Below are 140,309 nucleotides of genomic sequence, written 5' to 3' on the forward strand. Positions count from 1 at the left end.
AGGTTTCAATATTTGGAGTGATCTTCCTGGAGAGGTGCTCACGTTAAAATTCTTAAGTCATCACTCCTTGCAACTCCAGGAGGTGCACACAGGAAAAAGATCAACTTAAAGTTCCCACAAACACAGCTAAGGTTCAACACGCGGAGATCGTGGCGGGCGATCCCAAGCCCCTTTTCCCTATCGTCTCAGCGAGGCGAGTCACGGCTTTCGGATTCAAAGGGACCCAAACGGGTCCCCCTGACCTAATCTCCACCGGGAAAGCTCTGTAACCGCCCAAAAGTTCCGCTGCTCCCATCTCCTCACTTATCTGCCTCCAGTCAGTGAGTGAGGTCGGCCCCCTGCCCGGCTGGCACCGCACATCACTCCGTTGGGGCAGAGCAGTTGGAGGCGCGGCCGTTTGGGGAGGCATTTGGAAAAGCGGAGCCGGCGCGGGGGCAGGGGGTGCGGGGGGCGGCAACCCCTCAGGTGGAGTCACAGCGGGCAGCGCAGGGGCAGGGGGCGGCCGCTGCTCAGCCCCCTCAGCCCCTCCCCGTGAGCGATCCTCCCCCCTGGCAAAAGTCGCGCTAGGAAGGATACAGCGACAGGCCCGCATTCCCGAGAGGCGGGCCGCGTGAGACTTCCGCATTCCGTCGTCCTGGCGTATGTGATGAGCAAACTTCTTTGTTCTTATTTGGTGGTTCCCAGGGAGGGGCAAAGGGCTCCGGCGCCATCTTGGTGTCTTCAGGAACAGAACAACCGCCCCTGCCCGACCCCCTGTACACCCCACTGTACACCCCCCTGTACTCTCGTCTGAGTCTCTGAATCCTAACGAAACGTGCGCAGCCAAAGCGATCTGTTTTTCATCTCGGGCTGCTTTAAGGGCTCCCAAAACCAACCCCCAAGTTTTAAGCTCAGCTGCCTTCTGCATAGTCATGGTACACTAAGACAAGGCTGTTGTTAAAAGATCCCATTTGTTGGGTTCATAGATCTCCACTAAGGAAGTCAGTAACCCTTCTTTCTGGAGCAGCGTTAAAACCGCTGCAGTCTCCTTCTTAGAAGATGCATACTTACCGCAGTACTTCTTACAAAGTTGAAGCAATACCTTAATCATGGGTTCCATCGCGGCACCTGGGACGTTCCGCTCCCCCGCCGCCTTCCCCGGTCCCTCGTACCCACGAGAACCGGAGGCTCCAAATCGGATCCTAAGCCCCAGAGGGTGGCCAGCCCCCACCAGGCTCCTCCACTGCTTCACCACGGTGGGCTCCTGTGTCCGTGTCGCAGCCCGTCAGCAAGCAGCCAGCACCGTCACGCGTGCCTGCACCTCACACGGGGCACTGTCTGTCGTCGCTCTGACAAGCCTGGGAACTATACGGTGCTGGTGCTGCCTGACGTAAAGAAACTGCACCAGTGTGGTGTGGCAAAAGTTCCGCTTTTATTGTCCCGTACATCTCCTTATATCCTTTCCATGGCTACACCTCTTAGGGTCTGTCCCTACCTTATCTACCAACCCCGGGTCGCCACATTTTCTTCTTTTGCTTCCTTCTATAGCTACTATTGTTTATGCTTAGTCAAGCTTAGCTGTTAGTTACTGTATAAGCGTAGTCATTAGTTACTGTGGCTGCTGTGGTTATGCCTTATTGCTTTTTCAGCTACTACACTTGTTGTTGGTCATTGGCAGTGTCGTGGGGAGGGGCGGGGATGGGGACTCTGCAGCTTAGGGTGGGAGGCTCAGGACTCTCGTGGTGTAGTGCTGCAGGGCCGGCTGGTGGCACATCTCCCCTTTTGTCCCCACAGGCCCTGTGCGGCTGCACCGTGAACATTCCCACCATTGACGGGAGGGTGATCCCGCTGCCCTGCAACGACATCATCAAGCCGGGCACAGTGAAGAGACTGCGCGGGGAGGGGCTGCCTTTCCCCAAAGCCCCCAGCCAGCGAGGAGATTTGATCGTGGAGTTCAAAATCCGCTTCCCGGACAGAATAGCTCCCCAGACGAGACAGATCCTCAAGCAGCACCTCCCGTGCTCCTAGAGCCCCGGGGACTCTCCTCCAAGCAGCAATACTCCAAATGCACCTGCCACGGCATCTGGTTCACACAGAGCAGAGGTGCCAGAGCACTTTCAAATGCAAAAAACCCACTTTTTTTTCCCACAACCCCCATTTGTCCCACCCACCCCCGCCCCTCTTGGCCCATTTTTGTACTCCAGTGGCGGGAGAGTCTCCTGCCCTCACCTCTCTCCCAGCTGCCGCCTTTTTTTGTTCTTCTTTTCAGAGGTCTGGCTTTGCTGCCTTGCACAAGTGCATGGCACGGGCTGCGACTTGGGGATGTGCATCACTTTGTGGTTTTTGTGTCACCTGCTTTTCAAGCCAACTTTCTGACCGGAGGGTGGGATTGTAGGGAGCTCAGCGCAGTGTAAATAGAACTTCATGGGAATCTCGCAACCCTCCGTGTTAGGTTTCTCTTCCCTTCTTTGATACTTGCTGCTGTTTGAGGTCCCGGCCGTACCGAGGTGCCAAGGAAACCGTCCCGAGTGCATACGGTGAAGGGACCGCTCCTTCTGGACCGTTTCTAACCTGGGACCACAGCACCCAATCCTACTGCGGTCCCCTCTCCTGTGCCAAGACCACCACCGAGTGTCAGGTGTGCCGATTGACAGAGCTCAGAGCAGCGGGGACGGTCCCTTCCAGCCTCCTGCCCAGGCTGGGAGCTTTCTTGTTCAGATGTGTTGAGTTTGCATTGCTGCTTTATTTTTTAATACATATATTTAGCTCGTTAGGTAACTCCGTAAGGGTTTTCTCTGCCCAGCTTTGGGTTTCCTGGAGCGGCTGACCCCGGCGCCGGGGAACAGCTCAGCCATACGAACAACCTGCCTGTAAGAGTGGGGCAACGCGTGTTAGCACAAGCCTGGCTGCAGAAGCAGAGCTGTGGTTTACGATCTCCCAGCTGGGAGATAGTGACGGGGTCGAGAAACGGCACGTGCGTAAATATTTTCCTACGGGCGAGGCATTTCTGGCGGAGCTGAGAGAGGAGCGTGAGGCAACCCCAGCTTGGTGGTTTGGTTTTCAAATGCTGTATTTTTTTAAAGATTTAAAAAGAAAAAAACAAAACTTGGGATTTCCATCAGGACAGTTTTTATATTTCTTAACCTCCCTTCGGCCGAACCTGCTTCCGGACACTTTTTTTCTCCGCCCCCAAGGAGGGGCCGGGTGGGCGGCGGCGGTGGAGGAGCCGCGGGGTCCCCCGCGGCTCCTCCACCGCCGCCGCCCACCCGGAGCATGGCATCACGCATGGCGAGGGGACAGCCCGTGGGGGCATGGGGATAGAGCACTTGCATTGTTGAAGCGCTGCTTTAAACGTTAATCATCCAGTTTGGACTTGAAGGTTGGGGGGAGGGGCGACGCCTTTTTTTTTTTTCCCCCTCCACGTATTCTCTCTGCGGAGTTTTCGACGGACGGAAAAAGTGGTGGACGCTTTTGACGGGAGCGAGAAGACAGGTCAGCACACAAGATGCAAGCTGCTTTGTTTTTCTCAAGTTTTCAATGAGACCTGAATGTTTTATAGTGTTTTGGGTTGTTTTGTTTTGTTTTTTTTTAATGTAACTTTTTTTCTTTTTTTTTTTGTAATGTCAGTATCGAAGAAAAATAAAAAATATTTTGAAAAATAAAACTCTTCGCTACGTGGTTGTGGTTTCCGTGCTTGGAGACCGCCGCAGCTTGTTCTTGGGGTCAGCAGCAGCCGTGCAGCGTCGCAACACGGTGGGAATATAGGGACAGGGGCCGCTGCGAGCACGGCCACCGCCCGCCCTCTGCTGGCAGCAGCGACCCGGACAGCGAAAGCCAGTGCCTCGGCCTTCGGGGCCTCCATGCCACGCAGCTCGGGCCGGGTGGAGCCGAGCTGTAGGGCTGGGGATCCAAGGAGCCTGCACACACACCAGCAGCCCTTGCCTCTTTCCCCAGGCTGCAGAGTGCAGTGCCCGGATCTGCCAGCAGCGCTGGCCAGTCTCAGGGGTGCATAGCAGCATTCCCGAAGCAACTTGCGCAGTTGCCTTTTCCCCACCCTGGCTGGCAGGCAGCAGACACTTCACCGAGCAGCAGCGCATCCCCACGAGCTGGCAGCGCTGTGCTGATGGCATTGAACCCGGGTGGTGCAAGGACAGACAGGCAAGGCGCTGGAATGGATCTCTGAACTAGGACAGAGCACCCTTGCAGGCGCTGCCCAGCCTCCCAGGGGCCCCCACAGCCTCCTCGTTCAGCCAGCAGCAGGTGGTTGTGCCATTTAAGCAGCGTGCTCAATTCTGGTGCATTTCTCCCAAGCCTCCTTTTCTCCTGGCTTGCACACTGGGGTTCCCCTCACCCCTCTTTTCCCTCCCTTCTGCTTCTTGGCAGCCTTTGGGGCCAAAAACCCTCGAGTCTGGAGGTCTCCCCAGCTACACCGGGGGCACCTTTACTGCTCATCTCAGCACACGACCTCTAGTCACTCATCTCCACAAAAATTTGGCCCCTCCAAGACCCTAAAAGCTGATAGCACACAGCTGCTCCGTGCATCTCACAGGTGAAATGCAACACGCTCTCCAGTTCGGAGCCCACCTACCTCACAGTGGCCAAAACTGCACGTTCAGGGTGGGTAGGGAGGACAAAACTCAGCCATAGGCAATTGCTGCAGATCAGCCTACGAACAGTGTGCATCTCCCTGCCCTGTGCTGATTTCAGATTTGCAAAGGCTGTGCACACGAGGACGGAGCAGGAACCCAGCTGCCTTTGTTTCCACAAAGGGGTAAATCTCTCCGCAGAGCCTTATGAAAACTGCTACTGTAGGAAGCTCCCATTCCCACACTGCACTGGGGTTATGCTGCATCACAAGCTCCAGGGACAGCCCAGGAGCCCTTACTTCCAACATAGGGCACAGGACAGAGACTGCCCAACCCATTTCTTCTGTTAGCGTAGGGCAAAAGACAAGGACAAAGGGCAACTACACACACTCTGGGAAAATCTAACAAGTCTGGCTGCACTAGACAGGAGAGGCAGCTGAGAAGCACTCAAGATAGCAAGTGAGACATGGGGTCTGCAGAGGCAGTACTGCAGACATCGTGGCAGGACCACACAAAGGAAATGCCAAAGCCTGGTTAGAGTTTTGTGGGATTTTATTCTTTTTTTTTTAATATTTTTTGTAGTTTTTTTTTTAATACAGGCTAGCGTTGTACCCTTCGCTAAAACTGCTGATTCTGCCACATAAACTAGAACAGAAATTTCTCAGAAATTAAGTCATATCCCCTCTTTTGTTAATTCACTATCTGCTTCCCACCTGAACATCGGTCTGGATTTGTGTTTGCAGAAAACATCCCCTGTACAAAGTCTGACGTGCACCTACACTGTTCTGACTGAGGAATGAAGAAGCCAAGAATCCATTGAATGTTGGATTTTCCCTGTACAACGTGGCCTGGTTTGGAGTTTGGTCCACTGAGGACAGCGAGTTAACCATAGAGATCATCGTCGTTGTCTTCACTGTACACGTTGCCCCCGCTGCCACCTCCTGTGCCTTGGCTCGACCCAGCTCCTCCCTGGTTACCTGATGGGAACCTGCACGCAGCAGTGCAGAAGGGGAGAGAAGAGATGCAGTTCAGAAGCCTCCTCGCAGCTCAGCACAGTCCCCTCCCTTCACATCAACACCCTGATGTCAGGAAGGAAACGGGGGAGAAATGTGGGGAGGCCTCATGGCAGGTCATGGAAAGGCTTGCAGCGCTGCCAGGTGTTGCTTGTGTTAAAGGAAAAAGGGTGATGGGCTTCGGCAGCACTAACAGAGCAGCTGCAACTGACCTGCAGTGCAGTCTGTACCCACCACACGCTCAGCTGGCAGCGTGTGCTGGGAAGAATGGGAAAAATGCAGTGGAAGTGGGATAGTTTTCAGAGTTCATCAAAAGCACCCTCAGTACCCTGCTCCTGAGGCCAAGCACATCACACTGCCCTCCCCACCTCCCATACAGTTACCTGAAGCTGCCAAAGCCACGGCTCTGCTGTAGGGTCTGTGCAAACATCTCGTATTTCCTGATGTCATTGTCACTGACAGAGCGGCGAGCAAAGCGCATGGCCTCCTCAAAGTGATCCCTGCGTATCTCAGGAACCGGGTCGTCCTCCTCCACTTCCTGCAGCAGGACAGGGAGCTGAGATGAGCCACGTGCAGCTCACCGGCCCACACCTCCCTCTGGGTCAGGATGCATCAGTACCCACTGAAGCAGAGGCTACAGCAGGATGCTGCAGCACACTGACTCACGGCTGCTGCAGGGGCCTGCTGAGCAATGCCAGTGATGAGGCACCATAGGAGGCCCTCGCCCTCCCACAAGAAGAGAACAAAGTGCTCCAGCTCAGCGCTCTGTGCGAAGAGCCTGCAGCCTACTCGTCCTCATCTGAGGATTATGGAGAGAAAAGCATCATCCCTCACCCACAGGCACAGGTGGGCTGCCTATCTCCTAAGCAGGGAAAGCTCAGGGTGTCCCACTCACCATGGCAGAAGGGTTGGTCTGCCTCTCGCGCTCTCGTCTGATCTCACTTTCAATGGACTCTCGGATGGCCAGTTTGCAGGCACGCTGGCAAATTTCTGTCAGGTCAGCCCCCGAAAAGCCATTGGTCATCTTAGCTAGGAAATCCAGGTCAACATCCTAGCAAAACAAAACAAACAAACAAACAAAAAAAAAAACGAGAAAAACATTTACACCTTGTACTCTCCAATGACAAAGAAGTGCCCTAAGATCCCATGGTAGCAAGGTGCTACCTTGACTTTGTACAATTTGAAGCAGACAAGCTGCTAAGGCTCTTGATCCTGGTAAAAGGATCTACACGCCAGGGCAGGCCATACTTCCCCTCACACCCAGCAAGAACCTACTACATGTCTGGCTACGAATGTCTCTCCCCACTCTTCTGTGAGAAGAGGCAGGCTGACCTGAGGGCTTCAGATATAATTTGCTCAGATTTTAGCATGAGAAATCAATGGAACGGTTTCAGACTGGAAATGGAGACAGGGCAGGCAGAGATGAACAACCTTCCCTCCCTCAACTGACACAGTGGAACCTCCTTTTAAGCCTTCCTTCCCAACAGCACTTAAAAAGCTAAGCTTGGCCTAAAGAAGCTTGTGCACTCACTTTGCATCTGCTTTTTCTAATTCCATCAGTTTCATTACTACCTGCTCCCCTGGCAAGGGATAACTCTTGTCTATGAAAGAGTTCAGCAATTAACTGCAATGGTTCCTCTTCAGTTCCCATTTCTCACCCCCGTCTTCTACATTTACTTCTTCAGAGTACAAGAATCTTTGACATCTTGCCATAACAGGCACTTCCCATTCCTGCACCGTGGGCAGAACTCTACGATGTGATAAAAGACCTGCTGAGCTTACACACTGATATCTAGCTGCACTGATACTTAGTATAGATCTCAAGCCTATCCCTACACTTCTTCATTTCCATCTTTCAGGGATGGAAGGTTTTCCAGGTCTGCACAGTGTGACGCCATCACCAACCCTCTTCTCTGCCCTCAGCTCACTGGGAATGTGTGCAGCACATAGCAAAATCAAGCCAGATACAGCTACAGCACAGATCCTACCTTAGCAACTGGTGATTTCCTCAGGTTGGCTTTCAGAATAGCAACCCGGGACTTCTCGTCTGGCAGGGGGATGTAAATGAGTTGATCCAGGCGGCCAGGGCGCAAGATGGCTGGGTCGATGATGTCTGGCCTGTTGGTGGCACCGATGATGAAGACGTTCTTCTTGGTGGACATGCCATCCATCTCTGTCAGGATCTGGTTGATGACACGATCTGCAGCACCACCACCGTCTCCAATATTGCCGCCTCGAGCCTTCGCAATGGAGTCCAGCTCGTCAAAGAAGAGCACACAAGGGGCTGCTTGGCGGGCCTGTAAAGCAAACAGAACCATTAAATACCATCAGGCAAGGAGCACACTGGTTTCATGCTAAGCCTACCAAAGCAGATCAGCAGAGTGCCAGAGCACTGTCACCTCGAGGAGAGCTCGAAAGAACTGCTTGAGTGCAGTCTCCTGCCAATAAACCCTCCACAACTCTCCTACTGCAAGATAAATTTCCCCAAAGCAGGTGTCACTGTGAACCAGACATACAGAAGGGTGGTAACTCTGATGACTAGAAGGTAGTTCTGCCCAGACAAGAACTCTCCCTGAAATATACACAAAGCAAACGTCCAAGTTGTCTCTCTGCTGTGGACAAACAGTTGGAGCAGATGGTATCTGAGGTTCTTTTCCAACCCACGGTTTTACTCTCATTCTTCTTTCAACTTTGCTCTTTCAGCAGATTCCCTGACCTGACAAGGATTCCTGTGGTAAATAAGGCATGTACCTTCTGGCACAAAAGGTGACACTATCTACAGGGAACTGAGTAGCAGGACACAAACTCCTATATGTGCCATGTATACTGAAGGACAAGAACCTGTAGGATGTTTTGAAAGTCCTCAGTGGGCATTAGATATTGAGGTTTCAAAACACATTTGTACGTATGTGGAGGATGTTTATGTCACCTTAAAGCATGCCTCACTGCAAAGGCACTGTGATTTTTACCATCCTGTAACAACAGATAGTAACTGTAGCAGGAGAAATCCATTTAAATATCTGTGTTCCCAAAGAGGATTAATTCCCCAGCATCAGGAAAGCAGCCCCTGCTCACACTAAAGTTGGAGATGCACAAAATACACAAATAAAAAACAGGACAGTGAAGACAGCACAGTGGAGACAATACACTGGGGGCTACCTAAGCACTAATACAGTACAGGGAGTAGAAGAAGCACCCACCTTGTCAAAGATCTCGCGCACGTTGGCTTCAGACTCTCCAAACCACATGGTGAGCAATTCCGGCCCCTTGATGGAAATGAAGTTTGCCTGGCACTCATTGGCAATGGCTTTGGCCAGAAGTGTTTTACCACAACCAGGCGGCCCATAGAATAGAACCCCTTTTGACGGAGTCATGCCGAATTTGAGGAACTTGTCCGGATGCTCCACAGGATACTAAATTAGAACAATAACAACAACAGAAACTTAAAATGAGCCCCCAAAGGCCTGTACTTTGCCCCTACCAAGAAACAAATAAACCAAAAAAAAAAACCCTGAGATTTCTAGTGAGATAAATGCAAGATTCTGCCTGCTCATGGCCACTGGAATTGTTTTTTAAATGGGAAATGGTCTGAAAAGCACCACAGGTCAACTGTAAAGTTGCCCTAAACAGTCCATTTACTCAAGGAGTAAACACTACAATTTGGGTAGTTTTCCAACACACTCAAACCCAGCTTTGCTCTGCCCTGCAGAAACAAAAGGGAACAAACAACTCATGATCTAACCTAGTCAGCTCTGCCCTCCAGAGACAGGTGAGATATGAGCATTTATCCTTAGCAACAAGATCAGAGCTAGGTGATGACTGAACACCAGAAAATTAGACTAAAAATAATTTTATTTTTTTTTACACTCAGACAAGGTGTCTCTACAGTGCTAACTGAAAGCAGCCATACTGATGCAGACATGAGGAGTTTCCACAGAACATCTGTGACTTTGTGTGTCTCTTCATAACAGACTTCACTATTATTTCTCACCTGCCCCTATGCTAACAGGGGTAGAAAGCTCTTTGGAGGCTCACTGCATGAGAATCTTCATTCACCTTTTGGCAGAAAAAGCCACTACATGTCAGATTCCCAGCAGTAGTCCTACTGTTACTCTCCACTAAAGCAGAACTACTGCTATTTCTGCACGTAAACTCAGCTACAGAAAGCCTGAGGGAAAACTGCCTTCCAGAACCTTCCTCTCCCTAAGACAAAATACAGCAGTAGTACCATGTAGTCCACTACAAGCAATAACTAAAAATCTCTGTATTTATCCTGTTCACAGCCCAAAACAGTATCAAGAGGTTCTTTTTAAGCTGACTGGGCAAAAACCTGTCGGAAAGCCTCACCTGTACGAGCTCCTGCAGTTCTCTCTTTACATCTTCTAGGCCACCAATATCTTCCCAGGTAACTTGTGGCACCTCTACCACAGTCTCCCGAAGAGCAGAAGGGTTGCTCTGGCTCAGAGCCCACTGTTATTAGAAGAAACAGCAGTATAAAACTGTATCATGTCACGTTAAAACGCTTCAGATAAGCAATTAAACAATGCACCTAGAAGAAAGAGGGGCAGTCTTGCATTACCCTGAAGTCATCCATGGTCACAGCCAGAGAATTCATCACTTCAGCATCAATGGTTTCATCTTCTAAGTCTATGAGATCCATCTTCTTTCTGATAGCCTGAAGTGCAGCTTCTGAGCAAAGAGCAGCCAAGTCAGCACCAACATGTCCATGGGTCTCATTTGCCACCTGGAAGCAAAGCACTGACCATGACTCACAGGGATGTAAGCAAGCACTCACAAGGAAAGGCACACTCTGGTCACTCATTCAGAGGTGCAGTGAAACCCTGAAAGACAGGAATGTCTGCTTTTTCAGGAAAGGTGCTACCACTTATTTAACAGGCAGAGACATGCATAAGAGCTGTTCTGCGTCCTACTTGAGATCGTAAGTTGCAGTTGGAATTCAGATGGCATGCAGAAAGATAACCCACAAGGACTGGACTTCTTCACTCAGGACTGAGATTACAGGAATAAAATGAGCGTACATGCAGTGTCCCAAGTCATCACAACACTCAAACCTCTGAGAGCTGTTTCAAACCTACTTCATTTTTAAAGAGAGTGCCACAACAAACACAGGAGGGCAGGGGCAGAGCACGTGCAGACTCTACTGACACGTGACTGTTTCACTTTGCAATGCCATTCTGTATGAGCAAGAGAGGATTTTTGGTCACTATTAAACTAGTTAGAAGGAAGCTCAGAGATCACACATTCAGTTTAAAGATGTCTTAAATGAGCAACTAATATTTGCTGGTCAGAGCCGTAACAGCTCTTCCACTACAGAACAGAGCACCAGGAACATTCACCTTTCCTAACAGCATGCTACTCACCTGTTCCAGATCCACATCATCAGCCAGTTTCATATTTTTTGTGTGGATCTGCAGGATCTCCAGGCGCCCAGTTGCATCTGGGATACCAATATCTACCTCTCTGTCAAAACGACCTGGGGAATGCAAAATGTACGTTGAGCTATTGATTCTACAGACCAAAGAAGCTGCAGTGGCTGTTTTCCTCTGATTGAGCAACGTGATGGCAAGTCATAATTTCAGAAAATACCAGAGCTTTGAGTTTCTCTACAGCATCTATCAGCACAGTTGCAGAGTCAGATCAGAGAAGGAGTGGCCTTAGCAGTGTAGGGAAAGTGAGACTACTACATTAATAGTTCAAGACTACAGAGTGTTACTGGTTTGTTAACTTTTTCACGGCCTTATCTGCAGAAAAAGATGTTTCTCCTAAATATCCTAGATGCTTCTCCATTTTTGTTACTTCTACCTCTGTGTCCTGAGCATAAGAATTTACAAATTCTGAGAAAGCAATTTAGTTTTTCTGAACTTTTTACAGTACTCATCACAGCAATACCCAAGTGGTTTAAATGCAAAAACCTAACCAATATGCGGAAGGTAGGAAGCCTACATATTGCTGAAATTCTAACTAAAGCACATATGCCTATTGTTATTTTGCAGTAATGCCTCTGCAGACTGAAGGTGTAATTTTCTCCTGCAAACTTGACTGGTTTGCTACTACAGACTTCACTGCTCATACACCAGACATTCTATCACACTGTAGAGTTTTGGAAACCTAGGTCTTGGAAACCACCTGACTCCTCATCAGTAAAAGAAGGCAGAAATTTCTTATGCAGACTGAGGCAAGAACATTCCCTCAATAAGCCTTGTCCTTCAGTGTGTCCCAAGCTAGCCTCACCTAAGAAAGGCTACCACTAGATTTCAAGTACTTCGTTATTTCCATACGTTCTAATCTACTAAAACAGAAAATTATACCAAAGCCCAGAAGCCTAGAAATTAATCTCCAACAAGCAGCTAGAGACAAATCAGCCAATAAACCACACAGAAGATGTTTAATGTTACATTTCTGCTCAATCTTTTCAAGGCCCCTGAAGCACAAGTCTGTAATAAAGTATCTGACAGACAAAACAGAGATGATAATCCAGTACCAAATCGCCTGAGTGCTGGGTCAATGCTGTTTGGTCTGTTGGTAGCTGCCATAACAATCACATGTGCTCTCTGTTTCAGTCCATCCATGAGAGTCAATAGCTGAGACACTATGCGACGTTCCACCTCTCCGTGCGTCTGTGGGGACAGAAAGCAATGATCAGACTTAAAGCACTACATCACAGCACAGGTACTAGTGCTGCATCACAGCAGACACTAAAACCACCAGCTGTCAAGAAACACTGTGAACGATAGGTAAGATTCATCTCATGGCTGACTGTTGTTTTACCCTATAGTCAGAACACAAGAGATTCATGCCAGTTGCTACCAAAAAGGGTGTACAGACACACCTTTAGCTCCTAAAAGCTGCTTTTACCTTCTCTCTCTTTGGAGCAATGGCATCCAGTTCATCAATGAAAATGATGGCAGGTGCATTCTTTTCAGCTTCTTCAAAGGCTTTCCTCAGGTTGCTCTCAGACTCACCAGCCAGCTTGCTCATGATCTCAGGACCTGAAAAATAGCAGCACTGTGGCACCCAGAAGAGAAGCAGCTAGCTCCAAGGCATGCAGCTGAATTTTTTCAGTACAACATTCACATGAGATTATCTATATTTCAAGCCAAAGCAAACACTATCAACCAAATTCACTAAATTTGCAGCTGAACAGGCAAGAACAGCATGCGGAATTACTTTCTATCATTATTCTGGTGTTTTCAGTTTACTCTAACAGAATGCAGTACTAGTCAATGAGCTACCTTAAGCTGCCTCTTCTCTTACCCTATTTCACACTTGGTGAGCTTCTCTGTAATGTGCCACCACACACTGTTAATGCCAGTCCTAGCTTGCAAGAAAAGCAATCAAATTATATGGTGATGAATTATCAGAGTAGGGAAGGAAAAAGCTGTGAGACACTGAAGCTGTCTTTGGTTTGCATTTCACAGGCATTTCATATTTACCTCCATACAAGCCTACAAATAAGCTCCAAAACAAAACAAAGCACATATAAAAAAAAAAAAAAAACCCACAAAAAATAAAACAACCCACAAACAAACAGACACAAAAGCACCCCACAGAATCTCCTCCCCCAAATAATTAATTAATAACAAAAGTATAAACGCATCAGTTCCAGAAAGAACAGTAATCCCCTGACATTTCCTACAATTGCTAAACTCTAATGTTTACCAGTCTAATTTGTTTAGATTTTTTCCATCATGATGATGGGAGTGATCACGAAGACAATGTATGCTTTCTTCAGAAGGATCCCAGAAAAGAAACCTGACCCTCAGGAGTGCAAAGCTGCTAGCCGACTGAAGTGCACTAACTGCAAAGCCACAAATGCAAGCAGGTTTCACTTCAGGTGACTCATCAATTGACACCAGCTCTGTCTACAGCACTACCTGCAGCTGCAGTTTGGGGTGAGCAGAGAATGCACCATTAATTCTAACAAGAAATGTTATTTTTACTATACAACAGAAGCACAAGCCTCTGGAGATCAGCTTATTATCAGTGACTCCTTTCATGTACTTAGGAAGTATATGACAAGGGTGATGTATGGGTAGAGACATTTATTTCTGACATCTTAAGGTACAAAGCAAGTCAATTCACTACCTCTGATCACTCCTAAGTCATCTTGAGATTAAAAAAAACCAGATACTGCTGGTCTTTGCTATGCTGTGCTGCTTTCACCTTCATGAGTCTAGTTTAAATCATAAAGGAGAAGAAAAGCAGCTGTTCTCAAGTACACTCAGTTCTAATAGCCCAGATTGTAAACTGCAAGAGAAAAGCAGTGAGGAAAATTCAGACTACTGTCTTCATGGTGGAAATAAAGTAGCATCTATCTATCTCAACTGCTGTGATAGTGATCAACATGAAGTTCTGTTATTTGTAGCTAAGTTCTGAGGTACATATTATAACTTTCACAAGTTCCTCCCAATTAAAGATAACTGAAACAAAACAGGATTTGTACTTTACTCAAAGGGAAGAAAAATGCAGTGCAGACTAGCTCCTTTTCTGAATAAAACATGCTCAGAAGAAAAACAAGTGTTTATACCCACATACACAGAATAATGTCACTGCTTCACTCCTAGCCTTGCCCCTACACCATAAACGAACACTCAGACAAACTGCAAGTTCCTGCGACACAAAGCTGCCTTTCAATCACTCTGCTACAAAACAATTACTGCAGATGCTTCTGCCCAAATGGCCTCTTAGCCTCCCCAGAGGGACATCTGAAATAGGTATGGAAGGATAGCTGTTAAAGAGACAATGTAGCTATATTTAAAGCCTTATTTAAACCATTCACTACCATTAGCTGGATGAATGATTACACACCAGATCTTGGTCTAAAGCAGACCCAAAACTTACCATTAATCAAGAAGAAGAAAGCCCCAGTTTCATTGGCCACTGCTCGGGCAATCAGTGTTTTGCCAGTGCCAGGTGGACCATACAGCAGGATTCCCCGTGGTGGCTGGGAAAAGAGATTTAGGTGGAAAACTAGTACCAGAACGACTAAGATGCTTCACAGTGAAATTCCAAGCATTTGATAGTCAGTCTGATTTATGATGCAACCTCATGCAACAGCTGCCATCCTACCATCAACACCCTGACTACTTGGCATGACACACAAACAAAAACCTAGCCAGTAACTGACAGTGCTTTATTCAAAACATCACTCTGTTTTACGAGTGCCAGTACTTTAATCTGTTTTATAAAACACTTAAGGAAATACTCCCCTAATACCAGCATTAAAAAGAAGACAAACAAAACACAAGTTATTTCTCTTACTTATTCCACTCCTGTAAGCCCTAAGCCTCCTACATCACGAGCCATCAGCAAAACCAAGACCACTGACCCACCTGATGCACACAGGTCCTTACCTTCACCCCTATGGCCTTGAAGAGAGCAGGGTGTCGGAGAGGAAGTTCCACCATCTCTTTGATCTGAGCCAGCTGCTTCCGGCAGCCACCGATGTCATCATAGCCCACCTCATTCAGTGACTCTTCTTCATCCTACCAGGAAGGAAATGTATCAGCATTTGAGTGAAAACAATAGTTTAACAATCCCTCCCCAGTTTCAGGAATCTGGGCTTTTGCTCAGTGTCACTTCTTTGTTGTTTTCAAAGTCGTTTCCAAGTCTTCCTCATGTCTTCCGTAATTGTTTCTGACTTCCCAAACATCCAATGGCAATTGCCTGCACATACCTAGTCCTCAGTGAAACCCACCCCCTTGGATAACAGCCTGAAGCTACAACACTAAAATGTCCTTGGCTCCTTGGCTCCGTACAGAGCTGACAGGCAGCAACTAAAACATCAGTATGTGTAGTGGGATTGCCCGGTCACAGCCTGAAGCAGTGAATGAGCATCTGAGTGACCCGAGTGGAGGAGCCCAGGTCCACCCATCCTCCTGCTGTCCTGCTCTCCCCCTCTCAGTGGTGCTTCCAGGAGCACAGACACGCTCAGCCTGCATGGGTTGCCCCCCCGGGAGGGGTGAGTTCATTCCCCTTATCTCTAATATCTCTTTCTGCAGCGCCTCTACCTCAGATAAAGGCTCTGTCACCGCCTTTGCTTGCTTTACACTATGTTATCAACATTGTTTTTATCCTAAAGCCAAAACATGGCACTGTATGAGTCACAGTAAGAAAATCAACTCTGTCCCAGTTGAAACAAGGACACTGTAACATTAGGACACACTAAACCTATAAATTAACATCACCTGGAATCTTAGAGGAGCACAGACCATAGCCCCACTAAGCCTTTGCCACTACTTCAATAAGAGAAAGTCCCTGAAAAGTGCTGAATACCCCCAGGGATGTAGATTCCTGATCTCTATACACCCTGCTCTAGGCTTTGTGGAAGCCTTTTTTCTAATACCTGCTGAGAATTTCTCTTGACCCAGCCTGTGCCACTGCCTCTAGTCCTGTCCCTGGACACAGCGCTCAGAAGAGTCAGGTTGTCTTACACCTTTCCACTACGAAGTTGCCAGGAGGCCTGCTGCTTCACCTTTCCTACTCTAGGCTGCGTAAGCCCACTCTCCTAGCCCTATCTCATTTATTTTGACCTCCAGCTCCTCATTATTTTGATAGCCTTCGCTGAACCTGCTCCTGTCTGCCTCTGTGGCATCCAAGCAGGACTCATCCAGTGTCCCACAGCTGTTGAACAGACAGGGGAGCTAACGAGAAAACAGCACTCAGTCTGACTTGCAGCTAGTAAAAAGGCAGTCATGGCCAAATCTGCTCCTATTCCTGAGATTTCCTATTCTATAAATGTAAGGTGGCCAACTCCTGGCAGACCAGCCACTCAGGCTGTCTTAAACTTTGGACGCCCGAGGTTAGGTACCTAAAGGGATTGAAATAAAGTTCAAACAAAACCAACTGTTTTAGAGATCTCAATTATCTAACTCAAAAAGCATTAATTGCAGTTTCTTCACATGACATAAAATTTAGCAAAACATTAAAGCCTTCCTGCTACAGATTAAAGGAACTTTGGAATTAAATCATGCTTTTAATGTCCACAAATTCCATTTAGTGCCCAGCAGCAGACACCTGGAAGCAGATGCAAAACCAGCTGCTACCCAATTATGGTATAGGCATTAGTGCAATCTCAGTATCTGAGGAAGGATAGGGGAAGCAAATTGCTCCAACTACTGTCAGCAGCAGCTTACCCCCTGGAACCAAAGCTTCCAGGGTTACATTAATGCACAAAATGACACTCCCAGAGCTGAAAGCACTGTTACAGAAAGAGATTTCACTGGACAGACTGGGGTCAGTTCAAGAACTGTGTATTAAGATTCTGCTCACCTCTCGTTTGATGGGCTCTCCTTCACAATGGATCACAGTGTCCGGAGCCACTATGCAGTAAGGGCTTGGATCTGTCTCCACCACTTTGAACTCCACTGCACGCATCCCTCCACGCACCAAGAAAATGTCACCTGTGGAAAAACTCACAGTTCAGTATCCTGCTGCAACTGACATCTGCAAAATGTCAATCCCTGTACTATCCAGCAGCCTCAGAGGATGAGAAAATAGGTTACACATGATATGCCACTGGCATTTTTCATACTGCTCTGTATTTCAGACTCAAGAGCTGTATACACTGTGAGTATAAGGACACTGTTTAGATCTGTAGCAATTTCATTTTCCCAAATTTCTTGCAGAAACAAATAGCAAATAATAGAAAAAGAATACTCCAACTAAATACCAAACAGTCAAATGCAAGTAATCAGACGCATTTCCCATTCAGTTTCAGTTTAGCTGTTCTAGAACTTCATATTGTTTACCAGAAAAGAAAAAACCCTTTAGATATAGCTTAGAAAAAAAATAAGCAAACAGGCTAAGAATAGGGTCCAAAAGAAAGATGTTCATGTTTCTCTCTGTCTCCTTTAAAAACTAGGTATCAATTTAAAAAAGAGCTTTCTGCTTGCAGTTTATAGCCCAAGGGACAGCATAGAGTGCAATTACAAGTGAAAAGTCATGGGACAGGAGAAAACAAAGGCAATCTGAAATGGTGTGCCATCCTGAGCAACCAAAAGTTTTCAAGAAACATGCAGAGCAACACAAGACTTGATCCCAAAAACAGATGGCTTCTTTATACAGCTCCCCAACTGCCCCACTTTGACTCCTTTTTCCTTATGCTGGAGAACAGCAACTGCTGACCATTTCACTAGATGATTCACTCAGCCAACATATGTATACTGTTTCTGCCAGCCAAACAGGTGACTTTCTAGAGTGGTTGTCCCAGCCTGCACAAAGACAGGCAAAAACAAGCACAGCCTTGGATGTCCTATTTCTGCTTACCAGCTCAAAAGAAGAAATTCTATCCAGAAGCAACCAGGGAGGAGGCAAAAATCCCCTACTTAATAAAAATCTTACTTTGAACTTTTCTTAATAAGTTGTTATTATTTACAACAACTGCTTATTTCTAGAAGCAGAATAATACATATTACTGAACTACAACTCTTGACTAAATTGGGCCCCAGAACCTGGAACATTTTATTCACCTTCCACTTATACTGTATTAGGACCTACTTGTTTCAGACGTGCCACTAGCACAGCTCTAAAAGTGCAACTGGCTTTCCAAGCACTCTCTCAGATGTCAATTGAATTATTCTGAAGAAGTGAATTCAGTTAGGGTGTCAGCTAGTATAACCAACCAACTGCTTAATAAACAAGCAAACACCACATCCTGTCAAGTAGTAGCAACTTTAACAAGACTTTCTCTTAAGTTCTACCTAAACTTTTTTTTTAAACATATTCCCATTCAATGTAGCAAAATAAATCAACAAACATCAGTAAAATTTCACTCTGTGGATGCAGTCTGATGCCTTGTAGAGATCTGTGCAAGTCCACAGAAATTCTCTATCTGCCTCAGGAATACTGCACACATTCAGGACTTCAGTAACAAGTGGTGTTACCTTTCCTGATGGGTCTGTATGCTTCCAGGAAGTATGGTTTGAGATAGACCTCAAAGAGATTCCCCGTGATCCCTTCTACTGTGTCATCAATTGGCAGTACATGGATACGCTTGCCATATTTCACATCTGGGCAGGGCTGGATGCTGCAATAGAAGAAAACTCTGGTTAGCCACATCATTCTGGACTTACACCCAGGTCTGGAAAAGGTAGTGGTAGCTCTTCTTAGGCCAGAAATGACTAATCAAATCCTTCCCGAGTCTTCCCACCTTCATAAGAACATTTAAATACTGAGAAGCTAAATTCCATGAGCACTAGAGTCAGTCTTCAAATCACACCTTCCTTCATTCCTTCATGCCTTATCTAAGCCTGGCAGGGAGTTTCATACCTTCTTCCTGCTCACCCACCAGGGTGTCCTTCACTAACCCAAAGGCAAATACACGTATTACTAGAGCAGCCAAAAGATCTGCGGGAATTACAAGCTTATTTTTGTTTCAATAAGGAACTAGCTGTAGCTAAACCAACTGTGTGAGAAATGAAGCTGCAGGTAACTTCTGTCTTTCATCTCTCTCTTGTAACCTACTACAAGGAATTGGAGCCCACTGTCAATAACCCTGATACAGAGCAAAGGCTCTCCAAGTACCAGTCATTGGTAATCGGCTTGCAGCCAGGTATCCACATGGCATCCCACTTTTCAGAAACTAACGTTTAGGTGGAAGTCCTAAGGCCCTTTCCCCCATTATAAATAAACAACGCAATTATTTTATAGTGTAGGTATGTAGGCTAACAGCCTGCTGTAGTGATAGTTCAGTACCAAGCTGCAGCTGAGGGTGCCAGGCTTCAATTTTCACAGAACACGTAGGAGACTGCAGATCAGGAAGATCCTCAAGAGGTGGAACTGTCAGTCTTCCCATATTTAAGTCTACATATTAGCACTTTTGTATTCCCAAAGTGCGCACATGGTTTTCCCCAGCTCCCATAAGCCCAAATGTACTTGAAGCAATATTATCTCTCAACTTTCTCCAAGTGTTGCACAACAAAATTCCTGCAACACTTTTAAATAATTCCTAGTTATCAAGTTACTTTTAGAACAAAAACCGAAATAAAGACATCCTGAATATAAACGTATTCTGAGGACATTTAATCTTGATATTTCACTGCTTCATGGTTTTGATATCCATCCCCAGCATGTTTTAATACTCGTAAGTCACAAGGCAGCTGTGTGCCTCAGCTAGACACCATGAGATCGGTTACAATACTGCTCTATGCTTTCCATTGTTATTGGTGTAGACATTAAAAATTTAGAATTTGGAAGTTCATCTGACAAAATGATTTTGGGATCATTAAACTACTCTATTTAATTATAGGACCTAGGTTTGAGAAAACACTAACACACATCAAGAATCTTTACCATCCATTTTCAGTGTTAATGTGAGTATGTACACAGCCAGAAACACATGCAAAATTTAAGCGAGATTCCTGACGCAAGCCATACATTTGGAAACATTTCTGAGGTCTCCCCCGAAAGATATAAAAAAACATCTGGCAAACTCTGTCTCTAAATTCAGAGCCAGTACACAAATTATTTAGGCAACTCAGGGATACATAAGAGTTAGCAAGCCAGCCCCCACCTGATCACATCACCTAGGCGCACTCTCAGGTTGTTGCGAACAACCCTATTCATGCGAATCTTCTCATCTGAGCAGGTATCATCTGACAGAACAATGCAGACTGCTTCTCTCCTCTTCTTTCCTTTTAGAAGAACAGTGTCTCCTCTGAACAGTTGCAATTCATCCATTTTTGCCTGTTAACAATAAGAACATTAGAACAAGCTTTTGATAAAACAAGGATTCAAACATTTGAAGGACAGTCACTTGACCCTGGTGAATTATGTATTGGAAGCAATGCACTAAAGCCACAAAGACACTGGATCCTACAGCACTGACAAGAGCTAATCCTGAAACCAGACTAAGGACTTAACAGAATCTTGAAAGTTCATAATCAAAATCTATTTTTATTATGGAAGAGTGCTACAAAACAAGAATAGTCCCTCACTTGCAACAGCTGCAGCTTCTAATACAAACACCTGGATTCATGCTGAAGTCAAATTTCAAGCTAATATACAGCAGTTTGTTTGTGTATTACCTACATTTATTATTATTATTTTTTAACAGATGACACACCTGGGACAGTGACACAACACTGTTGTCTTCATTGATGGCTTCATCAACAATTAACCGATTGGGCCTGTTCTTCTGCTTCAGAATAGCAGTCGATAAGTCATCTGCTTTAGAACTGGAGAAGAAAACAGAAGTACTGAGTCCAAGTGATAACACTCCTCCTTTTCCAGACACTCCCCCACACCCCCCATGCTTTGGTTCCTATTCTCTACGGGTTTCTTTGTCGCCACAGCTTTTAGAAACTATACTTGTTTATAAGATAAAGGAGAATGTTATTCCCAGGCATCACAGGTACTCAATGACAACATTTCCTGCGAGTAAATATTAACACAGTCTCAAAAGGAAATCACAGGTTGGAAGGGACCTCAAGAGATCGAGTCCAACCCCCCTGCCAAAGCAGCTCCCTAGCCCAGGTCGCACAGGTAGGCGTCCAGACGGGTCTTGAATATCTCCAGAGAAGGAGACTCCATCACCCCCCTGTGCAGCTGTGCCAGTGCTCCGTCACCCTCACCATAAAGAAGTTCTTGCACACATTCGTGCCAAACCTCCTGTGCTGCAGTTTCTGGCCAAAGTTATCTATGAAAAGAAGTGGTCATTGAGATGTTGCTGACAGTGTTTTCCCTAAAAGAATTACTCATCTGCAATCACATGTAACCACTGCCACTGAAACAAAAGTTTAAGTCTATTTGGTGTCAAATCCCACATAAATGGGGGAATTAAGGAACAATGCCACAGCTCCCCTGACAGGAAGAGCTGTAGGAGTTTAGCTTGTCAAGGTCTATTAGTTAAACCTAGCAAGCTGGTGAAATTATCAAGAGCTTGTTAATTTTTTTTTGTTTTTTTTTAAGATGAATCTTTCTGTATTAGCTTCACAGAAGTCACTGAAGCTCTAGCAAACTACACCACAAGAAATATGACAGATAATATTTTGCTTGATTTTGTCAAGGCAAATAAAAACAGTAAGGAAATGAAAGAAAGGCAAATTAAGACACTTCCTCCAAAGAAAAAAAACATAACACCAAAAAAGCACTATTCAGAGCCAACTGATTCTCTGTCTTTAGCAAGCAGCAAAGAATAGGCAGCTTTGTGGACAACCGTGTTGGCTCGATTTAGCTCTTCTATGGACAAAATAACCAGAAGTCAAACCTTGAGTGGAAGCAGTAGAACAAGCAGCTACTCAGTATGAATGCAGCATGCTGTGGAATTAACTTTTCTTAACATGCTCAATGCATCTAGAGTAGTACATCAGAGAAGCCTGTCAAACCTCATCTACAGTGTGGTGTTACCCCAACACACACTCAAGACAGAAGTTTTTTGAAGACAAGCTATGTGGAGCTGCCTGTTTTCCCTGACACTTAGAGAGGGACAAGAAGCACAGTCAGCTTGTTTCCAAAAGGTTTTCAAGCTCTGCATAATTCCCAGTAGCAGAGGAAATATGTTGCAAATGACATGGAGTATTATTTTGAGAGAACAAAACAAGGAGTAGTAAAACATGTCCTTCCAGGACTGCCAGCACTGGGCAAGTTTCTTTTTTCCCCTTATTCATCAAAGAGTGCAGCAGGTAAGAAATTATTACCTCTCAATCACTATGCAAAATGTTACAGACCCACTCTCTAAAACCAGAGAGATGCAAGAAAGGCAGCTGGATACAACCAGGAAGAAGACCACAGATTCCATCTTCAACAGAAAACTGATCTTGGCAAAGTCCTGAGTGGGCTGGGGCTCACACACACACATACACACACCCCAACCCTAACAGACAAACAAGAAAACTGGAACCAATATGCCACCAGGCCAGTAGTAAAAACAGCAAATAGAAGTAACAAAATACTTTGCATCAGCATAAGCTCCTGAGCAAATGAATTATTTCAGTAGATACATTACAAATCTTGAACTAGGGAACACCGGACAGCAACAACACCTCTATATGGCCTGTTCCAAGTTTGAATGCAAATAATACTCCTCCAAACATGAAATGTGGATCCAAATGCCTTTTGATAAGAAATCATTGCCAGACTTCAGCTATATGAATTGTCACTGAATCTGAGTAGCTATCCTTTGGGATGCAGAGATTATTATGCCACCTAAAACACGTCCCAGGACACAAGATAAAAAGGAATATAAATTGGGCAGCAAGTGAAAGGTTTTTGACAAAAGCTGTCAACAAACCAAAAGCTGTAAAAGAAAATGGAAAAAAATTAAGCAGATGTCTTCCAGTACACAGCAGTGGTGAACAAGATACCAAGAGGTACATTTAGTTCTGCTGAATGTGAGGAAAAAGTCCTGGTACTGAAGAACTGAATCTGCAGTTTCCTAAGAACCAAAGGCCAGATCAATGCTGTCATTACATCACGGCACTTAAAACAATCGAACAAACTTGGAAGCATTAGGAAAAAAAAATCTACAGGTATCAGCAGACACACATCTAAATGTATAGGATCAGTTTCAGTTATCTAACCTAACTGTTGTGCAAAAAAATAAATAAAGGTTTTAAGAAATTACATGACAGTTACAAAGGAAAGGGCCAACTCTGACAGATGAGTGTTACCTCGTCTTTTACAATTTAGAATATCACCATCATTATTTGCTTTGGTTCTGCCTCTCCTTGGGGCTCCTCAAGTACGAACTGAAAAAACGGAGCAAAACGTGCCACTCAGAAGGAGAGCCTGAAGTGAAATACTCAGCTGGAAAGCCTAGGATGTGGGTTGTGATCCTCAGCCTTCCTATGTGCACTGGCAAACTCCAGTGAAGTGCCAAGACAGACACCTAGCCTACATAACTTTTAAAGCTCTTCCATGACTTCTCTGTCAGAGAGAAACCTCAACATCTTCAGATCATCTTCATCTGCTCACCCCTACTGCCAACTCCATCACTCATTTTCCCCCTCACTCCTCTTTTAGAGGTAAAGGGGGACTGTTAAAAAAATTTTCACACTTTCAGTATTTTTTCTGTGTGTTAGAGCACCCTTGTTCAGCAGATGGCAATACCCAAAGACTATGAGTAATGGCAGACAACACGAAACAAGAATAATTACTTCTGAAAACAACCACTAAAGAAAAAATCCACTACAATCACTAGAAACCCAGATGAACTAGGGAACTAAGATATTCCTGTAAGCCTGTGGTAAGTACATAGTGAAAAGTTGCTGACTCAAGATGATTTCAGCTTCAGCAATGAAAGTGAAAATAATCACACCTTATAGAGGCTGCTGGCCTTTCTAATTATGTCCTGAAGAACCCTCTTCCAAGATAAACCTGTCAGTAGCTTCTTACCATCCTGAGCCCAAACATCCACATTACAAACAGAACTCAGAACTGCCTTCCCCAGGTAGAACATTTTAGATGACTGTAGCCACTTACTGGAACAGCACAGGCAGACCAAGCAGTGAGTTCAAAGACACAATCAAGGTGAGCCAGACAGGTATGCACATGAAAATTTCTCTGTTAGATCAGGCAATGCTAAAACTCAGCAAGACATCTGCCAACAGCACTGAACTAAAAAGTGCAGCTAAAATGCAACTGTTCCCTTCTTGAGTAACTTCTGATTCAAATGTGGCGAGAAAGCTTTGCAAAAGGAGAAAATGTTTTTTTTACTCATCTAAAAAATAGGCCTATTACACTATCACCTCCATCACAAGCTCTACCATGTATGTGGAATTCTTGGCACATCTTCAAGGAACTGACTGAGCAGGGCCAGGACTAAACTTCAGGAGTTGCAAAAGAAAGTATGAACATAAATAACAAACTCTAAAGTGACTGAAAGTGCCTCTGGCTGGGCCAAGGAGCCATTTCAAGTATTCTTGGATTTAGGAGATCACATCCAGGTGCTGTTTTTACTCATCTCAAGAGCCAACACAGCGGTGCGCTGAGAGGGAAGCTGCAGGACTGTTACGGTCCAACTCATTTTTGAGAAGCTCCTGGAACCGAGAACAGCGCGAGGCAAAGGCATGGGAGATGAAAATAGAGCAGTCAGTCTCAGCTGCCGCCGGGGCCGGCCCGGTGCAACATGTCTGCCCGTCCCCACGCCGTCACTCGCCAGCCCGCAGCCCGTGGTGCCGCTCGGGACTCGCGGGAAAGAGAGCGGGACGCGGCTCTGCCCTCTCGCCGTCCATTCTGACGCTTCCTCCGGATCCTGCGAGACAAAGCGCTGCCCAGCCGCGGCCTAGCCCGGGCGGGACGGAGCGGGGTACGGCGAGAGGGCCCGGCCCGGCCTTGTCCCGCCGTGACTCGACACTTCCCGGGCAGGGACGGCGGGAGGGGGCGGCGAGGGCCCCCTGCGGGCACGCGCCTGGCCGGGAGCGCGCCAAGAGCGGCCCACCCCCCTCCCCCGGCCCCGCCTCCGCCTCCTCGGGGCCTGCATGACACAGCGGGATCGGGAACCGGAGCCCGGCCCTCTCCGCGTTCTGAACGGCCCGGCCGGGCCGGGCAGCGCCGCGCGGCGCCGAGGTGAGGAACGGGGAGGAAGGCCGCGCCGGGCACGGCGCCTCAGCGCCGGGCCTAGGCCGCGGCCTGCCGGCAGAGCCCGCACTTACTCGGATCCCGAGGCCATGGTGCTGAGGGGGAAGGGGCAAGGGGAAGCGCGCGACGGCGGCTCCTCAGAGCGGGCAGCGGCGATGGCGAACGCGGGTCTCGGGACGGGCTCGCGGCGGCTGCGGATCGGAACGCTTCGCGCTGACTGAAGCTCAGAGCCGACTCATCGGAAGGGGGAGCTCCGCCCCACAGCGCCCGGCGCCTCCTCGCCTGCCTAGCAACAGTGTGCGCTGGCCAATCGGAAATTCCGCCCGGCGCGGAGTTCAGCCAATCGGAAAGCGGAATGGGGGGGGGGAAGGGGGTGGGGTGGAAAAAGAAAGAGCGCCAATGGTCAGCCAATCCCAGCGCTCCTCTGCCGTGGCTGCTCCGCCAGGCAACACGGGCCAGGCAGCCAATGGCAAAATTCCGCCAATAGGAAAATCCAGGCGAGAACTCCCGCCTCGACAGCAGTCCGCCTCGCTTCGCGATTGGCTAACATTTGAGCAGAGCGGAAGCGAAGTACGGAGGCTGCAGCCAATGAAAAGGGCGGGGGCTGGTGACTGACAACTCGGCGGCCGTCGCTGGTGCGGTGAGCGCGTCCGGGCTCTGCCGGGCGCTTCGTGCGTGGCCGAGTGCGTGGCGGTGCGTGCGTCGTCACGGCGGTGAGGGGAGGCTGGGCTTCTGCCACTTGGACGTACGGAGGTCTGAGTTGTTTTGATTGTTGTTTTTTTTTTTCTCCCCACTCTAAGGGATTTGGGGGCAGTTCTGGAAGATTAAACTGCGTGGGTTGTGGCCTCTTAAGGAAGCACTGCGTACCAACCTCCTCCATGCACTGTACCACTTTCCAAGGCTTCCTTTATTTGGGCTCCTGTGCTTCCCATTTCCTCCCAGGGGGAGCAGGAGCCCCAGCACACCCCCGCAGTTGCATAAGAGGCCAGAAGAGCAGCCCTGCTGGCAGCCCCTCCCTTGTTTTCCCTCTAGATGGTTATGAATGTTAATTACTCAGTACTCCCTTCCAAGGAGCCAGCTCTCAGTTAGGCACCCTCTCTTTTTAGACCCAAAGGTGTAAGGTGGGACTGAGGAAGCAGACTGCTGAATTTAACCTTTCCCACCAATGGGCAGTTTCAGGCCACAACCCTTGAGCCTTTTCTGTCTCAAAGGCCAGATGCTTTCCGGCACTGACCTGACCTGTTTGCTGACGGCTCTTCATATTGGAGGGTAATAGCTGCTCCTGCTCACTTCTTCATTCTTTAAGGTGGCGGGACTTGAAAAAACAGTTATGGGACCTTCCTGATCCTAAAATGAACTGCATGAATCACAGCACTGAGCTACTTCACCCCTGCTTGCTTTTATAAGGTACCCATGACATCCACGCAGCACTGGCGCCATGAGCCCCAGGGATGCACACACATGGGTCTTAGCTGCCTTTGCTGGCTCGTGCACCACATAGGACATCAGAGCTCAGAGCAACATACTTTAGCTTCAGTCACTTTTTAGGCTCCAAACTGTAGTGACCGAGTAGAAAATTAAACATACAAACCACAGGTATGACAGGTATCTGACAACCTTTTGTTTTATAAGAATGTCTGGCTTTTCCATCAGCTCCGTGCAGCACAGAGCTGGCCTCAGCCGGGTACAGTAGCACAGCTGGTATTTTCAGAAGAACATATGCAACTCCACACCTGATATCCCACACTCTCAGGATATGATCCTCAGACTCACAACTGCTCCAGCAGTGTCAAGGCCGTGATCTTCACTGCAATGGTTCACTCAGAATTGCTTGAGGAAAGAAGTCCCAGAAAAACGTGCATAAACTAAATAGATCTGAGGCTTTCCTTAGAAAAGGAAGTCTACTGTTTCAGTCTTTTGGGAATGCACTTCTTTCCAAAAGTCACTTCGAGTCTTGGAGGAGTCCTTAACAGCCTCATGCCACCCTGATACAGCGAAAACTTCAGCAGGTGGCAATGAGTAGACTGACTGCATTACCTTGAGGAATCCCGCCTTGTTGTCCTGAGGTAATCTTCTATGCACCTAGCAAGAGATTCATTCTGTGGGAAGGTTGCCTGCTTCACACATGAGTCCAGGTACAAAGGGAAGTGCCTGAAAGAGAAGAGAGTGTTGCAGCCTTAAGATCTGTGGCATTCCCTCAGCACAGTCTTTATATACTAGACACTGCACTGCACAAAGCCCCCAGTTCTGACACCAGTCTTTACTCTCCCATTTTGCAGTCTCAGAACTAGGCTTTAGTTCTGGGTCTGCTCCTTTGTAGAGCACCTTAAAGTACACACATGGGGAAAACTCAAGTTTTCAACTAAGATGGGAGATTAAGGTTGGATGTTAGGAGGAAGTTTTTCATTCAGATGGTGGTAACACACTCACCAGAGGTTGCCCAGAAAGATTGTGGATGCCCCATCCCTGGAGGCATTCAGGGCAAGGCTGGATGTGGCTCTGGGCAGCCTGGTCTAGTGGTTGGTGACTGCCCACAGCAGAGGGGTTAAAACTAGATGATCTTTGAAGTCCTTTTCAAACCAGGCCATTCTATGATTCTATATGATTCATTCAAGATGCAGGTGCAGGCTAGGAGAAGCCAAGTTAAATTGTTCACACAATTTAGAACACAGGCTCACTGCTGGAGCTCCTGTGTGTGGCCTCTTAAAACCCTACATGTCCCACTACACACCTTCCCTGCCTTTCCTGCTGCCCATCTCCCCCAGCAGGGCTCTCCAAGTACTTCTGCCAGTAATCAGCAGCCTCTTGTTTTCGGTTCAGTTTCCACAGCACTTTCACCAGGTAGAAGGCAGCAGTTGGGTCATCTACAAGACACAATGAGGGATTCAGACCTCAGCAGGGAAAGAGCAGGCCCCATGTAATGCTGCAGAGTGTTGCACAAGAAACATAGATGCCAGATGCAGGAGCTGAACATGAGGACAGCTGGTGTAACAGGAGAGGAGACTTCCCTGGCTGTGTCACAGGCTGTAATTAACCCTGGCACTGGAAGCCAGGACGGAAGCCAACATAGATGGCATCAGTCCTGCAGCACAGCCAGCCACTCCTGTTTGGACACAAGTTGGAGTTTTTCTTGCAAACACATTTGCAGTCCCACTGCATGGTGCTGGCTAAGAGAGAACCTTGGTCAGGGCTGGGACCACCAGTGTTGGCAGATCCTGCTAAGAATCAGACCCCTACAGCATCTCAGCACTGTTGGAACACTGAGCAGCAGAGGCTTGCAGATGTCACCTCAGAGCACTCAGAGCGCTGTGCTGGCTCTGCATCCTTCTCCTGAATCAGCCTCTGAGCTGCCAGGTGTAGACAGGCACCTTCTTTGGATGAAGCAAGACCCTGGCTATCCAGCTGTTTTGTTCTAGAAAAGTCAAACCTTCTCTGGGAGGAAGCTGACCGTACTGGGTGTGGGAAGGAAGAACTGAAAACTTTCAGGCTGTCTTAGGGCACTAGTCGTGATCAGGGTTCTGATGTATTCATCATGCATAGTTTTGGTCTGTTTCTCTAGCAGTGAGCTCACCAAACTTCAAAGCAGCACCTCGAATATGTAACATGCCAGTAGCCCTTGACATTTGGATAAGCATGACCTAAATCATGACATCTTTCTGCTGAAGTCATTAAAGCAGTACAGGAAAAAAAAACAACAGAAAGTGAAAATTCTCTGTTTCTCATTAAAATGAGCCTCTTACCTGGTGAGATCTGCAAGCCATGTTGGAAATCCAGCAAGGCTTCTTTGTGCTTCTCCTGCTCCAAAAACTGCATACCTCGCCCGATCAGAGAAAGCAACCTAATCTTCTGAAGAACTTTTACTTCTGGCAAGAGACTGTCTGTAACAGAAAGATGCAGGTTAGCAGTAAAGACAGGTGACATCTGCATGGGCTGCTCATCTTCCAGCCCCCCTGCTGCAAAGTGGCAAAGTCAGGACTGCTGCCAGGCTGGGAAAGACCAGGAGGCAGCAGAGGGTGTCACTAAAGAACACCAAGAGCTTGGTATGTCACATGCCTACAATTTAACAGTAACCTCGGCAGCAGCTTGGCATTTGCCTGCTCATCTGCAAAATTCATTCAAATCTTTTCCCTGAAATCCAGTATTGAGAAGCTTTCCAGTTCACAATCCATTTAACTGTCAACTATAATAAGAGAGAAGAAAGCAGAGCCAAGGCCAAACCCTACTCCAGTGAAACTAGCCAGTATTTTCAGTGTGGCACAGAGCTCAGCATACTACAACAAACACCTCCTGCCAAAGGTAGCACCGGGGATGCAGTCTTTTACCTGCCATTGCCACGCATAGATGCAGACAGCCAAACACAGGTCCCACACAATGCCTACCTGCTGGTTCAAGACCACGCCCGCAAGGCTGAAATCTCAAGAGCTCATTGAGGCACCTGCAAAATGATAGAACAGAAGAACTTCAGTGACATGTCTTCACTAGAAAGTCAGCTGCAAGCTGTCACACCAGCCCCCAGCCTGATCTGTGCTCTGCTCATACAGGCATTATAGCCTGCTACAGAGACTGCTGCTCACAGCGTGACATTGTTACCTGCTGAACTGTGTTATGGCCTCCTTGCCCTTGCCCAGCTTGGTCCACGCCCAGCCCTGGTGCAGGTACGCAGCTGCTCTCCACGTGAGGCAGCACAAACTCTCTCTCTTCTGTGATAGGAGCCCACCAGCCAGCCCAGTCCCCAGTGATGTGCACTCTGGCTGCTCCAGCTTCTCCTCAACTTGTACCGTCCGTGGGATCAGGTTAGTTGTCCGGCTGATGACCTCCTCACACACTGTTAAAGAATCCTGATGCCTTCCATCCTGCTCCAAGGCAGATGCTGCTTCCAGGAACACCTCAGGGATCCTAGGCAGAGGTGAGCCACCATCTAGGGGTACCTAGTGAGCAAAGGTGATAGCAGTGCTAAGACACAGCCAAGCAAAAGGACCATGCTTACTGGGAACCCAGAGCTGCTGCCTAGCAAAGCTTAAACCCATCACCAAGCCACTGGAGTCTGCTGCAGGAAGCAAGTGTCAAGCAGCAACAGCTCAGAAGTCAAAAAGGCAAAGCCCCACTCCTAAAACAAAGGGCATCCAAAACCAGGCCAACAGCTGCTCCATACAAGAGGGAGCTGTTTCTTCAAACAGTAGTGGCAAACAGCCTCTTGTGCAAATCCAAAGACAGACAGGCCAGAGGTGCCAAACCCTAGTTCATTTCCTCCATATCTCGGACTGGACTCTGAAGTCTGGAGTCAAGCTGTGAAGTCTGGGCCAAGGCCTCATCTTCCAAGTCACCAAGATACCTGCCTGTTGCTGCAGCCCCTCCTGAAGCAGAGCCAGAAAATCCAGGTAATGTTCCACTGCATCAGCCACCCTGCAGAAGCAGGACAAGTGTTGGAAAGAGCAGGATGAGCCCAAGAAGTGCCAGCAGCCAGGCTGAACCTGAACTGTCAGCTTGCAGGCAGTCCTTGCACTGTACTCACTGTAGTTACAATACCTACAAATTTAGCAGACCTACAACAGCAGTACTCAAGTGGATGACATCCAGGAACACAAATAAATAAAACCACAGATCCCAAACAAGTAGCATGATTGCAAACAGACTAGAGACAGCTATTACCTCCCATCCTGAAGACACCTTTGTGCCAGCAGGTACTTCACTTCAGGGGGGTGGCGACGGCGAAGGAGAGAAGCTAATATTGGTGTGCTGACAAGGAGATCTGTTCGGATTAGAAAGTATGGACTAGAGGAAGTAGATGATGGAGAGTTTTTTTCCAGAGCCTGTGAAACAGGAACAGAATATACAGTCAGCACAACCCTGGTCAAGTCCCAAACAGCTGCAATCACTTTTTATTTCTGGCATCTGCAGATGTACCCAGACAAGCAGAAGTAATGCATCCCATGTGCACAACATTCTCACTACTGCACAGCCACCTTCAGGAAAGAGAAGAGCAAATCAAGATTAGAGAGAAAGGCTGATTGGTACTCTCGACACAACATCAGGAGATATATAAGACCACATACCCTGAGCACACTGTGCCCCTGGTTTTCAGTTCAAGGTGCTCTGAGCTGTCTGGAACAGAAGCTCCCATTGCAGCCACAGACCTGGTTAGACCAGATCTTGAGCCATTATTAATAAGAGATTGCTCTCCACAGCTGTGTTCATATGTGACACATTTCCAATAGCTGAAGAGTCAACTCATTGTTTATGGCTGTGACCTACTCCTCCCAAGCAGATCAAGGTTGCAAGGACTGACTAATGTACACCTCACAGCCACAATCTGCCTTGAAAGGCCCCTTCACTAGACACTTTATTAAGAGACTGATACTCCCTGACAGTAGAAAATAACCTCCCAAGCCACTGCAAATCTGAACTAGGACTCAAAAGCTCTTGCCACATCCAGCAGCTGAGTGCCAAAGCAGGAATTCCTGACCAAGCTGGGCTCCTTCCTGTCAACCGATGAATCCAGGGAAGCAGTTGCTGAAGGCACTGAATCTCCACTTTAGGGAACCCCTCAGAAAGCAGAAGCATGATTGAAGGTCCATGCAAGCTTTGCGAGGCAAAAAAAAATAGCCAACAGAACTAAAGGAAATAGGCATACCTCATAGAGTAGAGATAGGGCCTGCAGTTCCGCATCTGTTTCCCCCAGTTCCTGGTACACCAATGCTGCATGAGACAGGGCAGGATGGCACTGGAAGTCTACCTGGAGGGCCCGCTTCAGGTGCTGAAGTGCTGTCTGAGGCTTGCCCTAGGGAGGTGAGAAGAGGTGTATACTGCAAGGACATCTCACTGACATCTTCACAATTCCACTTTGCTTTTCCAATGATCCCCTCTAAGCAAAGGCAAGTACACTCATAAAGGTTAGCCCAGCAACTCACCAAACCTCCTTTGCACTGTCAAGCTCTCTCACAGAATACATCCCATCCCTACAAGGCAGCACGCTCATATCACTAGTCCACAGCACTTCAGACTCCCTCTCTGGAACCATTTTTATGAGCTTATCTTTCCACATCAATCTTTCACATTCAGACAAAAGCCTTGCCTCTATTTTGCAGCTGCCAAGGAGGCTGAATTAACAAGTATAAGTTATGTTTGAAACTGTGTATTCTGTAGCACACAAGGACCACACAGAGGCAATATGGACATTAGGCCAAGTTTCCCCACCCTGCTTTGGAGTGCTTCCCCTTTCCCCACCTCGGAGAATGGCTTGGCCATTACCATTCGCTGAGCACAGCAGCCGAGGCAGACGTAGATCTGGGCCAGGACCCTCCTGGAGCAGAATCCTCCTGCAGCCTCCTGGAGGAGGCAAAGGGTGTTGGGGAAGTTCCCAGCTTCCAGCTCTTGCAACCCTAGGACAGATCCAATATCTCAGCTCTGCAGCTCCCCTTCCCATTCAGCCTTTCCCTCAAGCAAGCATGTGTAGACACCCTTCTCATTCATCCCTTGCTTATAGATCTGCTCCCACAGCCTCCTACAAAGAAAACAATCCCATGGGTCTAGATGTTCTCTACCCAATGTGCCCTTTCTGTCCCACAGCCAGAGACTTGCCTGAACCACTCAATCACTAGCAACACATGGCAGGATCATGCCAAGCTACCACTTATTGTTTGACAAGGTTGTAAAAGAACAAGACACTCTATGGAAACATCTAATAGAAATAAGAGCAACTTCCAAGTCAGTATACAAATATGCCTGCCTATGACATATTCACATCTGCCACCTCCTTGTTGGAAGCACTGTTAGCATCCTAGAGACTTTTGAGAAGTTGGTGGTCACCATCTCCTGCCCTTCCTGCTTGCACAGAAGAGCTCCACATCAGCTCGGAAGAGGGGGTTGGACACTGTCAGGATAGCCAGCAAGCAAAAAGCACAACTAGGACAGAATGCAGCAGTCAGATGAGATTGATCTACTTGAACTTGTTGAAAGCATTTGACTCTGTCCTGCACAATACTCTTCTCTCTTATTGGATACGTGGACTTGATGAACAGACCACTCGTGGACTGGATGGATGGCAGCACTTAAAATAGTTGCAGTCAACAGCTCAATGTCCAGATGAATACCAGTGACAAGTGGCATTTCTCAGAGGTCTGTACTTGCACCAGTGCTATTTAACATCATCGTCAGTGACCTGATCAGTGGGACTGAGTGCATCTTCAGCAAATTTATGGATAACACTGAGCTGGGTGGTGTAGTCAATGTGCAGGAGGGAAGGGATCTGTACAAGAGGTGAGCCTGTGCAAACTTCATGAAGTTCAACAAGGCCAAGTGCAAGCAGCTGCACCTGGGTCACAGCAAACCCAAGCACAAATGCAGGATGGGTGGAGAATGGACGGAGAGCAGCCCTGACAGAAAGGCTTTTAGAGCACTCTTCGGTGAGAAAATCAATATAAGCTGGTGATGTGCACTTGCAGTCCAGAAAACCAACTGTATTCTGAGCTGCATGTAAAGAAGAGCAACCAGCACCTCTTTTACAGTGAAGACTGACAGAGCTTGGACTGTTCAGCCTGGAGAAGGTTCATTGCAGCCTTCCAGTATCCTAAGTGGGCCTGCAGGAAAGATGGAGAAGGACATTTGTCCTAGATCATTGTGATAGGAAAAATGTTAATGGCTTTAAACTAAAGGAGGGTAGATATAAATTAGACATTAGGAGGAAATTCTTAACTCAGATGATAGTGAGGCACAGGGCCAGGTTTCTCAAAGAAGCCCTGGAGCTTTCAAGGCCAGATGGATAGAGCTGCAGTCTGGTAGAGGATGCCCCTGCATACAGCAGGGAGGTTGGAACTAGACAATCTTCAAGATCTATTCCAACCCAAACCATTCTATAAATTCCGCTCTATGAAGTTATATAATTATCTGCACAATAGCTTTGCACATCTCCCACAGCACTGTAATCCAGAAGGAACAAGGTATTCATAAAAAGTAAGGCACCCAAAGACAAACAAAAGAAAGCCTCCTGCCAGCCTTTCATTTTATACAAGGTCACTGTGGATTCCAGACACCAACCTAAGCCACAAGATAAGCTGAAGAAGAGAGAGACTTAGCTGGGCGAAAAATAAGAAGATACACTGGATACCAAATAGTAAAGTTGAGGCCCAAAGACTGAGTCCAGGCTTGTTTCCAAAGGAAGAGAAAAGAAAAGCCCAATGACTGGTACGTTTAAGAAAAGCAACCAAAAACAAGGCAGTGGGTGCATGGAAGGAGGGCATGCTGTGACAAGTGAGCAGAGGAAAGAGTGGCAGAAGTGACCACTTCCTCCACACAAACCTTGCAAGAAGGCAGCTGCAGTGCACAGGGTCTCCTTCAAGTCCTCAGAGCTCTGTACAAGAGAAACGGAGGCCTCCTCGGCAGGTGCTCTCCATGCCCTGAGAAGGGTGAGAAGCTCATTCTTCTCTCCAGTGTGGGGAGCTTTCCCTGGGTCCTATGAACACACAGAGGAGAGAAGGCAGGGAAGACTGAGGAGTTGTAGGAAAAACAGACCTCGGGGTACTGGAAAAGAGAACACCCACTAAACCCTTCCCAGTGTTCTAAGTGGAGGAGCAAGGTCCTTCCACCTCCTCACTTCAACGGGATTCTACTCACCACTGTGATTCCTGCCTGACCTGGGCAGCACCTCTCCACATCAGCATGAGGTATAGCCAGAGGGACTCCCAGGAAGGCAGGTCTGAGTGCTGTCTGAAGGCATCTGAAAAGGCAGGGACTCCTCCCATAGCATGCCCCTCCTTATCAGCAAGAGGTTCATCTTAGCCTCATTACTTACAGCTTGCTCTGTACAGACTGCAAGTCTACCTGCAGCCCCATCACCTGCCCCATGCTGAAAGGTCCAGGACCTCTGTGATACATTAACAAACTTGAGGCTGTTTTGGGTAAACTGGGATGCTAAGGAGAGGATTCATCACAATGACTGGGAAAAACTATTTCAGATCTGCAAATGCTATGGAAACATATGCAGAGTAGGCTTTATGACAAACACAATATTTATGTCAGCTCTGCATCCTTTAGCAAACTGGCAGGTATTTATTTTGGTCTGTACAAATATAGGTACGGCACAAACTGATGACTTAGAAACTCACAGTGACAGCAAGAAAATGAAATACGAGCCCAGGCTAAATAGGGCTTCTGGCAGCAGCAAGCAATTCAGACACTTCACTTTTAGGCAGAGCACACAAACTGGCTAATGCCCACCCACAGGTGCCTTGGCTGCAAATGATGTGACTTGCCCAAAAAAGCTTCAAGTGCCAGCTGCAGAGTTAAGCAGGCTACAAGAATTGCAGGAGACAAGGGGCAACCTGCTCAAGAAATCTCCAAGGCCAAGAGAAGATGGCTAATTCACACTTCAGAGCTGTAGGGGTGGCACAACAGGCAAACACTACCACACAGCAGTACAGGAGCTGCTCAGCATGCATCCATGCTCAGATACCTCAGCATTGCTTAGGAGCTTGAAGAGGTCAGTGATATTCTGCAGGCAGCTAGCTGCCAGCCACCATGCTGCCTGCAAGGCCCCAAGTCGGTGCACAGCTGCCAGTAGTTCCTCAGCAGTTACTTCTTGCAGTACCTTCTGCCACAGCTCTTCTGTGCTAAGGTCCTGCCCAGACGTTCCACAAGCCTCCAGAACTGAAAAAGATAAGCCAGAAATCAGTGAGTTTTCTTCAAACCCACCATACCATAATAAAAACACCAGCTTGCTAATGTTACTGAAACTTGGCTAGACAATTGGCATCTTATGTAGGGAAAACTCTCAGATCCCTTAAAATTTCCCTTTTTGCTGCAGCCAAGACAGCCACACAGCTGCAGATCATCCACAGCCACATGCAGCTCTACCTCCTCCATTCCTGGCACAGCCAGTCTTCCTTATTCAAAGATCCTTCTCTTCTGACTAGTCACAGTACATCACTAAAGCACAGAGATATTTACCCTTACCCCTAAGGAGTCCCTGGCGTATTTCTTCTGCTTCTCCTTTGATTGCACAGTCAGACGTTCCCATAACAAAGAGCAGGGAGTTGTAGAGGACAGTAAGCTCCAGAGGCATCATGGGGAGCGCAGGTGGCAAGCCTGTAAGCAAATCCAACAGGAAACTGATCTTCCTTTTCATGGCTTGAAAAAGCCCTGCAACCACCCGTGCTTTGTGAAAACTGAAGTTTCCTGCCAAATATTTTGTTGTTGTGATGAGAATCTACAACTTGAGGATTGCACGAACTAGAGTGACAGCAGATGCCACCCACCTCTGCAGGTGCCAGCAATGATTCAGCCACCTGCTCCTCTGGAATTCAGATACTGCAGCATCCCAGGCCAGAGATCTTCCAGCACTTCCAACAGCTCACCAAAAACATGCCTCCTTCCAGTACTGATTTAATATCTTCATCAGATATCCCCTGCACTGTCTCTTCCCAGGTGATACCACAGGGCAATCTAGTTGCTCTGTTCCTTAAATCCTCCTAAGAGGATTGCTCTCTTGTCAGGTTCTCTCTATAGCCCACTTACATCAAGGAATCATAGTTGGAACAGACCCCGAAAGGTCACCTAGCCCAGTTCTCCTGCAATGATCAGGAACACTCAATACAGGCTGGTTTGTTTAGCAATAGGGACCAGTATTTTAGTGTAAGGATCGATATATTAGAGTTTAGCAAAAGGAATCAACGAGTGCTAACTCTAAAAGGTTTTATTTCAACTTTGCTTGGTGTGCAAACAGTCTTGTTTTCTCTTAAGTGTGCTTCACAAGAAGCACTGAAGTTAAAACAGACTAGTTATCTTTGCATTGTACTGGTTGCAAGGATGTTTTCCTAGGATTTCATGCACATGGAAGTTGCTCATTGTGGTCTAACAAGCAATGGAAATTTGCCAAACTGGGGAAAAACAGACAAAGGTCAGCCAAAAGTCTCAGCAATTACAATTAAGCTAATGGTGGAAAAACGGGGTCAAGTAGGTGGACATACAACCACACTAAATACAACTGCGCATGCCCAGAGGGACATTAGTATATATTAATGAGTTCTTGGAAAAGAATGAATATGTATGCCAATGTACTGCATATGTACGTACATATTGTTTAAACGTAGAACCTGAACTTTGAGAGAGCACATTTGTTTGTCAAGCCACCCAGTGTGTACCATAAGGAAGAAAGGAATGCTGCTTTCTAATGTCACACTGCAGTCAGAGATTTCTTCTCAGATTTTGGATGACGCACCTACAGCTCCATCAAGTACTCAGAGCCTCTTCAGCCTGACTTTGAACATCTCCAGGGATGGGGCACCCACCATCTCCGGGGCTGGGCCTTAATCCCTTCCCGTCTTCAAGGCAGCAGGGAACGCATCACACTGCTCCCTTCAGCTTGCCCCAGGGGTAACAGCGTGGGAACGCCCCGGCTCTGGGTCCGCAGCGGGCGGGAGATCAGAGCAGGGCCGCCACTCACCCCGCATCCGCAGCAGCAGTTCCCCGAAGGCGTCTCGCAGCTGCCGCGCCACGGTGGCCGCTCCTCCGTGCGCCGAGCCCCGCGCCGCCTGCAAGGGACACACTCACCCGCCGGCTCCACAACGGGGCCCGACCTTCCGGGCCAGTACCGGAGCCGCGCGAGGCAGCCCTGGGGAGGGAGAGGGGGACGAGGGAAGTACCGCACCCGCCATCGCTCGGCCAGGGCCTCGCACTCGGCCGCCCACACCTGCAGGCAGCCCGGCTCCGGGGCCGCCCCGCACCGGAGCCGCTTCATGGCCGCCGCCGCCCGCGCGCAGCTCTGCTCCCGCCTTCCCGCCCTCCTCTCATTGGCCGCCGCCCGCTTACCCCTCGCCGCCATTGGGCGGGAGATGGCGGTCGCCGCGGCAACGAGCTCGCTGAGCGCGAGCGCAGTGGAAGGGGCGACGGCGGCCGAGAAGGCTCAAATCTCGTCGCGGTGCGACGCGGTGCGCTTTCCTGAACATCACGGGATCGTTAGCGCTGGTAGGGACTTTTAAAGGTCTCCTAGTCCAACTCCCTTGCAGGGAACACGGTCACCTGCAGCTCAGACAGCTCAGAGCCCGGCCGGGCCGAAGCACCTCTGGGTTGCATTGCTTTGCACGTTCCCACCCCTGAACCAGAGCCCTGCGCTCTTGAATTGTGGCAGTGACGGCCTGCTTTAACCCTGCCTCTCTCCCACGGACATCCAACCCAGATTGCTCAGGGAGAGACTTGGGGCCTGGGGAGGCATTGAGCAGTCAGGAGAGAAGGAAAGGGCAGGACATTGCTGCTCCCACTCGCGTGCTTCAGCTCTAGGAGAGAAGCAGCCAGCTGTGGTGACACTCTGAATGGAAGAGTGCAAAGCAGAGCCTCCTCCCCCAGCACGCCAGGTTTCTTCCTCTTGGAGCAGCGCACACCTTCCACAGCACGCCCTTTGTGGTTTTAAATGAGCACGCACAGCCACATTTTTTCCACCACCAGCAGCAAGTCGTGATTCCGAGGTCAACAAGCTTATCCCCAAAACACTCAGAAGAACAGCAGCCAAATGATTAGCTCGAAGGCTGTTAGGGAAGGCCAGTAAAGACTAAATACACGAATGAAATAAAATAAGAGCATCTCCAGCCCTTGGAAAACTTAACTCTAAATTCTTTGGTGTAGTAGCCAGTCTCCCTTGGCAGAGCAGTCAGTATAAGGCCAGTTCTCTGTCCTTGGCATCACTGCAGTGATGATTACATACCTGTAGTTTCATTACTGCAAATAATAAATCCAGGTGATGTAAAGTTTAAGCTACATCCTTATCCCTCTATAAGAGGAGTCAGGGAATGAGGTTACAGTATTTCTAGAGAGTAGACTGAAGCATGAGTAAGTGTAACAATTTGTCAGAAGCTCACAAGGGAGCCTCAGCTTTTGACCCAGGCTCAAATCTACTAAAACACAACATGGCTAGAACAAAGTCCAAATTCATACTCTGCAATGGGGACTGCCACTGTCTAGTCATTCTCTGGCAAGACGTGAGTTTTTACACAGCTGCAGCTCTATCTCTCTGCTCTACCCCAGCCTCCAAGGCCACAAGCCTCTGGTTCCACAGAGCTGCCACAGCCTTGGAGGCAGGGGGATGAGGAAAGGATGCTGCACTTAAAAGCAGGCAGAGGAAGGTTTGGCAGCATGATGACAGCTGCTGAAAGAGGAACTAGCCCCAGAGGTGGGAGAGAACAAAGCCCAGGGGCCTGGGTGGCTGCAGCAGAGATCTCACAGGCCAGTTATCACAGCATTAATGACCTTAAGGACTTCTGCCAACACAAACACATTCAGGCAGCAAGGTCCTGACTGGGTTATAAGGTTAGAACAAGGCATGTGGGGGGCTCCAGACTTGGAGATTAGTAACACATTATCTAATGTCATGTTAAATGAAGATTCACTGTGTAGTTGCTACTTCCATCCCTTTCCTTCTTTCCAAACAAAAGCATTCTCATCCCTCGGCATTACCCCGCAATACCTGAAAACCCTTCAGCCACCAAGGAGTAACAGTATATAGTCAATAACTTATTTAAAGAATGATGAAACTGCTTAAGCCTATCTAACTGTAAGCTGCACTCTTTCTGTGCAGCTCCCAGCTACACGCTACTGCCTCTTTCCTTGCACCAGCACTGCTGTATATGCAACCAAGTTGCAGCGAGCCAGTCAAGGTAGTTTTTTCAGCTACAAACCCATCTGTGGTTTTGTCAGGTGAAATTATGCAAGACAGGACCACAGAGGTGGAGAAATGCAAAGCTGAAGAGCAGAGGCAGTAGGATAGAAGCTGGCCAAGCAATAGAAGTGCAAAATTAGAGCAGTATAAGCCTCCCTGGAATGACCTCCTGACACCTGAGCAAGCACTACCACCCAGGCTGGGCAAAAGACAAAACTAAACCTGCCCTCAAAGGACGTTTTCCACAGCTACTGGGCACTTGGGACATGACAGTAAGAACTCAAACAATCAATGAGGTGGCTAGACATTTTCCCTAGGGCCTTCCAGGGCAGAGATGAGGAAGAAACTGGAGTTATACAGGCAGTCTCTCTCAGACTGAGTGAGGAACTCAAGCACGAGCAGTTAGAGTGCATGAGTCAAAAAACCAAGCAGGGACCAGAACAAAAATTGAAAGAAGAATCCCAGGCAAGCAGTTCTCAGCTCTTTCCAGAGGGAAAAGAGTTGAAAAGTTTCATAGCACCAAATAATGCCACACAGTGGTTCAGGGCAGTAAGGAATCACAGCTCCCATCAACAGTGCCAGGGGAGTTTAACTGGAATGCATCCAGGCAGCAAGATCACCTTCTTTCACCTCTGCTCATATAGATATACATCTGACAGCACACAGTCAAAAGCAGGTTTGAGATAGCTCACTTGAAGCAGAAAACCTCATGTGGAAAAGCAAGATCAAGAGGGTGATAAGCACCCAGTACTGATGCCAACCTCCACAGTGCCTAGGATGCCATCAAGGTGACAGAAACCCCCCAGCACATACACATATATCAGTGGGTTAGGCCACCTTGCAGGAGCTGTCCCCTGCTCACAAATCTCAAGCAGCTGTTCTCAGCTTTCACCAAGGTCAATCCTGTGGATAGCTTCACTAGATGCCCCTTTCCTCCTAACATGACCCAGCACAAGGGTGAGTCAGATGCTCTGTCACTACATCCTGCTAGCAACTAGCTGTTCCCAATCAACTACCAGGCATCCTGCAGCATGTACTCTGGAGGAGACCAAGAGCCTTGGCTGCTACAGTCCTGACTATGTGGACAATGCAGGCCAAGGCTGAGTGGAGAGTTCTCAGTGATGGACACAATTTGCTCTGCTATCATCTTCCCAGAAAACTAAGCCTGCTTCAGGCTGTTCAAGAAAGCTCAGTCTGCTCTACCCTGCCCTTAGTACTGTTTAGGAACATCACGAAAACAGGAGTGAGTAAAAGGCAGGAAAGGCTCAATAAGACAAATGAACTAGCCTGACAGGAGGGCAGCTGTAACCAAGACCCCAGGAACCATCTGCTAGCATAATTGTATGCACTTTGATTCCAGCATGAAAACTGAGCACGCAGAGAGAAGTGGTGGCTGTAGGACCCAGCAAGAGGGCAGAGCTAAAGTAGCCTTTCCTCTCTATCCCTCTTCATCGGGCCCCTTCAAGAGAGTCAGTGTCTCTGCACAGGCAAGATGATGCTCTCCAGGCACATTGCAGACCACTGCAGCCTACTAGCTGCACAGCTGGGGCAGTTGTTGGGAATGCAGTAGCAAGACATCCTGCTGTTGTTTCCCTAGAGAAGCACCTCAGGACTCTTGCTGCTTGGCTTCCTCCTGCTGCTAATAAATGCACAAGATTTCCAACCTCAACCACTGAGAAGCATGCTCCCTGCAGAGCATCACGATGAACAGGGAACAGCTGGCACTGGTCCTTTTGCACACCACTGAGGCATGGAGAGAGGAATAATCCCAAACTGCTGTCGGCAGGCACCCATTGCTGATGGCTGTCGTACCCCTCCTGGTGCTAGGGAATCAGGGAGATGACCACAGCCTTGGCCGATGAGCAAGTCAGGCTCCCCACATCTTCGGTGCTACCTGAGCTGAAGCTGGCTGAACCAGGTGCTAACGGCACAGTCCACACGCATGACCAGGGAGATCCCCAGCAGGAGACAGATGCTGCTCACCATGAAGCCCAGAGACTCAAAGAGGAACCTGAGAGCAGAACAGATGCAACAAGGTATTACGCTACCTGAGTACCAAATAGATTGTCTTCCCTGTCAGTGAGAGACTGGTAGCATCACCAGTCCTAAAACCTGGATTATGTTTGATCCTCAGCAGTGGATGCTGCTTGCAATCTGAAAGCCAAGCATGCCTTTGGTCCCTTGCTGGCTTCAAGGCCATTCACGAAGACACTCAAGTGGAGTTTGGGAACCCTCAGAGGTCAAGGACACCCCACATGCCAACTGTCCCAAAAGTTTGCATCTCATCTGTCGTCTGGTACACTACCTTTGACTCTCTGCCATGAATGTTCTTAGCTTGCAGGTGGGCTCTAGGTGTCCTTGAAAATCAAGGAGAACCTACTATGCTCTAGTCTGAGTCCAGCTTCTGAACATGAAGCAGTCAAGGACAATCCTACAGCCATTACTAGGAAAAAGTCATATAAGATCGATCACACCGTCACTTAGAGCATTACTGGCTACGAACTGCAGCCAAGACATCAGCGATATGAGCCTTCACCCAACATCAGAGTAACTCCTTAAACTTACTTTGGGGCAAAGACCTTCCAGACCATAAGGTGTCTCCTGAGGATCACAGCTGCACACACACAGGCCAGAAGCTGTTGATGAGACCAGGAAAAGAAAGTTACAAGTGACGCTCTGGAGAGTCCTTCTGGGCAAAAGGTTCATATCTGAAAGTGATACAGAACTATGCAGACCTAAGAGGCCGCTACATCAGAAATTAGCATCCCAAAGAGGATTCCCTCCCATCATCAGATCAGGAAAGACAAACAACTTGTGGTGCACACAGCCCCTCCAAGGAAAGGGCTGGCTAAGGACACCACACAGGAGAGCTCCCACTATGGCTAAGCTGACATAATCTTTCAGCGAGAAGGGCATTCATGCACAGCCTCCTGGTCTCACACTGTTTCTGGTCTGACCATAAAGGAAAATGACTTGAAAGGCTAAACCCCAGAATGTTGCTGACTTCTTTCACAGGATTAGGTTTCGGACATTTATCTCCCTACACCACCATGATACCAGCATACACAGAAACCAAAGATGATGCATGACTCAGAAGAAGATGAGAGGGATTACAACCCTGCATTTCCTAACAGATATTCCAGGCAGATGGAAATGAAAAGCAACCTAAATCTGTACTGCTGCTTCCATGCTGGTGTCCTTCTTCTAATTGTGTGGATTAAGAAGAGGATCTTTGCATGTTTCTCCACCAGTAACTCAACATTTCACCGCTGGGACTGCCTCTGACCCATCTGAGCCTCACCTCATGTCAAAGTGCACCATGGTTCTTACTGCACAGCATTATTCTCACACAGCCATCCCACCTCAGACCATACCTGCACCCCAAGAACAAAGAGGTACTTCAGCCCCAGCTGCAGCAGAGCAGTGGAGAACTTCTCTGGGGACTCCCGCAGTCTCATCTCCATCATGTGTTCGTCCACCGTCTGCTGCAGCTCCCTCTGAGGATCCCTCTTGGACTTCTTCTTCTGTGAGCTGGGCATCTCACACACAAAGGGCCAAAGCAGGAGCAGAGGGCAGCCAACTACCTCGAGGACAAAGGCACATGAAGTTACCAGAGGCCCAGGAGATGAGGAGCAGTCTAGGCTCTGCCGTCATGCCCTGGATGTGTCAGGAAGCATATACTCCAGCTCCAGCTTGCTGGTCAGGCACAACTGCATGGAGGTTGCAAACCACAGGCAGCTCTGCAGCCCCAGAAGGGGACAGTGAGGGTGCTGCTGTTCAGTTGGTGCTGGAGCCTTCACCACCTCGTGCTCCGCCTGCAGACCTCCAGACAAGGCAAAGCCATGTCTGCTCAGGTTCAACGGCCCAGGAAGAAATTGATTTACCTGCAAAGAGGATATGGGAGGCAAACGTGTTGGCGCCCACCAGGACAGCAGGCAGGAGGTTTGTGCTGTGGTCAAGGTGAAAGCCCACAAAGGCTGCATTCCAGTGGATGGCCGGGAAGATGGGCTGATGGCCCGTGGAATAGAAGAACTGGGAAGCAGCAAGGAGCCATGAGATGACTGCAAACCAGGGCACTGAAAAAGGCTCTGAGAAAGAAAGAGAGAGAAACAGAGATCAGCATCAAGGAACACAGCTCAAAGAAACCTACAGGGTTTTCTTTCATGTTTCCCTCCCACTCTTCCGAGACAGAAGCTAACCAGGATGTTGGTATGTGGCCAGGTGCTGCCTCTGCTGCCCACCCTGCTCCTGGACTCCGTCAGCAACAGTGGGCTTGGCAGCTACTCCCAGTTCTGGAAAGAAGTGCTGGGGCAGGAACAAGGGTCCCTTGTTCTCTCACACTGCCTCCATACCGCACTCATCTCTCTTCTAATAGAGGATTTAAGCAGCTCTAAAAAAGCTAGGAGGATCCTACAAGGAGGATCTGTGTACTGTAACTCCCCAGGAGCACAGACTGGCCTCTGCCTCTCCCACTGGAAACAGGATAAGGCTGCAGAGGATAACGCTCAGATTGCACCTCCAAAAGATGCTCCACTGAATCCTGACTCACCAGTGTCTCCTGCGAGGCTTCTGGCACGTGTGTAGATGTGCAGCAGCACAAAGGCCTCCAAGAAGAGGAGTAGGAAGGCAAGACTGAGTCGCTCAGTGTGCAGGAGCATCAAGAGGAAGCCCAGGAGGGTGAGTGCTATGACCAGGGCTGCCGAGTACACACTGCCTAGCCCATAGGCTGCGACTGTGGCCCTGCAGCTGCGACGTTCCAGGCGACTCTTCTCCGACTCCTGCATCCTCTTGTAGATCTGAGGGATGACCTGAAGCAAGTCGACTTTGGAGCTGGGAATCCCCTGGTACGGAGTGACAATGGATCCTGCAGACTCTCGCGAGTCCTTTGCAAACACTGTCATGGGATGGCACAGCAAGAGCAGCAACCCCATAGATGCTAACCCATAGACAGCCCATGGAAAGGCAACAACTGCCACCTGTACCAGCTCCTGCAGCTTGCCCAGAGAGTCCTCAGCACTGGAGGCAACAGCCCAGTAGCAGGCGATGCAAAGGACCACCAGTGGGAAACCCCAACGCACAAAGAGCACAAGGGGGTCTGAGCTGTTCAGATTGCCGTAGTGTCGCAGCCAGCTCCGCACTGCATACACCAGCCCAGCCAGCAAGGCCACACATAAGAGGTAGAAGAGGTTCTTGGCCCGTGTGTTTCTTAGGCTGGCAAGGGGTGGAAGGAAAATGGAGGGCCGGCACTGAGGGATTTCTTCACGGCACTGGTGGAAGAAACCAGAGAGCCGCACACACACCAGAAGCACAGCCACAAGGCACAACAGGTGCCAGCTCTCTTTTCGGTAAGAGAAAAAGCCAAGAGGCTGCTGTTTGGGACCTTCTGGCACAGTCAGGCGACCATCCCAGTGGAGCTTCCCGATCAGCAACATCACCAGTGAGGCCAGCAGGAACGGGGCAACTTGGGCCTCAGCTACCACAAAGCTATCAGAGAACATGGCTCCGCAGCGGAAAAGGAGAATGCCCATGGGAAAGGCCAGCCCCAGCCACACTCGCAGCCTCTGCCTCAGACCAATGCCAGCCAAGGGAGGCTGGCTGCCCAATAAACGGGCTCGCTTGGGATGCCAGCCCCACCAGTGCCAGAAAAAGCCCAGCAGAGATGCTGCAGCTGCCCAGGACAACAGCAGTAGGAAATCCAGCTCCTCCTGGGTGAACACAGAGACCAGCCCACGCAGAACAGCTGTCACCAGCCCCCAAAGTAGGGGGTACAGGAGGCAGCTGCGATAGAAAGAGTCTGACACTATGGCCAACTCCGAGGCCACATAGCAGAGCAAGCAGGAAGTAGCAATGAGGGCACAGCCCCCCACCATACGCAGAGGATGAAAGCGAGCCCAGGACTGGGTGCACACAGCCCGTGCCTGTCGCAGATAGAGCTGGAAGCGGCTGATGAGGCTTCTGAGCTTGGACTCCAATTCTGGAGATGCCAGCACTGCACTCTGCACCTGGGCCAAGAGCTGAATGTGCTCCTCTACAGCACTGGAGAAGAGCTCCTGCAGGTCCTGGAGCTGCTCTGCTGGCAGGTTCTGAGCCACTAGAGAGTAGGAGTGCAGGAAGCGGTCTACCTGCAACGGGAGAGAAGACACAGTGTCAGAAAGCAGTGCTGGGAAGGAGATTCACTACCATCTTCCTCACGTTAACCCTTCAGAGTTCGAGCAGTCTCAAACTGCCAGCCCCTGCAAGGACAGCCACATTCCAAGGTGCATCATCTGGGACTGGATACTCAAATGCAGGACATGACTGGCAGAAAACTCGATCCCTCTCACACAACATTTCTGTCCTGACATCTTTCAGCCACCCAGTTCCTCACCTGTTAATACTACACATCATTAAGGGTTCACACACAGAGTCTTCGGTAACAACAAGGCAAATATGCCCCAGAAGTTCAAGTCATCACCAGCTATTACTATTAACCCAGTGCCAACTTTCACCTTGTGTTGTTGGTTTTTTTTTTTTCCCTGACAACAGACATCAAATTAAACAGCTTATAGTAGATCAAATCAAATTGTTCACTCCTTTTGACAGGTACATTAAGCCACTGCACTAAGGAGAGCTCTTTCTGCCTTCTACTTCAAGACCACAGGAACAGAGCCAGCTATGACCCCAAAGTTGCAACAAAAGTCTTATGAGTGTTTTGTAATGACTTGCATTAACAAGTCTTGCACTCTGTAAATTGTTTCTTCTCTGTTCCAATTTATTCTCCATTATTACACGGTGTTTCTTTTATTCAGTACTTCATTTACTACCATTTTCCTTCTGTCACTTATCTAGAATAGTGTTATAGCTGACATCACTTCTCCTCCCAGACTGAAGAAACATCAGAACACCTACATGTACATCTCAGTCTCCATTAAGGAAAGTGTCATCTTCATCCTTGAGGAAACACCCTTCCCATCAGCTTCTCCAAGTAACCAAACTCACCTCTAACCACCTGGGACCTCATCCTCAAGTAAATAACACCTTCCAGATCAGTATTTTCTTCAACACAGCACTCGTTACCAAGTGCTGAACAGGTGCTTCCCATTTGCATTTGGAATATGATTCTGTCTTACACTGGAGCAAACACTGCAAGCAGGTAACTCACAAATTTCTCTATGAAAGATAATGCCATATCACTGTCTCACCTATACCAAGCAGAAGAGGTATGTGCCTAAAAAACTTTTTCCTCTTCCCTTTAGTTTAGCAGTAAGGCTTGCCATAGATGCAGTACAGTCTACCAACCTAGCTTCCAAACAACTGCCGAAGCACCTGGCTGAAAGCAGCTCCCAAAAAGCTGAATGCAGTGAATGCCCAACATGTCCAAGAGCTAGGACCACACAACTGACCCCTGGCACTACCACAGAACTGCCAGCAAGTCTTTCCCTGCCGTACCTGCTTGGCATTGATGTGATAAACCAAGAGCTGCTGCAAGGCTTCAGACACAGTGTCACTGTCCCCGGAGAACAGCTCAGCCATCACTTCCCCAATGCTACTGTAGGGAATGGGCACACCCAGCAGCAGGGCCACAGTGGGTACCAGGTTCACCTGGGGAATGGCCTCAGGCTCCTGGAGAGACAGGGGAGGAATAAGACATTTGGAAAGGACACAGCAACACACAGTAGACTTTCACTTGGGAGAGCAGATGATGGTGAGGCATCTCTACTAAGGGGAGATACTGGGAACAACAAGGATTAAAACACAGGGGAAGCTCAACCCTGCCAAAAGTGTATGACAGAAGATGCCTGCAAGTCCTTGGGTCTGGCTTTCACTGTCTAATAGCTCCTGTGACCATACACAAACACACCTCACAGTTGGAGGAGCCTGAATACCAGCCCCACAAACATCACTGCACTGCCTCCAAAGCTGAAGGTAAATGTCACTCCTGCAGACCCTTTCAGGAGGAATAAGGGAGTGGGAAGCTGCCTGCCCTGTCACGTGTATGCTGCAAACTAACTGGCGAAGACGTAATGCAGAATTGGAACAGTTCTGCAGAATCTGCTATCACTCTTCCTGCAAACATGTTTTTCTCAATCAAACTTGTCTTACAAAAAATACCAAACTGTATTTGACACAACCTGATATTAATTAAATTCAGGTATTTTGCTGAGTTAATTAACTTCGGTTATTTGCAATATTTGTCAGGTTTTCCACTCTTCCTTCAGAAAAGGTGACAGACTCTCTGGCCCTCTCAATCTAAACAATCCTGATTGAGCTGTTACATTCTGTATCCCACAAAGCAGTTTTTGCCCTGGACTCCACCTCAGGAAGTAGCAACTAAGGTTCAGCTCCTTACCTCAGGAGGATCAGTGCCAAACAGGGGTGTTTTACTATACACAAACAGTGCTGCATTCACTTCCCTCTGGCTGTCACCACCATGGTCTCCAGTCTCTGTCATGCCATGGTCGCCAGCCACCAGAAGGAGAGTGTCATTCCCCAGGTGATCCACCAAGGACCTGTCAACACATGTAAGGAAAGTCATCAACCCCTAGGAGCACAGGTGCGAGAGGATATGTCCCTTCTGAGCCTGACCATATGAGAGAGGTGAAGCCCATCAAAGGACCTGAGCAAAACTAGGTGCTGACACAGAGCTGTAGCAACTAAACCAGGGACTGGGACAACAGATGCTCCAAAAATGAACTAAAAAGTTGGAGCATTGAAATAGGGTGGACTGATGTTTTCCGAATCTCCTATGAGCATTCATCAAGGCCTTCACGGATCTCTAAAAAGAAAGCAATTCAGAAGGATGCTCCCAATTTCAGGCTAATCCCACGAGGGTCTTATCTACTGCAACAGAAATCTCCTACTTTTAAGGATGTGGGATTTGTCCCTGAAGAATGCAATAAGTATGACACAATGTATACATGCTCTCAGATGCAGAAAGGCAAGTTACTCCTTACCTGTAGCAGCAAAAATGAAATCCGTTCCAAAAGTCAACAGCCATAGCATTTCAGCTTCAGGCATGGCTGTGTATGCAGAATTTCTGGATTCCATTCTGCCCTCTGACACAAAAACACAACTAACAGACCTGTGCAGTAAATGCAGCGTTCTCTAGTCAAGGTTCTCCAAGCACTTCTCAAACATTAACTAGGTCCCAGTGTGAAAATCTCTATTCTTAAGATGCAGAAAGTGAGGCTACGTCACTTGATATTTGCTTGAGAACCAAGGGTCCACGATCTGAAGACAGCCTTAGCTCTGAAATCAGACTCTGTTCTTAGCCATTCCCCCATGAACATATGTCTGCATAGATGAGACTGTCTAATTGCTGGGGTCACAGCTACTACTGGTCACACCCATTCTCCCTGGAAACAGGGTTTCTGTATCCATAAATCCCGCTAGATTGGCTAAAAGCAAAAACCAGTTGGTAACCTCCCACCACTGTTATAATCACCTGAGCATCTCATTCATCTGGGTGAGCTTCTTGGCCATTTCAGGATGGTCAGGTCCATGTTTGTGCCCACAGTGGTCCACACCAAGGAAGTGAGCGATCAGCAAGTCCCACTCACCCCCATTCACTGCAAAACAAGACAAGTCTTATCACACAGCAGCCAAGGATTCAGAACATGCTCTACTCCTGGATCCCTCTGCCAGAGCTGTCTGGCTGCCTCTGGAAACTCTGCTTCTTCCCCACTTGCCAAATTAAGGGGATGCTCAGGAAAAGGAAAATCCAGTTCTTCAATGAAGATATTTCAGGTTAGACTCATCCATGTGCCTCTCTGTATCCCATGTGGAACGTGGGCCTGGCATACCATTGCTGTCCCCAGCTAGGAGCATATCCCTCCCTTCTGCTCTCTCTCAGCACATGAAAATCAATATATTTGCAGTTATGTGACAAACAACAAGGCAAAACCTCTTCACCTTCACCTCAAAAGATCATTGGAACTTTGACTTAGTCTTTTATACAGTTAAAGCAAAGAACATTTCCCCTAACCTAGGTCTCAGAAAGAAGTCTGAACTAACATAAAATTCATAAATCAATCTCTCCCTTCAACTTTTCCAAGACTGGGAGCAGCAACATGCCATTGCCTACCACTGGGTGGCAGAACTACTGGATTTGTCCTAAATCTCAGCCAGGCAGCCATGTAGGAAAGTAATGCAAGAGGAAAGAGCTGCTCCTCCTGGCTGTGTATTTCTAGGGCAGATGTAGAAGTCAAAATTGCAGCCCGGTCCTATCAATCAGACCTACCTCCCAAATGGAGAAAAAATATTTAGAGAAACAGTCTACGGGTCCTCAAAGCTGGCTTATCTGTGGAAATTCAGCTAGAATACTTTAATCCCTGGGCAGCAGACATGAGTGGGTGCGACTGCCCAGAGCTATCATGTAAAAATGCCTCAGTTCTACCCCAGGCTTGCAGTAGGAGCCCTGTAAGGGTTAGACTGGCCTTCAGGAAAGAGCTACTTACCAGTCGGATAAAGATACTGCAAGATCCCATTGTCCACAGTGTGAAGATCCTTCACATTGAAAGAAGGGAAGAAATATGAGCGGAAAAACTTCTTTGGGAAAAGTCCTTCCCAAGTATCATCACCCATGAAGACCACTCTTCTTCCTGAGGCAGCAAGAAATGAATTAATGAGAGTAGTAAGCTCACCTGAGTGCCATCATTAACCACACTGGTGCCAAGTCTGGGAAGATCCAGGTCAGGTGCTGGATCACTGGCTCCTCTAAAATCCATAATAAAAGCAACTGAAACTTAAAATCAGCACCTGGTTGCATGAGAGTTTGAATAAAGGAAGCGATCTGCCCTCTTCCTATGCCTCTAAGAGCCCTCAGCTCCCAGTACACCAGCACAAACTCATTAGTCATCATTAACCTCTGCCACATCACCTTAGTAGAAAGATGCACAGACTAACCAGGCCAAAAAGTAGACAGTTGTTCGTTTGTATTATTGTAGTACTGAGCAGACAGTGCACTGCCAAGGGCCCCATAATCCAACTGTAAGACACAAGACAATAGATAGCTACTGACAGCAGGTGATCAGAAGCTGAGTCCTGGGCTCAAACTTGAAACACAAATCTGGTGGGTTTTTATATGCAGACAAAGCAAGAGCACGGATGCTTCCCATTGCCCACACTTTGCCTGTCCTTGCCATGCCTGCAACCAGCCACACCTCTGTGTTTTATGAGCCTCTCCAGCCTCACAGCAGGATCCATCCACCCCACAGCTTAATGCTGTGGGCACAAGGTCTACCAGCATTTTTGCACTCTGGTGACTTAGGGCATTTGCATGCCTTGCTCACACACAGAAACACTGCCTCATCCCAGACAAAAGTATGACTGACATTTGTAGCACTCTGAAGGCATTCTGGCCCTTGAAGAAAGTCTTTCTGGGTAACACAAGACAGTGTCATCTCCTCCTAACAAGAAGCTCTTTACTGACTCACTAAGCACCTCCAGGCAGTGCTGAACTACACAGAAAATGTGGCAACACCTGCAGATAGGTTCCCATACCATACTTGGCTTTAGCTCCACCCTCATCAGGTGTCTCACCTGACTGCCAACAGACTTGCAGTGCCCTTGGCTTATCAGAGCCACTCCTGGTGGTGACCTTGTGACAGGCACCACTAGTACAGCCACTTCCACACGCTTCTCACCATCTCTGAATTAGTCCTAAGCCAGACCTCAATTGTTTCTTACTGCCAATGCAACTCAGAGGAACCCCACCTGCATAACAGTTTCAGCCAAGTCTGGGGTAGGGTGAAAGAATTAGCTGACAGGCCAGAAATGTGCTAAACATCACTCTTAACTGGGAGAGAAGAATAAAGGTCCCACATGAGCACTGCTGAGTGCCGTCTACGTGCCCTACTCTGGCTGGACACCACACATACCATTCTGCACCAGCTGTGCCAGCAGGTTGTCCTCCTGGATCGCATAGGTGGCAAAGTTGCTGCCCACATCAATGAAAGTGGGCAGTGAACCGGTGGTGAGGCCCTTGATGCGTTGCATGGTGGCAGTGGGAGGATCAGCTAGGAAGCGGTAGAGGCGGGCATGGTGGGGCTGGGAGGTTGCCAGGTGGTGCAGAAAACTCAGCTTATTCTCATAGGGCAGTGGGTTGACCTTGTCTGGGTTAAACAAGGCAAATTCAAAACGGAGGGCATCGATGATAACAAGCACGACCTTGGGAAAGCGCTGGGGCACCCAACAGGAACCTGGTGGGAGGCTATGCTTGTCCCATGGTGGCGGTATGAGTGGGTCTGAGCAGGAACTGCTGTTAGCAAGCTCAATCCGTGTGAGCAGGAAGCCACTCATGAAGAGCCCAATACCAGAGAAGAAGAGAAAGCAGACCCAGGCCAGGAAAAGCAGAACCGGCCACCGCTGCATCCTATGAGGAAAGACAGATAAGCTCAGTTCCCAGTGCTCTACCTGAGCCAGGTGATGCATCCAAGCCAGCACCCATCCCTGGCCAGCACTCTGTGCACCAACACTTCTCACAGCCCCCTGTCCCCAGCTTTCCTCATAGCCACCAGCCACCACCCTGTGATTCTGTCCCGCACCAGTCAGTACCACAGTAACACCCCTGCTACCACCCCCTGCAGAGTAACCCCTTGTACGCTCCCCTGCTGCTGCAGTCGATCCCCTCCCATTTCCAGCTCCCTTTACAATGTTCAGCCACTCTATCAACACCCCCTGGCACCGCACAGCACCCCAATGCTCAGCCAGCACCTCATGCCCAGATCTCTATCCTACCCCCCCCCCCCCCGCACCTCCCTAGCATCCTGACTGCCCTCCTACCTCAGACACCCCGCAGCCACTTTCATAACGCCCAAGCTGCTGCCTAAGCCCCAACACCTTGCACACACCCCAAACCCACACCACACCATCCTCACATCCCCTAACCCTCCCAATAACCCCAGATCAACCACAGCTCCCTCTGCCGTTGCCCTGCACTCTGGCATCTCCCACACTCCAGTGTTCTTCTCCGTGCCCTTCATTCCACTCCTGAGCCCTCGACCCCCCTCAGAGCTCCCCCACCCCTCTCAGACCTCCGGCCCCACAGCTCTCCCCTCGTGTTTTCCTCACCGTCCCGTCGCTGCCACGCACTCCCTCAGCACTTCGCCACCACCTCCCCCGAGCCGCTCCAGCTGTCCTCAGTGCCCGCATCCCACTTCTCCCCCCGGATCCCTCCCAGCCCCGCCACGCTGCTCCCCTCTCTCCTCACCTGCGGCCGCCGCGGCCCGGCCCGAGCCGCCCCGGAAACGCCGGCGGCCCTAGAGAGGCGTCGCGCGGCGCTGTGGGTGCGACAGCGCCCCCCGGCGGCCGGGTGCGGTTCTGCCGGACTGAGTCCTCCAAGCACCTTGTGTGCGAGCCGAGCACGTCCCTGCTCCTCCAGAGCGAGATCCGTTAATTAGTATAAATAAAGGACATGAAACTATTAGAAAGTGCTCAAAGGAGGGAGGTGAAGGTAGTGAGGGGCGGCTGGAGGCTCTGGGTGTGCTGGGCCTAGAGCTGAGGGGAGGCCTGATGGCGGCTGCAGCTCCTCACAGGGAGCAGAGACAGAGCTGCACAGAGCTGTGCCATGGGAGGGCTGGGGGGTCAGGGAAAGGCACTGCCCCAGAGGGTGGTAGGCTTGGAACAGGCTGCCCGGGGCAGCGGGCACAGCCCCGAGCTCTTTGGACACCACTGTCGGGCATTGGGTTGGGGTGCTGCCTGGAGACATGAGCTGGACTTGGTGATCTTAATGGGCTCCTTAGATTTGGAACTTGAGATATCCTGTGATTCTGCGGTAACGTGCCACTGGGGGCACTTCTACCACTACCCTACAAGCCCCAGACTGCTCCTGCACTCGATGGAGGAGCTTTAGCATTTCTCTTGCACAGACTGCAGCTCCAAACCCTCTCAACTGGTATCTGTCAAACTCCAGAGCAGCTCCCCTCCCTTCCTGCATACTGATACCAACACCAGTTTCTAGCATGCTCCTCTACCCACTGCCCAAGTGATACCAGCATCAGCTTGAGCTACTGTACACAAGCACTGGCACAAGGAATCATGCAATTCCAGTTACAGGCAGCCCGCAGCCCCAGCAAGGGATTCCCAGGCTCTGCTTGCAGATTGTCACAGCCCCAGTGCCTCTCATGACAGAAACCATTTCGTGTTGCATCCCTCCATGTTGGGAAACAGCCCTGAGCACCACAAGAACATGCTGCAGCAATGATACTATTTATTACATGATCAGATTCAGATACAAAATAAGGACCAAGGGAAGAAGAATGTCTAGCTGGGGAAGGAGGCAGAACAGGGCTCCCCGTAGTCTTGCAGGCCCTGGACAAGTATCCCCTTTCTGGTGGGTGCTGTCCCATCAGTATGTCCAGTGTCTGTTCAGCCCCACTAGCTGGAGGTAACCTGCTCTGCCTTAAGCATCATCTCTGTGTCGGGGGGCTGGGGGTCCCCATGGGCTGGAGGTAGCTCGTCCTGAGTCTTTACAGCTTGCGTCTTAGTCAGTGTGGTGTAGATGCCCAATGCCTGCAGGAAATGAGACAGCATTCAGGGAAGAGATGAGACACTGCATGATACAGGAACAAGGATGGTTATTAGTCTCTAAAGAGGGCCCTGTGGGACAGCAGGAAGAGCCCCTGCATCAGGGCCATGCCAGAAGATGGGGTATGCATAGGGCTGGGACAGAGTAGGCCCCACAAGGCAGAAGCGGCCACAGTGGCCTCTGAAAGGACACTGAAGCCCTGACGTTGCCATGCCATGCCACCATTACAAGACAGCTGCATGGAAAACAGCTGCCAGGAGACAGCAGTGCCTTCAGGAACAGGCCCAAATCCTTGCTCTGCGTTCAGTTCCATGCCAGCAGAGAGATGGACAGGGAAGAGGCAAACTTACATATCGAGCAGACAGTGAAAAAGTCAGTACTTCCTTTGTATTTCCCCCAGCTTGTTCTGCTCTCCCTTCTACAGCTGCAAACCAGCACAGGCCAGTTCTACAGCAAGGGACTGCCACAAGAGGATGCTACAGAGGAGCTGCTCCAGCCCACACCTCCTATTTCACACCCATTTCACACACCTATTTCAGACCCACCCACTGGTCCACATTCTTCATCTCCACACCTCTCACTCAGCACAACCATCCATCCACTAGGGCCAATTGGGCTGTCACCTTCATCAGCCCCCAACAAATGGGATCCCATTGCTGACACTGACCTGTGCTACCATGTGGGTGACATCACCAGTGTTGGTAGGCAGCAGGACCGTGTTGGAATCTTTGGCAAGCTTGGAGAAGGCGCTCACGTACTGCTCAGCCACAGAAAGAGAGGCTGCTGCACTGCCGTGCTGAAGAGAGAAAGATCAGGCTCATGAGGAAAGATGCTTACTCATGTACCACCAAGAGCTCAGCCCAGCCTGTCCTGCATGGTGGCTCATCACAGCAGCAAAACTCCTCGCTGCTGCTGGAGATGCCAGAAGGCAACAGAGAGGAAGCCATGTGCCACCCCACCTTCAGTTTCACCTCCCTCAGTGCTAGCACCAAAGCTCTAGCTTCCCCCAGGAGCTATGGCTCACCTGCTGTGCCAGAGCAGCTGCCAGGAGCTGAATGGCCTCAGCCTTGGCCTTGGCCCTGACCAACATGGCATTGGCTTCTCCTGCAAAAAATGCACATCAGAAGTGAGAAAAAGTGCTTGCAAGAACTATAGTAAGAAAATTTCATTCATGCAAAGCACTGTTCTACAACAGCGTTCCTGCTTCTCCAGGCTGTGGAGGGGCAGCACTCAAAGGCCCTAGCAGCAAGGAATGAGCAGCTCAGGAAGCCTGACCCACACCAATGCAGTCCGCTCTCAAGGAGTATCACCCCTCAGTATAGAGCAGGGCAGATCCCCCAGGCCTGAACATTCAAGACACATTCCAGCCCACAGCACTACCAGCAGCTTTGTTGATTTGTTCTGCTTTCTCGGCTTCTGACGCCAAGATCTGGGCCTGCTTCTGCCCCTCAGCCACATTGATAGCAGATTCCCGTGTCCCCTCTGATTCCAGCACTGTTGCTCGCTTCCGTCGCTCTGCCTCCACCTGCAAATGCCAGTGTTGAGGTTCAACCCTGCAGGCAGCTCCACACCACACTGCCATTTGCTCACTGCTCAGCTCCCAATGGGATGGGGGAGAGAATCAGAAAGAAAGAAGTAAAACTTCTTTTTCAAATATAAAAACTACTTGCTAAGACAGTAAAGGAAGAGAGAAGTAACAGTAATTATATATACAAATATATCATTTTACAAAATGAGTGACTGACAAAGCAATAGCTCACCACCTGCTGACTGATGCCCAGGCAGTCCCCCAGCCTGCTCCCCACAGCTTTTTAGTTTTTCCACCTGATGTCACATGGTATCAAACATCCCTTCGACCAGTTTAGGTCACCTATTCCAATACCATCTTCTCCCAGCTCTTTGTGCTTGCCCACAGCCCCCACTGAGAAGGACAGTATGAGAAGCTGAACGTTAAATGCCTGTGGCTCAGTACAGTGTTCTTGAGCAACTAAACCACTGGTATGTTACTGACATTGCTTTTTGCTTCTAGAGACAAATGACAGCATCATACCAGGCAGTGCAGAGGAAACAAACTCCGCCCTACATGAAAGCAGGACAACAGGTCAGCAGCCTAGATGCCATGGATGTTCTGATGGAATCTCACCCATGGGGAAAGGACATACCACTTGGACAAGCACAGATTAGCAAAGGATAAGATGGCTACAAAACACTGAGAGATCCCCAGTGTGGGCTAGTTCTGCTTCTTGGGATTTTAAAGGGAGCTAGGACAGCTTGCATGCACCAGACAGGGGCTTCCACTGCAGGAATAAGGACGGGAATTATTTATTCAGTAGCTGTGTATTTGCAGCCAAGGTGCCAACAGGCTTCCTCCCCTGCTGCAGGGCATGGTGTTGTCAGCTATGGATGGAGAACGACTGTGCTGAGTGGCAGGGGAGGCTTATGTCTGATTTCAGACTGTTCGCCCAGAGAGCCAAACCTGCATCTGCATAGATTCCTTCACACGTGGGGGTACATGGATGTCCTTAATCTCATAACGTAGGCACCGGATACCCCAGCAGTCTGAGGCCTGGTTGATAGCATCCACTATGTTGGCATTGAGGGACTCGCGTTCCTGGAAGGTAAAAAAAAAAAAAAAAAGAGTAGAGAAAAAAAAAGAGAACATGAAGACAAAGATCAGAAGGGATACAGATACCTCCCCTGGAGGACAGTGCTAGCCAGAAAAGCCTAACTCCATGAGTTTCAGACAGGGCCAGATGCTCCCCATATCTCTTGAAATCACCTTCATCCAGTGAGAGCAGTGACTAAAACTCAAATTGCTGTTACAAACATTGGTACAATTGAAAACAAAGATCTCTCCCAGGAATGCAAACAGTTCCTGCTTCTAAACAACAAAAAAAAATGCAGCATGAGGGTTACAGCCTGCTTGAACATGGTTAGCAGGACACTCATCACTGGGCATGAGTAAAATGTTGATGACTCGAGAGAAACAGAGCTACACCATCCAGGCTAGGGCACAGACCGAAAATAACTGAAGCAAGACACATCTCCAAAGATCCACAAACAGGCTGAGTGAAACAGAAGCCAGAAGCCCTCTAAGCAAAAGGTTTTGGTGTTAAATGTAGCAGCCTGGCTGCACAGACCCTGTGGGGTTTCAAGAACCTGCCAGATGCTGACAGCTCCAGTACCCACCTCCCCAACTCACCCGGAAGACTCTATCAAGGGAAAGTTTGCCTAGTTCAGATCTCATGGTGGTCTGGGCCAGTTGAGTCACAGCATATTCAGGATCCTCCACACCATAGCTGGCCTGGGGAGCAGAAATGAAAGATACAAAGTTTGCAGTAGCGCTGAAAGGGACACCAAGAGAGGCAGAATGGGTAAACACAGTGCTAAGATGAAAAATCTCCTGCAGACATCTTTGCCGACTTCTTCTTCCCAGAGAGCAGCCCCAGGAAAGGGACACTTGGCCCACCCACCTGCACAGCACATAAAGCCTCAAAGAGGATGCAGCACACGTCCCAAAAAAAGGTGAGCTGGGGGAGGCCAGCCAGCTATGTGTGAGGGGATGCCATGGCACAATGAGACTGCACAGAGCCTGCCAGGCAAAGCCAGGGCTGCAGGAGGCTGCAAGCTGCCTTGTGCTATTAGGCTCAAGGTGGGCCTCAGCACAGCAGGGATGATACCTTGTAGGGGTCCATGACACGCAGATAGAGTACGCCATCAATCTGCAGGGTGACATTATCTGCCAGGAAAGAACAACACATTCTGTTTACTAAAGCAAACACATGGCACCTCCTCTAAGAGAATTAGCAGAGCTCAGAAGGGTAGTCCCATTCCTGCTATAGATGTTGGTCCTTGGAAGTAGTGAAATTGCTTTTGACTAATTCTTTACAACACCAGGCAAAAGAATGTCAATAATCATACATAGGAAGAGGTTAACTCATCTGACTGGTGACAGGGTCTCTGGCTACTGAACACTCCTTCTCAGATAGCAGCCTTCATCCAGGAGACACTTATCCTGGTTGGTGGGGGGATTCTCCTGGTCACACTGCCATAGGTATGTCAAACCTGGGTCCCCAGGGCAGGGCTGAGTGCAGGAGCCTGTGACATCTCTGCTCATCCCACACTGCTCCTTGCTTCACCCCAGATGCAAGGGAACGGGCAGAGGACAGAAGCCTTTCCTTACCTAGGGTGACAGCTGACTGCTCTGGGACATTGATGACGATTTCTTTGAGGCTCTGCACATAACGTATCCGATCCAGCAAAGGGATGAGGAAATTCAAACCCTGCGATAAAGGTGGGATTAGACAGCAAAGCCCTGCAGCCAGACAGGGCCTTTCCCACCCAGCTCAGCCAGAACAGAGGGATGCATAAATGAACCCCAAACACGATGTGCTGCTGTCGCTCCCAACAAGCTTACTTGACAAACGAGGGAGTGTAACGTACGGACCGCCGTTAACACCCCGCTACAGAGATCAACCTACGGGCAGTTAAAAGGACCACAGTCCAAACGAACGAGCACGGGCACTCGGACCGTGCCCGGAACCCGCGCTCACAACCACTCTAGTGAAACTGCGGGATCCAGAAAGGAAGAAAAGCGGCTCCTTACAGGCTCGAGGATTCGGTGGAACTTGCCCATCCTCTCCACCACCCACGCCTCCTGCTGTGGCACGAACAGCACGCCGATATTGACGGGCAGGCCGGAGTTCAGCCGCTGCGGGGCCGGGGCCAGCCACGCCGGGCGCTTCAGCAGTGGTGCGCGCTGCGGGAAGGGAAAGGCACGGCATGGGGCCGGCACCGCGCGCACCGCTCATCCCCCACCGGGCTGCAGGGCCGCCGGGCTCCACGCCGCGGCCGCACGCGGGCTGCGGACACCGCCCCGCTCTCCTCGGATCCCAACCCTCTTCAGGATGCTCCGACCCAACAACCCCCGGCCCCGGCCCCGGCCCCGGCTCTCCCCGCACCCGCAGCAGCTCGGGCCCGGCCCGCCGCGCCGCCTGCGCCAGCATCGCGCCGCTCCCCGCCCGCCGCCCCGGAACTCTCTCCGCGCCGCACCGCCACTTCCGGCAGCGCCGCCCTTCTCGTCCCGGCGCGGCGCGGCCGCCTCACCACGTGGTTCCGCGACGCCAGAGGTCCGGGCTGGGTTTCCAAACGTTTATTAAACAGAAACCAACACAGAAGTACCACTACAGCGCCCCGGGCGGGGCCCCGATACGGCGTGCCGCGGGGCGAGCCCCCGGCCCCGGGGTGCTGCAGGGGGAGGCCGGTGGGGGTGCTGCAGTGGAGGGAAGGGGCTGCTCCTCACCTGCCCGTGAGCCCCCCCCCCCGGGATAGGTCTGGGGGTTCTACGTGGCCCCGTAAAGGGTCGCAGTTCCCGTGTCACTGCTGTCGGTGGCAGAGGATCTAGATGGATTCACGCCCTATACGTGCACACAATGATGTTTCAGCCACGCACAGTCGGTGCCCAGTAAGTCTCGGCCACACTCCGGGCTAATGCTCCACGCCTGCCCTCACCCCCAGCACCCTGTCTGCCCCCTGCCGGGAACCGTATCTCCAACACCTCCGCACCCCTATGACAATAAATACTAATAAATACAAACTTCTGAACTTTCTGCTCCCAACCCAGGGCCAGGTGCAGTTTGGGAGCAGCCTTCTCCCTTAGCTCCAGCCACACCTCCCAGCTCACAAAAGTCCTGGGCGCAGCCTTGGGATGCTCCCCAGCCCCTGCCCCTCCTCATAAATCCCCTTTGGTGATGCCAGCCCTGCCCCAGGGCACAGCTGTGACATCAGTGCTGCTCAGGAGGATGGGTGCATGGGGTTGGGGACACTTCAAGGCATCTGCGCTTGGTCTCTCCTTTTCTCATTGATCCCCAAAACAGTGGACTGGGCACTCCTCAGTGATGCTGAGCGAGGGAGAAGGTCAGGGCCAGGGTGAGTAACGAGGGTTCCTTGGCATCTCCGTGAAGGATTTCAGTTCATATGGGATCCCCGAGTCGACCTCAATCGACTTGCGTGAGAAAAGCAGCCGGATGTTGTCATGAAGGTAGATCTTCCCAGACTTGGAGCTGTGAAATCTGAGAGAAGGGTGAAGAAACTTCAGGCATGCAAGCAAGGGCTAGGACAGCCTCAGTGGGAGCAGGGAACACAACTCCCTCCCCTGCTGTGGCCCCTGGTCAAGGTGGTCACATTCTGGTTGCTTTTGGAGGGAAAAAGCCCACTGTCTTTGGGCAGGACGGCAGCTTCCACCTCCCTGCAGCCCTTCAGTGCAAACAGAGGTTGGTCCCTGCTCCTCCCCACAGCTATAGGGTCAGGCTGCCATGTCCCTAAGCAGCCAGGTCTGTAGGTCTGGGGAAGGAAACACAGAGGAAAGCGGTTTGGGAGCCCAAGGTGCTCTTGGGCAGGTCCTCATCCCACCCAGTATCCCTACCTCAGATGCATCAGGTAGCAGAGGACCCTGCGGGGTGGGCCGGTGCCTGGTGGCTCGCTGCAGGCCACAGTGGCTTTCTCTTTCCCCACAGGTACCAAGAAGATGCGGTGGCGTAGGAAGGTCATGTGGTTGGCAGGCATGTCCTGGAAGTCGTACGTCACCAAGAACATCTTCACCACAGTCTTGTTGGGGTTAAATAAGGTCTGGGGGTACAGGATGGGTGGGTGGGAGTCAGACAAGGAATAGCCCAGGAATAAATCCAGGGGAAAGGCTGGGAGCATCCGGGGGCAACAAGAGAGAACACAAGGGACCAGAAGAGTCATCCTTACCCCATATCAGTCCCAGGGGGTTTTGCATGAGGCCCAGCTCTTGCCCAGATCATAAAATTCAGTAAACATTGCTTAGTGACCCATCTGACACAGGGAAGTCCTCTCCACTCACCTCCACTCTTGCGCTCCCATCCCATTCTCACTGCACACATACAATCTCCAGCCAAGGCTCCCACCAGCTTTGACCTACCCCAAATCTCCTGTTCCCTCATTTCTCTGCCAACACCTTGGTTCCTCCACCCCACAGTTCCTCCACTGTGCTTTTTTGGTGGCCATGCAAATTCTGTACAAAGCTTTCTGACTGCTGCTTCAGTCTAGCAGAATGGTATCAGATAAACTGTGGATTCCCCACTCTTAAAGTGTTCAAGGCCAGGCTGGATGAGGCCTTGGGCAGCCTGTTCTGGTGGGAGATGTCCCAGCCCACAGCAGTAGTTGGAGCTAGATGTTCCCTTCCCACCCAAGCCTCTGTGACAAGGCAGTATATCCACCTGGAGAAGCAATAGGAGCCCACCCACCACTCACCACTTGGATGGTTCCAGCTTTAGGAACACTGTAACCCTTCTTTCCCAAGGCCTCCAAGTCAATCACTCCCTGGGGCAAAAGAAACAGCATGTGTGAGAGGAAGAAATGTACAGCCCATCTGGGACCTGCCAAGATCCTATTTCCTCTCTGCTTTGCAGGTTAAATGGTGGCATCCTCAGATGTGTAGTCACTTAGAGCCACGCTTTCCAGAGAAGAGGAGCCACAGAGATGCAGTGTCTGGACACAGCCCCCAGTCACCTCCCCCACAAGCCCAGCCCATCTGTGTACCAGGAAAGGCGAGGGCGCGCTGTGTTCGGAGATGTCAAAGTAGGTGACGTCCACGGGCAGGGTGACGTGCTGGGGGCAGTAGGAGCCGCTGGCACCGATCTCTGCGGTGAAGCCCTCGATGCGGCCCGATGGTGCAAACCGCCCTTTCAGGATGGACTCCTGAGAGAGGAGGAAAGCATTAAAGACCTTCAAACACAGCGTAAGGTCAACAATCTGCACTGCAAACAGGTGTCTGCGGACCCTTGTGTGTCTCCAGGCTCTTTGGAGGCCTTGGTTGTGCTTTCAAGCAGACCCCACAGATGGGCTTAAATCACCCTTCTGAAACAGAGAAGGATGTGCTGGCTGAGCTGCCCACTTGGTGAACATTGGCTGACCAACATGGACAACAGACACCACGCCCTTGGGACAGGCCACCCTGCCCCATTCCAACTACTGTAGAAAGCAGCTGGCTCTCATCAGGCTCAGCTTCTCCCAGGCTGGTGCCAGCCCATCCCAGCTCTCATGACCCACCTCCCTTCACAGCAGGCCATCATGACATGGGCACCATTACCTCAAAGTTGCCCAGCAGAGAGTGGCTGACAGTGGTGGTGGCCCAGGATGCTGTAGAGGAATGGGTCCCCCTCTGGAGGCTGCTCCGGAGATGTCGCCTTGAGAGAGAGGAGAATATCAGCGTGGGACACGAGGGCAGAAACCTGGGCCACACCTGGTCCTGAGAGTGCAGATCCCTCCCCAGCAAGAATGGGGGCATGGCCCCCTCTCCTGCCCCTTTCCTCAGTGGAGGTTGAACTCATTTTCCTAACCCTGGAAGCAGCCTCCCTCCACCTCACAGCCAGGGTGCTTGTGGGTCTTGCCACCCCACTGGGATGTAGGGTACTGACACCACTGTCCTCAGGACCCTGCAGTGAGGGCTTGTTGCCATGACACTCACGATTTGAGGCGCAGCCCACTCTTCAGCCCACTCTTCAGCCTCTTTCCAACTGTAGTGCAATCTGCAGAGCTCTGTACAGGACATGAAACCAGGAACTGTATTAGGGCAGCAGCTGGGGACCGTGCACCCCAGGAGATGCTACCACCCCTTGCCTCATCCCACAGTGGTCCCAGCTGATGAGACAAGTCCCTCTGAAGCAAGAGGCAGGGCAGCACAAGATATATGGGGGCTACAGGGCTGCTGGAACTCAGAGCTGGCTACAAGGGCAGGTCTTCACACTCCCAAACTGGCTCTGTTGAGGAAGGTGGCGGTGGTACCCAAACCAACGGTGCAGCGCACAACCTCCAACCCTGCAAACCAGGTCCCAGGGAATGGTAACACGTACGACAAAGCTCCCTGGCCAGTCTGGGAAAAGTCTCACCCGCAAGTGATCTGTGCAAAGTCTGGGCCCAGGGTCGTGCTGCCCACAGTGGGACTCCTACAGCTCTAGGGTAGGGGACTAAAGCCACAGGGCCACACTGCTGCCTCTTAAAGGCACCCTCTTTTCAGAGTGTGAAACATGTAAAGGTGATTTGTGTCAAAGATAAAAAGTCAAAGCTGCTGACACAGTACCTTCGGACTGGCATTAATTCCAATTGGTATACAAAGTTAATTAAAGGAGTAAAATGTCCTTGTGAGACATGGAAGGATAGAACTTTATCTGCATTTCAAACACCAGTCTTGTGTAACAAAAAGCATATTCCTCACACCAAGGGGTGAAACTAACACAGACCTTGGAAGATTAGCCAGGAATGCACCGAAAGATGGGGCCAGTGGCCCTTTTCGGGGTACTTAGCTTGGAGAAGCTAATCCCTGGAAAAGGACCACATGGCACCAAAGGTGCTACTCCCTTACTGATTTATCTGTTGGGCCAGCTGTGTTAAGCTTATCGCTACCCCTCCTAACAAAATACCAGCGAGGGGCTCTTCCCCTTCAAGGTTTGAAGACTTACATCAAAATCAACCCTTAAGTGTAATCCTCTTTATAAATCAGTTTGGAATGTGATGAATATGTATGAACTATACTTTTAAATAAGTATTCTTTCTTTCTTTGCGGTGTGTCGTTGGTGGAGAGAGACTCCCCGGCACACCCAGCGCTGCTTGCTTATTACTTTTCACCTTTTGATTATAATAAAATATTCTAAAACTCAGATTGGACTCTGAGCGTTTATGACAAATTGGTGACCCCGACGTGATGCGACTGGACTCGAGCGGGACATCCTGACTCCCGGGGAGGCGCCCTACCTTTTTGGTAGCCTCGAGAGAAAAGGATCCTTGCCCGACCTTTCGCACCACACGAACTTGGGAAAGCAATAAGCAAGGAAAAGAGCTCCCTTGGAAAAACTGCAGTAAATATCCTGTAATTCTTGTGCACGAAGATCCAGGCGAAAACTTCGGACTGTGAGTATCACTTGGTTGGGAGGGCGAGTTCCGGGGTGGAGAGAATTAAGTTGAGGAAAGCCTCTTGAGAGGGTGGTTAGAAATTCCCAGGGACCTACAGAGAGGCCCAGAGGAAGGGAACAGATCACCTAGAATTAGGAGGGGAAATAGCTTAAAGAAGGAAACCCCGGAATAAGAATATGGGGCAGAGAAAGTCTGAGTCTGCTGACCCCAGGAGGGACCCACAGAGAGGTTCCAAGGATAAGGAAGGGAGCGAACTACCGGAGATACCCCCGGACAGTCCCCTGGGGTTAATGATAAAACACTGGGATGATTGTCCATCCCACGAAGGTAAAACCAAGGAAAAAATGGTTTATTATTGTATGGAGGTATGGGCTGGAAAACAGATAAGACCTGACAGTGTGTATTGGCCAATGTTCGGGTCTTTTGAGGATTGGATATGTCGTGCTCTAAACATTTACGTAACTACTAAAGAGCCCTTCAGCCAGGAAGAAAGTGATTATGCCAGCCTTTGGAAGGGATCCTGGGCACATGTCTCCCTATATGCAGTAAGGGAAAAAGAGGACAAGAAGGATAAAGGGGTCTTTTGGGACCCCCTCGATAATTTACCTCCCCCATACGAGGGGAGGAGGAGGAAAGTATACCCCTTCTTACCAGGGGAAGAAACTTCTCCTTCGGTGCCACCTAATTCCCCCCCCCGCCTCCCACACTAGGAGCCAGACAAGAGAAAAGCAAAATGCAGGCACTGAGAAGGAACAGGGGGAGGGGACAGTGCTTTTACCTCTCCGAGAGGTTCCCCTTGGAGGGAATATCGGAGGGATAGGATTTGTATCCGTTCCCCTGAACACTGGGGACATAAGACAGTTTAAGAAAGAAATGGGAAACTTGCTAGATGACCCCATAGGTGTCTCAGAAAGGCTAGATCAGTTTTTAGGGCCTAACATCTATACATGGGATGAATTGCATTCGATCCTAGGAATGTTATTTACAGCTGAAGAAAGAGGAATGATTAGGACGGCCGGTATGCAAAACTGGGATAGGAGACATCAGCAAGGTCCGTCCGCAGACCGTAAATGGCCTAATCAGAAGCCAGTCCATGATAATCAGAATCCACAGCATAGACAGGACATGGCAGATTTAAGGGAAATAATAATTCAGGGAATTCGGGAAGCTGTCCCAAGGGGGCAAAACATAAATAAGGCTTTTAGTGAACATCAAGGGAAGGATGAAACCCCCACAGACTGGTTGGAGAGATTGAGGAAAAGTTTACAAATGTATTCAGGCGTAGACCCTACTACCCTTGTGGGGCAGGCACTATTAAAAAAATTAGGCACTATTAAAAAATTATTTAGGTTCAATAAGACCAAGTGCCGGGTCCTGCACTTTGGCCACAATAACCCCATGCAATGCTATAGGCTTGGGGCAGAATGGCTTGAAGAATGTAGAGAGGAAAAGGACCTGGGGGTGTTGGTTGATGCTCGGCTCAACATGAGCCGGCAGTGTGCACAGGTGGCTAAGAAGGCCAACAGCATCCTGGCCTGTATTAGAAATAGTGTAGCCAGCAGGAGCAGGGAGGTGATCATCCCCCTGTACTCAGCTCTGGTGCGGCCGCACCTCGAGTACTGTGTTCAGTTTTGGGCCCCTCACTACAAGAAGGACATTGAGGCCCTGGAGCGTGTTCAGAGAAGGGCAACAAAACTGGTGAGGGGTCTGGAGCACAAGTCTTATGAGGAGCGGCTGAGGGAGCTGGGATTGTTTAGTCTGGAGAAGAGGAGGCTCAGAGGAGACCTTATAGCACTCTACCACTTCCTGAAGGGGGGTTGTGGTGAGGAGGGGGTAGGCCTCTTCTCCCTGATAAGTAATGACAGGACGAGAGGGAATGGCCACAAGTTGCGCCAGGGAAGATTTAGATTAGACCTCAGGAAGCATTTCTTTTCTGAAAGAGTGGTCAGGCACTGGAATGGCCTGCCTAGGGAGGTGGTTGAGGCACCATCCCTAGCGCTGTTCAAGAAGCGTTTAGATGAGGTGCTTAAGGACTTAATTTAGTAGTTGGGTAGAGATAGTGATAGGAGGATGGTTGGACTAGATGATCTTATAGGTCCTTTCCAACCTTATGAACTTATGAACTTATGAACTTATGAAAAACCCAATTTGTGGCCAGGTCCTGGACGGACATTAGAAAGAAATTGGAAAAATTGGAGGATTGGCAAGAGCGGGGATTAGATGAATTGCTGAGAGAAGCACAGAAAGTATATGTGAGACGGGATGAGGAAAAACAAAAAGCAAAGGCCCGAATATTTGTCACGGCGGTAAGAGAGGCAAAAAAGGAGGAGGTATCTAGGAAAAGAGAAAACCCTAGGAATACTAATAAGGGCATTAAAAAGCCTCCTCGAAAAGGATCAGAACAAGGAATAGAATGTTATTATTGTGGGAAGAAAGGACACATGAAGCGAAATTGTCTAAAAAAACGACAGGATGAGGAGGCATTTAAAGAAGAATAGGGGTGTCAGGGGCTATACATCCTGGGGACAAGACAAACTAGAGAGCCCTTGATAAAGTTAAAAATAGGTCCCCAGGGAGAGGAAGCTACTTTTTTAATAGATACTGGAGCTGAAAGGTCCACCATACAGAAACTACCCAAAGGGTGTGTAATAAGCAAAGATACAAGCCTTGTAGTTGGGGCAAAGGGTGAACCCTTTCGGGTCCCAATTGTAAAAGATGTAATGATTGAAGCTGAAACCAAAATTTGTGTAGGGAATTTATTAGTTGTTCCTGAGGCAGAATATAACTTACTGGGAAGGGATTTAATAGTGGCATTAGGGATAAACCTCGCTGTAAATAAAGGAGAGGTAATTTCAAGACTGTGTGTTCTCACCCAAAAAGACCAGGAGGGAATAAATCCCCAGGTGAGGCATGCAAAGGGAACTATAGGAAAATTGGAAATTCCACCCATAAGAGTTAGGGTACAAGATCCTGAGTGCCCCATTAGGGTGCGACAATATCCTATTTCAAAGGAAGGTAGACGGGGATTAAAGCCTATTATTGAGGATCTGATCCAACAACAAATCTTAGAACCTTGTATGTCCCCCCATAACACCCCAATATTGCCTGTAAAGAAACAGGATGGGGCATACAGGTTAGTGCAGGATTTAAGAGCGGTGAATGAACGGACCCTCACCCGGTTTCCAGTAGTGGCTAACGCATATACATTATTGAATCAGGTATCCCCGGAATACACATGGTATAGTGTGATTGATTTAAAAGATGCCTTTTGGGCTTGTCCCTTGGCAGAAGATAGCAGGGATTATTTTGCCTTTGAATGGGAGGATCCAGATACCCTTCGGAAACAACAATATAGGTGGAAGGTTCTACCTCAAGGGTTTACGGAATCTCCAAATTTATTTGGGCAAGCATTAGAAAAATTGCTGGAGCAATTTGCCCCACCTGAAGGAACAAAATTAATTCAGTATGTGGGTGATTTATTAATAGCTGGAAAATCAGAGAAGGAAGTTAGGAACTGTACCATGGGATTGTTAAACTTCCTAGGGGAAAAGGGGCTGAAAGTATCCAAATCAAAACTACAATTTACAGAGACTAAAGTTAAATATTTGGGACATTGGATTAGTCAGGGATCAAAGAAGCTAGACCCAGAGCGTATTTCAGGGATCCTGGCCTTACCCTACCCTAGAACTAAGAGGGAGGTAAGACAATTATTAGGGCTACTGGGGTATTGTAGACAGTGGATAGAAAACTATAGCAGTAAGGTAAAGTTTTTATACGAAAAACTAACTGCCACCAAGGTTTGTTGGGATGAGGAGGATGAGAGTAGGCTGGAGAAATTAAAAGGGGATCTAATATCAGCCCCTGTCCTAAGCCTACCAGATATAACTAAGCCCTTTTACTTATTTGTGGAAACCACAGATCATACAGCATATGGGGTATTAGCTCAAGACTGGGCTGGGAGTAAGAAGCCTGTAGGATATTTTTCTAAATTATTGGACCCTGTCAGTAGAGGGTGGCCCACCTGCTTACAAGCAGTGGTGGCGGTAGCTTTGTTGGTGGGGGAGGCAAAAAAGATTACTTTCGGGGGAAAAATAACTGTATATGCTCCCCATGATGTGCGAGGAATCCTACAACAAAAAGCAGAAAAATGGCTAACAGACAGTAGGCTTTTAAAATACGAGGCAATATTAATTAATTTGCCAGGATTGGAACTTAAAACCACTCAGGCACAAAATCCAGCTCAATTTTTGTTCGGGGAAAGTGAGGGAAGCCCCAGTCATAGCTGCATAGAAATGGTAGAATTACAGACAAAGATTAGACCTGACCTGGAGGAGGAGGAGTTACTTGAGGGAGAAAAGTTGTTTATAGATGGATCTTCTAGAATACTGGAAGGGAAGCGAAAATCAGGATATGCTATAATTGATGGGAAAAATTGGAAAACAATTGAGGCAGGCCCTTTAAGCAACAATTGGTCAGCTCAGGCTTGTGAACTCTATGCATTACTAAGGGCCCTTATAATATTAAAAGAGAAATCAGGGACTATATACACTGACTCTAAATATGCCTTTGGGGTAGTACATACCTTTGGGAAAATATGGGAAGAAAGAGGGCTTATAAATACCCAAGGGAAAGGGCTTATACATGAAGAACTAATTAAACAAATCTTGGAGGCCATTAGGCTCCCAGAGACCATTGCCGTGGTTCATATAAAAGGACATCAAAAAGGGCTGCAATTCCAAGTAAGGGGAAATAATCAGGCAGATGAGGAGGCAAAAAGGGCAGCACTTCTAATACTCGCTAGAAAAGAAATAGGAGCCCAAAATGACAAAAAGGAGACTCTAAAAATTTATACTCAAAAAGAGAGAGAGAGCTTCGAGAAATTAGGAGTAAAATTGAATGATAATAAGTGGATCTTACCTGATGGCCGAGAGTTATTACCAAAGAACTTTGCCCGAAGGATTGTGCAGCAAATGAACCAAAAAACCCACTGGGGAACTAGGGCCCTGGCAGATCATTTCCTAAAATTCTATGGGTACATAGGGATATATGAAGTAGCAAAGCAAGAAACAAGAGGTTGCTTAATTTGCCAGAAGGTTAACAAAAGAAATCTATGACAAACACCCTCAGGGGGAAGGCCATTGGCACACAGGACCTTTTGAACGAGTACAAATAGATTTTACTGAATTACCAAAGGCAGGAAAGTATAAGTATTTACTAGTAATAGTAGACCAATTAACTCATTGGGTAGAGGCATTTCCCACAACTAGGGCCACTGCTCAAACAGTGGCCAAACATCTCTTGGAAGATATTATCCCCAGGTATGGTTTAATAGGGGTTATTGACTCAGATCAAGGAACTCATTTTACCTCCCGAATTTTGAAAGGTCTAGCAGAAGCCCTGGGGATAAGGTGGGAATATCACACCCCATGGCATCCACAAAGTTCGGGGCGGGTAGAAAGGATGAATGGTACCTTGAAGGCCCAGTTAACTAAGTTAATGTTAGAAACTAAGATGTCTTGGATAAAATGCTTACCTTTAGCCTTACTTAATATTAGGAGTATGCCCAATTCAGAACATGGGATATCCCCCTATGAGACGCTATATGGAATGCCTTATATTCAGGGAATACCCATCGATCATCCCAGATTGGTAGAGAGTACTGTACAGCAATATATAACAACTCTGACTAAGAACTTGGAAGAACTAAGGGAAAAGGGGCTGTTAGCTCAAAGTACCCCCTTAGAATTTACAATACACAAGATAAAGTCAGGAGATAAAGTGTTAATAAAAACCTGGAAAGAAACTTCGTTAACCCCATGTTGGGAGGGACCATTTCCCGTTCTCTTAACTACAGAAACAGCTGTGCGCATGGCAGAGAAGGGCTGGACTCACGCCTCCCGTGTAAAAGGCCCCATCGACACTAAGGACTGGAAGGTTATATCGTCTCCAGGAGAACTGAAAATACGAATTCAACGATAAAGTTCATGCAAGGGACTAAATCGCCCCCTTTAAGGATAAGTGTGGATGTTACCTTGTTGCATGACTTGTATGTGTTATTATTGTAAGGAGAAGTGGTAATACCACTGCAGGGGGGGGGGTGTCTGCAAAAGGGAAAAATTTGCAATGAGTAATTGAAGGTAGGACGATTATATATATATATATATAGGGAGGGAGGTAACCGCTCAGGGAACTCAGGCTCCTGACAGAGAGGGTGAGAGTTCTTCATTCACAGGACCAAGGAACAGGGAGCAGAAAATATAAAGAATAGAGGACTACCAACAAAACTGGGTGCCCTGTAGTGTTCCACTTGTGAGAATACAAATTGGGAAATTTTGGGAAGGGGTGCGCAGGATATGACTGCTCGTATGGAGCCCCTGAAGATTATCCTTTCTGCCGAGAAGATGGTTTACCCCGCTGCCGGATGCAACCCGGTAGGCGGAGGAGGCAGAGGGATGAGAGAACGGTGGGGTATAGTGATGCTCTTAACCATACTGAGCTATCCTGGCAGTGGAACTGCAAACCCATGCTCAAAGTGCTACCAATACGTTAAATACGGTCGAACCACGGAATGGGCATTATCATTTCATACCCACATAAATGCGGCCTGTTATGATAGGAACGCATTAGAAACTTGTATAATTGCTAGGCATGACCTCTGGGTGGCAGCTAACAAAGGAAAAAGTGGATTTATAAATGGCCGTGCTTGTCCAAAGGGAGAGGAGAACATCTGTTTCACTAAATCAGGGATGTGGGGATATTCTGATGGCAGGGGGGTCCAAGATCAATACAAGGAAGAGCTAGTGAGAAATGTTACCAAGCAACTGCAGGTCAAGCAAAAAATTCAGGAAAACAAAATACAGAAGAACAAAATGCAGGAAAACAAAATACAGAAGAACAAAATGCAGGAAAACAAACAGTCACCCCTCTATGATGAGGTGAGAAAAATCCTAGGGGAATCTGGACCTACCAAGGGGGTTAACCTGTTCATTAACCTTATGCAAGAAATTGCCACTGAATTAAATATATCCTCATGTTGGATATGCGGGGGGTCTCAGATGACAGAACAATGGCCCTGGAGAGGGGAGGGACTAGAACCATGGCAATTACTAAATTGGAATCATACTCACAGGTCAACTGAAATGAGACCAGAGGGATGGATACTTAGTCATGAAGTTATTGGACAAATCTGTATATCAAGGGAAGGAAGGCAATTTGAACGATATTTGGGAGTCACCCCCTGCAAAATGGTATTAACCACAAACTCCACGGAGGGACCGGGACATTGGTGGCCCGGCCCTCCCCAGGGATATTGGACAAATAATTGTACATATCTTACTAAGTACTCCCTATGTTGGAAGAATGAGAGCAATGAAAATCCCTTCAGGGAAATAGAAGCCTTAAAGGAATTTTGGGAAGAGCCGGGAAGGAATGTCTCAGATTGGAGATCTCCTGACGGACTATTTTGGATCTGTGGAAGACGGGCATTTAATAAATTGCCAAAAGACTGGAAAGGCACTTGTACTATTGGGATAATACAACCAGCCTTTTTCCTATTACCTAGACAACGGGGGAAAACTCTGGGAGTGCCACTATACGAAACTCTGGCTAGACAAAAACGAGAATTAAAATAGGAGGGACTCAAACCTGGAAGGATGATGAATGGCCTCCACAGAGAATAATAGAATACTACGACCCAGCTACGTGGGCCCAAGATGGTAGTTGGGGATATAGAACTCCCATCTATATGCTGAGTCGAATTATTAGGTTACAAGCCGTGGTAGAAGTAGTAACAAACCAAACAGCAGAGGCCTTAAAATTAATAGCCCGACAACTCTCACAAACCAGGGCAGCAGTATATCAAAATCGGTTAGCTCTAGATTACTTACTGGCGGAGGAAGGAGAGGTCTGTGGAAGGTTTAACACCTCCGAATGCTGTCTCGAAATAGACGATAACGGACAAGCCATAACAAATATTGCAAAAGAGATAAAAAGAATTGCCCATGTTCCGGTCCAGAGGTGGAATTCAATTCTAAACGATGATTGGTGGAATCAATTATTTGGGGGCGCGTGGTGGAAACGACTGGGTTTCATGATATTGTGTGGGATGATTGGACTAATATTTATACCTTGTATAATTCCATGCCTCATTCGGATAATACCTTCCATGATACAAGGAATGCAGATTTCTGCAATGCCAATAGATCCAGAAGAAGCAAAGTCTGGAAGGACCCACAAATTGATGATAGTAAAGTGGCTCCATTTTTGCAAGCTGCTAGGAAAGCAGTATTGAATTTAGAATACCGGACACGAATCACTGATGGGGATCAAAAAGGAAATGGGGGATTGTGAAACATGTAAAGGTGATTCGTGTCAAAGATAAAAAGTCAAAGCTGCTGACACAGTACCTTCGGACTGGCATTAATTCCAATTGGTATACAAAGTTAATTAAAGGAGTAAAATGTCCTTGTGAGACATGGAAGGATAGAACTTTATCTGCATTTCAAACACCAGTCTTGTGTAACAAAAAGCGTATTCCTCACACCAAGGGGTGAAACTAACACAGACCTTGGAAGATTAGCCTGGAATGCACCGAAAGATGGGGCCAGTGGCCCTTTTCGGGGTACTTAGCTTGGAGAAGCTAATCCCTGGAAAAGGACCACATGGCGCCAAAGGCGCTACTCCCTTACTGATTTATCTGTTGGGCCAGCTGTGTTAAGCTTATTGCTACCCCTCCTAACAAAATACCAGTGAGGGGCTCTTCCCCTTCAAGGTTTGAAGACTTACATCAAAATCAACCCTTAAGTGTAATCCTCTTTATAAATCAGAGTTTGGAATGTGATGAATATGTATGAACTATACTTTTAAATAGGTATTCTTTCTTTCTTTGCGGTGTCCTTGGTGGAGAGAGACTCCCTGGCACACCCAGCGCTGCTTGCTTATTACTTTTCACCTTTTGATTATAATAAAATATTCTAAAACTCAGATTGGACTCTGAGCGTTTATGACAAGAGGCTTACCATTCTAGAAGTTCTGGAAGCGACACAAAGGGCAGCGCGACGCAAAGGGATAATGAGACTGGCTGGCACGACCAGGAAAGCGTGAAAAAGTGTTGTGGTTTTGATGCCGGTATTCCACATCCGAACATCATGCAGCCGTGAGGGAGTTAATGCTGTGGGAGCAGCAGAGGGGCGGAGCTCCGCACCGGATGCAGGCGGCGCTCTGCTTGGGCGCGCGCCTCTGGGCTGCCGTGGAGGTTCAGCACGTGTGCTTCCCCTGCAGTTTTCTCCTTAACGTAAGCTCACGGCTTTTGGTTTGGAAATTTTATCTCTCTCTCAATTGTTCGATTTTATTATATTTAGTAAAGTTACCGTTCCTTCTCAGATCGTGCCGTTGTTGGTTATTTTTGTAGACCCATCTACTCCCGCTGTTCCCCCCCCCCACCCCCTGGAGCGCGCGGCTCTGCTCGGGCGGCCACGTGGCCACTGACGCAGTTTTTTTTTTTCTTTTTCTCTCTCCCTTCTCGGTTTCCCTTGGTTTACTGTCACAGATTACACTGTGACACAAGGGAAGCTACTGGACAGCCTCGCTCTGCAAAGGCAGTGCTGGTGCAGCCAAGCTGGGAACAGTCACCAAAAAGGTCACGTGGGCAGCGATAGAGCTGTTTCCCATGCACAATGCATCACAGCTTTGAGAAGCAACAAGCCAAGGGTGCCTCTGCTTCTGCAGAGACAGGTGACAGCCTACGCACTGCCTGTTCCAGGGCCAGCCACCAGCCACTACCCTGCTCGTGCCTGCATTGTGCCACTGGGACAATATGTAACTCCATGTCACTGCGGGCTACATGCCCACAAAGGACAGCTCTGGGTGTCCATAGGACACTTTCTGCCTCCTCCTGCCTCTGCAGTGACACTCACCTTGGCTGCGGGAAGCAGGTGATTCCAGAAAGGGGCTCCCTTGGCGTCGGTGCTGCGGCAGGCTGTGGGCACTGGGTGGCATGGCAAGGCTCTCTTTTTCCTCACCAGCTGGGATAGACTCTCATCCTCAGAGCAGGAGTCAGCTGTAATCTCACTGGATGGCAGCAACTTCCTTTTGGCTGGGCAGCTACTGCTGCTGCTGTTCCCACAAGGTGTCTTTTCCAGGGAGCTCAGGCTGCTGGGCTCAGGACTGAGTAACATCTGTGGGACTGGAGGCTCCTTGCACCCATTAGCCACCACTGGGCATTCCTCTGTTTTGCCAGCCCCGCAGATGTGAGCAGGGCTGCTGCCCGGCTTCTCTCCCTTCCCACTATAGCCCAGCTGGGGTGTGTGTGCAATATTGTGCAAATCAAGGTCAAGTAGGTTGTGGCCACTCATCCGCTCCCCATTCTCCCAGCGGTCTGCAAGCTGATCCCCTGGTGGGACAGGGCAACTATCTCTTGTGTGCAAAGTACTGCAAGCAATGTGCTGTGGCCAGAAAGAGGAGGTATCTTGTGGCTTGTCCTCTCTATTGGCCTTGGGGCTGGGGCTGCTCACACACCGGTGCTCCACCACCTGCAGCCCACTGTGGGAAAAGTGCTGGGCAGAGCCGCACAGAGAGAGCTCATCCACCAGCAGACCATCCTCAAAGGTATCATCGTCCTCCAGGGCAGCCTGTCCCAGGCCCCCATCACGCTTACTGTCTACCCCACTACCCCAGTGAGTTCGTTTGGGATCCCGTACCCCTTCTGGAGTTCGCTGCTCGGGGTAGCCCCTCTTGAGAGTTGGATGACTGCCTGGTCGCTGCTCCGTGCTCTCGGAGGAGCTGGAGAGGTGGGAGAAGATGGAGACCTGGTAAACCTTCTGTCGCTTGATCTCTGTCTCGTTGTAGCCCATGAGGATGCCGTGGTGGGCACAGTGCTGTGAGGAAGGCTCCAAAGCCGCCTCTCCACTGGGTCGGGACAGGCTGGAGTCAGTGCTGCGCTCCGGGGGCAGGGACGTCTCTGTGTGGATGTGCCGCATGGAGCCTTACTTGGCTGGACCCTACGTGGAGTCGGAGTCAGGACAGCCCATGCAGCAGCAGGAAGGGTACAGTAAAGTGCCACAGGTGATGCTGAGAGGGCAAGAACTGGACTCTGCTCAAGATGTCCAGGTAAGCCACCCAGTATGGGGCTCTAGAAAGAGAAAGGAGCGAGGTCAGATGAGATCATGGGCCTTGTCCAGCTTTCCAGCCCTGCTGGGAGGTAGGCAGCTCTCCCCCGGGATGGGAGGAGGAACCAGCACAGTGTGGTTTCTCCAGAGAACCCTGTGGGACCACTCACCTGCGGGATCCTTCCCTCCTGGCCTGGACACAGAGAGGAGTGAGGCTGCTGCGAACAAGTCCGTACAAGCAAAGAGAAGGGGGTGTGCCCTCTGCTGGGGACCTGACGTACTGCTCTGGAGTGCAGGAGTAAGGCAGGTCAGACCAGTCCCCGGGGCTCAGGACTGTAACCATCCCATCAGGCACCAGCAATGAAATCTGCAAGTCCTTGCCAAGAAAACCTGTCCCAACTGCACATGCCAAAGGACACAGGCTGCCTCGGGCTGCCAGCCCCGCAGTAGGGATGGGAACCTGCCTGTGCAACCCAGAGAAACCTGAACTATTATCACAGCTAGTTCTGACAGCTTGGGCCAGAGCCCTCAACAACGTGGATGAGCAGCTAAGGGGCAGCAGGGGTTGCAGAGACCACCATGGACTCCTGCATCATCCACTCTCCACTAAACTATCTGTATCACCCATCCTCACATGCCTTGAGAAGTCAACCTCCTTGCTGCACAAGGCCTTGATTTTTACTTTCACCATGTTTCAGAGATGTGGCCATGAGCTGTCTGGATTGACAAACCCTGAAATGTCTGCAAGAGACAATGAGATGAGATGCCTGCATAAAAGTGAGTAGCATGCCAAGGAGCTCCAGAGCCTGACAAACAGCCTACAAACAGCCCACGCCTGGCAGCTCTGCCCTTTGCCTGTCACCACAGCTGCCTCTGCTCCTCTGGTGCAAAAGCTTAGGGGCAGGCATGCAACAGAAGTAACTCTTCAAGCAGGCCAAGGCCATTTGGAGACCAAGGTTACAAGTGGTATTTTGACTCCTACTGTGATATGCAAGGAAAGGTGCCAGGCCAGTGTGGTTGAGCCCAAGAAATTTATTTTAAGGGAAACAATGAAAGCATGCACCAGCACAAACTGTGTGCCAGCCACCTGGTAAACAGCTTTACAGAGAATGCCCTCAGATACTCTGATGGACATCAAACTGATTATGAGCTAGTGGTGCACCTTTGCCACAAAGAAGGCTAATGGGATCCTGGGCTGTGACTCTTTCCCTCTGCTCAGCACTGGTGAGGCCACTCCTGAGATGGTCCAGAAAGTGGCCACAGAGGTCATTAAGAGACTAGGGCACCTCTCCTATGAAGAAGGACTGAGAGCTGTAATTGTTCAGCCTGGAGAGAAGGTTCAGAGAGAATCTCATCAGTACCCATAAGAACCTGAAGGGGAGGTAGGAAGAAGATGGTGCCAGGCTCTTTCCATTGGCATCTACTGGCAGGACAAGAGGCAGTGCATACAAACTGAAGTACAGCAGGCTCAGTCCGAACACCAGGAAGTTCTTTGTTATTGTGCAGGTGAGGCTGCACCTCCATGCAGATCTACAGAAGCTGCCTGGACATAGTCCTGGGCAAGATGTGTGTCCCTACTTGAGCTGGGGTTAGGCCAGATGGACACAGACTTCAGCCACTCTGTGATGCTGTGTAACCTCCTGCTTCAGCCAGTCCTGGCTGCTTGCACACTCACCTCTCTGCAGTAGAATCCCACTCCACTCCGAATCAATCTCCCCGTCCCACAGTGGGCGGTCGTTGGCACAACTAGCTGAAGACACTTGCCAGCCAGGCACCCCCCAGAAGCGGCGTGGCTGCCGTGGAATGGCTCCCACCATCACGGTGTGCCTCCAAACCTCTGCACTGTCCTCTCCAGCTCTTTAGTCTTCACAGCAGCTCTGAGAAAAAAGAAAAAAGGGGGAGACGCAGGGCTAGCATGATTTAGATGCTAACTGGGAGGAGAAGGGCAGGAGGGGACTGCCTGCCTGCAGGGTCACACACAAGTAGAAATGGCAGTCTTGAGGTCCACCCTCTCACAGCCTCCCAAATCCAAATGCCACATAATCTACAAGTCATTTCAGGCAGTACTTTCACCTTATTTTTCCTTTCAATAACAAACACTTCAAGCTAAGCTGTGAAGCCTCATACTTTGCTCATGCTTTACACTTTTTTGCTTGCTTTTCTGTATGAAATCCTGCATATATGAAGAGATCCCTACTTCTTCAACAAGGTCAAAGGCTGAGAGCGAGTTGGGAGCTGGGGCTGCCCAGCCTGCAGAAGAGAAGACTCTGCAGAGATCTCCTTACAGCCTTTCAGTATGTAAAGGGAGCTTATAACCAGAAAAAAGACCAATTTTTTACACAGACTGATAGTGACAGGGTAATGGGGAGGTTTTAATCAAAAAGAGCAGAGATCTATATTGTATGTTGGAAAGTGGTGAGGTACTGTCCCAAAGGCAGCTGTGGGTGCCCCATCCGTGGAGGCACTCCAGTCTGGGTTGGATGGGGCCCTGGGCAGCCTGAGCTGGTGGAGGGCAGCCAGTTCATGGCAGGAGTTGGGGCTGGTGGGCTTTAAGGTCCCTTCCAACCCAAGCCATTCTCTGATTCTACAGTGATTCTATGATTCTTTTTGGTCACCACTTCACAGCTTCCTCTCCAAGACACTGAAGATCATCAGCAACCTCTGGGCATCCAGCTAGTTGGTGTTCTCATGTCTATCCACGTTTTCACCCACTATGCAGGGCATTTTCTGTCCGTACAGACAAGGAAAAGTACTTGCAACTGCTTTCCTCCAGTAAGAGATGCCTAGCAGGGAAGGCAGAAGCAGGAGCCTGACAGCCCTGTGACTGGAGGCTGGTTCCCCACCAGTGTCCTCCAGAACATAGACAGCAATCTTTCCATGAACACAGCACTCACCTGCTCAGAGGTGCCCTTTATGTATGAAGATTCACAGATAAGCACAGCTCCCTTGTGGTTATAAACCACCAGCTCTGCAGCTTTGATGCCTGGAAGAGAGCAAGGAGAAGAAACAATGTGAGCAGCAGCTCATGGTCGACACTGTCACAGGAGGCAGATATTGGGCACCTCTACCCTCAGTTCCTCTGTCTCAGGACTTTTTGGAAGCTCTGCAGTTGCAGGAAGCTCTGGGTGAAGAAGGCACTGCCCATTGCTGGGGGCTGTGTGCCTCCCTCCTCAGCACAGCTCCAGCTGCAGGCTGTCTGCAGGGAAGCTGCTACTTGTCCCATTGGACATCCTGACTGCAAACACTGTCCTGAAGCCTGGAAACAGCAGGGTCAAGCAGATGAATGAAATCCCAGCAGGGATGCTCAGAGGCACCAAATACACAAGTGCATCCCTTTCTAGTGCCCTGAGCCATCAGATCTTACATTAGCACAAGGAGCACATTGCCTGACCTCAGAAAACATTCTGTTCCCTCATTACACTTCTGGTAAAATTTGCAATTAGCCCCAGATCCCAAAGAGTAGGCCAGCCTAAAAGCCACCTCCAGCAGAGCCAGGGGAAAGGCACCCCCAGTGAGCAGCCAGAACAGAGATCCAACATGTCAGCTCCCAGAGAGCACTCACAAGACGGCAAGTCAGCACTGCAGCATAACAACCTCCTGGTCTAAGCCTCAACAAAAGCTCTTTGTGAAGCTCAGCCCCTCCTGGCATTCTGCAGGAGGGAAGGCAGGTGGATGTCTACAGCCATGGGAGGATACCGTGCTGCTGACACACTGTACTCTGCCTGTCTAGAACAGGGAGAGCTCCAGCATCAGGTGGTTGCTTCCTTTTCCCACCACCAAGGCAGATCTGCACCATGACTTCCATGGCACAGTCAGCCACTGGGAAGCAAAATCAGCAAAAGTCAGCACCAGTCAGCACGGGGCGGTGGGAGGAAGCCACATCCTTCCCTTACGTGTCCATGCAGGACAACATGCAGATGCAGCCTTTGCTCTTTCCTTTACTGCCCCATGCCCTTCCATAGTCACAGCCCTTCCCAAGTCCTTATGCAGGCAGTCTGAGCCCTTTGCTCTCCAGCAGCAGCTGCCTTGCAGGAAAGGCTGACACCACAAACTCATTCCAAACCAGGTCTCTATGCCAGTCCCCAAAGGATGCCAGCACTAGGCAGTAGTGCATGCACCTAGCACAAGGGGCTGCACCTCACCTTGCCAACCAAGGTGCCATTGTTCAAAGCATCATGTGGGAAAATACCAGGATTCCACAGCCCACTTCAAAAAGTCCAAACACAGGGACTCCAAACTCCTGCAGCCACAACAGGGATGGGGAGACATCACTGGGACATCTTGTCTTTCTCCTCTCCCAGAGCCAGGCATCTCCAGAGCCCCACTTCTAGAGGCCTGGATAGGACAGGACCAGGTCTGAGTATTCACTGCCCCACTGAGCAGTATGGGCGCCACCTCCTGGATGTGGCATGCGGGGCCTCCCAAGCCAGAGGTCCAGCCCTTCCCACACCTAAGCAGCTGTGATGTTGCTGGTGTTACACCCTGCAGTGGTGCTATGAAGTAGGACTGACTAGACTTTGCCTGCAGTGGGAAGCTTGGCAAGAGCTTCTCCTGCTCACACTGAGCTCCCAGGCCAGCCAAAGGAAATGAGCAAGGCAGTCACCTGTCCCAGCTCAACATGGAGAGAAGCAGGACAGCTGCTGCCAGTGCACAGGTACAGCTCTGTATCAACAGCAAGGAGGAGAAATTCCCTCCTACAGCTCTGCAGTGCCACCAGGGTCACACCCCAGCTGTGGTTTTGCTAGGCTCTCCCAGCACCTGGATCCAGAGCATTCCCCTCTTCATCTAGCCTGGCTAGACCTGGGGAAGGGCACAGTGCTTTATAAGCTATGGGACACATGGTGCTAAAGCACCTGCAGGGAACAGCATACTTCAGGTGCTGGGGCAGAGACCCTGAGCTCCCTGGAGACATCAAGCCACCAGACAATGATGCAGGATGACACAGCCAGGTCTGGGGGTCAGAGACACGGCTTACCTGCTGCTTTCATTCCTATTAGCACATCCAGGGGGAACACAGGATAAACAAACCGTGGCCTCGGTCTGCTGGCAACAGAGCAGGATGGTGGGAGAGGAAGGGTCCCCGGCTGGGCGATGCAGCAGCTGTACCGCATGCTGAGATGCAGCCTGCAAAAGGATCTGTTGCTGTTTTAACTGTTCTGCACCACACACATCGTGGGCCAGAAAGGAAGTGAGGAGGGTGGGAACAGCTCTGTCGGAGCGGGGAGAGAAAATCTGCCAAGGAGCAGACCTGGGACAGAGGAAGCTCACCCAGAAGAACTCAGGGGCTTTGCAGAGGGCAGGTGGCCAGGTCAGAGCATCACTGCCTGAGACAGAGCACCATGACTGTGGGCTGGTAAGGATGAGAGGGCTCCTTGCACCTTTCAGACAACAAAAAATCAGAAAACCAGCCCCGAACTGGCTTTTGAACTGCTTCCTGCTCCCTCTCCTGAGCAGTGCTAAGGAAACCTTTACAGCATCACTGAGGAGAGGGGCTGCTGTTACAGGAGGGCACAGAATCACCCAGTAAAAGCACAAGGCAAGAGAAAAGGCAATGGAAACTGCTGGAAAGTGACTGCCTGGAGGATACACCATAGCTCTGCCTGTACTACCTGAAACCAGAAAAAGGAAGGAAACCTAACTACGGAAAGTGTAAAGCCACAAAGCTCCCTGGAGCAGGCTGAGAGCAGAGCTTGAGAAGCAGAAAGTTTCCAGCACACCCCTGAAGGATGGCAGCACAGCAGCAACACAGGCATCAGGGAATGGTTTCTCCATGGCTTCTGTGAGATTGGGTATACCACCATCAGGAGACATGGCCCCTGTAAGATTGGGTATACCACCATCAGGAGAGACATGGATAGGCTATGCTGGGGACACTTCCAGCACCATCCCTGGGAGAGGTGGCAATGGGAGAGAAGGCAGTGGGAGGAATGTAATGGTGCAAATGGCACCTGGAGGGCTGAGTAGGGTGGAGGGTGGAGGTGCCTGTGGCACTCCCCTGGGCTTCAGGCTGGGGAGGAAGGAGGAGAAGCTCACAAAGTAGGAAGGAGGGAGAGGGGAGGAGAGAGGATGCAGAGGGAAGGAACATCCCACTGCAAGGGCAAGCCCTGTTCATGGGGGCTCTGAGGGAGGCCTGCTGCCACACCAGATTTATGCAGCTGCAGAGCCGCACTCAGTGTTGGCCCCTGTGCAGACAACAGAGAGGAAGCTCCAGCCCCATGGAGAAGGATGGGGCAAGAGGCAGCGCCCACATTAAGCTCCTGGAAACCACTGGGAACCGACCCTGTTCCTCCCTCTGCCACTGTCCCAGCACATCCCAGAAGGGTCAGAGACCCCTACATGCTCAAATACTCCCAGTCCGCATTACAGGCTGGGGTCTGCCCCTCAGTGCCTCCCCAGCCCCAGCCCCACACAAGTGCCATAGGAGGCCATGAGGACACTGAGCCTTTGCGCCTGGCCGAGCCAGGAGAACACAATGAGAGCTCTCCCAAGAAGCCTGGAGGCTTCACCGCCGGTGCCTGGTTTGCCTCAGACACCTAGCCTTGGCATTTAACATACCAGCAGCAACACTGACAATAGCCTGCAGCACGGAAAGGGGGCTGGCAGGCTCTGCAGGCAGATCCTATACGCAACGGCCACCTGTGTACGGCTTTCTCCCACGTCCAACCCCTCCTACCAGCCTCCCCTCCATGCATGGCTACCCCTCTCCCCCAGGATAGCACAGTCAAAGAATGAAAAGCAGCTTAAAATCCAGCAGGAACATTGAGCTGCCCACCAAAAACGGCAGCATCCCCTGCCCACCCAGCCCAGCCCAGCCAGGCTCAAACCTCCGCGATGCAGCCTACAGCGATCAACCCGGAGCCCACAGAACCTGCAGCACGCAGAGCGGGGAAATCCCATGCAGCAGCCGCTGGCAGGAGGACAGCCCAGGTTGAGGACAGACCTTTGTCTCTGCCTGCCTGTCTCGATCGCTGCTGGAGGAGGAAGAGGGGGGCGGTGGGGGGGACAGCGAGCAAAGATAACACCCCTAGGAGGGATGTCACAGTCACGTTAATCACTTGGAATTCCAGCCAGCACAGAGTCGGGCGCTGCAAATATGGGCAGCAAATGGAGATGCTCAAAGCTCTGAAATAATTGGATCCTCTCACAAGAGCCGAGCCCAGAATCCAGCGCAGGAATTCAGTCCCCGATGGAAGTCGTGCGATCAAATAGGCGGAGAGGCAGACACGGTACCACGCAACGCTCAGCCGCCACCGGCTCCGCACCCCCCCGCTCCGCTCAGGTGTCTGCCCCAGCAGCAGCGACGGCACCTAGGGCCGCGACGGAGAGCCCTGCGCGGAGCCCGCTCGGGGCCGTCCCCTCCCCAGCCAACTTACTCCACTTGTGGCAAGGTGCAGAACCGCTGCCAACGTGAGAGAGGGTTTAGCGGAGGAAAGCAGAGGCCTCGGAGCCCTGCGTGCCCGGGAGAGAAGCCCATGGAGAGGAGAGCCCCGGAGATGCCCACCGGCCCCTGCGGGGCGATGCGCGGCGCGGTGGGACGCGCGCACGGCACATGCAGGCTCCTGCTCAGCGCCTCAACGGCGATGAAAAGGCACGGAGGCTTCTGCCAGAAAACAAAGAGGCAGCGGCAGAGCTGGGGGTGGGGAAAACTCTCCGCTGCCCGAGAGGATCCCTGCGGAGGCAGCAGGATGCTGCCGGGCTGCACCGCAGCTACTCACCCTCGCCGGCCCGCGGTGGCACCCACTCGCCCGGCGAAGGGAGGGAGGACGGAGGGTGGGACGGCCGCGGTCCCCTCCCCGAGGACGCGCGGGGTGGGAAGTGCCGCAGGACGCGAGCCAGGCCCAGGACAACAGCTGGCCACCAGGGGAAAATTCCTCCGGGCCGCCTTCGCCTCCCCGCACGCCGCTGCGCCCTTCCGCCTCGGGGTGAAGAAGCCAAATCGGTGCTGCTGCAGGGGCAGCACAACGTCTGCTGTGCCCCTCACAGGGGCCACGAGCAGAGCAGATACATGCTGCGACGCGCCCAGGAGGTCATTGTCCAAGCAGGACTGGACCATCGCCGTGCTAAGTGAGGCAGAGACATTAGGATTAACTGCCTGAGTGTGCAACAGGGCAGAACAACACCCGAGGGATACTCTTGCATTGGAAGCCCTGAAGAACTGCATCCCAACTTGTTTAACGTGACCTCAAAAGAAAGGCAAATCAGTTACTGTCAGCTTCTGACCTACCCGCACCCTGTCACACGGGAGAGTGACCTGACCTCACTGCTCTATGGGCACTGCAACCACACAACAATGCCCAACCCTGCAGGGCAGCCCAGCTCTGCAGCCCCTGCAGCACACTGCCTGTCACTCCCATCCCAGCCCTGTCCTCCACAAACATCGGTATTTACAGCACCCCTGTGTACATCTCCCATGCCTCCAGCTCTTTGCCCGTGCTCTGCTGACACAACCGACCCCAGACTTCCCTTGTCTCCTCCATAATGAGCCTCCCTGCATGCACATCCCATAGGACCTGATGGCAAGTCCCCAGCACCCATGAGGCAGAGCCACAGCAGTGTAACCTTTCCCTACCTCCCTGTCAAGCTATTGCACAACATCCCAGGGATGCTGTGTTACCTGGAGCGACTCTGGACACCTGCATCAAAGCTATGGACAGAAGAGGGAGCAGGCCAAGTATGTGCGGTGAGGAGGGCAGCAAAGATTGTGCAGGCAGCGCTGACCCCGTGGGAACTGTCCCTTTTCACCGCAACCCCTCTTGCAATACACTTCCTTTTACCGTAAGTGCCTCCAAGGGAGGTGCCCGGGGCACTCAGCTGAAGCTGCAGCCTGCAGATAAGATGGCAGCAGCTGCAGGGACATTCAGCATCAATTCCACCCCCTGTGCGAGACATCTATGTGGCACAGAAGGAAGAGATACCACATGGGCCCCCACCCAGCTCACCCCTTTCCAGCTGCGATTTAGGAAGCACCACTACAAAAGCCAGAGCAGTGCCTAGGCAAGAATCCAGGATGAGCTTTGGACATGTTTGGTTGTGAAGAGCTGCATGCATACAGAAGGGCTATCATGAGGAAGGAATATTTCAACCACAAATTCAATGTCCTGTGCCCTTCAGGGAACAGCAAAATCTCTCCTTCCAGTGGGAACTGAAGGCAAGAGGGAAACTCTCTACTGACATTTATGAAAAGGTGTCACAGTTATCACCTTAACACTTGTACTGCTGCCCAACCAAACAAGTAAAATCACAGAATTGCGTGAGTCAGAAGGGACCATCAAAGGTCACCGGGTGCAGCTCCCCTACAATGAGCAGGGACACCCACAGCTCCATCAGGTGATCACAGCCCTTCTACCCTGACCTTGATTGTTTCCAGGGATGGGGCATCCACCACCTCTCTGGGCAGCTTGTGCCAGTACCTCAGCACCTTCATTGTAAAAACATTCTTCCTTATATCCAATCTAAATCTCCACTCTTTTAGTTTGAAAGTGTTTCCCCTTGTACTATCACAGCAGATGCAGCTGAGGAGTCTGTCCCCATCTGTCTTGCAGCCCCCTGTAGGTACAGACAGGCCGCTCTCAGGTGTCCCGGAGCCTTCTCTCCTCCATGCTGCACAGCCCCAGCTCTCTCAGCCTGTCCTCGTAGGGAGCTGTTCCATCCCTCGCATCATTTCTGTGGCCCTCCTCTGGACGCGCTCCCACAGGCCCACGTCTCTCCTGTGCTGAGCACTCCAGCTCTGGACGCGGTGCTCCAGGTGAGGTCTCACAGCGCGGAGCAGAGGGGCAGGATCCCCTCCCTCTCCCTGCTGGCCGCGCTGCTTTGGATGCAGCCCAGGATCCGGCTGGCTGGCTGGGCCGCGAGGGCACACTGCTGGCTCACGCCCAGCTGCCATCCACCACTACCCCCAGGTCCTTTCCAGCAGGGCCGTGCTCTGTCCCTACATTGCCGGCTCGTACTGGCACTGGGGGTTGCAACACCTTGCACTCGGACCTGTTGACCCTCAGGAGGTTCACCTGGGCACACTGCTCAGCCTGCCTAGGTCCCTCTGGATGGCATCCGATCCCTCGGGCATGTCAACGACACCACACAGCTTGGAGTCATCCACAGACTATTGAGGGTGCAGACATCAAAGAGTGTCAGTCCCAGTACTGACTCCTGAGGAACAGTGCTTGTCACTGATCTCTGTATGTCACAGAGCCATTAACCACCATTCTCTGGGTACAGTCTTGCAACCAGTTCCTCATCCAAGTACATAAGTTCCTTTGAAGCACAGCATGGGAGTATGAGGGCATTGGGATGCAAGTGCTGGATGTAGTTGTCAGCATCGAGGACACCAGGGCTGAGACTTCTTCAGGTCATGGAGGTCCTGCCCTGGAGTTAACTGGCAGGTGCAACTTGCAGGGACAGCACAGCATCACGTTGCTAGCATACCACTATCCTGTGATCAGTATCCTGAATCTTCATAGGATGACAGCAAACAGGGATGTGTCTGAGGCAGCTGCACCCATAGGCAACCCTCCTGACCCCGTGTCTGTCTTCGTACAACACTGGAGGTCCCTGCACAAACTCCCCTTGCTGCTGCTGCAGTCTGGTTTGCTGTGCTGCTCCAGCTCAGAGATCTCAGTGTTCAAGTGTACTACAAGAGATACCCAAGTAACACAATGGGGCCCAGAGTGGTGTTGAGGAACACCATAGAGAGGCAGCCAGGGGAAGGCAGTGTGCTGTGCTCACATCAAGGTGCAGCCCAGCATCAACAGTGCCAAGGGAAAGGCTGAGATGAACAACCCAAGAAGAGAGCTGGGGACAGAGGCCCATGGGAACATCCCAGACCTTGAAAACCCACATAAAAGTGTCTGGGGAGCCTGAATGCCAGGGGCATCCTTTGCCAGATGGGAAGGCACATGCCATTATTGCTGAAGGTCAGCTCTGCTCAGGCTTATGCACAGAATCTTTGCTCTGTTTTGATACTCTTGCAGACAGGACTGGGCAAGCTCTAAAAACTCTTGGCACTTGCACACGGGACACAGGCTTCTGGAGCTTCAGACACTAGGGTCAAAGTTAGGAGACTCAATAAATCACAGGGTGAAGCTGTTTCTGAAGACAAGGCTGATGAGGCTGCCAGCAGCCAGCCTCGCAGAAGGACAGGATCAGGAAAAGAGCAGCCATGAGAATAAAAGGCTGGCAAAGAAACAGAAAATAGTGGGAGCAAGTAATTCTTTCCAGACAGTCCTTTAGGCTCATCTCAGCCTCCATCTGCTCCCTATCTGCTGGGGATGGTCAGGCAGCTGAAGCCTTTAAAAAAGCTCCTGGTGCCTTCCCCTCCAATCAACACTGTCTCCAAGGCTGGGACAGGCACCATAGGAAAGAAAACCTCGAAGCTCTTCCAGTCCTACAGCTGTGGGCCGGAAGAGATCTTCTCCAGTCCCCAAGAGCACAAGCACCCTCCTGCAGATCATACTCCACCCCCAGCAAAAAGGGTGGGTGGTTTATTTTCATGTGCTTTACCACTATGATGCTAGAGATGGGATTTTCATGCTTGAGCAGGGAGGGAATTGCGTGGTCTTCTGGGGAGAAGGGTGCTCCAGCTGAGAAACATGGAGACAAAGCAAAGAGCTGGGTTATGCTGCAGCAACTGAAAGTCATGAGAAGGATAAAAAAAACAAAACAAAACAAAAAACATAAGCTGTGACAATTTCAAGTGCAATGAGGAAATTTTTTCCTAACATCTAATTTGAATTTCCCTTGATCCTTGGGCTTCGCTTCTTCAGCTGCCTCTTATTCTGTTCCTGGACACTTCCCTGGATGGCCTGTCTCCAGCTTCCCTCCAAAGCCTCCAGCACCAGCACCCTACATCCTTCTCCCAGCCTGCACAGCCCTCCTGCTCTCAGATTCTGCTTCTTCACTGGCCTCCAGCCTCATCATCTCCACGACCTCACCTTCATTTCCAGGTGACTCTAAAGCCCACTGATTTCCATCCCTCCCAGGTAAAGGTGCAGCCAGATAGGACAGGAGCTGTCCTGCAGCCAGCCCCTGCAGACCTTAGGGACACTGAAACAAGAAACAGACCCCAGTGCAAAAACCAGTGAGGTATGTTTTCAAGTATTTGATCCAAAGAAACAGACCCCAGTGCAAAAACCAGTGAGGTATGTTTTCAAGTATTTGATCCAAAGAAACAGACCCCAGTGCAAAAACCAGTGAGGTATCTTTTCAATTATTTGATCCATAGCTCTGGTTGTCCCACCTCAGTGCCTGCTGCAAAATACCTAGCTTATCCCAAGCTGGGAAACCCAAATGCACGGTCTAGAAAGTTTGGCCCAGCTCTCTTCCCTCACTCAACCTTTTAGCTTTTTTTCCCCACAGAATTGCAGAACTGTAGGGGTTGAAAGGGACCTCCAGAGATCACAGAGTCCAATCCCCCTGCCCAAGCAGCTCCCTCAGCCCAGATTGCACAGGTATGTCCAGAACCTCTACAGAGAAGGAAACTCCACCACCTCTCTGGGCAGCCCATTCCACTGCTCCATCACCTGCACTGTGAAGAAGTTCCTACACACATTTGTGCAGAACTTCCTATGTATTTTTGTGCCGGCAGGGATCATTCCTTTTTTCCCCTCCACTCTAGAGCAGTAGAGTAGGGATGGAAGGTTCTGGGCAGGATCCAGACAGGACAGAGACTTGTTTGGTTTGTGTAGCACACAGTCGAGCTAGATTCTGGCCCATCTCCAACACCACTTGCCTGAACCCCACAGGAGAGTTCTGAGGATTCCCTGGCTCCTAGGAAGACCCTGCACTAGGCCCTGGGGCTCTCCAAAAGCTCAGCCCTGGGACAGCACCTGCCCCATGCCTCCTGCTGACTCACTGCCCTCTGACTCACCCTCTCCTCCTGCCTGACTCACCCATTTTACCCATCTGTGGGTGCCTGCAGCCTGTCTGTGGGCAGCAGAGCAATGCCACAAGCTCAGTGAGGCAGCAGCAGGGCAGCAAGCTGGTGTCAAGTCTCCCTTCACCCTCAGCTCTTGGCAACAGCAGTGACACCGCTGGCTCATGTCCCTGCTGAAGTGGCAGGGCAGCCCAGAGTGAGAGTGGTGCCATGTGCTGAGATAAGGAGGAGGGCTGGGGATGGGTTTTCTCTGGGCTCTGAGGCTGCCTTCTAAGCAAACCTGGTGGTTTAATCAGCCCTCCAGCAGCTGGACCAACCAATGGGTTGCAGGATGTGCCACGTGGCATGGACTTGCCTCTGGATACAGCCCAACACAAATCCCACACTGCATAGCTTCACAATTCAGGCATGAGCTTGTTGAGAGGTGTGGTTTTCTTGTAATGTGGCTACGGTCACTCAGCATCAACCAGCACCACAGTCCTCACAGTGCACGCAGGTTTGGCCAGTTCCCAAATCTGAATGGTGGAAGCCATATGATGCATAGCTTCATGTACTCCTCCATGAGACCACTTCTCAGACTGGCAATTCCTTCAGCAGCAGAAGCTGAAACAAACAGGCTTAGCTCCACATCCTATCTCCCTACCATCCCTCAGCACCATCCCTTTCTAAGAGCTCCTCAGCAGATCTCTCCTCCAGAGGTGACAGAAGGCAGATCACCTATCACTGCTATTTGCTGTGCTGGGACACCAGGCTCAGCAAGCTACTCTGTGGAGCAGAGCACGTACATCTGCGTCAAGGATCATGTGCCCAGGCTGCTCCTCTTCTTGTTGCAGCAGGACAGGCTTTCCTGGTGCTGCAATAGTGTCAGTTGATTGAACATCACATATCCAGAGGGGTCATGCAGTCCCAGACACGTTGGAGGCCCTTCCATATGGAAATCATGACCAGGTTAAACCATTCTCCCTCCCCTGGAGGTGCTCAAGGCCATGATGGATGGGACTTTGAGCAACCTGGCCTAGTGGGAGGTGCCCCTGCTTATAGCAGGGGGTTTGAACTAAATAATCTTAAATGTCCTTTCCAACCCAAACCATTCTATGACCCATTCTTCAGTCCTTTGGCCAGGGAAGGACAATGCACTGGGCTGGGATGTCAAATATTTACCAAGAGCAAAGAACATTTTTCTACTCAAGCACAGAAGTAAATGTCAGAGGTACTGGTTCTCCCTGGATTTTTACATGTACAGCCCAGCACCTTGCCATGCCTCACCGTGAACTCATAGAGCCTTTCTGCCTTCTCAGGACAAACAAAACCAAGATGCGAGCCATATAGGGTCACACAACTTCCTCTGTACACATCCATCAGCTTGCTCCACCCCCAAGGTCCTTCAAGGGCAGCAGGTCCAAAGGCTTCATTGCATGCTCTTACCACCATGGTCATGGTGTCACCAATGTCACAGTGCCCAGCAAGCATGTGAACAAAACTGGCCGCAGCCACCAGCAGGACAGGCCCAGCCCAGTTAAATGCAGACACTTAAATCAGCCTCTGAAAAGATGGGCTTCACAACGAGCTCTGGGCAGCCAGGATAGCAGATATAACCTTTGCCCATAGGCACCTGGGAAACTGCTCTTTCTGACATCCTTTCCACACTAAGTAATCCTTTGCAACTGCCTCATGCCCTGCTTCTTCCGGTGGCTGAAGACTAGCAGAGCATCCCTTCAAGGCACAATCACAGGACACTGCTGCCTTGTAACAGCACATTTCAGGGCAGCAAGGTGGGAACTGTCAGCAGAGATATTTATTCACTCGCCTTTAAGTCAGTAACATGCTTCTGCCAAACAAAATGCCAAAGGACAGTGTGAGAAGTGAGGATTTTGGCAACTACAGAAGTTCAGTTTTTCTGAATTCTGATGCTAAGCAGCTTTGCCGAGCAGCAGTAAGTGCACACAGTTGGTGCACACAGCTTGTTAGTCTGACAACCAATGAGGTGAATAGGTATTATCATTTCCAGGAGCCTCATATCAAGCTTTTCTCTTCTAGGTTCTCCTCAAAGCAGGTCTGTGTCCCTCAAGTTTCCTCTTGCACTGCTTGAAAAAACAGAGCAGCTGACTGCTCTGGTGGGTGCAGTGACCCATGTAGCTGCCAGAGCGGACAGAGCCTTTGACAGAGTCTGTTCCCCTCCCAGCATCGCCTCTCTGCCAGTGCTCAGGGAGTTGAAATAGCTGGAGCTGGCACCAGCACTTGTGGAGCATTCCCTGGGACCACTTTCCATCTCCTAGACAGAGCACAATGAAGCATCAGCCCTTTGTTCCAAAAAAAAAATCAAATCCAAGGTCATCCAATCCAATGTAAGGACCAGATGTGAAATTTCTTTAAATAAAAACTTAGATCAGGGAGCATACCCGTGGTGAGGGACAGAGCTGAATGGTCGAGTACCTGCTAACCAAGCCTGTGAAATGTAAGGACTGAGCTTCCTCTTCTGGTCAGTAACACAAATCTGAGTTTACTAAAATTGGAAAGCCCACCGTGTGGCTTGCAGCTGGAGTTCACTCTTCCTCCAAGCTGCAAACCCCTATTGTCTTGGCAGCCCCAGTCAAATCTCCCTCTGCAAGGGGATGCTCTTGTTGACTCAGCACATCCTGCAGCCCTGCACACATCCTGGGTGGGCTGGCTCACACCAGTCGAACCTCAGGATGGAAATGAGCTATGTCCTCCTTCTACCTTGCGGCAGGAAGAGAAATTGAGAATTCTGCCATCCCTTCCCTAGTTTCTTTTGCTGTCCATTCTGTTGCTGTTCTCCATAGGGTATCCAGAGCAGACCATGCAGCCCCACCAATGCTCCCTGGATCAAAAGTCATTCTCCTTCCAGTAGATTCTTTCTTCCTTCTTCCAACAAACTTTACACCAGAATCCTTCCCATTTAACCAGCCCCCTCATTCCTCCTGGGTGGGAGAGTCTACTACTTCTGTCCTGATCAGTTCCGTGCTCGCACCCTGACCAGGGGTACCCAGACATCCCCATGTGCTGCTCCCTGCAAAGCACTTCTCTAACACAGGAGGATGTTCCACACACTCACTAACACCCGCAAGAGAAAGGGCAGGAATGGTGCAACTTGAACACTTTCACATCGAGGAGTGAGATATGGGGAAAATAACAAAAAGGAGCTACTCCAAAATGCTTGGAAAGAAGGTCAGAACTGAGCCTTTGACCCAGGACCCCTGGCTCCCAGCCTTGCATTCTGAACTCATTTATTTCAGCACACAGCTGAGTTTTCACTCTGGTCCTAAAGCTCCCCATGCACTCACTCTAACTGAATTCCACTATTTCTTCTCCCTCTGCTCCACTTCCAATAGTGCTGCTGCCTCCCAGAAAAGGGGTCTCCTCCACCTTTCTATTTCAACACACTGGGAGAAGCTGAATTCATTCCCTCTGTTCTTATCCCAACCTTAAAAGCGCTCTTTGTTCCTGCCACAAACCCTTCCCTACCACCGTGGTTTAACCCTTTGGGCACCACGTCAAAGTCAAAGTGCTGCACAGAAGCAAGGCCTGTTACAACATTCGTGGCAGATTCTACGACAGAAGAGTGCTGACAACCCACCTGCAGGATGCAATGAGGGGAAAAAAAAGACATCTTCAATCATCCTAATCCTCCATAGAAATTACTGCCAAGCAATGCAACTGAGAACTCTGCAAAGAAATGGAAATGGGTTCATAACTCCTTATGGTGCTTGCCCTCTGGTTCATTATGAAATGCGCTCTAAGCAGTCAGATTCAGAAATGCAAGAAATAGGGGTGAGGAAGGAAGCAGGGAGCACCATCCCCTTGTCCCCCCCCCTGCAGGGACCTCTCTGTTCCTGCCCCCAGGTATAAAACACAGACAGCAAGGCATGTCACAGAACTACTGTTAAGCACTCCTGACCCCTGCTTGTGCAGATAAGCTCAGACCTGCACTGCAGTAGCAGGACATAAATCAGATACTGGAAAAAGGCAGGGTCATGGGACTGCCCGTGGGAGTGCAGAGGGGATGGGACGGGAGATGTGGACAGTTTCCCCTGGCCGAGCAGGATCCCTGCCATGATAGAAGGCAGTGTGGGACAGGACTACTTTTCAGTACCCAAAAATGCCAACTCTGTAGAAGTCAGGGCAAGCTTGTGCCACTGTACCCCAACACACCACTTCAGCAGACAGGATAAGGCAGGGCCACCTTGCAGCACCCTGAAGTGTCATTTCCTAGCAGCTTCTGCAACCTTCCCTCCTCCCCTTACTGGAGGAGTTCTGCCCCTCCCTTCTCCCCACGTCACAGGGAAACTGAGGCATAGTGTGCTGTCCCTGCCTCAGGGAAGGGAGCAGGCACGTAGCATCCAGCACCAGGGATTGTGACGGGGACAGTGTGAAACCCCATTCCTGAGCAGTCCAGGGTGAGAGTCTCTCTGCTACAGGGCAAGCATGGTGTATTCCAGCAGGGAAGGGCAGGTGGGATGGGCTGGGAAATGTAGGGTGGACATCAACCCAATAGTATGCCCCTGCAGAAGTGAGCAAGGAAACTGCAGTGATGCCCATCAGTAAATGGAGGGAGTAGTTGCTTTCTGACAAACAAAATGCAAGAAGAAAGTCACTTGGCACAACCTGGCACGAGGGGATCTGCCCTCCTGCCAGCCCCACCCAACACAGTTGCCTAGTTCAGTGGGGCCATCAAGTGGGAAAGCAAAGCTCACGCTGCAGAAAGACACACAACTATAGTGCACTGCTCAGATACATCTCTCCTGGTATCTTCCCTCAGGTTCCCATCCCCACATCACTGTGCTTCATCCTCCTGGGCACTCAAAGAGCAGACCACACCCCCCAGAGAAATGTCTTCATGCAGTATCTGCTGCTGTTGTCACACAAAACATCAAATTACTGCCAATATCCTTGCCCCAGCTCAATTTCCCAGGACACAATATATTAGATTAAATTCATTATCCCCTATCACTTTATAGTGCAGTCTTTTCATTTCTCTCTTAACACACATCTGAGACATATCAAGTTTCAGACAGGCTTACTCTGAAGGTTCCTCATAAGAATTACAAGGGATGTCTTTTCCTTCTGCTGCTCCTCTTGGAGCTTCACTTTTGAACAGAATTTGGCCTCTTTCCCCATGCCACCGCTTTGGTCACACCTTTCCCAGGCTCTGGAGGGCAGTGCTGTCATGGTGCAGCTTCACCAGCAACATTTTGAGCTGTACTATAAAAGAAGCTTTCAAGAGTAAGATGCCTTTCCCTTCCCAAGCAATGAGCATAGGCATTTCCTGGTAGAACTGCTCCTCCTTGCTTCCCACTCCTGCTATATGACAGGCCTCTGATATCAGCTTACTACCAGAAGCATCACTGAATTCTCTTCAGATACTGTAAGTTTTGTAGAGAAGCAGAATTAGAGAGCTGTAATCTATAATAAATCACTCTTACTGAGCTGCCAGAAAGAACTGCACAGGAGAAAGAGGGAGGGCTACTTCCAATCTGAAGTCTGTTTCCTCCACAAATCTCAGGCATGAAGCAGCCCTGAAGTTGCAGGAAACAAGCACAACAACCAGAAGAGCACTGTCAGGCTGGCAGCTCCACGACGCAGTTTTCATTTTCTCTCTACCAAGATTTATCACATAGCCAGGAGAAATCACTGCAAATACCTTTAGATTGCAGGCTGTCAGCCTCAGGGAAAGGCTAGCAGACCAACCCGAGACAACAGACCTGAGAATTTTCTAGTTCCTCAAGATTTGCTAGTATTTAGAAGGCCAAGTGTGTCCTGGGTTGCACGACGTGAAGCATGACCAGCAGGTTGAAGGAAGAGGTTCCACCCCTCTGCTCTGCTCTCGTGGGAGTCCACCTGCAGAACTGCAACCAGTTCTGGGGACCCCAACACGAACAGGTCCAGAGGTGGGCCGCAATCCGAGGGCTGGAAAAGCTCCCCTATGGGTCAGGCTGAGAGAGCTGGGACTGCTCAGCCTGGAGAAGAGAAGGCTCTGGGGAGACCTTATAGCAGCCTTCCAGTTCCTGAAGGGGCTTACAGGAAAGCTGGAGAGGAACTTCTCATAAGGGCATGTAGCAACAGAATGAGGAGATATAGTTTTAAACTGGAAGTTAGGCTTAGACTACATATGAGGAAGAAAACGTTTTCAGTGAGGGTGGTGAGACACTGGAACATGTTGCACAGAGATGACGTGAATGTCCCCTCCCTGGAAGCATTCAAACCCAGGCTGGATGGGGCTGTGAGCAACCTGGTCTGGTGGGAGGCTGTTGGAAGTAGACACTCTTAAAGGTCCCTTCCAACCCAAACCATTCTATGATTCAATGATTTTTGGGTGTTGCTGGCTCCTAGAAGATGAACTGAAAGCAAAGCTCAGACCTGCCACTATCTACTGGGCTACCTACTGAGCTGGACTAACTTCTCACAACTTATGGAACACAGCTACAAGAGTCCACTGAGACAGATTTTCCTCCTGAAGACAATAATCTTTCATGTTCCTGCTGACACTCCCAGAACCTTTCCAGCAGTGGCAGCAAGCTTAATGCTTATCCAAAAGGATACTGGTCAATTTCTCAGTGACACTGTTCAGCTTGGTGTCCCCATTTGACTACCCGCAGGCGATGGCAGCAAAGCACAGCACGTATCTCACACGGAACTTTCCGAACCTCAACACCACAGCTCAGCCAGGAGGAAATCTCTCTTGGCTGCTTCTCCCTAAATGCTTATTCCAGCACTGCACGTTTAACTCCTCCTGAGATCAGGAGCTGAGTGCGTGACCCCAGTGCCCTGAGGCGTTTTTGGTCCTTTGTGCTGTGCTTAAAAACTTACAGTGTGAGAAGGAAAGAAAGAAAAAGAGGGAGTAGCACTTCCAAGATGACACAGTTCTAACTCATCAGGTCACGGTGCCCAGAATCTCAAGCCTTAGACAAGAATCTCGGCATGCAAGGTGCTGAATAAATGGAAAATAACACTCTCTGCCCTAGAAACTGACAATCCATGCCCCAACACGCACACACCAGAGAGCCTTCCCCATTAGGTTCTGCTATCACTCCGTGATTTTTCATAGCACATCCTGGAGCCTCTGTCTGGAGGAAAGAACAGAAAAAAAACATGTGGAGAAAAAACGGGGTCAGAGTGAACCACTGTTTGGCTCGGTGGATTTTGACCACTCTGCCAATCATTCCTGCCCCTAAAATATTGCAATGCCAACTCTCACACTAAGCACTGAAGGTCACATGCATTAAAAGCAGTGCTCAGGCTGTGGATCTGAAGCTGCCCTTAGCATCACGTAACAGTGCCTCAGCTTACCCTGTGGGAAGGAAGCTCCAGCCACCAGCACAGAGAGAGCTGTTCCCCTTTGTGAAGGAAAGGAGACTTCTTGGGAGCCTGAGGGAGGAAGTATGCAGATATCTGCAGCAGGCTGCTTTTGGGTTCCAACTTCTCTTGTTGGCTTTTCCCTTGGGAACAATGTGGTCTGTAGTTCAGGGAATATTTTACAAAGTCCAGACCATTCAGGTGTTTAAAGATGGTTGAAACCATAGCATTGGACAGGGCAGGGCAGCCCATACAAGTTGTAAAGTCATTCCAACCTGACACAGACATTATGGTGGATAGCAAACAGCAATGTGGCTTTCAGTGGAATTTCTGAGGCTTCATACCCTGGTTCAGGGCTAGAAGCTCAGGCAAGGGACCATGAAATCTGTGAGCACAGGGCTGTTTGTGCATCTCACAGACAACCATCCTTCCCATCCAGCTGCACAAATTCTGGCCACAGACCACTCAGCAGCACACACGACCCCATAACAACCAGACCACCAGCAACAGCTCAGAGCATCCTTTGGAAACAGGGCAGGCCCCATGCTGGACTGGGGACCAACCACTGCCAGCCTGACCTGTGGGAGGAGTAACGAGAGAGGCTTACAGCTCACACCACACTCTATGTCAGGATGGGCAATCTGTGCTTGCTGTCAGACAGTCCCATCCCCCTGTCCCACACCCAAGGCTTCAGGCACATGACAGAGGACAGTTCACACAGTGAGTGGTGGCAGCATTTCTCCTTCCTTCAATACCACCAATCGGAGTCTGGAATGGAGTCTGCCCAAAAGCAGCTTCAGAAGTGCTCAGTGCCCCCTTCTCTGCCCAGGGGCCTCATGCAGTATCACAGGGCTCATCACAGAGCCTGTTCCCCACCAGAGCATAGCTATCCCGCAGCAAGGCAAACCGGCTGCACAAGATGGACGGCGTGCTGCAGGCCAGGCTCCCTCAGAAGATGCAGGTACAGCTGGGCTCACTTACATCGATTAGCTGAGGATGAGCAAAGGCGGCACGATGACGCTGCCCTCCGTGACTCAGTGGGAAGCCTCAGGTGACTGGTTTCCTGCTGGCTGGGCCTGCTCTGCAACTCCAGGCTGCAGCTGGAATAACCATGGAGGGGCGAAGGAGAGGACAAAGCACCCTGGTCCCCTCCCAAGACCCACTGATGGTGGCTGTAGGTGCCACGGGCAACTGGGTGCACCAAGGCCTGCGTCAGGATGCACGGCCGCAGCGTGGGCTGCTGAAAGCATGGGTTGCCATGGCAATTCCCCCAGCACAGCCTGCTGCCTCCCTCCTTTGTCTCTGCTCCCCTAGGCCTCGCTGTGCACTCCCACCACCCCATACGTGAGACCTCAGTATGGCATCTGACAGCCCTCTCAGAAGCTGCACATCATCCCAGGGAGGGAAAGGGGGGCAGAGGTGAAGGGCCACCTCCACAAACTGTTGTCCAAACCCACAGGATGCCCACGCTGGACCCAGGCAAGTCATTCCAGCTAGGTGGTATGTGTCCCTGCACTACAGTGTCTCTACCTGCAGGGACATGGAGCCCCTGTTCTTGACACAGAATGACTATCCGCGCCTTAAAAAGCCCCACACAAGCTCTGCCTGCCTTGTGGCAGCACCAGGCTGCATTGAAAGAGAGCAGCCAAGCTGTTTTTGCAGAAGCCAAGCAGACATCTTGAGGGTAGCAAGCCTATGCTTTCCAGCCCCAGCCCATATCCACTGGAGGAGGCAGTTCTGTGCTGCCACACATAACCTCACTGTGGCTTGAACCGGAGACAAGATCCTGATTCATTTTCTGTCCTAAAAACTGTTGTCTGCTGTTGCTATGTGGTGTTAAATGATTACCCAGCCCAGCCTGCAAACACAGCTCCCTGCTCCTTCTCCTCTGACGCAGGTGGGAGATGCAAGGAAAGACAAAGGACTCTTTCGAGCCACATGCAGGTATGACACCTGTCAATACCTTAAGGTGAATGAATTTAACAACTTAACAGAATGGATAAAACAACACTGAAAAGCACTGTTTTTCTCCCCACTGCTATTCCTTCTCTCCCCATCCCCAGGATGGACAGGGCCCACCATAACTGGTTACATCATTGAGGGTTTAGGGCAGAAGCCTTGGTTCTCATCCAGGATGAGTCATGGAACTCAGAACGTGCAACTTCCTTCTGAAACCATCAGATGCATCTCACACAGGCTAAAAATAAAGATGGACCAGAACTGAGGTGACGATGAATTGCCTGAGCAATAGAAACCACAAAGTCCAGAGATACCCTGAATTCTTGTATATATGCACAAGGGAGAGGCCAGGAGGCCGCACCTTGTGCCAGGCTGGGCTGGAGGACTCAGAAGTGGATGCTGCCATGCAGGGAAGGACAGAGCCCTGCCCTTGTGGGCCTGGGTAAACGTACACACCCAAAGGCACTGTAGATTTCATTTGGTGCTGGATGCATCTACTCAAGGCAGCAGGAACAGACTACCACAAACAAGAGGGAAGCTAAATTTCTGTCAGGTAAATGCTGGAAAGCTAGTGGATGGCAGCCAGGCAATGCAAAGGTCCAAAGGGTGCTTAGTACAAGGACTAAAATATATATGGGCCACACTTACATCTGATATGGAAAGGATTTGACTAAGACACTTTAGGTAAGTGAAGAATTCAAAGTTCTTCCCAATTCCCAGGACATTATGCATCTGAAAAACCTTTACAGTCTAGGACACAGAACTCTCACATAGCAGAAATATACATGAACAGGGGCTGAGACATTGGTAATGATCAGAGGCCTAAAATTAGTGTCAGCAGATGATCCTCTGCTCCATTCTTGGGAGCAGTGAGAACCAAACAAGGATTCAGCTGTCTCAACACTCCCAAGAACAGGATTTCTGAATGCCCAACCTACTTAACAGTCAAGATGGTAGGGCAGAGGGCATTCCACACATAAATTCAGTGCAAACACTGGTGTGTCCTATCTCTGAAGAGTGTCTTCACCCTTCTTTGAGGTTTTCAGTAGGAAGAGGACCATGGGGAAATGGGAGCCTAAACGTCTAAGAGCAAGCTGAGGGAGCAATGCTAGGCTAGCCATTTTCTGCTGAATATATAACCCCTGGTTTACTAGATCTTTGAGTTTTCCAGCAGGGCATCACACCCCATTCCAAACAGAGACAATGCAAATCTATTCAAAAGTCATCAAGCTGTACTAGGTTACTACCAGCTGCACTGAACTTAACTAGCCTCAGAAGATGTTCAGTTGGATATTAGAAAAAATTTGTTCTCAAAAAAAGTGGTAAGACATTGAAATACGCTGCCAAAGGAAGTGGTGGAGTCACCATCCCAGGAGGTTTCAGGAAACGAGGAGATGTGGCACTGAGGGACACGGGTTAGTGGCCATGGAAGGGATGGGTTGGCAGTTGGACTAGAGGATTTTGGTGATTCTACAACTCTAACAACATTAACACAACTCAAATACATCCTCCCTGATATTACCTGTTTTAGGTGACAGCCAAACCAGAGAAAAGAGATTCATGCTATGACCAGGTCATGGGAGAAGCTATTGCTTCTAATGCACATAGGAGATTCGTCATTTGGGGAGGCATTAAGCACCCTCTCCAGTCATAATGGAAGGGAAAAAGGTAGATTCAAGATGGAAATCCTCATATTAAAATGTCTCTGGTCACAAAGCAGGCAAGCACTGAGAGAGCTCTGTGGCAGGATCTGCAGGCAGCTCCAGGAAAACACACCTATTGTCTTGTTGTAGCTATATAATACATCTCTTCTCTATCACTAGTAAAGATGTAGGATGGAGGCAAGGAGCAAGTATTACTGACCACCATAACTCAGCTAGATGAAAGGGTTGCTCTGCTGCTGCCACCCTGTGTGACGGGTAATATTTGCAATACTCATGCAGAGCTGACATGAACAAAGGACTCAACCCTCCCCTGCTGTTAACTTTCCAGGTGAATCTACCCCTGCCTTACTGCCTGTGGGTCCCACTTCAGCATCTTGCAGAAGGAAATGGGAAAGAAAAGATGGCCTGAGGCCCAGTCTCCACTTGTCTCTGGCCTGACCCCAACTTCCCTTGGCAGGCACTTAGAGGAAGAGCTGCACAGCCTGGGCAGTCACGTGTGCTTAGCAGTGGCTTCCCCACAAAATCTCTTTTGGCCAAATTGCACCTGAGCTCTGGGTAAAGAAGCTCTGTATTGCAGTTCTCCTAGGGCACCATTTTTTCAGGTGAAGGACAGCAAGCAGCAGAGAATAGCATCTGGGAAATCCTCCTCTCAACACTGCTGGCAGAGAGAAGTACAAGTTCAGTGAGCAGCACAGACAGTCAGTTCCCAAGGGCTTAAAATACCTTGCCCTTGAGCGTGCAACGTTGCACAGGGCTCAACAGTCTTAGCAGCACAGGTGACAGGCACCCAGGCTCTGCCAGGCCAGTGACACTGGCTGCATAGTGGGATGGAGGAGAGGCAGGAGGAATGCACTGTGGTCCTAGGTCTCCTCAAACAATCCTGGAGGAGAAAGAAAAAACAATACCATTTGAATAGGTGCTAACCTGAGCGAAGGGTTGAGGCAGAACAGAGCAGCAGCTCTCAGCACCTGCAGCGTGGTTCTGGGGACGCTTGTTCTGGCTGCGTTGGGTTTTCATCTGGAAAGACAAGGGCAAGGTGCAGAGGTATGTGTTAGACTCAGCAGAGAAATAATCCGACTGCACAAGGCAACTTTCCCAACAGTCCAGCCAGCAACCATTCACATTCCAAGCCAAAAAGTTTGACAGCACAAGCACAGAGCTGAGAAACACTGAGCAAAACAGCAATGTGATGACTCTGCATGATCATTCATCCTTCCTAAGGTTGTCCCTGCAACCATCCTCCTGCCATTGTCCCCTGATCACCCATGTGAGTCCAAGTTGGTTCCCTCAGAGAGCCAGACCTGGATTCCAGAGGCCGCCATGGTCACTGCTGCTGTAGTTCCCCTTATCCCAAGCTCAGTGGGAAGCTCTGGCTTTACTTCTCTCTACCTCCACAGTCACACTTTGCTCCACCTCTGTGGGTGTGCTGTTATTTTGTTAGCTGAGTATAGGCTCTCTGTACTCTGCCCACGCTGCCTACCAGACCTTGCAGTAGAGCTGAGGCAGAAAAGGACCAAACACTGCTGCTGGGGAAGTTGGGGCTCTTGGCAACTCAAGCTCACCCAACCAAACGCTGTGGCATTTCCCAAGCTACAGCAAAGGGGGAAAGCAAAAATCACTTAACAGAAGCTTCCATGAAGCCAGCCAGAACTGCCACACAAACACTGTTTAAGGCTCCTCCCCATGCAAGTATAGGCTATGGAGACAATGTTGTGTGAGAACAAGAGCTAGGTCCTTGAAAACCAGGACAGGAGCAGTCTACCCAAAATGAAGTCTAGTGTTTCCTGAGCCACCAGGATGATCAACAGAAGCTGGCAGAGGGCAGCCCTGCTCTTCAGCCCTGGGTACCACCCTGTACCTCCAACCTAAACAACTGCTGTGCTGCCAATGCCCTGCCAGAAAAAGGCGTGTTCAGCTCTCAAACACAGAGAGGCACCCCCACCTAGGCTTCCTGGGGCACCAATCTGTAAAATGATCACAAAGGCACCCAGAAAATTTCTGCTTCATGGTGCCCACACCTACATCACTGCTAGGTCAATCTGCATCAGCACCTCAGGAGAGGTGCTGCCAGGAAAATGCGCTGCCCATCACTGGAGATATGGTTTGGAAGGGACAAAGATTCCTAGTCAAAGAAAACAGTAAAACACAAAGTTCATGAAACTAGGTTCTCTGGAGCTTATGGCCACCTGACTCGCTTGCTCAAAACAGCAAAATGGAGAAACAAAGGAGAACAGCTGGACAAAAAATGGCTCTGGGGAGCATAGCAGCCAGATGCCACAAACAGGTTGGATGGAAAACATGTAGCTGTGCTGCAGGGAACCACACAATCCACCACAGGAAGGGTTGCTGGGTGCAGTGCCAGGTGGAAAGCAATGAGAATTTCCCATAGCAGACTTCCACTGTCAAACCACCCACAATGACACCCTCCATGAGCCATCTGTTAACATACAAATAGTTCCCTTTGGGATTTCACCCACATTGCCCTTCACACCTGCCCGGTTTCAGACTTAATTCATTAAGTCCACCAGCCATGGAAGCCTTCAATAACTTCATTGCAGTTACGATGACAGCCTGCTGAGAACGCTATTTTTCAAACAATATGACTTCACCTTTTCATCTTCTGTCACACACACAGGTTGACACATTTTCTCATACTGTACCCAGCAAATACTCTGGACCCCCAGACACTGCAGAAATCCACACTACATGATGATGCTACCAAACCTATCACTAGGAGAAATCAAGCAGTCCAGAATACCGGAGGCAGGCAGATGACTGAGGATGTGTTGGTAGATTAAAAATCACAGAACAGTTAGGGTTGGAAGGGGCCTTAAGGTCAACCCCTGCCATGGGCTGGTTGATCCCCATCAGATAAAGCTGCCCAGAGCCCCATCCAACCCTGCCTTGAATGTGTCCAGGGATGGGGCACACACAGGTCCACTGAACAGTCTGTGCCAGTGTCAGCCTTGGAACGGTGACTTTCAGGAATCAAATCAGCAACCACCCCCTCATACTGCCCATAGACTCAGGAACAGTGATTAAGCTTGAAAAGAACAGGCTTGGGTGCCCATACCCTCTGCTAGCAGCACAGCAAGGCCGGGGCTGAAGGCCAGTACCAGACAAAGAGGACAAGGACAGCAAAGCCTATGAGATGCCCACCCTTTTGAGGCCAGCTGAGCTTGGGTAGCAAGCCTCCTCCTCTCTCCCTGTACTCAGGAAAGGAGAAAACCTGAAACTGCCAGGGAAATGCGGATTGGAAAAGCTCAGCACGTACTGCAGGCAGCACGCATAGCTTGGGCATCGAGATCAGCACTGATGAGGCTGCCAGGGCAAAGCAGCAATCCCACAGGTAAGATTAAAGCCACCCTGAGGAAGAACAGAACACAGGGAGCTCCCCGGCCCAGCCTGCTGCCAAGGTGAGCTGTGCACGAAAGCAGCTCCCCAGACCCGGCACGGGGCAAAGCCAGCAGCTTCCTTTCGTGCAGGAAGCCTCTACGGCGTACAAGCTCAGAGCAGGCAGGGAAGGGCCGCGAGCCTCGGCTGGGAGCCAGAGAACACTGAAGCCGCGATACCACAGCAGCGTGACCCCGCGCCCGGCTACCGCCTGCCCCCCCTACCCCCACCCTGACCCGCTCGTAGCCGCGGGACCGGCGCTGCGGTGCCGGGAAGCTGCGTGCCGGGAGTGGAACACCCCCCCCGGCGGCCCTGCCAGGAGCCGGCAGCCACCGGCGCTGTAACAGGGGGCAGCGAGGCTGCGAGGCGGCGGAGCCCCGCGGGTCCTAACGCCCGCCCGAAGGGCTCGGCCGCGAGCAGCCGGACAGGCGGGGGGACACTTCTTGCCGGCTCCACCTGCAGCGCTCGGTAACCTTGGTGCCTCACGACACTGCTGAGGCCCAGGTGCCCCAGTCCCCGTGCGCCCTCCCGGGCACCAGAGGGCAGCAGGGCACCCCGGCGGCCGTTCCCATCCGCCCCACGCCGAGAGACGCGTTTCACCGGGGCAAGCCGCGTCACTCCCCCGCTCGGGCCCTTCAGCCCCAGAGTCACGGCCGCAGGGTGGGTGTTAGCGGGGGCTCTTCCACTGCAGCCACCCCCGAACCTTCTGGAACCGACGGGGCGTATTAGCCCAGTCGGCGCCGGGCATCGCCTCCCACTCCCAGTGCTCGGCCCGACCCGGCCCCGCCGCGCGCCGCCCCACCCCGCTCCGCCGGACCCACCAGCGCCCCCTCCGCCGCCGCTGCTGCCGCCGCCGCGGCCCTGACTGCTGCGAGGCTCCGGCCGCTCCTTCCGGGTGTCCGCGGGCACACGCCCCCTCATCCCACCTCCCCTCGCTGATTGGTGCCCGGCGCTGGGCTCGGCGAGCGGTGGCGCCCAGTGACCAATGAGAGAAGCGGGGAGGGGGTAACACTCGGCCCTAGAGCCCCGCCCTCTCCCCGCCCCCTCCACGTGCGGGTGTGTGATGACAGCGGGAAAAGGGGCGGGCTCACACAGCGCGGCTCCTCATTGGCTGCCGGCGGAAGGGGCGGGGCTTGGCTCAGCGCTGGATGGGGGCCGCTGTCTCCGTGACCCTTCACCCCCGCCCGCTGCCCTTCAGCTTCGGTCAGTGTCCCGACGACGCGGTGTGCCCAGGCCCTACGCACTTGGCCGCCAGTCCCACAGTCACAGTTATGTCCCTGCCCCGCAGACCTCCCGGCTTCACACGGGGCGTCCCAGCGCCACGAACTCTGGCCTCACAGTCCCACACGCTCGGCCTGCAGCCCCACAGTCACGATGCATCCATCCCAGCCCTGCAGACCCCTGTCACCACAATCCCCCAACCTCACAGACTCCACACCCACAGCTGCAGTGTGAACACAGCCTGTCCCAGTCCCACACATTCATCATTCAGCCTCACAGCCCCCAGAACCCCATGAACACAGCTTGTTGTGGCCCCACAGACATGGCGCTCACAGCCCCACCAACATGACTATTTACAGTCACAACTCCCCAGTTGTTTCCTTCTGCATGGATATGGCCCATGTAGGCCAGCCTCAGGCCTAACTCCACAGTCACAATACTGCCGTGAACCCATAAGATTTGGGGCCCTTTGGGGTGTTTTATGCAGTGAGCACCACCACAGCTGTGTGCTCGCAGGTGCACATATTCTCACCACATGCAGGAGCTGGTTTTGAGGAAGAAAGGCAGGGCAGATTGGGCTTGGCCTCCACCCTCAGCCCTGTGCTCATGGCTGGAAGCAGCTGAAAGCTTGGTGTTAACAAATGGTTAATGAGGCGTTATCAGCATGGAGAACTCGAGTGATGGGCTGGTTCTCCTCTTGGCAGCAGAGAGATCTGGGCTCCTTTGTCCTCTGCAGGAATAATGCATCTCTATGTGCTGTGTGGGCAGCACAGGATTAGTGGTATCCCACGTTATTTACCTTCCATTTGGGAATGCTTAGGGTTTGTGAGAGATGTCCCTGCCAAGCACAGTCTCTTGGCAACCTCCCCTGGTTTGTAGAACACGACTCTAGTTCCAAAAACAGGATTAAGGAGCAGGACACATGAGAGCTCATGCTTGCAGGCTTGGTGGGGTGAGGTTACCTTTGTGCTTAAAATGGGCACATTTCACTTTTTCATCCCCTCAGTTTCCCTGCTCACAAGCTGCATCATGGTTATTTGGCAGTGGATGGACATGGGAGACTTTGGAGAGTGGCTTGGAGATGTTGCGGAAGTTGGAAGAGCCACTCCATGCACGAGAAGCACTTTCCACCCACGGCATGGCATCATCCCTGGCCACCTCCCTGCTGCCAGCAGGGTGTTTCCCCAGGAAGGTGAGGTGTTCCAGGTAGTTCTTCTGCACAGGGCTCTGTTGCCTCCAGGGCTTCCCTCTAAAGGCTGTGATGGCAAGGCGCCGGTGTGGTGAGTTCATGGCTGGGTGAGTGCCTGCTGAGCTGCCCCGATGGCTGTTCCTTCAGGCTGGGCTGGGCTGGGCTGCTCCGGCTTGGCTGGTTTGCCAGGCAGCCAGGCTGACACTGACAGGGCTCCTGCGGTTGCAGTTGTCATCATGGAAATGTGACCTTCTCACGCACACACTCATTTGGTCAGCTTAGGTGGGTAGAGCAGCCAAACTGAAAATGTCTGATGGGGTTCAGAGTCTAGTACTGTCTTTCTGATGAGTTATGGTGTTAGGGTCAGGCTGGGCTGATCCAGAACCTCACAGAAACCCCACATCTCCCTTCTATCACCTGTCTCTCAACACCCTGTAAAGGAGGGCAGCACCATGTCTGCCATGGTTCTGCCATGCTGGGGACATAGGTGCAGGTAATCAAAGTGACTTTCCAGGCTATGAGGCTGAAGGCAGGTCCTTACCCAGCACTTTAGCCACCACACCTCACTACATGTCTGTATCTAACACACAAAAGTGGATTGCGGCCACTGTGAGCCAGTAAAAATGGCAGTGCATGGAGTGGACACACACGAATTCCACACTGAAGATAAAGTTTAAGACACAGCCCTCTATGGGTAGTAATGAGCACAGTCTTTTGAGATATGACAGGAGTGATCCTTCTGGATTTCCTGAGACCTGGGCAAACCATCAACTCTGACCACTATATTGTGACACTGACTAAGCTGAAGGCTTGAACTTCCAGCATCAGGCCTGAGAGGAACCTTTCTCTTGCAACATCATAATGCCAGTGTGAGTTCTGTGGAGTACTCTGCCAACCTTGGCTGGACTGTCCTACCGCACCCACTGTGTGTAGTCCAGCACCTTCTGTTTTCAAGCTGTTCAGGTTGATGAAAGATGGACTGTGTGAGCAATGTTCTCCTAGCAACCTCACCATCACAGCAGCTGTGAAACAGTGGGTCACCTCCACTGGTGCAGCTTTTTATGAGCATGGCTTGCAGGCTTCCTGATCATTGCTGGCAAAAATGCATAGCTATTGATGGTGACTGTGTTGAAAAATAGTGCTATGTAGCTTTGCTAAGTCAAGCAGTATTATTGTGCTCTTTGTATCTGTTGTAGTTTCCTTGGAAATAAATAGGAGGCATTACTTTTGGACCAAACTATGTAGAATTATTTAGGCTGGGAAAGACAACATCAAGTTCATCCATCAACCTGACCTACCAAGTCTCAGCATGTATGTGCCAGGTCCGCAGCAGGAATTTATCCCTGCATATCTCTCTCCTTTGAGCCACAGAAACCCCACACTCCATCTTTAAACACCACTGAACTTGAAGCTGCAGAGAAGCATCACCTCAGGCTCATTGGAGCTGGGGACCTGGTGCTGTGGGCTGAGAAAATCACAGGGATTACCTGGGTAGGGGGCAGTTGCTGCAGAAACCCCTGGGACAGTGTTGGATGCAAAAATATGTCCCCCTCTTGATGTTCCAAAACCCAGCTTCTCTCACAGTTTTATCCCCGCAGAAATGTTTTCTTTTCTTCCTACCTGTTAAAAAAGAAAAGAAAAAAAGAAAAGAAAGAAAGAAAGACAGAAAAAAAAACAATGCTGATAAGCTTCGTTTATCAACCCAGATAGCATCTGTTGCGAACAGCTGCCTGGTGCAGGCTGTGCTGGGCCTGGTGCATGCCAAGGCTGCCTGGAGCTGCACTGTGACGTCTTGGTCGTGCCGTGCATGCAAGCCAAGATAGCACATGGCAAACATCCCCTTAGCGTCACCCTGGAACTGGAAATGTAGGCTGCAGTCAGTCCATAATGCTTTGTCTATGTCTCCCCTTCACAGCATTCTGTGACCCTCCTGCTCTGTGGGCTTCTGCATGGCTGCATGTGGAGATATGCTCCACACAGTGCCGCTGGGCTGCAGGGGGACAGCCTGCTCCATCATGGGCCTCCCTCCTAGGCTGCAGGGAGCTTCTGCTCCATGCCCGCAGCACCGTCTGCCCCCCTTCTGCGCTAGCCTTGCTATTCTAACACGGGGCAGCTGCTGGGCTCTGCTCACAGAGGCCATCCTTGCAACCTCCAGAACCTAGACTTGTAACACACGTACCTCCCGGTACTCTGGGGGCACTTGGGAACCCGTGATGCCACGTTGGGCAGCAGATGCTATCGGCTGGCACCAGGTGGCAGTCCAGCCCAGTTTATTTCGGCAGGAAGCGATCAGAGGGAAGCTCGGAGCCTTTAGAAGCGAAGAGGAACTGGGGGAGCTGACAGAGCCCTGGGGTGCTGTGGGCTCTTCCCTGCCCTCTGGGGAGCAGCAGCACCCGAGGGCTGCAGCCAGTCTGCTGTGGCGGTCCTGGGGTGCATTAAAGGTGCTCAGGGGTGTCCCACCCTGTCCATCTGTGCGCAAAGGTATGGAGAGAGGTGTTTTTATAAGGTCACAGTGCTGGAGGTCTCCAATTCTTTCTTGTGGGGTCTCACCTCTCTGGAATTCACTGTGTGAGAATGCGGTGGCCTGTGGTTTCCCTCTGACTGGTGCAAGTTTCAGGCTGCTTTGTGTTTGAGATTTCTTGCAGATCTGTTCATAGAGATGGCCACGAGCAGGAATGGCAGGCTCACTTTGCTTTCCATCATCCACCCACCCATTGCAGGTGCTTTCCTGTGAGAACAACAAGAGCTACAGAGACCCTGCCAAGGGATAATTCAGTGGCATTTTCCTAGTGGTATCCTGCTCATCCAAGGTTTTTTCCACATCCCTGGAGCAGCCAAAGCACTTTGGTATGGCCATGGTGTGTGACTGATGCCATCCACGTTCCCTTCTTCAGCTGGCTCTTCTCTGATGAGGACACATAGAAAGTCCTAGTTAGGAGCCTGTAACAGCCACAATATCCTCTGTATTTATAATCAAATTTCACACTGGACCTGCTTATCCCTCACTCTGCTGCATTAACCTGATTTTTGATTACCTAAATCCAAGAACCAAGCACCCCTGACCCTTCACAACATGGCAAGATCCTGCTTTCCAGACACTGCATCTTTGTTTTAATGCAAATTTTTTTATTAGGGTCTACTTCCAGATTTTGGAGAAAAACCTTGCTGAACCCGTCATCTTCTTCTCTCTGTAACTTAAACACTATGTAGTATACAATGTCAGAGCTGCTCTCCATGTTCAGACCCAGGCCCACAGATGTGCTAGGATGCCAAGAAGAAAAAGCTCCTCCAGCTTCAGTTGCCCAGCCTTGTCCTCTCAGTCAGCCTTTCCTTTAGATGAATGTATCCATTAGGGATACAGGGAGAAAAGACAGGGAGTTAAACACCACAGAAATCCTGCTCCTAAAGAGCAAGTTTCTTCCAGCAATTGGCATCTCATACCATCAGGACTGGATCGAGAGTCAGAGCATCATCTCCACCAGATTCAGCTGGGATAAACATGGACAACGTGGGGATCCTTGTAACTTTAAAGAATATGCTGCACTGCTGCTAAGTGCATGAGTGAGAGAGGATAATGTCCATGAATTGAAGTTGCAGATCTTTCCTCCTCCATTACTAATCCCCATTCAGATTTAATCAGGCAAAGAGTGTATTTCAGGCACTGAAGTCTGAGTTATTGCAGTACTCCCTACTCCCAAGAGGCCACAGTCCATGGGCTGCTGTGAGCTTATAACAGAAAGACAAACCCAGCACTGAGAGCTGGCAGACTGTGACCTGTCTGCAGGTAGAGACAATGCCAAAAGTACTGGGGGAAGATGAATAGGTGTTGGCCAGGACCAGACGGCAGGGTAGTGATTCTGTACCACTCAATGGAAGGATGTAGTGAATGTGATGAGCTTTGTATAGCCAGGTTGAGCTTGAGTCCATGCGGTGCATCTTCAAGGAAAAAAAAAACGTGGCAGACCCGGGTTAATTTTGGACAAAGAAAGCTAGATCTGCGGCAGAGAGGGAGAAGGATGAATCCTCATCATGGAGCTGAGTGAGGTGGTGCTCTGGGTGAGAGCCTCAGGCTCATCTCATTCGATGTTTTCCTTCCCCTGAGCTTAGCTCCTCTCACAGTCAGTGGAGAGAACTGCATGCTATGAGGGCAACTAACCCAGACTGAAAATGTCTTTGAGGGTGAAGATAACTGTTCCTGAGAGTTGTTTAGGTTGTGTTTGTGGAGGGAGACAGAGACAGACACATGTGATGCAGACACCTGCATTTGCCTTGCTGAGCCCTAACACAAAGGTGATCTCAGAAAGCTGAGGGGAATATCTGGTGTGGCACTACAGAAACTACCAGAGAAGGCATGGTACACAGAGCTCAAAGAAAACAAATTTTCAAAGAGAAAACATGCTCAGTGTCCCTGTGATGACAAACCATGAAAAACAAAACATCTTCTCATTCCCTAACTGTGTGCTGGGACAGCAAGACCACCAAGAGGTTGGAAAATGCCCTCAGGATCTTCACGGGGAAATGGGGCAGTTGCACAGTCTTAGACAAACCTGGTGTCAGGAGAAAGCTTCTCCTGATTTGTGTCATGGCCAAACACTGGCACATACCAACCCTGTGAAACAGCTAAGTGGCTATACAAGCATACAAAAATGTAGAAATGAGGCTGACAGTATCCAGCAGTGATGGCAAGGAGAATGATGTGAAGATGAGTTTTTGAGCAAACCTCATATGCAGAGGGAAAGTTTCTCTGGTTTGATATGCTCATGGAAGGTTACTGTCTGCTCCCAGCTGTTCTATCTGATCAATCTGTACAAACTCACTGTCAGCACTAAATATAATGAGGCCACAGGAAGAAACTCTCCTGAAAAAGCACCCAAACTGTGCAGCTTTTTGACAAGTTATGTTTGACCTGGCTCTGGGGCTTTCAAATCTGCAGTGAAAGGTGATACTTCATTGCTGTCGGATGCTCTTGTAGCAGATATGTGTACAGAGAAGCATCAATTGGGCTGCTTGGTAGTCTCTGGGGAAACCTCTGCATTACAGTAGGGGAGATACAAAGAGGAATGCTTTCTTTTTATGTTGTTTCTGCTTTGCACATGGAGACCCGGTGCTAGAAAGTCTGGATTTTTTTGCTGTCAGTTAAGATCGCTGTGGCTGCTGTGGATGTATCAGCCAATGAATGTTTTGGAAGTGCTTCTCAATGCAGAGGGTAGCACTGGTCTCACCAGCTGGGAGCAAGAGGTGACAGCTTTCTGGGTGAGAGCTTATGGCCAGAAGGAAATTGCTGGGTGGGGAAACAGGCAGATGATGGAATAAAAAAACCTGCAACGAAAAGGAAACTCTCTTTAATAGGAATCTCTGTAAGCAATCAGCAGTTTTGTATGTGTGTGTACACAAAGTATAAGCATCCAGCAGTTAAAGATCAAAACACAGGAAAAGAATTGTTGCATCTACATAAAATTTCCTGTATTTTAGATGCTAACTTTTCCTATACTTAAAATGAATGAAGCAATGTGAAGAAACTTAACAGCGGAAGTTTTATTACCATTAAGCAGGTATCTTTATTGGCAGCACTGGGATAGCATTGAGATTACTCCCCAGAAATGGTCCCTGTACTCCCCCAGTTGATGCTTCATGAACAGGTTATATTTTCACACATATTACACATTCATTACATTTCCAAAATTATCCTATCCACTCCCAATGACTGCCCGACAGATATAGCCTTATTTGGTGGTTTTTGATGTCATCTAATGTTCGTTAGTATGCTGGTGATACACTGTTAGTCCTTTGGTGGTCACCTCCAACACAACAGTCTTAATCTTTAACCCACTGATTTGCCTCCACAGTTGGCTCATCTCCTTGTGAAATGCCATGCAAGGACTCCCTTTGTCCCAAAACTTGCAGTGGAATGCAAAAACAACTGGAGAAGTCTCTGCACAGATGGATAAGGAAAATGAAAGGGAATGTCTTGGCATTCCCCATTCTGTCACATTTTAGGCCAATTCCACCTGGTGTGTGGATCCTGGCTTACTTTGATGTTGATAAGTGATAAGGACTCCACAGAACTCATGCACTGTTTCCCTGTTGTATGTTTCTTTTGCCTTGTTAAAGCACTGCAGCCTTACAACATGCCTCCCCACCCACAATGCTACATCATAGTTATCATCCACAACATCTAAAGGCTGTTTCAAGCAAGCATTAATCATATTATATGACAAATCATTGGCTAAACTTATATGGATGTATTATCAAAACATTTTGTGTAATTACTTCTTCAAATCATACTTGTGCAGTTACCAGTACTCAACATTTTTCTGGGCAGAATTTTCCATGTTAATGCATGTAACTGAACATGAAAGCAAATAGCATCTGGAAGCAAATGCCTTGTAATGAGTGCCACTAAGAATTTCAATCTTCAAACCACAAAATGATCCCCTGCACATCTAAATGGCTCTCTCAATCTGTTTTTTTTTCCTACCCAATAAGCATAACGATGATTTTGGGTTCATATTCTCAGTTTGGGATTGCACTGCTCACATGTCAGCTTTAAAAACAGCCGCATCTCTGCAGATGGCTGGAGAAACCTCGAATACTATAGTCAATATCTATCCTACACGTGTAGGAAATGTTATCCCATCTATAGCAGAGCCATACTTCAGGCTCCACCAGCATTTACACTCCCATGGGCAAGGGAAACAGACTTGCTAATAACTAGAAACTCTGAAAGCATCAAATAGTTTAGAGCCAGGTTCTCCAGGGAAGAGGAATGGCATATGAAAGCAATCGTCTAATCATGATCTAATTATCCAACTGGAATTTGGCCAGCAGAATGCTGGGCCTATGGGAAAAGGTTGTAGGGTCTCTGCTGAGTGTGTGCACTTGAGATCTTGGCTTTATGCACTTACTGAGAAGCACAGAGGGCCAGAAAGCAGCACTAATATTATACAAAAATGCTTTGAACTGCGCAAATGTCATTTCAGGTCAGTTGTTTCTTGGTGGCTTCTTATTTATAGATACTAAATATCTAGCTCTGTCTTCTGGCAAGTCTTAGACCACCAACTGCTAATTGGCAAGCTCAGGTATTTGTTTAGACCACGACTTAAGCTTCTGCTGGGCATCTCTGTCATGAGAACTTATTAGCATGTAATAGTGGATCTTAGTGAGGGCTGTGCAGTTTCCATGCTCAGACATGAGCAACTACACTAACAGGGACAGGAAATATCATCACAGCATACTGGAAAATTTCCCTGTAGAAAACTGGAGGCTTAACGGACCCAGAGATTCTGACAACCTCAGCCATGATAGGACTCTGTGAGATGAGAAAAAGGGGAAGCAAGGGGGAAGTTACTCAGTCCTTCTCCTTTGGAGCTTTCTGCCAAGCCAAACCTCAATGGTGGCAGAATCTTTGCAGACCCCTTATCACATCTCTGATGTTTAGATGGACATATCCATGCCAGGTTATTTCTCTTCACCATTTGCTGACTTCAAAAAACAGTTTTATGTAACCAGCTGATTTGGATTTCCATTAGCATAGAGCACATGTTTTTATTTTTATTTTTTCCCTTTTAATTTGTTTTATAATAAAAGAGAAAGTCAATGGAGCAGTGTTTTCCACTTTTTATCATTTTATCATTTTATATATAATTTCTTCTTATCCTCAGCTACTGTGAGGCTTAAAGAGCTCTATAATGGTGTCTGTTCTGGTTACAACACATAATGATAATATCCATCTCAAGAAAAAGAAGAAATCTCAGATTGTTAGCCACAGCCTTGAATTCTGATTTTGTATTTGCTTTTTAGCAATTTATTTCATTCAGAGGTGCAGAAAACAATATACAGAAATAGTCCCCAAGGGAAACTCATCCTGTTCAAACTTATATTCCTCAAGGAGCTCCTGGGGAAGATTTTGTGGGTATTCTCTATTTTTATTATTCTCTCAAAATGACTGAACTTGGAGCTACCATTATGGATACATAGTAAAGTTCAGCAGCCTCAGTAATGAGTTACTGTCCACAAGTATGACAGTTTTCAGGCTGTAGTGCTACATCTTCTGTGACTTATCTTCACCTGCAGCTTGCTTTGGTATTAAGGAAACTGCCCCACAGCTGCCAGGCAGCCTGTATTGTGGACACAGATATGCAAAATCTCATGTGAAATTGCCCAAGTCAGCCACAAAGTGCTATGCAGTGTATGGGCATATAACGAAATAGAAAGGCTTCCCTCATTTTTTTATTTAAAATCCTTTGAATTTTTTTTTTCCAAATTCTTTGTAAAAAGGTACAGAAGGAAGAGTCAAACTGTGTTAGCACAGTGCCCCCTGGACAAATATAGGAAGACAGTTTAGAGATGCTAAATTTCTGCACAACCCTCCAAGGATGCTGGTGGCAAAAAAGTGTCCACAACAAGCTTTTATGCTGCAGTGACAGCCCTGAAATCTGGATGTGTATTTGAAGAGGGACAGCGAGCCTGCCTGCTTGCATTCATGCTTTTCCCTATTCTTCATGTAGCAGGAAGGCACAGCACACATGCACGCTGCCTGGGCTGTGGCATCTGTGGAAAGGCCTTGGGAAGAGTTAAACAACTTGTTTGTCTAAGAAATGTCAGTCACCTGGCTTCTTCTAAAGGAATGCTGGTTCTGGGAAGCTGTGTGAGGATGGCATTTATCTTCTTTGTACTTTAGGAAGCAATTGCACAAAGCAGGTAGGTGAGTCCTCTGCAGTTTCATTGTACCTCATCAGAACCCACCACTTGGGCAATATATGCCAACAGTTTTTTTCTTTAGCTTTGACAAATAGTTCCTCTTTTACTTCTGACAAATGTCCTCTTCAATAAATAAAAGTTACTAAAGCAAGAGGAAAGCTTTTCTCCTAGGCTTCTCTGTTGAAAAACAGTTTCCTGTGCTCCTCAGGCTTCTTCTGTTAGTGTGAACAGAATAAAAATGTGTGGCACAGTTGTAAGAAAGGAAAGGAGTCCAACCAGTGTGAGGGACACTGCACGTTGCCAAGCTAATACTGCCTCCTCTTGGAAAGGCAGAATATTGGATTTCTTTTAAATGAAGCAGTTATTCTCTCTCCCTTTCTCTCTCTTTTCTTTTGTAATACAATAGCTGTTTTCCAGTTTAAATATGAATCTGATCAAAGCGGTGTGTTCAGAAGCACAAAGTGTGCTGCATGTTCCTATTAAATCAGGTGGCCATTTCATAGAACTGCATAGATCTGTACGTAACAAGAGGCATCGACACCAGGAAATACTGGTTTGATCTTGTTGCGTCCTGCTGTGTACAATACATGCTATCTGTAATTGAAAAGAGACAACTAAGAAGAAAGAGCTACAAAGCAGAGACCCTATAGAGACAGTGATCTCTGGACCATTTAGGAAAAAGTCCTTTTTGGTATCTGACAAAGCAAATTCAGAGGTGGGATGGGGTTGCTGTCTGTAAATGCATCCAGAAGGCAAACGCTGGGAAGGGCAGTGCACTGTTTAAGCTGAAAGCTGTGGTTAGAAGAGGGATAAAGGAGCATAAATATGCTTAGGCTGGAGGTGCTGACTTCTGAATAGCACTGGAGCAACCCCTAAGAGCTTGTGAAAGAGCAGGGGAATGTAGAGACAGAGCTTCTGACCCCAGAGATTCTCTGCTCCTGGTCTCTGATGATCAAGGGAAAATAGCTAAGGATAAAGTGAATAAATATGGCTTAAAGGAGGGTATTTCTGCTGATATGAAGATCACCTGGGTCTAAGGAAAAAGGTTTCTGAGCACCTGAACATTATCTCATGGATATGTTATGCTATTTGCTTTGAGGGGAGCAGCAGTAGCAGCAGTCTGTGTTGCCAAAGAGAAGGACTGCTGGCAGAGAGCAAGAGTCCCAGAACTGAGATACCGGATTCCAGGAAAATGTTCCTGTTGGATTCTGTGTTTTACACGGACCCTGTACTGCCAGCTTAGCTGTTCAATGCTTGGCCATATAGAGACCCCATGCTGCACATGACAGCCCACGTGTGCTCAAGGACAAAGTGCCCCATAATAATCAAGAAACACATTTGAGATGCTTGAGATAACTGCCTGAGAAATAGGTTTAGTTCTATCGACTCCTATGTGAGTGGCTGAAAGATTTTTCTGTGAGCAGCTGTAATGGAAAGGTCAGTTCTCATGGAAGCTGCCCTCTTGTGTAGAGGGATTTTTTTTCCAGAGATGAAAGAATGCTTCTTGCTTCTCCAGACTTTTGAACAAGGTTTTGTAGTCTAAAAGCTGACAGAAGTCAGCTTTTTCTTTTTTTTTCACTGTTATGAGGTGACAGTGTCTGAATGTCTTATGTTTGCTAATATCTTTTCATCCTGAAATAATTACCACTACCTCCTCTTTTTTTTTTTTTTTTAGATGGAGTATTAGGACTGAAAGATTAAACCCTACTCAAGTTCCCATATTATGCAGGGAGGGAGGCTAAATGGCTGCAGATGGTGATTTGGAGGGCTAAGGTGGGACATTCCTGAGCATGCTAGAAGACCCAGTGGCACTATGACAAGTTGGAAAGAAGTTTTTGGTTAAAAGTTAAGCCACTGGTTAATGACATACATTGACAGATCATTGTCACTTACAATGACAATGTCATCCAACCTCTTTTAGGAAAAGCTGAGATAAGGATGCAGGAAAAAAGATGCCCAAAGCTATAGCTCAAAGTGTGACTGTTTGCTTGGTGAGGGATGCTGTCCCTCACAGCCCTTCTCACCTCTCTGCCCTGTGACATTACAGGCAGGTACATTCCTTTGGGTATGGCACAAGGCAGAAATCCTATTCATTCCAAACCTTTAGAATTTCACGGTAATCATTCTGGCTGACCATTTCAGAATGTTATAACCAATAGTTTGATTAAAATGTACTTCTAAAGGCTACTTCTAGTACATGTACATGCTCTTCTTCCATTACTGTACTATCTGCTGTGATCTACCCCAGAGCAAGCTGTGTTTCAAGATGCTACTGAAATGGTTCCCACACAGAGGTAAGATGTGATGCAGCACTGTGAAAAAGATTATGTGATCCACTGGTTGTTCTTCAAATGCCATATTTTATTAGAAAATAAATGGAACAGAGATACCAGTGAAAGCCTGCTCAGTAGCTGTTGCTTTTTACAGTCAATCTGAATAGTACTTCTCAATACTAGAATATCAATAACTGCTCAGCCTATATTCAACACTCAGTACCTACCAAATGTCATGGGGTAAATTAAAAGCTTTTTTTTTTTCCCTTATCTTTAGAGCTTAGCCCCAAAAAACAGGTCTGAGATGATTTTGTCAGTTGCATAACAGAAAAATGGTTTAACAGATCTAAACCTTTTGATTTAAAATAAAGCCCGTGTGGGTTTTCTACATGCCAGGTTTCAGCTTGATCCATTCTACATCATCAGGAATACAAAACTCAAAACAGAAAAGCAAGAAAGGCAGAGGAAAACACTGTTTACTTAGAGTGCAAATAAATCTACAGTATTGCTCTCTCAACAGGGAAACCACAGCAAATAGGCAGGTATAAAACAGCTGGCAAGCTGCAGTGAACGGGAGACCACCCATTTATAACCTTCCTATGCAACAGCAGGTGATCCTGAACCAGTGGCTAGAGCCTGAGTAGATAGAGAAAATTAACCCTTGCTCTGCAGAGAGTGAAGATGGGGTACTGCTGTGGAGCTGCCAGCAATGACTTGTTTCTGAGTTTGCAGAGTACCTCAGTCTTAGTTCAGAAAGGCTTATAGTTTCAGTGTACATGACTGTTAGTATACTTTGTGCATATATTTCCCATCCTTGATTCAGTAGAAATCTCCATTAAAAAAAAAGAAAAGAAAAGAAAAAAGAGGGGAGGGGAGGGGAGGGGAGGGGAGGGGAGGGGAGGGGAGGGGAGGGGAGGGGAGGGGAGGGGAGGGAAGGGAAGGGAAGGGAAGGGAAGGGAAGGGAATAGCAATGTCCAGAGGAAGAGTTAGAAAACATAATGGATAAAGATGCATTTGGGGACTGTCACTTTGACTGGGACAGTACAGAGTAACTGAAGTCAAAGAGCAACTCTAAAGTAGTTGCAGAAGTTTCACTACAGTGGCATGGGTCTTCTTCCAGCCTATCTGAGGTGGAAAGGACAGAGAGGATGGACAGTCTTACAAACAACCACAATATTTGAGAGTTAGAAGCTGAAATGCTTAAATAAACAATCTCTTTGGATTAAATAAAGATTGGTAAAATACTTCCATCAATCAGAATTGCAGGAAATTTCTAACACCTACGGTAATCCCAGCACACCTAATCATTCCTCCTAAGGGGATCTCATCCAGCAAAGATCTTAGCTACAAGATGCTTACTTGATTCCCATGCTTTCTAATAATGTATTCCTGTGATAATAAAACAAATGTAACATCATCTGCCTTTAGTGAGATAACTGATGCATTAAGGTAGCATTTCCATGCAGTTGGAACAATGGGGACTTGCTGTACCAGGTGCTGTGTGATACCATTGGTGACAGCCATGGCTCCAAAGACGTTGGTCTTTATATTAGGACAGATGGGGGAGTGGGAAGCAGCAACAGGAGGAGAACAGTCATGACAGAGAATCACAGAGTCATAGAGTCATTTAGGTTGAAAAATATGCTTCAGGATCACCAAGTCAAATCATTAACCCGATGTACAGAGACACATCACTAAAACATGTCCCTTAGTGCCATGTGCACATGACTCTTAAATACCTCCAGGGATGGATACCCTCGCACTTCCCTGGGCAGCTCATCCCAACTCTTGACCACCTTTCCCGTGAAGAAATTCTTGTGAGGTTAATGTGGACAGTAACTCCTGTGCACCCTGAGGGTTTTTTATGCCAACAAGGCTGCAGAGAAAGAAGGCCCAGGGGATATGTCTGAATAGCTTGGAAACCCTTGAGCAAACCTTTAACTGGCAAAAATTTATAAGGCTCCACTGAAAAAGAGAGGAGCACCAGAGATCAGGAAAGGCTGAGAATGTGACAGCCTACATTCAGAAGCGCAGCTCAGACATGTCTTGGAGCTAGGTGGAAAGACAGCACTGTGCCGAGCTTACAGCTGGGGTGCTTTGGTGATGATCAGTCAAAATGCAGAGGCTGGTGTGCCAGAGCTCTCACAGTCTGCTAGACAGTGTGGCTGTTAGACTTCAGAAAGAGGGAATAAGCAAAGCAGAGCCTCTGTGGGGTCAGGAGCATGTCAGCAGTGTAGATGTCACTTCAGGGCAGGATAAGACCACTTCTCTACCCATCTCAGCACTGTCCCTGTCAGCTTCACATGCTGATGGTGCCCACATGCACTGCCAAGGATGGGAGTGTTGCTGGTCCTCTGAGCACCTTCGGCTCACCATCTGCAGAGCTGCTTATGAGAACGTCTATTTGAGGGCTCATCTTGGTATCTCAGGGAAGCTGTAGGTGTTTTTGACACACTTCTGTGCAGTGAAAGCAGTAACACACACTCTGCTGCACATGGCAGGACTCATTCTCTCTCATTCTGTCTCGGTCTGAGTTTTGGAAAGTTTGGTCGTTCCTTTGAAGGACTCAGCCAAGAAACTTGTCCTCTGTCCCAGGTACAGGTTAGCGTGTTATCCTAAGCACTGAAGGCGCAGAACTTGCGTTATACGTCACTTTGCCATTAAGTTACATCACTGGAACTGTTTTGCTTCTCTTCGCACCCTCTGTTTGGAAACAAAAGTACCGTGCAGCACTAAAAGACCACTCAGAGTGTGCGAGAAAAGAAAAACAAACCACCAAATCCCCAAGGATGGAGGAAGCCGCGGGCTAGGGCCGTTGCCGTGGCGACGGGGGCAGCGGCGGCGGCGCCCCCTGCCGGCCACCGCGGGATTGCGGCGGGGAGATCCGCCCTCCCCGTGCCTCCCCTCGGCGGGGCGCGGCGGTCCGGCTCCTCCCGCGCTCCTCCTCCGCCGCCACGCCCTCCCGCTCGACCTGCAGCCGCGGGGCGGCATGCGGAGAGCCGGGGGCGGCTGGCGGGGCCGCAGCTGCGGGGATCCGCCATGTCGCTGCTGTGCGTGCGAGGTGAGTGCGGGGCGTGGCGGGGCGGCCGGAGCACCGTGTGCCGCGCGCACAGGTGGCGGTGCCCGGTTCGCCCCTCGGGGGTGTGTCGGGCCGGTCGTGGCGACGTGGCTGTCAGTGTTCTGCAGGTCGCAGGGTGTCCCCGTGCTGTGCCCTGCGGCTTGCAAGTATTGTTTTAATGTTCTCAGCTCCCTTGCTTCATATGATAAAACAAACAAACAAACAAACAAAAAAACCCACCAAACAACGACAAACTGGTGCTGGCGTGCTGCGTTCAGTTGAGGCTTTTTATTGTTATCGTTATTACGATATTATACGATTAATATCGTTATTGCTGATGTCCCTTGATTTGACAGCAGCACTCCATCCTGCTGCTGAGAGCCGGGGGTATCACTGAGTGCAGTATTGTGGGGTATTCTTTTAGGAGGGGGTTTTCAGATTGAGTTTCAGCCTTGCTATTAAGAAAAAAAGACCAGCTTGGGAGTTAGGATATGCGTGAAAGTGTGAAGTTTATCTTAAAAATGCGCTGTAGCTCCCTGCAGCACGCACTGAGCATCTCTGGTGGACCTACTCATTTCAAACTCTCTCACCAAATCGCCTAACTGGAGCTGATTCTTATTATCTCAGGGAAGCTCATATGTTACAAAGTTGTTTTGTCTTCATTCTTTTTGATGTGGTCTTCTAAATGCTCTCAGGCTGTTCACTGAAACAGTCTATCTCTGATGCCACTTGTGTTAAAGGTGTATTTATACCTCATCTACTAATATCATAGTAATAGTAGTACTAATGAATGGATAATACACTGCAGCAACATCAAATGGACGTTGCCTTTACTGAAGCAGTCCTGCCTCCCCGGGGTGTTCTTTGTATGTCTGTAGAGCATTTTGGAACAAAAGCATTTCAACAGCCTGGAACTAGTTCCTGTGATTGTCTTATTTCTGCTCAGGTGCGAAGATCCAAAGAAACCTGAGGTGGCTGTGACTGTGTGTGATGGAGAGCTGCTGTGAAAACTGCTTTCATATCCACCTACTGTGTGCTAAGGTGGTAGATCGTACTGGAAACAATATAGATGATACTGAGCAGCTTTACCAAAAAGGCACAGTTCATTTACTAAATGCATTTTTTTCTTAATGGTTATGGCTGAAAGAATGAGCTAATGAGATCTCACATGTACGAACCAGAATACGTGAAGTTATGATATGCTGCTCTAGAGCAGTTGGAAAATAGATGCCAGGAGCTAAAATAACAACTTTTGGAGCAAGCAGGAAGAAGCATTATTGGAAAAAAAACAAAAAAACAAACAAAAAAAACCAACCACTTTTGTTTCCATTAAGAAGGGTATGTGCATATATATATATACACATACACATACATATAGATTTGTATGGTGACTTGGAGTTGGATGCTGTAGACCTGAGATTAAAAGACAACCAAAAATGTGTGAAGGAAATGTAGGCGATTAGGACACTGTTAATTGCTTCTGAATTGCGGTGTAACAGATATCAGAGATGTGGAAAAAACCTTAAGTGGCAGTGTAACAAGAAGCTTTGCAGCCAGAACGTGTTGTAATTCACTGATTTTTCCCTGCCTTTGAATTATGTGCATTAGCGATGTTTTAATGAATGGATAATCTAAAACAGTGCACACAAATAGATATGAGTTCTGCCTTTCTTCCTGGAGGGGCAGCTGACATTTGTGGCTTCTTGATCTCATTTGGGTGGTATGTTTCTTTTACCTCTTCTTCTCCGAGGTCAAATCAGCTGCTGTTTCAGAAGCTTTGCACTGTGTCTTGTAACAGGTACCTTGCTGTACCAGACCAATAAGTCTGAGTACAGCAGAACTGTGAGCCTGGGCTCGCCTGCAGGCAGTCGGAGCATGTGCAAAGAAAGTGAGCCAGTGGCACTGACTGTTGCAGGAGCAACCTAAGGGATCCTCTTGGAGATGGAATCTTGAAAGATCCAGAGAGTGCAAGTGAGAGAGCAAGAAAAAAGAAAAAGAAAAAAAGCTGAATTGTGTGTGATGCTTTTAGAGAAGACATTCATATTTTGATTCTACCCCAGAAGAGATTGCATATACTTTAGTTCAGAGCAGCTGTGTCTGGATTATGTCTGATAATCTTCTCTTGGCACAGTTCTCTTTATTAGTTTGCATTCAGTATTGTATTTGTGAAAATAGCAGGTATTAAATAAAAGCAGTCCTAGTGAAGCAGTTTAATTTTTCATGTCAGTCTTGTGCTGTTAGCTCTTCCTAGACTTCTTTTGGAAGTTATGATTATTTTTCTTGGATCTTAATTTCATTCATTTTTTTTTCCTTCTGATCTTTCCTGTTTACCAGTTTACAGATGGAAGTATCTGCTATCTCAGCACAGCTTGTAAGGGTCATACCAAGCGAGAGCCCCGCCAAAGCTGGGTTATGTGGTTACAAGTGCTCTGTCATCAGCTCCTTCAGAGCCTTTCACTTGCCCCTAGCTCTTGGTATCTCAAGATAGCAGCACGGCTTCTTAACACTCAGTTTTTCTTCTTCTACTTCACTCTACTGCTTTGTGACAGTTTATGCTATCTCCTCAGTCCCTTTGTCTCCCCAGCTATCCATCTGGTAACTTTAGTATATTTGTGTTTGTTTGTCTCATACAACATCTATTTTGCTCACTGTTTGAGTGTCTGAAATCTACTTCTTTACTTTTCCAAGGATATTGGTAGTGGATATCATTTGTTGTCCCCACACGTACTGTGTGGCTTGGCCCCATTGGGGTGCAGTGCTTTTATCTTCTTGGGGCCTGATCTGAAATATCTGTCTAGGATTTAGCTGCCTGAGGCATGTAGGAAGTTGAGTCTGTGATGTGTTCTTGTCCTGCTCTCTGAAACTTCAAATTGTTGACTGTTACACGAAAGGACGCTATCTTGAAGTTAGTGACCCTTTTTATTATTATTATTTTGCAAGCTATGTTGTGAACTGCTATGTCTGAACTGCTGCAAAACTTGCTTGTTAGGCGACTTCTTTAGCTTTTCAGAATAGCTGGAATGTTGGAATGTTATCCAAGGAGCATCTCTGTGTTGCCAAAAAAATGGGGTTCAAGTATCTGCACACAAGATTAAACTGACACACAAGCGAAGAAAGTTAATGGGGAAGATGGAAATGGTTGTGACTGCAACTAGAAATAAAACAGTGTCCACCTTGCTGAATGCTTGGAAGTGTCTGTAACTGGAAGGCTGATGGAATAGCCTCAAATCACTTTTTAGTTCTTCATGAGGCTGACTGCAGTTCCTTCAGTTCTTATCCTGATGGTGAAGGTTTCCAGCATCAGCTTATTGTAATGCAGGCAGCATTCTAAGCAAGAGGGTAGGTGTGCTACAGTATTGTGACTAACCATTCTGAAATGGTTACAGAATTGGGAAAAATAGATAAAAATGGAAATGATGAGATTTAGATTTTGGATTCTAAAAGCAGTAGCAGAAGTACAGGTATTAATAGAGGAGCATTGCTTGATGAATAAGTTGCTATATGGTATTACAGACTGGTTTTCTTTAGCTGTAATTAGTCAGAAAGCTACTAGTGTATGTAGTGTTGGAATAAAATGAAATGTGTTATAAATCTGGGTAACACTAAGATGAGGAATCCTTGCTGTTAGAGGAGCCTAATTGCATTGAGTCATACATTTGGGGTTTGGAGAGCTGACATGTGCAATTGGTAGCTTAATTAGAGAGGGAACTGTAAAGCTTCCCAGCTTCTGTTCTTAAACAACAGGAACGTTAAAACTTAGGAGCTGTGTTTGGTTTGTGTTGAAAAGAGGGTGGTTCACTTTTCCGTACTCCTTCAGCTTTGGACACTGTTACTGTAAAGTTTCAACAAAGAGATACATGAAAATCCTCACTGATTTTTAGTGGATGAGAAGCATACAGAGGTGCTTCCTGAAATTGAATAGCAACTTTCATCTTCTTCACTTGGTGTCTGCTCAGTTGATTCTTTCATTTTGGGATCCACCAGGTCAAACTTATTAAAGTCTCTTTTGATGTTGTGTTCTATTATGCAACAAATGGTGGATTTATTAATTAGAAAATGATCTAAGTTCCTCATTATGAACTGTAACAGTCTGAGAGCTAATTGCAGTTTAATCGGCATCACGTAAAATCCAAGCAAATTAAACTGCTTATTATTATTATTATTTTTTAAACTCAGAACCTTACTTTAAATATTTGACTTGGAGGCACATGAAATGCATATGCCCAATGGCAACGATGGCAAATTATCCTTTTATTACTTTGTTTTGGAGCTTTCCTCCCTTTCGTTTTTATTCTATGCCTTGTTACCAGATTCTCTCAACATTTTGGAAACTACTTTAGTTACTCAGTGAAAGCTGTTCTTGTTGCTCTTCCAAGAGAGCTTCAGCTAGTTTGATATATCTAATTACTGTCTTTTCATGCAGAGATTTTGTTGCCAAGACTTACAAACAGATTGGGAACTGCTGTGAGGGTGTGTGGAGACTTCCCTAGCTGTGGCTTCAGTAGATTAAAGCCTGCTGATACCTGGTGTTTTCTTTGTGAGGAAGTGTGTGATAGCACTTTGCTCCCCTTTGTTCTTGTGAGATGAACTACAGACTTTGGAACACTTTCTGAATGTCTTTCTCCAGCATTTGAATTTGCTCTTTTTTGGAGCCTTTATTCATGCTACTGAAGTTCCCATAGAAATGAATTGTCATTGTCCTGAAGTGGAGAGCTAAAATCTGTTCCATTATTTTTTGCTTACCTCTGTATCCATTAGCCATCTTTGCCAAGGACTTTGCTGAAATACTGCTTTATTTGTCTACCATGACATGCAAAACTTGGCAGATGCTTACCACGATACAGGTTCCTGTTAAATGGATGTTCCCTGGGTGTTCAGATCAGTCTGCATTTAGCAGGATATTGGAGGGATTTTCTTTTGATTTGGGCCTTCCTTATGCTCAGCATAGATGATGTTGCTTTTGTTGTGTGTCTCTTCACCAGCTTCTGTGCACTTGGTAAAAATGGCAAGTAGTTGATCTAGCAGTAAAAATGTTGATACCTGGCAGGTGTTAAATGGTATTTGAGAAACCCCACTGAGAATGACTTGTCTTTCAAAAGGCTGACCACAATATGAGGACATTCTACACTTCAGTGATGATACCCTGCACTGGTCAGTTGTACATCTCAATAAGTTCTGCATGATATATCTGTATAGTTTAAACAAATCTTTCCAAACCAGTGTTGATGATTAGTTGTCATTTTTTCAGAACTTTAACTCCTTACATATTGATCGCTGTTTTTGCAGACGTGTGCCTACAGTGTTCAGTAACATGTAGGCACCTGTCCTCTCATAAGTGTGCTCTGAGTGTTGTCTGGACTGTGGCACTCTGGTCTCCTTAAGAACTTTTTTCTAATCTTTCTGGATGTCTTTAAAGCAAATGTCACTGGTGTCAGGACACCACCTATCTGAACATCCTGATTTTTATTATTTTCTGTGGTTGCTGTGTTCACTTAACAGATTGACTGAAAAGTACCTGATCAAGCAATGCTTGCCTCTCTCCAGGCTTGAGGGAGGTGTTTTTTGGATGCCTATTACTTCTTTGCCATTGGCAAATAAGTCACTGAATGAGTTGGGATGGCAATGTACTTGTTACTGCTGTTCTTTTTTTCCCCTCTAAGATAACTAAGAGTTTTCTGTTGCATTTATCTCATTTTCCCCCCATATCTTATGTTCTGCAGCTAAGGCTAATTGGTCTGTGTTGGTAAATGATTATTTCTTGTGTATTGAATATTTGTATCTCTTGCTTTTGGTGGTTAATCGTGATAAGGATTCAAAATAGTTCTGCAATAATACCTACAGATTTTAAAAGACCTGTAGGATTAGTGGTAACCATAGAAGCTCTCCAGTCATTCTCAACTTGATCATCTTCATATGACTAATACCATATTCTGTGAGTTCAGATTTCAAATGAGTACAACACACCAATTACCTTTCTTGTAACTTATTATCTAGTTCAGCTAGGAAGAAAGCTTCAAGTTTAACCCACATTAAAAAACAAAAGTAAAAAAAAGACTAAAAAATTGAACCCCTAAAACTCTGTTTGATAGTCCAATGAAGAGATGCAAGCGAAGTTTAGTTGGCACGTCACAAAAAGCTGAGATACCTACTTTTTTTCACCAGAATTTGAAAATAGACTCCTTAAGACCCATACAAGTTATTTTCCCAGTTATTAGCTTTGAGTTTCAATTAAATAGTCACACTTCTAACTAACATACAAGACACCACATACCTCCAGATGTTAGCAAACTTTCCCTTGTGTGCCATGGAGTGCAAGAAACCTGCTGTGGTTATGGGATGAAGTTAGAGGAAAAGAAGTCCTCAGCTGAAGAATCCTTTTGACTGATGTTAGTTGAACTGTTTAAGCACTGTTATAATGTGAATTCCTTCCTTCCTGCTATAGGATATGGCAAGGAAGTGGAGGGTGGTAAGGCAGTTCTGTGCTGATCTCTGACAGCTTGGTGAGGATATCCCAAATGAAAGGAAATGCTGCCAGCTGAAGGTTGTGCTATGCTTTTAGCTCTCTGTAGCATGCTGCTCTTGAGTGTTCATGAGCTCATCCTTCTGTCAGGAGAGTTAGTGGTTTGAGAAGAACTGGAAGGGAGTTGGGTGCTTACGTTCCACATGGAAGCCTGCGTTTGGAGACCTTGAGCTTACTGAAATTCTATGCCCAAGGAAAATTAAATTGAAATGTTGCTAGGTATATGTTCCTCACCCCTGCTGTTTGCAGAATTTGCTGTTTGCAGAATTTGCTTTTGGTTTTGTGCTAAAGTATGTGAAGGTTTTGTCATTATGGGGCAGGGTTGCATGAGTTAAAAACTGTTAGGGATTTTGTTTTACTCCAATTGCCTAACTGTATCTGAGGAATGGAAGTTTGGAAGCATAAACAGTGTGATCTTTGAACAACTCTGTGCTGACTTAAGACCCACGATCCTCTTCCTAGAAGCTGAACGTCCCTGTGAATGGAAAGTGAATTGATTAGAAGGGGATGTCTGATGCAGGATAAGAGAAGGTGTCTTCCCCCAGATAATCTCTAGCCTAAAACTGTTGCTGAGTTTTAAAAGAAGTTTGGCTTCCCGCCTTGAGTGTGTCCCTTTAAGGAATACTGGTTTTAACCTTATTACTTAAAGCTCCTGTGGCTTAACCCTCTTAATTCTTTACAGCCAAATGCTCCTCTAAGGAAACACCAGCATTTTCACCAAGGAGACATAATTATTTGATACACAAGACTTGTGGAATTGCATTTGTGAACATTGGTACACTCACTGCTTATACTCTCAACTGACATCAGTATCATAATAATATTCAGCATAAGATGAATCATTAAAAAAAAAGAAAGTTATTTACTAAAGAACATCTTGGGTTGCTGTTTTGTCGAAATGAAGTCTGCAGTATATAGCCAATCCATTGCTGTCTTTGCAAGCCTGTCATGAGGAAAGGAGTTTGTGTCTGGAGCTGAGCCCACAAAACCCTTCATTCTTTTAAGCTTTTGTGCCAGTGCTGTGGTGCATGCACTCAGGCCAGGTATCTGATGGTGCAGCATGTAGAGTGTGAACCTCTGGATCTGGATGATACTTGGAGCCTCATGTGTCACTAATGATACGTTGTGCTTCTAAACCTCCATGTGATTTTTTTTTTCCCTGACCACCCTTGTTTGAGTTGCTGTAGCTCTCATGAATGTGAACCTCTATTAGGAGCAATGAAGCTGATGCTTTGATTGCAGTAGCTTTTCACCGTGACATTTTTTCCTTATTTTTCATATCGCTGAGGTCAGAGAGCATTATGAACTTCAAGCACAAGGAACTCTATGCTTTATTTTACCCTGCATTGAGCATTGGTATCTTGAGTATTCCAAGGTCACTTGGAGGCAGTTCTTCAGCAAATCCTTGACCAGATTATTCAAAAACTGCTGTACAAAATAACCTCTTTCAGAAATACTTTTAATTGTTCAGAAATATTCTTGAATGGTACTTGAGAAAAGTTCCATGTGGTCAGGTGGTGATGGGAAGGCTGTATATGAAGAGACTCTGGGACAAATTTCACTTAAGCTGTAATATAAACTGAAAAAAATACGCTTGACAAATGTAGCAGTTTAGGAGGAATGGATATAAAATATACGTGAATATGGAGACATTGAAGTTTCTAGAAGGAAAACCTTTTGGGATCTCTGCTCCTCCTTAGGGCTTTCATGAACCTCAGAACTTGTTTTCAGGAAATATCCATGGAATTTAGACTTCCAGTGGCTGTGATGGTTCACGTTTGGTATTCAGAGTCTTCTCTTTCACCAACCGCAGTCCCTGTGGTGTGTTATAACTGCAGGTACACCAGAGACCTGCAAACTGTTATCCTGGAAACTTTTAATAACTGTTTTTCTATCATGCCAGGAGTATCAGACATACCTGAGACGATGCCAAGACAGCTTACCAGCTTTGAGTGAGGAAGGATTTTGACTGCTGAGTTAACAGCTATGCACATTTTAGAGAATTGTGTTATTCCAGTTTTGTTCACTTTCCTAATTTCATGAGCTGCCCTTCCTCATGCTTTCTTTAAAAGCAAGTGAGTATCATTCTTCAGTGGCCTCTTTGAAAGGCACACTTCACGTGGTGCTTCTTAAGAATCTGAGAGCCATAAACTTCTAGAAACTGAAACAGCCTTCCATTTTTGGATGTGGGAATCGTAACATCACCAAAATTGAAATGTTTCATAGACTACCAAGTTCTTGTTATTTTATGAAATAAATTATTTCTCTTTTCTAGTTCACATGCACACCAGACTTACAATCATTTGGACCTAAATGTGTTGAATGTTGCTTGAATTTGGCGGGTCATTGGAGAGGAGGAAAGGGATGAGAAACAGTAATTTTCTTTCAGCTTTTCCTACCTATTATTACTTGCTGTGCCTGCAAAATTTTATTAGATTTTCACATATCAAATTAAGTAAGTGAAGTCTGTGTATACTCCATTTTAATAGCAGATTTTTTGAGGAGATTAACTGCTTAGAAACACTATAGTTATAAGGCCAGAATGGATTGTTGTAGTAATCTAATGTGACCCTCTGTAGGACATAGTACTTTTTCAATTTGACAACCTAGAGTCTTTTAGAAAAAAGATGAGATTCTGAATTAAATTTGTTGAAGGATTTGCTGCAGTTCTAGGCAGCCTTATGTTGCTTGTCGTCATGCACAACAAACGTATACTTTTTAGCCTGGATGGGTTGCTTAGCTCTAGCATCACAACAGCTGAAGTTGACGTGTCTTTGCTCAGACTGGATAAGCTATGATGAAATTCCCCTCTCCTGCCAAACCTGTTCAGTACTGTAAAAACTGGGAAAAAACGGAGTTAGGTAATGCGTATTACTTGTCTGGAAGTACTTGGCTGTAGTGTTCTTGCTGATCAGACTGTAGTGAGGAACATACACGTATTTTTTGTTTCTTGAAAAGAGATCAAGACATGCTGAGACCTGTCAGACTGGTATTTTTGATCAGTGTTTTGTTACATTTTGCTAGGAATAGAGAGTGTGTTTTACCAGAGCACTAGCAACAAAGCTTACGTTGTGAGCTTGAGTTTGTAGTTACCGTTCTGCGCCTATCTGCCACTTCAGACAAAGATATGGAAATGTGTTCAAGCTCCATTGGAGCGGAGCAGCATGTGACTGAAGTGTGAATACATGAGTTAACCCTGTGCGTGCTTGCAGAGGCTTACATTTTATTTCTTCAGAGAAGAGCTGGTGCTGCAGGTGAATTAAGGTGAATTACATAATTTTTAAAAACAAGTGGTTTGGTTATATCCATTTATAAAAAGTAAACAGTGAGAAGTGTTTTATTAGTAGTTTTCCTGGAGATGTTGGAGGAGATGCCCTGCTCTGGGAAGAGAGGAACAAAGGTGACTGGCAATATTCCATGGTGTTAGTGATGCAGAATTGCAAAGCTGCATTAGCGTGGATAAAAGAGAACCAGCTGGGCTGAAATTACTTTGGGAAGAGCTGATAAGAGATTTTGCTGCGATAGTGCTAGAGATCTACTGCATGTAGTCCAGGATTTAAATGTGGATAGAAATCTCATAATATGTTTAGAAAGGAGTGTTCCTGGGTATTGTCACTATGACAGACTAATGCTCCACACCAGAGGACAAATGCTGCTGGTAATGGCTGGGTAGAGAGCTGTGTTATCAGGCACATTAATCATCAGAGACTGAAGCCACAGGACCAATGCAATTAACTGTAGATGAGGCTTTAAGAAGTGCAGAGGTTGCTGAAGAAGAGCTGGTTGTAGAATCGAACTTGGTTTGAGTCACCACAGTTTAACTTAGACCTGGAGCTGTGAAACACCTTGAGAAGCTTTTTTTGTGGGGTCAAGAGCTTGAGTACAGAGAAGGGCCTGAAAATCTATGAAGCTACTGGATCAAACATTAACAGCTTAAATAACAAAGAAAGGCTCCACCTAGAAAGTGGCTCTAGAGCTGATGATTCAACTGGTTGTTGTGTCAGGGTATGGTGCACAAGCACAGAACTTCTGTGAGGTGTGAGCAGAAATAATCAGTTTGTAAAGGAAGGTGTATCTTGAGGATCAGGAAGTCCAGGGATTAAGGCAGGGGTTTCCAACTCAGCAGATGAGATGAGCTCTTGTAAAGTATATTAAATCAGATAACATCAGGTGCTTTGGTCACATGAAAATGAGAAGCAGGAAACCACTGTGCACTGGAACAGGGTGCAGAAGGAAGGTGAAGTTGGTATGATCCCCAAACTGCACCAGTTGTTTCTTGTGAGGATGTCACTGAAAATAATACACAAATGTACAGGTTGGAGCAAAATTTTAACACCTTACTGAATTTGAGTTAGGTGAACTCTAAATTAGAGTACTAAAATATATAGCACTTGAAATCTGAAGTCTGGTAGCAGAAGCTTACTGCTGTAAGCCAGCAGTGACATCACCTAATTTGTGAACAAGTTAGGTGCTTTCTGCAGGTGGGCAGACAGATAAGGAGATAAGGGATGACTGTGGGCAACAGATGCATCTTGACTTCTAAAGCAGGAAAACCTGTGATAATATGAGTTTTAAAATCAAATTTAAAGAGGAGTAATAGAAGCTCTATAGATGGATGGAAACAACGTGAAAAGTAATTGGATATGAATTGAGTGTAGGTTTGCAAAAGCCTGGTTGTGCTGGGCCAGCCTCTTGTTTGTGGATGAAACAAACATCTCTCCAATCACCATAGCTGATGTTTGTTTTGGAAGAAATCTGGAACTGGCAGAAGAAATGTCAAGTGGACTTGGGAGTCCTGGTGGATGAGAAGCTGGATCATCTTTGAGGTCCTTTTCAACCCAGGCCATTCTGTGATTCTATAAGGTTGTAGCAGAAGCTGGTGGCATAGAAATGACCAGTGGGAGGAGCAGATAGATGTCTTCTGCTTGTGGTAAGGCAAGGAAAGTAGGAATGTGGGTGTGTCAAGAGTATTTTAAAGCTGAGTCCTAATGGCATAATTGATTTGGAAGTAGGTAAGTGTAACGTGTGAAGGATTAAATGACCCCAAGGACAGCCGTACTGAAAAAGAGCTGAGTGTAAGTAAACATGCATGTAAAGGCAAATTAGGAGAATTTTTTGAAACGCAAAGAGCTTATTGAAAGGAGAGGTGCTGAGTAGTCCTTTTGACCCAGTGCCATACTGGAAAAGCTGAAACAGTATATTCTGGGAAAGGTATTCTGTGCAGAGAGGGAAGTACAAAGGCATAGGTAACTTGTCCATGAGTGCTATGCCTTGCACTGGCCAAACCTGTTTGGAAAAGATGAGCTCGGGTAGGACTAAATGGAGAGCGTTGAAGTAAGCTTGACTGACTCTCTGTTCCTTTCAGTCTCTATGGTAAGAAGTCCAGAACACTATGGCATTTTTCAACTGATGAACAGATACTGATGAGATCTAGGACTTATGTCCAGAAAAACATCAGATAAGTAAGCACAGGATGAAGAATGCCACTTACGGTGCAGTATAGAACTGGCATAAGATAATAGGTAAAACTTTGTCATGGATAGAGCCTGGCCTGGAAATTACGAATGATTTTGAGTGGGTTAAGTGACACGTAGAAATGAGATCAGGAAAGCCAAGGCACAAATGGAACTGACTTAGCCTTTGCTGGCAGTCGGGTTCCCTGTGTTTCTCACACCCCTGAACCTCTAGACAGCAGCCAAGGGAGCAAAATCCTTCCCGCTGTAAGACTGGAGCAAGTCCAAGACTGCCTCATGAGGCTGATGTAGTTGCCAAGCCATTCTCTGTCACATTCAAGAACTTGTGATGGTCATGGGAAGTCCCTGCTACTGGAAAAAGGGAGTGACCTGGACAGTGGGATTGACTGCATCCTCAGCAAATCTGCTGATGGCATCAAGTGGAGTAGTGCAGTTGATCCAACAGAAAGAAGACATGCTATCAAAGGGACCTGGGCAAGTTTGAAAACTGGGCCTAAAAAGTAAACCAGATGAGGTTCAACAATGCTAAGTGTGAGATTTTGAACTTTTGCTGTGTCAATTCCAGACATGCTCCTTGACAAGAGCCCTGTGGATGAGGACTTGGAGGTCCTGGAAGATGAAAGACTTAATATGAGCTAGCTTCCTTCCTCTGCTCTGCCCTCATAAGTAGGGCAGAGACTACTACCTGTAGTACTGTGACCAGATCTGGGACCCTCAGTACAGAAGGAATGTGGAGCTGTTGGAGCTGGTACAGAGGAGGGCCATGAAGATGCTCAGAGGGATCACAGCAAGGGTTGGGGCTGAGTGGGCTTTGGGATCTCTTTCAGCCCAAGCCTTTCTGTGATTTTGCAGCTCACGTTCCTGTGAGAGCAAAAGCTAGGTGTGGTGGTTTTAAAATCCATTCCAGCTTTGTGATCCTCACAGCACTAACTTCATGATGATGTGATTTATTGCTCTGACAACTGCTCAGTTATAATAATAATAAAACAACATGCTTAGAGTTTTGCTCGCACTAAATTGTTACCAAAGACTCTTCATTTTAGTTAACAATTTTGATACTAATGGCATTTACTCTGATGGAATTTTAGTGTAATTTTTATAGAGCTGAAATACATGCAGACCACATGGGTTTCAGAACTGTCTCGGGTATAATCCTTATCAATAGCAACAGGCTAGGTGCACTTCAGTCCTCTATACTGGCAGTGTCAAAACGAACATATTGGCAGGTAAATGCTAACATGTTCAGGAGACATAGCTCCTTGCAGTACTGCCACGGGGAACAAATATTCAGCTTCTGCTCCCAGGTGGAGGTAAAATCCATACTAAATCCACCCTGTACACACTGTCACATTAACAAGTATGTTAAACTTTAGAAGTTGAACAATGACATATGTTACTATCACTTTCTGTGTTCCAGATAGGGCAAGTTTGTGTTCAGTCGAGCTTGAAAAGTAGCTGCATTCAGTCCATTTCTTGCTTGCAGTCCTGTAACTTAAATTGTAACTACCATAAGGCACGCAGGCTTTGGTCAGATGGCATTCCATTCTGGTACGGTTAGTCAGCAACTTCTTTTCCAGAGTGTTTCTGGTTTAATCTAAACCTGAGCAGGAAGTGTAGAAACAAAAGCCTTTTAGGAATCTGTATAGACATAGCCATAGGAGGTGAATGCAAGTTATGTTATTCTATCTGTAATTCCTGTTTTTACTTCCTTGTTTGGTACCAAAATTCAGGAACTTGTGTCTTCTTGTAGCAGTTACCTTGCTGTGACCAGTTGGTGTCATTTGACCTAATAATTGCAGCAAGTCATTTAAGTGGCCTTTACCTGCACATGCCTGAGCAGCTGCTGCACATGCTTTCTGTCTTGGAAGAAATTAATCTGTAAGAAGTGAAATTCATTAAAAAAAAATAATACTGCAAACATTTCTGAATTAGGTTTAAACTAGTTGAACTATTTGTCAGCAAGGCTGGTTTACCAACTTAAAGTGGCTGCTATCAGATTTGAGATGTTATCTGTCTTCTTGCCTTCTGGTGCAAGGCTATGGCTTTTGTTTATACACATTTCATTAGCTTTTGACAGCTGTTGGCTGTCAAAGGTCTATTTTGTGTAAAATTAAACAGGCAGGTTTTGTTCACATAATCAACTGAGGCACTTTCAGTAATGCAAAAAAAAAAAAAAAAAAAAGAAAAGAAAATTCTTAATGTCACAGACTTTGAATGAAGAGTGAGTTATGCTGCTGAAAATTTGCAAGCCTTCTTTCTTCCCTGTACTGTATTTATCTTCCGTATCTGTACGTTTTGAAAGACTTGATGGATGTTTTTGTTATTTTTTATTTTTATTTTTTTTTCTATTCAGGAACAGATACAGGAGTAGGCATGCTGTCTCTTCTGATCATAAGCTATGAAATGTTCAGGAGGAATCTAGATCCTTCAAGGGACCTCTTAAAGCAAAGGAAATGAAGCGTAATCTAACAGTATGTCGTCTGAGGAATATTCACACATTGAACAACTAACTCTAGTATTTTTTTTTTACAAAAACAAAACAAACAAACAAACAAAACCCCAATAAGGTAAAATAATAGCTGCAGGAGAATAGTGGAGAGAGGAAGCAGCTTGGATTCCTGTTTAGTTCACCTCTTGGTCGGGGAACCAGGTCACCTGACAGAGCTGTCTGTGTTGGCAGCGTCAGGAGGATTAACCTCTCCATAATCTCTGTGCTTTGAGTAAGAGATTTTTTTTTTTCTGTCCTCACTGCTCAGTTCAAAGCAGCTGCTGAGAAGAAACTCCAGGGAGTCTTCTGCAACATGTATATATGTTGGTCAACCAAGAAAGGAAGACAGAGATGACAGAGAATTTCACCTAGCTGTGCTTTTCAGCAACTTTAGTGTTCTGATGTTACATCTGTAGAGGTTAGGTTCTACTCCTGAATCAGAGATGCTGGCTACACCCTCCATTGCTGTTTAAAAAATGTTTTCTTACACAAATAGGATCAAATATCTTTCTCAGCCACCATCCTTTGTTTCTCCCTCTTCCGTAGGCAAACACTGGACAAAAGCATCATCTCTTGATCTGCTAATCATAACATAACAAAATTTTAGTGTGTGTGTTTTCTCACTCCTGAAGAAGACACAGATGTTCCAGACTAAATAGTCAGAGGTGATGCTAGGAGGGATTACTTAGACAACTGATGTATGTGCATCCACTCCAGGGCAATGAGGGTGGAAGCAATAAGGACTGAACCCTATATTTGTAGCCTCTCAAAACCTGGAGTTGAAAGCACAGTTCTAGCTAACCTTCTGAGTATGCTGTCTTTCCACTTGCTAGAATTAGTTTATCAGCCTGCGCTGAGATGATTATTGTCAGAGAAGTTGAAGAGGTGAGTAATGAGGAAAAATGACTCTCATTCAGCAGTATTTAAACTTGGTATAACTTCGGGGCACTGTTCCTCCACCACAGGTAGAGGGGCTCTTGAAAGCTGGAGCTGGTAGTTTTTGACCAGCCTTTAGGAATGGGTAATGAGATGTGTTTCTAATGGGAAGATCTTTTGTCTTGGCACTGGGAAGCTGTCATTGCAATGGTTACCAATAGTGACAGAAGATGGCTTATGATTCTTGTTACCTGAATGGTGATCTGAAGCTCTGCTGTTCGTCTTATTGGTGCTCAATGGGGAAGACTCCTGAGCCTGTTGGTCTGCCAGCTGAACAGTGGGACCACACTGGCAGGAGAAAAGGGGAGGATAGCCCTGTATTGGGAAAGAGCTTCAGCAGTGACCTGTCTCACCTCCCTTTGGGAGTTCCTCTTAAGTTTCCTTCTCCCCTCTCCTGCATAGCACTTAGCTGCACAAGCAGCCTAGAACTGGAAGCTTCTGCACTTTTTGTTGTTGTTGTTTCTAACTGCATTTCATATGAAAACTAGAAGATATTTCGTGGATTGTGGAAGCACTGGATTCACCAGCAGTGCTGCTATGGGGATCGTGAAGTTGAAGAACTGCATCCTCTACCTTCTCTGCTTCTAGCATCTATCTCCAGTTTTTCATGGCTGTACGGCTTGTGAGTATTTGCTTTTTACCCAGACAGGAGAAACAATGTTGTCAAGCTCCTTTTGGCTGCTGTTTATCTGAAATCGATTGAATGCTTCCTATTGACTTTCAGGAAGCTCATTCTGAGGTCATCCATAAGTCAGCTCCTTGCAGCTTCCTTGCTGCAGAGCAGGAGATAGTGAATCTAGTGCTAATGCTCAATCTAATAATAATGTGAGCTGTGGTTTACAAAACAGCTTGTCAGTGTTTGAAGCATTTTATTGGTAAGATCTCCAGGGTTTTATCACGTAAAATAACAAGCATATTTTAAAAATACAGGAGTCTTTTGAATACCTGAAGCAGGATGGCTTTTGTCCTTAGTGGTCTCTTCACTGGTGCAGATTCTGCTCTGTGCTAGCTTTTTAGTTTTGGCATCTGCAGTTTTATGGCTCTCCTTCCTTTCTCTCTGTGGACCTATCCAGTACCAGTTATTCCACTCAAAATGTTTTCTAAACAAGTAACAAAGTGACCCTGCTGCTCAGTAGTTTTCCTGAGCAGCTCTCTTATAGGGATCCTAGCAGAGCAGTCTGATATCTATTCCCAGGTTTTGATCTCCGGGTTGGTTGTTGTTTAGTTTTTTTCTCTTTTTTGTTGTTGGGACATAGGTTTGTTTTTGACTTAAAACTCTCCATTCATGATTGCAATTTTCTCAGCGTGTATTCTGCTTCACTATTTATATCCATACGTATGTATGTGGATTTATATATAAAAATTGCTGCTGTTTGGTGTGTGCCTAGAAATGCCTTCCATGTTTTTTGCAGAGGTGTGCTAACTGCATGAGAACATTTTCTTAACCTGTGAGTTTGTGTTGCTGAGGTTGTTCAAGGAGTATTTCAGGTAGGCAAGTTCTTGAGCTAAACAACAAGCAAATGTGTATATGAGACTCTTCAGTTCATGGGCACGAAAACCTGTGTGTTGTTAAGTCAGTGTGTCAAATCAAATCTGGTAACAGATTAACCTGTAAATAAGATCCAGATGTCTCTCCAACTGTCTGAGTCAATTTTGTCATTGAGAGTGTTAGAAGCCTACATACATTAACTGCCTACTGCATTAAACCACTGTAGAAAGTAAGCTGAATTGTCACCCTTCTGTTGCAAGAAATATCTTTTGGTGGAAGTAGGGCCTTGTAATAGAAGGCTTCTTTTGCCACTGGGAGTTGAGTTTTATTTAAAATAAAAAGATAAAGAAAGAGAAAGATGGGAAAACACCCTTTGTGGAAGGGGTCTGCGAAGCTGGTCCTTTATTTCAGGTATACCTTGTTAAGCTGCTTTTTTTTTTTTTTTTTTTTTTTTTTTTGAGTGTTTGCAGCTGTAAGAAGGAGTTTTGATTTGTTCTGCTGAAGTTACTGGGTAACTTCTTATAAGAAGTTATAAAACTGATGCAAACAGAGCAGTACATCAAGTTTTGTGCAAAAGATGAGCAAAAAAGTGTCAGTATCTGTAGGAGGTATGAAATTACATGTTTTACTGTGATCAGGCTGAGTATTGAACAAAATAGCCAGATGTGTGTTTTGATAACTGATTCAGCACAGTATACGAAATGTGTGTTTGCTCCTTTTTCTGTAGATTGGCCATCCTGCTGTTCCATTAGGTCACCAAATTATTGAGAATGAAAGAGTGGAGAATGCTCCAGACAGACTGATGTTAATGGGTTATGGCAGTAATAGAGCAGATTTAGACAAGATGATGGTATATAGCAAATTTCTTATACATAGAAGCTTTTTCTGGATGGATTTCAGTACTTTGACCACCAAAGTTCTGCCTGTACAAAGGAAGAGCTCAGGGCAGTGAAAATTCTGCAAAGAAAAATGTGCTGGGGTGAAGTTTAATGAACCAAACCAGGCAGAAGAAGTTGCAGTATCCCTTCCCCACTGTGAAATGACTGTCAGGCCCCCAGGCATGAGGTGCCTGAGCTGTGGAGGGAGGCAGACAAGTGCCTGCGGGTTTGTGTGCCTGCAAGCACTGCTGAATGTTAAACTAGCAGAGAATAGACAAGCACAGAAGGGGAGTAGCTTGTGAAGTTTAGTAACCTAGATATTTACTGGAATGCATGCTTTATGTAGTGCTTTCCTGGGTTTGCTGTCTCCGATGTTCTGAAGTTAAGTGAGATTAATGTTATGCACCAGAGGAATCTGGAAAACCCTTTCAAGGAGTCAGTTGTGTCTCAGCTGTTATAAGTCACTGTCCTGTGGGCTTAAAGGGTGACTTTTAGGAAGCATTGTTGGAAATTGTATTGTAAATCAAATAAACCTTGTAGCTTTGTGTGTCTCTGGACACGGTAATGAATTTGCAGATCATCTGGAGCAGGAGGATGCTAATTGATGTGAACTAAGAGGGATTATAATTCACTGTCAAGACATCTGGCAAAATGGAATTCCCTTGTGTAGATCAATTTGCTACCACAGGAAAGATAAGTTTTCCTTCCCCTCTGAGAGGATCCAAGAATGAAAGCAGTCGATTTTCAAATGTAGGTGGCAGCTGAAAGGAGCTTACCTTCCTCTAGTTTGGCATGATTCCCAAGGCCTTGAAAGATGAGACAGATTGTCCTCTGGGCATTTAAGAGTTGTCAAATTGAAGACAGCTCTTCGTTACATGATCAGGAGTTGTAAAGTTAAAATGTTTATTTCCTGATTTCTTTTTATTAAAAATTAATACATTTATCCACTCCATTTATTCTAGACTACAGTTGAGAAAAATATAGTGGTTTAGATGGCTTACTGCTGAGGCCATCCAGATTTCTGCAAAGCTGTTGCAGTCAAACAGGTGATGGCTTTTTGAAGGATTTGAGTATTGAGTCAGAATAATTGTGCCCTTAGGTGCAACCTTAGTTCTTCTGGTACTGAAGGAAGTCTGTGCTGGATCCCTACTCTCTGCTAGCTGTCAAATAAAGTGGCATTTTATAGTGGTTCTTCTGCTTTGCTAGGTCAGCCCAGCCCTCCCTTCAAATCCAGCCATAGCACAATGTTATCCTCCATTTGTGATCTCAGCTATTACGTCTGTTGGTCCACAAAGGTACCCACTGTGTTTCCAACACGTCATTCTTGAAGGGCACACGTAAAGCACTCTCCTCACTGGTTCAGCAGAACAATAGTTTTATGTAAACCACTGGTTTGTTTTCCTTGGCAGAAAGACAAAGCATAATGTAATAAACATGACTTAAGTCTCTTATCCATAAGGCTGAAGTAATGTCTCAGTGCAATAACCACTTTAACTCAGCAGCGTATTGCATATAGGGGACAGGGGTCCAAGTGGACCTTGTTCTTGCCTGTGAAGGAAGCTGCTGCTGAGCCCCAGTGGGTTCCTCAGAGCTTCTATTTATTCTACCTTTGTGTTTATTCAGGAAAATCTTTTCCTTCTATATTCAGTGCAATTCTGAATGTATGAGAATGCAGTGAAACATATCTTTCTGAACCTGTTTCAGGCTTAAGAATAGCCAGGTGGCTGGACCATGCTGAAGTGGTTTAACAGGCTTGGGAAACCATTAATTTGCTGTTTCATCCAGCTCATTCCTTTTTAGAGTTGCAAAGGAATGAGAAGAATTTCATGGCACAGTCAGTACTACTGTTCTGCTGTTGCATGTGTGTTTGACAGCATACCTATGTGGTATACCTGTGTGGTTTTTCTGTCTTATATAAGACAGAACAATGACTTAGTTGAAACCATGGGTCGAGATCACTGCAACTCTGTTGTTGAGTTTCTGACTCTGTTATGCTTACACATGCTAGAGCAATTGATCCAGGCTTCAGACAACAAAACTGCTACCAAAGACTTATTATAACTGATAAAAAGTGTATCAGATCTCCAAGCCTAGAGCACTGCCTTGCCAGTGCTTCCCTACTAGGAGGGATTCCCTCTGTTCTCTGTGCATGCTGCAAGGGTGCACAGGCAGTGTATTTGGTGTGGTGACTCAGACTTTGATAGCATGAGCCTTTTGCTGTTTAAGCAACCTTTGCACCTAGTGCTGCATGTGGCTGTGCACTGAAGTCTGAGCACCTGTGAGAGAAAAGCACAGAGGGAAATGGAAATATGAATTGATTCTGCTGTTTAGCTGGAAGGAGATACTGCAGCAGTGAGATTACATGGCCTGCTCTTGAAAGCACATTAACGCTGCACTCATGTCTCACAGGGAAAAGGAAGCTATTTGTCAAATTGCTGATCTTGAAAATGCATTTTGAATACTCTGCTTTCAGCATTGCTTTTCTTTCTAAGAGCGCTAATTAAACCACATGCTTTCATTCTTCTCTCTCCTCCCTCAGCACATCCGTGGCACATTATTGGCCTGTGTGTAAAGATGTAGATTTTGTTGTTGAGCAGTGAGTGACCAGCTGATAAGTCATGTGCTGGATTTAGTGGGGATGTAATCTTTTGGCCATCTGCTCAGGCACTCCCTGTGTCTGCATCCCTCCGATTTGCAAGTAAATGTTAAAGGTGAGATTGAATCCACGGATGTTCAGAACAGCCACGTTCCCTTTATCTGAATGTGAGCGTGTTCCCATTCAGAAGGTTTGTGTAATGTATTGTCTGAATCTCACAGTAATTTGGCATGCCTAATTCTAATTCAGTGGCCGATATATGGTGCACTTAATCAGGAAATCATCCTTCAGATGGAAGAGTGGACAGTAAGAATTTCTCTGTAAAATTGAATTGTAACATTAACATATGTTCTACAGTTGTATTTTTCCCCTCCCACAGCTGTTCTAAACCTTTTCTGCCATCTTGTATTTTACCTCTCCTAGTCTTTTGAGAGTTTGTTTTATTCTCCAGCCTTTTGTAGCATATGGATAGTTGTAGAGACTATGAAAACCTGGTTTATTTACTTACTGTCACTTTTCATGAAGTGTCCCAGGCAGAACTTTGATTTGAATGTTTTCTTGTCTGTAGAGTAACACGATAATGGTGAAGGATCCCCAAGGAAAATTTCAGCTCATACAAATATACTTACATCAATTTTTCTTGTTCTTTTTCTTGTTCTTTTTCTTGTTCTTTTTCTTGTTCTTTTTCTTGTTCTTTTTCTTGTTCTTTTTCTTGTTCTTTTTCTTGTTCTTTTTCTTGTTCTTTTTCTTGTTCTTGTTCTTGTTCTTGTTCTTGTTCTTGTTCTTGTTCTTGTTCTTGTTCTTTTTCTTGTTCTTTTTCTTGTTCTTTTTCTTGTTCTTTTTCTTGTTCTTTTTCTTGTTCTTTTTCTTGTTCTTTTTCTTGTTCTTTTTCTTGTTCTTTTTCTTGTTCTTTTCCTTGTTCTTTTCCTTTTCCTTTTCCTTTTCCTTTTCCTTTTCCTTTTCCTTTTCCTTTTCCTTTTCCTTTTCCTT

At 48.2% G+C, this 140,309-nt stretch overlaps 6 protein-coding genes across 20 annotated transcripts in view; 1 reads left to right on the top strand and 5 right to left on the bottom strand.

Annotated features, from left to right (window-relative positions):
• DNAJB5 (DnaJ heat shock protein family (Hsp40) member B5) overlaps positions 1–2,726 on the top strand; it is a 19,323-nt gene extending 16,597 nt beyond the window's left edge. For all 3 annotated transcript variants that reach the window (XM_065740045.1, XM_065740043.1, XM_065740044.1), the window contains exon 4: positions 1,774–2,726. In XM_065740045.1, the coding sequence (XP_065596117.1) occupies positions 1,774–2,007 (234 nt within the window). In that variant the 3' untranslated portion in view covers positions 2,008–2,726. The remainder of the gene's footprint in view (positions 1–1,773) is intronic.
• A 2,380-nt stretch (positions 2,727–5,106) lies between these two features.
• Positions 5,107–25,357, bottom strand: VCP (valosin containing protein). 2 transcript variants are annotated; one of them, XM_065740046.1, is made up of 17 exons: positions 25,192–25,357; positions 20,664–20,775; positions 20,112–20,284; positions 18,484–18,626; positions 16,871–17,001; positions 14,953–15,084; positions 14,441–14,543; positions 12,455–12,588; positions 12,081–12,216; positions 10,960–11,072; positions 10,158–10,322; positions 9,926–10,048; positions 8,779–8,991; positions 7,567–7,875; positions 6,474–6,629; positions 5,962–6,116; positions 5,107–5,553 (listed from the first exon to the last, which is right to left on the bottom strand). In XM_065740046.1, exons 1-17 carry the CDS (start codon positions 25,206–25,208, stop codon positions 5,448–5,450), a joined length of 2,421 nt encoding a protein of 806 aa, XP_065596118.1. In that variant the 5' UTR covers positions 25,209–25,357; the 3' UTR covers positions 5,107–5,447. The 2 variants fall into 2 exon arrangements, with proteins under 2 accessions (XP_065596118.1, XP_065596119.1); XM_065740047.1 differs by lacking the exon at positions 25,192–25,357 and adding an exon at positions 21,925–21,944.
• Positions 25,358–26,732: 1,375 nt separating this feature from the next.
• FANCG (FA complementation group G) lies at positions 26,733–37,942 on the bottom strand. Of its 5 annotated transcripts, XR_010622432.1 has the most exons (15): positions 37,758–37,942; positions 37,554–37,641; positions 36,065–36,196; positions 35,565–35,758; positions 34,412–34,565; positions 32,366–32,496; positions 31,749–31,895; positions 30,767–30,927; positions 30,454–30,520; positions 29,708–30,045; positions 29,497–29,552; positions 28,858–28,995; positions 27,849–27,981; positions 27,548–27,745; positions 27,180–27,268 (listed from the first exon to the last, which is right to left on the bottom strand). XR_010622432.1 is itself a non-coding variant. In XM_065740049.1 (14 exons), exons 1-14 carry the CDS (start codon positions 37,929–37,931, stop codon positions 27,151–27,153), a joined length of 2,031 nt encoding a protein of 676 aa, XP_065596121.1. In that variant the 5' UTR covers positions 37,932–37,942; the 3' UTR covers positions 26,733–27,150. The 5 variants fall into 5 exon arrangements, 4 of the variants coding, with proteins under 4 accessions (XP_065596121.1, XP_065596123.1, XP_065596122.1 ...); XM_065740049.1 differs by lacking the exon at positions 27,548–27,745 and having other exon boundaries at positions 26,733–27,268; XM_065740051.1 differs by lacking the exons at positions 27,548–27,745; positions 37,758–37,942 and having other exon boundaries at positions 26,733–27,268; positions 36,065–36,488; positions 37,554–37,688.
• A 1,160-nt stretch (positions 37,943–39,102) lies between these two features.
• Positions 39,103–52,967, bottom strand: PIGO (phosphatidylinositol glycan anchor biosynthesis class O). Of its 3 annotated transcripts, XM_065740065.1 has the most exons (11): positions 52,948–52,967; positions 51,617–52,110; positions 50,195–50,338; positions 49,183–49,306; positions 48,088–48,247; positions 47,187–47,360; positions 44,308–45,880; positions 43,643–43,846; positions 43,133–43,338; positions 42,324–42,394; positions 39,103–41,769 (listed from the first exon to the last, which is right to left on the bottom strand). In XM_065740065.1, the coding sequence occupies exons 2-11, from the start codon at positions 52,107–52,109 to the stop codon at positions 41,649–41,651; spliced, it is 3,270 nt and encodes a 1,089-aa protein (XP_065596137.1). In that variant the 5' UTR covers position 52,110; positions 52,948–52,967; the 3' UTR covers positions 39,103–41,648. The 3 variants fall into 3 exon arrangements, with proteins under 3 accessions (XP_065596137.1, XP_065596136.1, XP_065596139.1); XM_065740064.1 differs by lacking the exon at positions 52,948–52,967 and having other exon boundaries at positions 51,617–52,184; XM_065740067.1 differs by lacking the exons at positions 39,103–41,769; positions 42,324–42,394; positions 52,948–52,967 and having other exon boundaries at positions 43,204–43,342; positions 51,617–52,252.
• A 959-nt stretch (positions 52,968–53,926) lies between these two features.
• Positions 53,927–59,300, bottom strand: STOML2 (stomatin like 2). Its single transcript, XM_065740053.1, has 10 exons — positions 59,226–59,300; positions 58,871–59,023; positions 58,448–58,547; positions 57,945–58,003; positions 57,467–57,568; positions 56,741–56,875; positions 55,645–55,789; positions 55,289–55,368; positions 54,932–55,060; positions 53,927–54,248 (listed from the first exon to the last, which is right to left on the bottom strand). Exons 1-10 carry the CDS (start codon positions 59,268–59,270, stop codon positions 54,114–54,116), a joined length of 1,083 nt encoding a protein of 360 aa, XP_065596125.1. The 5' UTR covers positions 59,271–59,300; the 3' UTR covers positions 53,927–54,113.
• A 206-nt stretch (positions 59,301–59,506) lies between these two features.
• Positions 59,507–100,101, bottom strand: ATOSB (atos homolog B). Of its 6 annotated transcripts, none has more exons than XM_065740072.1 (11): positions 100,029–100,082; positions 80,278–80,426; positions 78,197–78,285; positions 76,978–77,179; positions 74,112–75,325; positions 62,756–62,826; positions 62,378–62,474; positions 61,828–61,986; positions 61,540–61,608; positions 60,689–60,891; positions 59,507–60,335 (listed from the first exon to the last, which is right to left on the bottom strand). In XM_065740072.1, the coding sequence occupies exons 5-11, from the start codon at positions 75,171–75,173 to the stop codon at positions 60,182–60,184; spliced, it is 1,815 nt and encodes a 604-aa protein (XP_065596144.1). In that variant the 5' UTR covers positions 75,174–75,325; positions 76,978–77,179; positions 78,197–78,285; positions 80,278–80,426; positions 100,029–100,082; the 3' UTR covers positions 59,507–60,181. The 6 variants fall into 6 exon arrangements, with proteins under 6 accessions (XP_065596144.1, XP_065596145.1, XP_065596146.1 ...); XM_065740073.1 differs by lacking the exon at positions 100,029–100,082 and adding an exon at positions 80,551–80,744; XM_065740074.1 differs by lacking the exon at positions 80,278–80,426 and having other exon boundaries at positions 100,029–100,101.
• Positions 100,102–140,309: the final 40,208 nt, after the last annotated feature.

The sequence above is a fragment of the Cyrtonyx montezumae genome, unplaced genomic scaffold (assembly GCF_038088225.1).
Source record: "Cyrtonyx montezumae isolate F1298 unplaced genomic scaffold, pur_monq_1.0 scaffold_25, whole genome shotgun sequence".
NCBI lineage: Eukaryota > Metazoa > Chordata > Aves > Galliformes > Odontophoridae > Cyrtonyx > Cyrtonyx montezumae.

Excerpts from the sequence above, each read along its gene's own strand:
- ATOSB (XM_065740074.1), bottom strand. The coding sequence starts at position 75,173 with ATGCGGCACATCCACACAGAGACGTCCCTGCCCCCGGAGCGCAGCACT. Across the intron at positions 61,609-61,827 it reads GCGCGCCCTCGCCTTTCCTG|GGAGTGATTGACTTGGAGGC; the intron begins GTACACAGATGG and ends CTTTTGCCCCAG. Across the intron at positions 60,892-61,539 it reads AAGCTGGAACCATCCAAGTG|ACCTTATTTAACCCCAACAA; the intron begins GTGAGTGGTGGG and ends CTGTACCCCCAG.
- FANCG (XM_065740049.1), bottom strand. The coding sequence starts at position 37,931 with ATGGCGGCGAGGGGTAAGCGGGCGGCGGCCAATGAGAGGAGGGCGGGA. Across the intron at positions 35,759-36,064 it reads ACGCCAGGGACTCCTTAGGG|TTCTGGAGGCTTGTGGAACG; the intron begins GTAAGGGTAAAT and ends TATCTTTTTCAG. Across the intron at positions 28,996-29,496 it reads GCGTGGTCTTGAACCAGCAG|ACAGTCTCTTGCCAGAAGTA; the intron begins GTAGGCATTGTG and ends TTTCTGTTACAG.
- STOML2 (XM_065740053.1), bottom strand. The coding sequence starts at position 59,270 with ATGCTGGCGCAGGCGGCGCGGCGGGCCGGGCCCGAGCTGCTGCGG. Across the intron at positions 55,790-56,740 it reads AGGAATCTATGCAGATGCAG|GTGGAGGCAGAGCGACGGAA; the intron begins GTTTGGCTCTCT and ends TGGCATTTGCAG. Across the intron at positions 55,369-55,644 it reads ACAAATCAACAAAGCTGCTG|GAGAAGCCAATGCCATGTTG; the intron begins GTAGTGCTGTGG and ends CATTTTTTGCAG.
- PIGO (XM_065740064.1), bottom strand. The coding sequence starts at position 52,169 with ATGCATCACCTGGCTCAGGTAGAGCACTGGGAACTGAGCTTATCTGTC. Across the intron at positions 47,361-48,087 it reads TTGGCACTGATCCTCCTGAG|GAGCCTGAGGCCATTCCCCA; the intron begins GTAAGGAGCTGA and ends CTGTCTCTCCAG. Across the intron at positions 41,770-42,323 it reads TGGAAGGTCTTTGCCCCAAA|GTTCCTCTTTGAGTCTCTGG; the intron begins GTAAGTTTAAGG and ends TTCTGCTCTCAG.
- VCP (XM_065740046.1), bottom strand. Across the intron at positions 17,002-18,483 it reads ATACAGACCCATCAGGAAAG|GTGACATTTTCTTGGTGCGT; the intron begins GTAACACCACTT and ends GTTTTTCCACAG. Across the intron at positions 7,876-8,778 it reads TGCGCGAGATCTTTGACAAG|GCCCGCCAAGCAGCCCCTTG; the intron begins GTGGGTGCTTCT and ends TTTGCTTTACAG.